Here is a 144179-nt window from a genome sequence, read left to right as displayed (position 1 = left end):
TCTAACACTTTAATCATCATAATTCTTACGATCAAATAAGATTCATAGCAGAATGTGATAAGTCCCCTAAAAGAATTTACATCCAAAAAAGTGTATTAAAATTACTGCACAAATTTGATTTATGCATCTTTTCATACAACTTTTATGTGTTTGCAATTTTCCATGAGCTTAGTTATGATAGTTTCAAGCTCTGCAAAACTAGTGTATATTTTCTGTCAAACATAATGATGCAGACCCTTTATCTTCCTTTTTTTTTTTTTGTCTTGATATCATTACTTTGGAGAATACATTCAATGTGCGAAAACTGGAGAGGGTTCACTACTGGAAAACTTAATTGCTATTACAGGCAAATCCATTCCCATCTGTGGAGACAGGGAATTCCCCCTAGCAATGAAGATAATGTGGCTCTGCTATGCACATGCCAAGGGAATGTTAGGAAGCCGTACACGAGTAATTTTAATTCTGTGAGGTCTTTCTTTACCATTCAAAGAGCTCATTTGGAACCAAGCAGAGCAGGACACAGGAAACACCAGAATCTCTTTATTAACATGGTCATCACCGTGGATCTAGAACAGACACTATCTGCCATTTTGTCTTATTTCAGCAGAACTGTCTGAGTGCTCCGGGGTGTCCACCACCCAACCCACGGGTCATGCAGGTCATTAGGACAATGCTAGCACCCAGTGGGGGCACACTGATAGGGACCTGACCACACTGGCCTCCCTCTCCTGTCAGAGAAGGATCAGCACCTCCAAGGTACATACCACGTAGGACAAAACTCCTCTCTCCCTTGCCTACTTGGCAAGGCTAAAAAACACTGTCTACCCTATACTAGGAAGTAATTCTGCCCATTAAGAGTTGATCAGCTAATTGAACAAGTGCAGGGGACCAAAGCTCCTACAGCTGCATGAAGTTCAGGAGTTTCACTTACAACAAAATGTACTGTCTTCTCCTGAACTGCACCTCATGACCAGTAACTCAGCAATTCACACACCAGGAGTTAGGTGGCTGAACGCATATTTAGACCCTGACACGTATTTAGCAAGTTAAATGAATTAACTGTTAACACAGAAATTTAAAACAAACCTTACATGTTTACCTGTATTAGGTACTTCAGCTGCTTTGCCAGAAAAATTGTTGGCAAGTAGCTATGGAAAGAAAGAAGGTCACGGAGTCAAAAGCAAAAGAAAGGGGAAAAGGAAGGTAACAACATCCCTATGTGTCTTCAAGATGCAGGTTTGCGCAGTATATCGCATTCTGTTGGACATTCAGAGAACCAGAGCATATGTAAATAGAAACCACTCCAAAGAACAAAACTCTCCATGCAATGAGGAGATTTCCAGTCATGAGTATATTGCTTGCAGGATTTACACCACAGGGGCAATACATTGACAGACTGTGACTTCATACATACATCACTGTGTTATTATAGCTGTTAGGATGTTCAGGAGGTTGTAATTATTGAGCATCAGGGTGTGTAAGCTCCCTGCGTGGTGCTGCCAAGGCTAATCCATGTCAGTGCCTGAAGGCAATGGTGGAAAATAAAACATTTCAATGAACAGCATCAGGCAAAATCTAAGCCAGGCCAAGACAGCCACAAGGCCCTGTGATATGAAACAAAAGGAAACATACTCCATGGATCAGAAATAACTGCAGATCCAAGGCTTATTTTTGTGGTGCACCTCCTGCATCAAGAGTAAAATTTCGATAGCAAAATGGCAAATGGGCGTGTTGTGTTGTTGTGTTGTTTTGTTTGTTTTTTTCCTCCCAAAATAATCCAAATATATCAGCACATCACTTACAACCATGGCTTGTAGCTGGGGCACAGGCATTTGCATCCATGGGCACCAAGGGCTGGATGAGAGATCTCCACCACGGAGTGATTGTTACACCAGAAGAGGGTAACTGTCCCCTCTGATGCTCCTCACTGGACTGTGAGATGTGGATCCATTTCCCCATGTCAGAAGTTAGAGAACTGCTTTAATAGTTACATCTTCAGCTTTCTATCTGATGGCAGATAAATGTTACGCTTTATTTCCTTTTAGGTCAGAGCCCATCTCTTCCTCAGTGCCTCTGCTCCACCAAAACACCTTGGCCCTGCTCCCTGCCCTCCCAGAGACCAGTCCCAGGAGCACGGCAAACATCTGCACTATGGGAGATACATCTTACAAGCTGGTAAGGAGTCTAATAATTGCCTTGGGGGATTTCCACACCCAGCAATGCTATATCAACATGCCAACACAGCAGCAGGCGGGCAGGCAAAGGTACCAAGCTACCTCTTCCGCAGCATTTTTCTGCCCTTATCTCCACTCTCCTCTCTGTGCTTTGAAGTGAACTGAAGCTGGGTCGTCAGCCATTGCCAACTATTTCAATCACATCTGAAAAACTGATCATTGTATGACACACAGGCTGCCCAGGGAGGCTGTGGAGTCTCCTTCTCTGGAGACATTCAAAACCCGCCTGGACACATTCCTGTGTAGCCTCACCTAGGTGTTCCTGCTCCGGCAGGGGGATTGGACTAGATGATCTTTTGAGGTCCCTTCCAATCCCTAACATTCTGTGATTCTGTGATTCTATGACACAAAACTTCTGAGATAGAGTAAGAACCATTTCCATGGCTGGGATTGTATAGAATTGTATTAAAATTGTATGGAAGTTTTTCTACCTATTGCTTTGGGGAGCATACCTTCCCCTCATGATCTAAGAAAACAAAGTGTCATCATAGCGACAAATAATCACGACTATGATTTTGTCATAATGAATATTTGTACCAGATTCTAAAATAATAATGTGCATCTAGTCAGGGAAAATGGATGCAAAGCATGATATGAGTGCCCTCAAAGAGCTATGACTTGAATTACAATGAACCATTCATGAATAAGCTGTATATCAAGAAACAGCTAGTTCATCTCTCTGAACATCAGACTCATGGTGCATGTTTTCAAAGAGAAAAAAAAAATTAATTGTATGAATAATTTGTTGCAATTGATTTGCCTGCATTGGTTACTTTCCAAAAATCTCGAGATTTTCGTGCCTTTCCCAAAATGAATCAGAAAATTTCCTCTTGAGAGACACATGCAAGTCAAAAAGCCTAAGAAGCTGTTCCTCCAGTAAGACCTGACCTTCTATCATTAAGACTAAAGGAACTTTTGTCATTGTTTTGAATAGAACTGAATTTAAAAGTAGAAAAACAGTTTAGATTGTAGAAACATATAAATGAAGCCAAGCACAGAATGGTGTTGAATTAATGCTTTAATTCCATGCCATGCTGTTTTTCAAAAGAGAAAACAGATAAAATAGGTAAAGGCACAGAAGCAAGCACTTAAAATGAATTAAGTTGTACTTCAAGAGGGGGTTGAAATTCCCCTTTGTCCTCAAAACAGAGTCTTCTTTCCGTGTCCTCAGACAAGCCAGAGATTTAATTTGCCTCACACAAAGGAAGTGCTCCCAAAGGAATAAGCATCCAATTTGCAATATGACGTGTGAATGCTCTACCTGCTTTGGGCCATGCAGAGAACCTACTTTTCTCCTGAGGACACTGCTGCAGCAAGGTCTCCAAGGGGATTTAAAAAATTACAGCCTGAGATGACTTCTGGATAAGAGCAAGTATGGCTTGATCAGCGGTAAATAAAACCCCACAGGTAAATAAACTGTATTCCCCTTCAGCACATCTTTAGGATTTAAAGGCTGTATCACCAGTGCCAAATAACTTAATTCACCGATTCACTCTTAGGCCCTGATATCTGTGTTGCTTAAGTGGTAGCTCAGTCCCAGGGTCTCTCTAGGAGTGAAGCTCCCCTTCACCCCAGGCTTGTGTGTGGTTTTAAGCCCATTTCCCTACGGAAACCCCTGAGTTTTGTCCCTGAGGACAGGTGAGATGGCACCAGCCCTACACAGTACCCCAGGACTACCCCCGCATGCCCATCACCCCCAAGGAGCCTGCTCCTACACCCGCACGCAGCCGCCCTTTCCTGATGTACGCTCCAGGGGGCTACAAAATGTCCATCATGGGTTTTGAGAAAAAAAAAAAACACCACCACCACTTCACAAACACTGGTCTGCGCGTTGGGCCTCCAGATTACTGTGGGAGAGCCCAGGACATGGAGCTGAGGGTAGAGTTGCAGCCACCCTGCCCAAGGTGAGGCTGGCCCTGGTCTGGGGGGTGCCGGACCACACTAAACTGCTTGGTCTGGAGGCCTGAGGTGGCTCCTTGCAGTGTGTGCCTTCAACTACGGCACAGCTAAAGAAACATATCCACCCCTTGCACCTTTTCTGTGCCTCACTCAGTGAATCCCCAGGACCAAATGCCTGTGCAGATACACCGGCCAGCACCAGCCCAGTGAGCAAGGCTTCAGTCACATGGCAGTGCTGGTCTTTGCATACCATGCAGGAAAGACTGCTGAATTTTTTCTTGCTCATTCAGTTATGCTCAGATCCCTGTCTATTCTGGAACTACAAGTAGGAAAAAATACTTCACAGAAAGGGTTGTGAAGCAGTGGGACAGGCTGCCCAGGGAAGTGGTGGAGTCACCATCCCTGGAGATGTTTAAAAGGTACGTAGACAAGGTTCTTAGGGACATGGTTTAGTGCTAGAGTTAGGTTATGGTTGAACTCGATGATCGTGAGGGTCTCTTCCAACCAGAATGATTCTGTGATTCTACAATTCTATGTACATACACGAGGAAGAGAATTTTAATTTCAATTTTGAGTTTCCAAGCTCTCTCTCTGAGACAGTAAAAATCATTTTGCAAATGCAATAGAACTTTTTTAACGTAGCTTGTGCCAAACATATTGTACAAACTAAAGCAAACCCTTAATGGAATAAAATAAAACAGCTAATGGGAGAATATAATAGATAAAAGGTGAGACTAAGCATTTGACAGTTTCCCACTGCTGAGTATTATTATCGGTAGTACTATATTCAGCCATGTGAATTATCATCATGAGCTACACTTCATCTTATAATATGAAAAAGGCCATGTTTGAAAATTCTGATCAACATAAATTATGCAGTTCATAAGTAATTTCTAATTTATGTTTTGATTCATTTTGTGACTCACAGCTATAGCGATATCTCAAAGCCAAAGCACTGAAGAGTCTGCTGTATGCCAACCAGCAACACAGCAACTGTGCAAGCAGCAAATGGAGTGAGGTGGCCACGGAGGCCATTCCAGCACCCTGCTGCATGGGCTCATGTCACAGGAGCCAGACCTAGAGCTGACCGGGAGGTGAAAAGGTTTGCTACTGAGTCATAATCTTGTCATTGCCCATAGATGTTCAAATAAAAGCAGGAGAGTTGATACTCTTTGGGGATGGTGCATGTTATCTGTACACCAGACAGGCATGGATGGAGTGATCTGAGAAGATGATCGCTTGGGAGCAGTGACCATCCCTCTCTTTTTGGATGAAACCAAGTGGTTTAATTGTTGCTCACGGCTGAATATCACAGCATACAACTCCAAGTGATACTCTCCTGACAATGGGTTTCTTTTTAGCCTCCACACCTAGGATAGGTGGCAATACCACAGGCCTTTTTTATCTTCAAGCCATGGAGACTTAGCCCAAGGCTGAAGAGTAGTCTTTTCCAATACAGAATGAGACAGAGAAGCAGCTGCACAGAGTGACCTACCATCACAGAGCAAGACATTACCATAATAGCAGCCAGATGGTCAGGCTTTGCCTTTATTATCGGAATTATCATTCATATCACAGGAGTGCTGAGATTCCCCAGCCAAGACTAGTACTCGACAGATACATGATAAAATACATCCTTTGTCCTACAGAGGTTCTCATCTAAAATGTTGGGGCAGGTAAAAAGGAAGGAAGAAACAGGTCCACAGAGAAGTTAATGTAGCAGAGCCGGAGAGCTGGTGGGTGCAGGCATCCACCAGACCCAGTGTGTCACGCACCCACCAGCCCCGGTGTCATGCTGCTCTCCTAGCCACACCAACCACCCCACAGCTGCCAGGGCTCACAGCTGTCCCTCCTGTCAGAGACCTCCACAGGCCCCAGCGTGAGAGGTCTCAATCTCTGCCCAGGTGCTTCTGCCCTGCCATAATAAATACTAGCGTTTTTACCAGAGGGCAAAGTGAAGTTTCAACAAGTTAAAAACAGATGTTTGCTAGAAACTTTCCTATCCTGGCCATCCCTGTGTCAAATATGACAAACTAGTTTTGCCAGCATCTCCTTGCTATGTTACTGATAAAAACTGGTTGGTTTTATCTTTGTCCACTCCCACTAGAGGAAAAAATATCTCAGTAGTAGTTAATAAGAGTGTAGAGAAAGATCCACCATCAGATAGCATGTGTGCACTGGTTTTGTTTATTGTAAACCCACAAGGAGTCACATGCCATTTTGGTTTCAGTTTTGCCAAGATTGGAAAAATCAGTTTAACAGAAACAACAAGAACTTACCCACAAAGGTAAAAACCCTGGGGCAAGAGATAACCATATGGGATATTATCAAGGTAGGTACATTTTTCTCTGAAGTTGAGTAAACTCCTAGAACTGATAAAATCTTGCAGCCAGACTTCATTTGATATGAGAAAGCATTTGTGGGAGGAAAGCATCTGTTCATTATCACTCACGGGCTTAATTGTATGTTTCTTATCACCCAGTGGTGTTTTCATACTTACCACATGCACTACCGTATGCCCCGCTTCAAAGAGAATAAAGAATACTGCAGTGCTGAGTGACTTGTTTGAAAAAGGAAGATAGATAGTTTCGAATAACCTGGTTTTCTTCTGAGAAAAGGAAAAGGAGCAAAATCTGGAGAGCGCTGTCTCCTGTAGGAGTTGAGCTGATACCTTGGAGAATAGCAGACTGTTTCGAAAGACCATACGGCTCCGATGAGTTAGTTATCACTCTGCCTAGTGCTCACAGGAGCTAATGTGATTCATTTTTCCCTTGAGACGAAGACTTACTCTTTTGCCTCACTTAAAAATAAAATAAATAAGCAAAACAAGACAATTTGCTATTTCTCTTGAAAAAGCATGTCGCAGCTCAGAGACGAAAGTGAACTAAGGGGGAGAGGCAAAAAGCAGTAGGAATACAGAAAAGAAATAAGAAAGGAGAACAAATTAATGTGAGGGGTGATGATATTCGAGAGATTTTGTTCATTCTTTCTTGCAGTACTTCCCTCCCCTCTGTGCCTGTCACCTCTCACCTCATGCTCTGCTTCCAGACTCAGGTCTGTGGTTTGAGCTCTGGTTTCCACTCAAAAGTCTTCAACATCAGAAAATGGAAAAAAAAAAAAAAAAAAAAAAAAAGAGGCCCACCAAATTCTTTTGAAATTGCTTTTCCTACTTTCCCATTAAAAAAAAAAAAAAATCATTGCAGGGCTGAAGTAGTCCTCTCAGTGTGAGTTTAATTAATTGAAGCAAGAGACTCCCCAGGAACCCTGTCATAATTCTCATCAAAAACATCGTAGTAAGTAACCCCATAGCTATAGATGAAGGATTTTTTCCATTACTGTTTCAATCTCAACCCTTCAGAAATCCTTTTTGTATTTCAGCCATGACTCAGCTGATTTAGATACTTTAATTCTTCTTTTCTTCCTTCATGCTTTCCATATTGTTCTGTATTTCCTAACAATACAGACATGAAACTCACGCTGTGAAAAATGAAAGGTAATCTCTGATAGCTACTTGAAAGCTCAAGTTAAAAATAATCTTGTGGCACAAAGGGCTGCCTTTTCTTGTTCTGAAGATTTATACTCAATACTGGTCACATGCCAAGGAGTTTACGAAGATGTTTATTTCCCCACATATAGCCATCTCAGCGTGCTAGTCTGTTGAACTACACCCAAGAGTAGCCATCCGCTGCACTTCCATGACATATTGTGTTAAAAAAAATAAGCGGACACATTTCAGTGACATCTGAGGATTTCTTCTCCCTAATACTCTAAGAAGCTTAAGTTCCAAGAACTGTTTGTTTATCTAAAACCTCGTTATCACAGACACTGAGAATTAGGTGGTTCGATCTCTCTCCTTTTTTTTTTTCTTAATTTTTAATTGGAAACCCTTAGATTTGGCTGGCCGAGGCAGTAAAATGGAGAATTTTGAACATCCAGCACCTTTGTCTCCTTCCCTGTGGTCTCAGTCCTGCTGTCCCTGTCTGGTCCCAGAGGTCCTTTTTTTGCTCCCCTGCAGGAAGGCACCACCTGCATTTCCTTGTCTCCCTTTCAGCCCCTGCCACAGGCAGCAAGCTGGGCAGAGGACACATAAGCTGGTCTGGGAAACTTCTTTCTCCTCTTTCCTTTCCAGGATTAGTCCACCCCCCAAGCTCACCTTGATCATCAACTTTTAAGTTGCTCTGATTGAAGTTACTACAAATCCATTAGACTTTGGACCCAAGGAAGAAATTCTGTAAAATCTACTGGAGTATCTGCTGCACTCAACACCTTTTTTGTTGAGGTATTGCCTTCATTTTCCTCTTTTCTCTGTCCTCTGGCTGCAACAGGGTGAAGCGTCCTGCACACTGGCTCTTAACATAGAGCTCCATGACCCCAGCTGTGCCCCCTCATCTCCCACATCCTGCTCCCACCAAACATAGCTTCTTCCTGCTGTAACTATCAGAGATAAGTGTCTTTGGGGTAGAGTAAACCCTTCATTTGCCTGGTGGCCCTGGCCCCAGTGGTACTTCTAAGCTCACGATTAAGCTAAGCTCCCCAAACTAGAATGTTATGATCCTTCGCTCCCCGTCTCTGCACGTTTCCTTCATCTGTAAACTAGACCAGCATCATTTACAGGGGTTTGACAGAACTCATATGATTCTGGGTCATTTCAGATCTTTATTAAATCCAAGCAGCTCTGCTATGTTTCCACAGTTCAAATTTTTTAAAAATTGCAGAAAGTATAAAAATGAAGCTTTCAATAGTAGCTTTAGTTGGCTGCAACATAGTTGAAGAATGTTTTCCCATAGTTGTTGACCACAAAAACAATACAGCATATCAAGATACTCATTTAACCAGAAAAAGAGAACACAAAAACATTTATAAATGTCCACTGCAGCCAAGGCACTGTTTCTCTAGGAAATTTAATGTTCACACCCTTTGAATTTTTAATTTTTTGTTTTGCATTTAATTTCCTCTTTGGGGTTATAGCTGGGTGTTTTTTAAACAAGAAAAAAAAAAAAGAAAAAAGAAAAAAGAAAAAAGGAAAAAGAAAAGAAAAGAAAATATGTGGAGTTATTTGATTTGAGAAAGTTATTGATTCTTTGACCATGACCTCCTAAGTTAAGGGGCATTTTTACAATGCCCATTTTCCAGAGCACCCTTTGCTTACCTCATCTAAATACTGCTCTTAGCTATTATCAGCAAAACAGAAAATATTTTCTTCCATTTTTTTTTATGCGTAGTCTGTCACTTCCTTTCATAACTTCAGAATTTAAACTTAGAAAACATTTCTCAGAGTGCTTTTTCTGCCTCCTACCATTCCTCAAAAAGTGAGTATTTATGTGATCTGATCCCTTGCTTACAGTTCTTAGTTCCCAAAGAATGAGGGCAAAAGTTTTGCTCGGGAAACTTTTCCTCTACTTCCCATCAAAGGACAAAATCCAATGGTCACAAATGGTGGTCATCCAAATGATGGATCTTATTTACTTCAGGGACCATGCAGTCCAGCGGGCAGTGCCTCCATCCCATCTGAAAACTCCTCTTCTGGCAGAATAAAGAAGCCTTTCAGGCACCTTTGCTAGTGCTTTGACAGGGGATAAATCCCCACATCTACCACACAAATCTGTTTCTTTATGCTTTTTGGAAACATTATGCAAGTAAGAAAGCAGTTCCCCTGACAGCTACTTATAAGGACTAACTGGAAGCACAGAGAAGCAGTTCTACACTGACATTTAAAGCCACTTTCAGCATTGGGAAAGCACAGTGGGGGGGAGCAGTTGACGCCATCATTATACAGTCAATGTACCAATACCCCCACCAAGGGTATTAACAATTGTATTCTTTTGTATTAAAATAATAGTAAAAGCTATCAAATCAAATGATGAAGGTAAACAAGGAGCTAATCAGGAAGGCAATTTAGTAGTTACAGTATAATTCCCCCCAAACCCCCAGCCTAATTAGTAAAGAAGATAAACGGGTTGACAGATTGCACAGCTAGAAAAACATAAAGCAAAGAAGGTTATAATATTTATTATTATTGTATAAGACAGTGATTAGACCCCCAACCTATGTACAGATCTAATCACCATCCCCTGGAAAGGATAACAGCCAGCTTTGCAAGTCTAGTTTGACAAATTAATCCAAGCCTCATCTAAATAAAGAGATTCGTAGCTTTCAATGAAAAATTAACTCCTTGGCTGTGCAGTGGGGACATCACTGCATGTACTAATGGCATTGCCACCCAGCGACAGTGCTGCACGATGTCTGTGCTCAAGGGTCTGTCAAACAGTACATAGTTTGTTATTGCAGCGAGGGAAAAGAATTAATCACCGAATCACAGAATCACAGAATGTTAGGGATTGGAAGGGATCTCAAAAGATCATCTAGTCCAATCCCCCTGCCAGGGCAGGAACACCTAGGTGAGGTTACACAGGAAGGCGTCCAGGCGGGTTTTGAATGTCTCCAGAGAAGGAGAATCCACAACCTCCCTGGGCAGCCTGTTCCAGTGTTCCGTCACCCTCACTGAGAAGAAGTTTCTTCTCAAATTTAAGTGGAACCTCTTGTGTTCCAGCTTGAACCCATTACCCCTTGTCTTACTGTTGGTTGTCACCGAGAAGAGCCTGGCTCCATCCTTGTGACACCCACCCTTTATATATTTATAAACATTAATGAGGTCGCCCCTCAGTCTCCTCTTCTCCAAGCTAAAGAGACCCAGCTCCCTCAGCCTTTCCTCATAAGGGAGATGCTCCACTCCCTTCATCATCTTCGTGGCCCTGCGCTGGACTCTCTCCAGCAGTTCCTTGTCCTTCTTGAACTGAGGGGCCCAGAACTGGACACAATATTCCAGATGAGGTCTCACCAGGGCAGAGTAGAGGGGTAGGAGAACCTCTCTCGACCTGCTAACCAGCACCCTTCTAATACACCCCAGGATGCCATTGGCCTTCTTGGCCACAAGGGCACAGTGCTGGCTTATGGTCATCCTGCTGTCCACCAGGACCCCCAGGTCCTTTTCTCCTACACTGCTCTCTAATAGGTCATTCCCCAACCTATACTGGAACCTGGGGTTGTTCCTGCCCAGATGTAAGACTCTACACTTTCCCTTGTTATATTTCATTAAATTTTTCCCTGCCCAACTCTCCAGCCTGTCCAGATCCCGCTGGATGGCAGCACAGCCTTCTGGCGTGTCAGCCACTCCTCCCAGCTTGGTGTCATCAGCAAACTTGCTGATAGTACACTCAATTCCCTCATCCAAGTCGTTGATGGATATATTGACTAGTACTGGTCCCAGAACTGACCCTTGAGGCACTCCACTAGATACAGGCCTCCAAACAGACTCCGCCCCATTGACCACGACTCTCTGGCTTCTCTCCTTCAGCCAGTTTGCAGTCCACCTCACTACCCGATCATCCAGTCCACACTTCCTCAGTTTAACCGTGAGGATGCTGTGGGAGACGGTGTCAAATGCTTTACTGAAGTCAAGGTAGACCACACCCACCACTCCGCCATCATCAATCCACCTTGTTATGTTTTCATAAAAGGCTATGAGGTTGGTCAAACACGACTTCCCCTTGGTGAAGCCATGTTGACTGCCCCTGATGACCCTCTTATCCTTGATATGTCTTAAGATGGCACCAAGGATAAGGTGTTCCATCACTTTCCCAGGGATGGAGGTGAGGCTGACTGGTCTGTAGTTGCCCGGGTCCTCCTTCTTGCCCTTTTTGAAGACCAGAGTGACGTTTGCTTTCCTCCAGTCCTCAGGCACCTCTCCCGTTTCCCAAGACTTGGAGAAATTTGTGCGTTTGTGGAGCACTAGTCATCACAGGACATAAAACCTAATCTCAGAATGTAGGCAGTAGTCTACACAGGTGGGTTGATGAAGCTCATCATCCTCTAATCCCTGGCTTTCTTGAAGGACATTCATATAACTCAGAAAGGTTAGGGTGAGGAAATCGCTCGCACTGAGCATCCCACAGTGTAGAAAAAAAAAATCATACAAAAAAGATTTCATCACATATTTATACTACTCATAGCAACATAAGAAAGAAGCAATACGATCAGTGAGACATCGTATAGACACCCATGCATCTGTAAAAAGAAAGAGTGTACAAAACTTGGGGAACTCAGGAAGCCTCAGAAAACCGGTGGAACAAAAACCAAAAAATGCTGAAAAGGAAAACCCAGAAAAACAACAGTGTACTATGTACGTGGAAAAAGGTTTTCTGGTTTGTGTTCTACAGGAGCTGTAAGGATTTCAGTCCCTTTGGTATATTTGAGGAAATGGCATGGCCATTGCCTTCAGGGTCATGGCCCATGTGGCATTCCCTTACAGAATATTAACAAATGTTGTCCATATTATAGCCTTTACTTCATTCACCTCAACATTACTAAAAATATACAGTGATATATCAAGCAAGCACAATTTCTGCTACAGTCCTTTAATGAGGTATGGAGAGAGACCGAGGCAGCAAAGCTCAGCAGCTTGACGGAGTAGGTTCTTACTTTTTATGTGTCTAGACTCCTGAAATGAAAGCCTTCATGTAGAGTCGGGCAGGTAAGCACTCCATGCAATCGCAGGGCAAGTTGTGTGTATCAGAACAGCTTTCACAGCAGTCAGCAGCCCAAGAGAGTTCAGGTTATTACTAGGAGAAGCTGAGGACAGAAGTGGGTCTGAAGTCCTGCCCATCTCCTGTCCTGTGGCACGTGGTTCTGTGCTGCCAAGAGACACTCACCGACTTCCCTGGGTTTTCTCCAAACCTCTTTGTAAAAGCACTCAGGGGGGACCAGTCTCTCTTCTCAGGTGACAGCAGCAGCAGCAGTCTTCTGGTCAGAAAGTGGAAAACAGGAGTTCATTTTCTGTCATTTCCAAAGAGGACATCAACCCATTGTCCCATTCCATGGCACAATGTCCCAACCACCGGACTAAAAGATTTTCCTCAGTAAGAGTAGTGCAGATGGTGCCCCTGAAGTGAAGCTCTAGCTCTGAATGATCATTTTTGTAAAATATGCAGGTGTCCTTGGGATTAGATGGCACTATCACAATATTGAACTTCAGTGTTTACTTTGAAATTAGGTTGGACTGGAAATCTAACCCAATTTTCTACCTACACCTAATCTTCCCTTCCCAAATTGTGCAGAATTCAATGTAACCTTCTTTTTCAATTTTCAGTCTAGATGGTTTTTCCATTTTTGGCCAAAGAGTAGAACTCTTCAAGAGATGCTTTCCCACCCTTCTGGCATTAAAGCCTTTACTGAAGCAACGTAGTGTGCTTGCCATCCTTTGTGCCTGCATCTGAGTGATTTAAAGAAGTGACACTATGTTATTGTCAAGCTGTCTTTTAAACAGCTGGGCTTTACAACAGCACAGAAAAATAGCTGAAGAGAATACAGGCTTTTGTAATACTATGAACACAATATTCAGGAAACAGAAGTTACAAAAGAATCTTCTTTTATTCCAACAGCTAAGTATTTGGCTGAAATTCATATTTGATGGGACTAGATAACTAGCAGCAAGGTAAATACCTTAGGTTACCTTAAGGTAAATACCCAAAACACTATTGCACTTGTGCCATACAAAGATTATATGTGGTGATAACCAGACACAGACACTGAGAGAGGAAAATAAATTCTCATAAAACACTTTCTGGAACTAGTAAATAAAGAAAAGTACAACAGAATTATAAAGATAAAAGTCAAGGAGATTTAAAGGTAGGTTTTCTTACCAGAAAGGGTCTGACTACTGAATCTAAATCATCTCCCAAGTTATGGTTAAGGAAAAGTTATCAGGAAAAATGTTGTAAGCGCACTAAGTCTGGTAAGAGCATCTAAGGCCCATTGGTGCACTTGCAGTGCACTGATAAACATGAAGGAAGAGTTTTGTTGTGGCTAAGGTTGTTCTGCTCTTAGGCTGTTTAAATAAGGCTGCCTCTGGTGCTACTAAATAAATAGACCTGAGTGTGCCATCCACAGTCCTGCTCAAGAATGATACTAATAAACTTACACAGTCTTGTTGAACTAGACTCAAAGATTTGGTAGAGAGAAGATACCACTGTGATGACTCAACCTGTTTCACAAAATCACAGAATGCTAGGGATTGGGCGGGGCCTCAAAAGATCATCTAGTCCAATCCCCCTGCCAGAGCAGGAACACCTAGGTGAGGTTACACAGGAAGGCGTCCAGGCGGGTTTTGAATGTTTCCAGAGAAGCAGACTCCACAATCTCCCTGGGCAGCCTGTTCCAGTGTTCTGCCACCCTCACTATGAAGAAGTTTCTTCTCATATTTAAGTGGAACCTTTTGTGTTCCAGTTTTTACCCACTGTCCCTTGTCTTACCATTGGTTTTCCTGCCTGTGTTGTCCAAGCCTATCTGACTTACACTCCAATGCAGCTGCAGGCGCAGTCCTAAGTGCTGAGCCACGAGCAGATGGCATAGGAGAGATGACTCCAGTACTAATTGCTTATCCCACACAAATATAACAGCTCCTGGCTCTAAGAGGCTCTCTGTGTGCTGGAGAAGGTACCAAAATGGTGGGTTTTCATCTCGTGCCAGACAGTGAAATAAATGTGCTGGACTGGAAGGAAGCGTGTTGTGGGTAGGATTTGACTCAGAGATCGGCATTTAGATACCGGCCATAGGACTTCACTGTGTTGATTGCTGCTTGTAATGAAAAACACTTTAAAGAACGTGTGATCTTAACCAAGATATTTCCCAATGACTTCAGCACAGATTTTGGTAAACAATTAAAGTGTTTAACTGTATGTGTCTTCAACTTCTCAATGCTGGATCTTGTTACGCATTTATATCCAGACCAAAGAATCCTCTATTCTGACCTATTTTCCCCCTGCAGTCAGCTATGGACCATGACCAAAGGCATCCTCCTATCTGCTCCTCTGTGAGCTAAACAGACAGAGCTCTTGCATTCTCTCTCTCTCTCCAAGGTATGTTTACTTGTCCTTTTGTATCTGTCACGGCTGTTCCCTGAATCCTCTCCAAATCGTAAACATTTTCCTCAGGCTGCAGAGAAAACAGTAACACAGGATTGCAGTAATAGTCAGATTCATGCCAAAAGAAGAGGGAATATGATTTTTCAGCTCTTAAGATCACTCTGTTTACAGTCCAAAGATCACATCAGCACCACAGCCCACTGCCACAGAACTAGCACTTGTACTGAGCTGAGCTATTTCTTCACAATTTGGTGACACCCTTTGCAGAAAGAGGGTTAACTTGAGTGATATTGTATTAGTATGTGACTGTCTGAAAAATATTTGCTTACATTGAGCAGCTCACCCCTTCCTCTTCATTGCTCGCTTTTCCCAACAGTCTTCCTGTCATCTGCAAACCCAGTCAGCAATGACAGAAGTATGAAATGGTTCCAAGAGGTATGAAATGGTTCCAGATCCTCTCTCTGCAGAACGAAATAACTGGCCAACATGTTCTCCACATTTGCAAGGAGTGGTTAGTAAGTTTCCTATGAGTTATATGTGCCATATAATTCCAGCTTTCACCCCAAATGTTGTGTTGAACCCTGTCAAAAACTTCTAAAAGTCAAGCATCATTATGTTTATCAGCCAGCTTCACTGAAAAAACCTATCAGGTTGATCAGACAGAATCGTTTTTCCATCCACGCATGTGAATTGCCATTAACTAGATCAGTCCTATATTAGCACTTAAAAGCAACCATAGCACAGAACTACATGAGCACTAAGGTTTGCTTATTCTGTGTCAGCTGTTTATTATTTGAACAGGAAAAGGCTGATAGACCCATAATCGCCTAGACTATTCCTCTTACCTGTGAAAATCCACAACTTTTAAAGAGGACTAATGGAATTTCTTTAGTGCTCTGAGACTGACAAAATTTCAACATTAATGTTCATGGAGTTCCTTTGCCAGCTCTTTTAAAACTCATGGGTATGGGGTAACCAGATTGCTGATTTGAAAATATCTTCTTCCACTGCTGTTCTCTAACATATTCTTCAACTGCAACTGGAGAGTACATATTTGACACTGACATATTCTACACTCTATGCTGTACATGCATACAAATAGAAATGTTTTCCTTTTTTTACAGTACTATTGGACTGACATAACTTACCATTTTTGCATCAATAAACTTTAGAAAGAATTGTGTTATTCTTTTGTTTGCGGTTGTTTCAAAAATTCTCAGTTATGATTAATGTTTATTACTAGCAATTTCTCCTTTCTACTTCTGCCAATAAATAGAGAGACAACTTTAATCCTTTCTTTAAGCAAGTTTGAGTGAGTTAGGCTTTTCTTTTTCACTTGGGAAATGTGGCTTCTGGATTATTTCATACAATGTTCATAAACATTTGCAAATAATCATTCACATCAATTATTGACTGCAACCTTTTTTACAAATTTTTGGAAATTACTTTGTTCTGTATTTCTACTCAGACTGAACATTTACACAGTCATGCAATATAACAAATAGGCAATGTTCAATATAAAACATTATTGGGATTGGGATCAGTTTACTGATGACCTTAAAATGAAGAGAATTTGAAGGGAATCATGATAGCAAATAGAAGTATCTTACATTCAAAGAAATAATAAAAAAGAGGAGCCAGTGCAGCTATGCAAGAGATGTGTGTACTTGAAATGCTGGGTCAAGACAGCAATTTTTGCACTCTGACTAGATATTAGTGGTAAGAAGTAGCTTCAGCAACAGAACTTCTGAATGAAGCTGAATGTCTCTTCAGAACTGAAAAATGATCTTTGGGAAAAACTCTCCTAAATAACTCCCAACTCAGTACTGAGACTGCCTCTGCAAATAAGTCATCTAGTCATCACATCATGACACTATTGGCATAGAAGATTTGCTCACGGTAAAGAAGGCATTATAAGTATCTCATCACCATTTGTTGTGATGAACCCATGGGATACAAAAATTTTAAAGGGATTACAGTTCCTTTGTCCTGTAAGGCTTGCTGGGTCACTGACACCTGCTCCTAGATGTTCTTAGATGCCAAGGAAAGACTGTCTGAAAGAATTTGCAGAAATTCTGTATGTTTCTGAGTACTTAAAATGACAAATTTTGATCACAAAGTTTGTTAAGATTTATAGTTATACTGTCATTTTCAGCTACACTTTACCATTGTTCTCTGCTTCACTCTGTCAGCTGGATCAGCCATGAGAGTGGCCAAGCTTTATTAATAACCACATCAAGAAGGATAGAAGCAGTAGGTGAAAGAACAGCCAGCAGTTTACAGACAGCCAATGTAGGTCCATTGATTTGAACTGAATATATGCTCTTTCACTTACCTGAGGATCGGACCCATCGTCCCTGCAAATGGAAGTACTCATGAGCATAATAATAATGACATCAATGGTATGTTTTATAGCTCTTCGGGTGCTGTTTATTTGACTTTGCTTAGTCCAATTTTAATTATTTAACTTGTGGTTTTCATAGTGGAATGATATCTATAAGCAAATAATTTATTTTTATCTTACATAACTGTTCCTCAATTTGCTTGACATCGGAAAAAGAAAGGCTACTTTCTTCTTTGTGCTACTCAAAGCACAGAACTTAAAATACTTCTATTGCTTGTTGTTGTTTTCAATGTTTATTTGGTTCAACATTTGCAGCTGGGCAGACGTGTGTGGTTTTTCCTGTGCTTTTGTGTACAGGGGCACAACCCTTTTTTTGTGATGAAAGGGAGACAGGAGTAAAATTGGCTTTGCCAATACCTTTCATATCTACACAAAGGAAACACCTTTTATATGTGTATACACATATATATGTACATACACATAAACATGCATACATATTTATGCATATGCATGTGTATATATATACACACATACACATAATCCTTATTCAGGTGTTACAACCTCACATGACAACAAACAAAATAACGGGCAGTTTCTTCTTCAAATAAGTGCTTTGGGATCTATAGCTGGCATCAGGGATTCCACAACCATGTGCAAACACTGTATCATATTTAAACCAGTGATAACCATAAATGAAATCTGTGAAAAAATACCTGTTGGATTTAAGTTAAAATTTTGCATCCAGATGTCTCATGGGCTATGGGTGTAAAAATGTGATCTCTCTACGAACTGGAGAGCAGAGCAGAGAGAAGATATTCAAAACCCAGCTGGGCAGAGTCTTGGGTAACCTGTTCTAGCTGATCCTGCTTGAGCAGAGGGACTTGGACTAGACAGTTTCCAGAGGTGCCTTCCAAATTCAGCTAATCTTGTGATTCTGTGATTTTTTAAATATAATGGTGATTCCAATTATTAAACATGAGAAGGGTGGACAACAAGGGAGAAAACACAGGATGAAAAACTTGGGATGCTCTTGAAATGGAACATAAACTCCTAGCCGGTTGCAGGAGTATTGAGCCTAATAAATCTTGATTTATCCTCCGAGATGTGCTTTTCTAAACAGCTAAAGGTTCTTGACCTCTTTTTGCCAAGAACTAGTCCTGATGATAAAGTCATTGCTTGGATTTTCTTTGTTCAGGCAATGTAGCAAGCAGCAAAATTGCACAACACCACTATATTAGCGTAAAATCAAAATGGTCAACAGAGTACAGCCCATTTTCTCAGTGCGCACTATCTGCAAAGTATTAACCACACTTTCCTTTACATCCAAAGCACTGCTGATAGTTTCCATCACACTGCAGATTGCTGATGTGTCTGAGCCACACACTTACAGCTGTCCGTCTCCCACTTCTGTACTGGACCAGTGCATCCTGGCTTTCAAACTGGACAGCTAAACTGTTTATTCAGTTTAATTTGCCAATATTGTCATTAATCCAGCTGTAGAACCAACAGGCTACAGTTTTATTAATTGTCACATGCAATTTTTACTGATATTTAGGCCCAGGCTTATGGTGTACATCTTGAATTTGTATTAATGGATGCTCTCATTAACTTCAGTGGTGCAGGGTTAGATGCCAGTGTGAGATAAGAAAATGAAGAGCACTAGAAAGTGTGTGAAACTTTAAATATGGGCTTAGGCCTCTGCCTAACCAGCAAAGCCTTCAGCACACATGTGAGTGCCACTGTCTTTGGTCAATGAGTGGTGGAGTAAGAGTACAAACACTGCAAAAAAGATGCTGAAGGTCACATTTTGGCAAGGACATCTGATTCACACTGTGAAAGAGATAAGAACGAAGCATGCTGAAGAATGAGTAGATGAGGAGCCTGTTTGCTGAGACATACAAATGCAAGAAAGAGGAGATCATAGAATGATAGAATGTCCTGAGTTGGAAGGGACCCACAAGGATCATTAAGTCCAACTCCTGTCCCTGCATTTGACAACCCCACAGTTCACACCATGTGTCTGAGGGCCTTGTCCAGTCTCTTCTTGAACACTGTCAGGCTTGGGGCCGTGACACCTCCCTGGGGAGCCTGTTCCAGTGTCCACCACCCTCTGGGTGAAGAACCTTTTCCTAATGTCCAACCTAAACCTCCCCTGGCACATCTTCCTGCTATTCCCCCGGGTTCTGTCATTGGTCACCAAAGAGTTCAATGCCTGCCCCTCCTCCTCCCCTTGTGAGGAAGCTGTAGACCACGACGAAGTCTCCTCTTAGTCTTCTCTTCTCCAGGCTGAACAAACCAAGTGACTTTAGCCACTCCCCATATGGCTTCCTCATGACAGCTGAGATAGTTGTTAAGAGTGAGGATCGGGGGCAGCACTCACGGACTGGAAAAACAAAGATCACAGGACAGCAAGTAGTATTCCCTGCACTGCCTGATGCAGGTGCATTACTCCCCATATTGCTAATTAAAGAAAAGAGACCCCATAGTGAGCTTTATGGTAATAGACAGATTTATGAAATGACAAACATAATGATTTTAATGACCTGCAGGGATGGACTGGAATTAGGCGGTGACTCTAGTGGTGAGCCGTGCAGGGGGAGGAAGGGCTGGTGTAAGTCCAGCACTTGCCAGCATTAATGGCAACACCCTGTTATCTGCAATGGTGCAAGACAAGGGCTGCCCAGAACTGAGATGTTAAAATGAAGGGGTGAGTAAAAAAAGTGCTAATTATCCACCTGTGATTAAGAAGCCTTTAAGTAGTCTGGCGTCTTGGAGCCTGAGAGACCTTTCTGACAGCTTCAGACTGTGCAGGACTTCCCTATGGTGCCTTTTGCAGAATGGGATCATTATACAGTCCTAAAGTCGGGAATCATCTCTTTGGGATTCACCTCCAAACTTTGATTTCGGATTGATTGCAGACTTGACATATTTTTGAATAGGACAGCTTGCATGATGATTTAAGGTAGTGGTTGTAATCGTGCTTATAAAGATTGTTATTTTCTGTGATTGTCATCAACTCATTCATTAGATTTTTATGTATTCTCTTATAATTTTAACCTATAAAATGAGTACTGAAATGTAATGATATTAATATAAAACTACGACAAGCACCCAGTCTTTCTCTATTCCAAAATATGAGAACAGGTTTTATGGTGTAATTAATGGCAGTTAAATTAAGAACAAATTCAAGGAAATATTATTTCATGCAAAATATAGGATTTACAGCCCCAAGAGACCTTTTGAGTGAAATAGTGAGTTGAGTGATTGGATTTTTTAAAAATCTAGATAATTATGTGACCATTAGCATTTATAATTATGCTAAGATAATTACATATAATGAAATCTCATGCTTCTTGGTATAAACAGATTACTTACAGAAGTCAGGAAGGAATATGTTTTAGGAAATCAGCATTTCACAACTGGCCAGGTGTGTTTTGTTTTTGCTGCACAGACTCTTTATTTTAATTTTTCCAATAAGACAACGAACATATCTGTAGACAGAATGATAGACTGAATTGAGTAGCCATCTATTGTACTCCAGAATACCTAATCTCCTTAGCAGTTGAAGATAATAAAGTTCCACTGTCTAGTTGTGAAACTCTTTATAAGTGTTCAAAATTGACTATTCAAAATTGCCACAGAGGAAATCCTATTTAGAGATATGTCAGTAACCTTATCTGCTGTATCACCTTCTTGTTGCTCTTTCACAAACAGGAATTTTGTTGATGGACACCGTAGTCTCAGAAGCCAGATGTGTTTTTCAGAGAAAATGTCATGGATCTAATAGAGGGCAGGCTTTTAGCAGAAGACAAAAAAATCCTGTATGAATATTTTTAACCAAGACAAGACTTACAAAGGTGGGGTTTTTAATAAAAATAAGTGTGAATCAGAGATATGTCACTGTTGTTTACAAAGTCGAAAATCTGATTTAATGTATTGCAGAGTCTGGTTCTTATTTATTCATTCATTTTAAATAAGACAGTTACAACATTTTGCTGGTGAATATCTTTGCTTACAAGTTGCATGGCTGATTTATATAACCCTGTATGTTGCATATGTATTTAGGGTATCATAAAGTGAATGTGGTTCGATTGAAATATCAGTCTATTTTGGCTGTGTTTCACATCACGTGTTCACAAAGAACAAACCTGATGTAGTCTAGGTATTTCTTGCCCATTTTGTCCATTAGGTGATAAGTAATAATATTTTGCACAGGCTGAGGTATAAATCTATAGCCATCTGTTGTTCTGAAAGAGACTGTATTTAAACTACTGAAGAGAAGTTTAAAAATGACCTGGAAGTCAATAGACATGGCATATAGTCCTGGTTCACACAAAGACTTGTTGGCAAGTTATGCAATACTTCAGTATGTTGCTTTCCTTAGCTGTAGGACAACGATAGCAGCATTTATTTCAGCCACTTTGAAACTGCAAAGGTTTATAAAGTGCCTTGAGATCTGGCTGCCAGTTGTTTAGAGGATAATGCTTAGACTTGCAGAACTGTGTACACTTGTAGAAATGATTTAAGAAACAAACAAACAATCAAAATACCCAAAAAACCCCACAACACCAAAACACAACTCCAGCAGCACATCTAGTGCACTCCAGTCACTAACAGGCATTCAGCCCGTATGACCAGAATAGAATTAGCCCAAAGTAACACTTCCTGAAATGCATATAATATGAATGTCTGCAGGTCCACTCCTATTCATCTGCACATTTGCTAATGTAGGCATAGCCGAAGAGCTTTTCAGGTCAAAGGACAGTCTGAGTTATCCCAAAAAATAAGTAAATGCAAAAAATTTTGCACAAGCAAGGCACACAAACACATAATTATAACATTTACTAGGTGTAGTTTCTGCTTAGATTTTTTTACAAGCAGAGGCTGATACATTGCTATATATTGCATATGGGCATCACAAACTGTTCTAAGAGCTGAAAGGTGAAAGTTACATTCCCATGACAGGAGTCCCTTCTATGGATCACCACAGTAGTTTATTCCTCTAACTGGAGCTAAGGTACCAGTAGCTGGACAGATTGCCCACTTCTCTTGCAATGGCTCTAGAAAACCATGGCTCAGACTTCACTTCACTTGTGCCCTTCAGGAATTGTTTATCTGCCTGCGTATCTATCTACTGCACTTATACAATTCATATCACTGTAGTACCTGTAACTTTGAAATACATGAGCAAACACTCAATTATAATTTCTATCTATTCTTAAAGAAAACGGAATCTGCAGCCATTTTAACAGGTTCAATGATCAATGGTGTCAGAGCAGCTGATAGGACAGAATCAATTGAGGTGGACTTCCCCTTTTCCTAAGGAAAAAATCTTCTCTTCTGCAGCTATGAAATAGTGCTTTCAGTTCTCGGAACCTCCCTTGGAAGTTTCAGAAAAGTAACATACTACTGAAGTATCAATACATAGGATCTTTAAAGAGTCATTTCTTGTTAAGCTGTCTCAGCTTCAGCCTGCCAACCGAGTCAGCCCAGCTTGGGTTATATTTCATTCACTTTTCCAAAATCCACTACTGCTGAGTCGTGGATTATCCCTGCCTCAGTCCCCCTCTGTCTGAAGGTGAAATTTGGTTTAGCAGCAGGAAGGTGTTAACACAACCACATTGTGGAGATTAACATTACAGCAAAGCATCAAAAGAACCAGAAATATCCAACACAGTCAAGATTTCTATTTTTGATGAACGTTTCAAGAAAGTAATAAGAGAATAGGATTTTATAGTAGATCAGTTATTAGTTTTTCTTGGAACACCAGCAAGAGCTTGTCAAGAAGCAACACGTCTGAAATATAATTTTTTACTTTTTATTTAATAAGAAGTTCCATACTGCATTTAAATTTTTGTAGCTCAGACTAAGTATTTATTGTTTTAACTGCTTTGAACTAGGAACTTTTATCTCATTAATAAAAGGTTAGAAATACTGTTTAGTTTCATTGTAGTTCCTGTAAATATTCCTGTGTTAGCACTGAAAAAGGAGCAGCAGCAGCATTCATGATGATTCACAACTCAAGTCCCTCCCATATCAAGAGCTTTATAACTACTCATACACAAGCAAGAGTGAGAGTGAAGGGGCTCTCCCTTTTCTGGGCTCAGGTCTTAAGAGGGGACACAACTGCTATCCTGGCATCTCTGAGCAGTTAAGATGCTCCAGGTTGTACTTGCTAACCTGCAAAAAGACTAAGAGAGCTGCAGAAGGTGGTAGCACCACCCTCTTCCTGGCCAGCCTCTCCAAGAGAATGGCCCCTATGCCACAAAAAGAATTGTTGTGCCCACCATACATGTCTAAAATGCACTGTCTCTTGTGGTGTGACAGCATGGCCACATAACAGCATGATTACAGAAGGACTACCCTTACTCCATTAGCTTCAATGAAATGAAAACTAAGGTGAAAAAAACAGTGATACCTTATAAGGGTTTGCAACACGCATAACTCAGCAAAGCGAGAGTTCATTTCAGACAATAGTCTCTGTCATATCTCATGAAGTGTGGTCCCCCTTGTTCTGCTAACGTAGAATCATAGCAGTAGGGTTGGAAGGGACCTTCAAAGATCATCTAGTCCAACCCCTCTGCAATGAGCAGAGACATCTTCAACTAGACCAGGTTGCTTAGAGCCCCATCCACCCTGGCCTTGAATGTTTCTAGGGATGGGGCATCTACCACCTCTTTGGGCAACCCATTCCAGTGTTTTACAACTGTCATTGCAAATACTTTCTTCCTCATGTCTAGCCTGAATCTTCTCTCCTTTAGTTTAAAACCATCACCCCTTGTCCTGTCGTTAACAGGCCCTTCTAAAAAGTCTGTCCCCATCCTTCTTATAGGCCCGTTTTAATTACTGAAAGGCCACAATAAGGTGTCCCAGGCCCTTCTCTTGTCCAGGCTGAACAACTCCAACTCTCTCACCCTGTTCTCAAAGGAGAGGTGTTCCAGCCCTCTGATCATCTTGGTGGCCTTCTCTGGACCGTCTCCAACAGGTCCATGTCTTTCCTGTGCTGAGGGCTCCAGAGCTGGACACAGGACTCCAGGTGGGGTCTCAGCAGAGCAAAGTAGAGGGGCAGAACTACCTCCCTCAACCTGCTGGTTGTCGTAAAGCATGGTTAATCCTTCACCATGCTAACAAAAACATAAGCGGTTTTAGTATATACTACTGCCTCTGCTGAGTTGGTGTGTGTGAAGTCCCACTTCACTAATGGTGATTCTGGAAGAGTTTGGGGAGCAGTCTGAAAATCTTTTAAAGAACCAGTGGCTCCATCAGCTTTCCAGTCCTTTGAAACAAACCTATTTAAAATCCAGTCCTTTAAAACAAAACCACTGTAAGTATGTACTAGATATAAATGGATATAATGCTGGGAAAAGTAGTGAGCAACTGACAAAAAAGACCTGATTTAATAGGAGATTGCCAGCTGTAGTGTGTGTTTCACTAATCTTTGATCCATATGGTTAAAATAGAACAAAACATTTGTATCTGTCAACTACAGACTGCTTAGCTCACAATGGCCACACTTGGAAAAGAAGTTCGTGCTGTAAAATTAGTACCTGCCGTATTTAATCTGTCAAATCTACGTGAGGTAGATTGGAGAGGAAAAGATCATGCATCAACTGCTAGACAGCAGCCCGAACAAATGGCCTTGCAAAGTGAAGTGGACTTGCTCATCTAAGGCTTCAGATACACATTTCGCTGGTATCTAAACTTCATCAGTCTATGAAAACATTGTCATTCAGTTTGAAATTTTTCCCATCTGAGCTCAAAGGTTTCACACTGACACTTCTGTTACTATAAGAAATCAAAGCAGCAAAGAAAAAAACCTTTTCCCCTAAAGCCTCTCACAGAACTATCATTGCTGCTTCAGACACAGCAAGAAAACAAACTAAGATGTGTGTGGAACCGCTGACTTAAAATTGGCAGTATATGCACTCAAGTATGGGTGCTAGTCATGCGTGTGCATAATCATGTTAAAACTGCAAACCCATGAGCCTAAGCTCACACTCAAATCACAGTCCTCTGAAATGACTTGAACAACACATGGAAGAGCTTTTCCTGAGTAGCTTCTAGCTTTTCTACATCATATCCTCATATACTGTGTTGGGGGATGAAGAAGAGAAATATGATTAAGGTATTTCAAGCCTGACATGAATATTTTTCCAGTGGAGAGGGTTTTGATAATGTAGGCTTGTGGACTGAATTTGGAATTTTCTTTGCTTCTGTAATTTGGCTTCTACTGCCAGCAGAAGAATCAAGGCCTGAGAAGCAAACTAAAAATACATTTCAAGGGAATGCACGCATCTGTGCTACGGTAAAACTATTAGGCTACTGAATGCCTGTTTTGAATTGCATCAAATCACCTGAAGACCATATGGCAAATGGAAATTTTAAAGTTAACATTTACTGCCTTGTACAATATCAATAAAGATCTTTTTGTTATTTTAGCTAAACCTATATATGTGAACTCACATACTTTTAACTTTTTGTAATCAATAACTGAGGGCCAAATGCAACCTGCTACAAATGTATAATCTGCAGAACAGTGAGCCGTCTTCCAGTGGAGCAGCATGTCTGCATTTTTTAAAATGGGGTGAATAAAGGCCCAGTCACCTAATTCTCAGATAGTATCACCGATTCTGCTCAAGATGCTGAACTGGTGACTCAGGTGCCTAACTTCAGGTGCCAATATTTGAAAACATTGACCTACTTGTCTGTCCCTAACAGGAGAAACTGTTCTAGCAAGTTTAATTTCCCTATGCATTTTCCCACATACATTCCACACCGTATGTAGGTTGCAGATGGAGAGCAGACAGCAGTCCTAAGAACAGTTTTCTTGCAACATGGCAGAAGAACTTTGATAAAATGTTAAAACAAAATTTTGTCATTTTCTACGCACATTTCCACATACACATGAAGGAATTAGCAAAATTATTGCACAAAAGAGTTGTCCAACACAATTGACGAGCCTTTGCCCTTACATTGTCAGAATGTGACCTTGTATTAATGTCAACATTTCATTACACATGCACCATGGGGAGCAGTCCCAAGGTCTCAGGTTGTTTCCCAGTTCCTAAGAAAATTGGAACCTTTTAGACTAGAATGCCCATCACAATAGAAACTAATTTAAAGTTTGCATCATATCTTAAGGCCATTCTGAATATATATTTCTCATTGTTGGGATGTTTTATGTCTCTCCTGGCCCAGGATTTGCAATGTTTGTTCAGCTATGCTTGAAGTGGGTTTTCTGTACTGGGTCTTGAGCCGTCTGTCTCAGGAATATTTACTCTCAATAACTGAACATGAGTATGTAAGTGTTGTAACACACAGATCAGCACTAAATACACATTTAAGGCAACAGGAATTGTGTGAGCATTGCTGAGTAATGGCTACCTGGACTTAAATGTCCTTGTACCTAATGTTTTCAAAAATAGCCATCTCTCACTTGTAAGGTTTTTTCCTGTTTTCCACAGGAAAGAAAGAGCACCAGTCTCTTAGAGCTACCACTTTAGTTTATTATTCATATTCTTACTTCATCCCAGTGAGAAAAGAGGAACCTTTCTAGATGGAAAAGGTTGCATTATGCATTCTGTCCAATAAAACACAGGGCTTTCTTATTGTTGCGTTCTGTTTTGTTAGATGTAATACAGCATATCAATGAGTTGCACTTGTCTAAAAATTGAGGACTTTTTTAAAAGGGACCTTATTTAAGAGAATTGCTGTAATGAAAAACATGCCAGACTGATTTATACTTCAATATTTTAGTTTATTTTTATATCCTCTACATCAATGTGCTCACCTAAAGCATGTATAGGATAAAGGCCTTTCCTATGCTTGAACGTGCTATGTTCTGTGAGGTGGTATGTCAATTCACAGAAATAAGTTACTCTGCAGCACTAATATTCATTATCTGAATGTGATATTGCAGTCGCTCTGACTATGGCTATTCTGCTAAATAACACTTATTTGAGGACCATTCTCTGGTGGCCTGGCCTGATCCTGTCTACACTAGGTACCACTTATCCTTCAGGTCTCCTTCAGGCCTGGTGTGGTACCCCTGAGGCTCTAAAATACAAATATCATTGTATGTGTGTGTGCATGTGCTCAAAATGCTCACAGTAATACAAAAGCGCATTGCAGCTTACCAAAATAGTGCTTTTGCTGCATGAAAATAAAATTATGGTTGCATGCCTTGGGATTGATACGCTGACATGCTTGAGGGTACAAAATCCACTAGCAAAGTTTTGGAGAACTCAGAGGGGTGGAGGAAGACAAGTCTTGTCATTATTTTGGGAATGGTCTTTAATGTCTCCAGACCACAAATCTGAATCTGACCGTCGTGGCACAGCACAGTGGCTGGTAGAGGACAAAATCATGCCAGTGGGCTACTGAGTAATTAAGCAGCACAGATGATCAGAGTATGAGTTTCCTCCATGGCCGCTGTTATTTAGCTGGGTAGAGCGGTGTTAAATACTTCCGTGGCTTCCAGTGGTTGAAGAGTGCAGGATTCGGGTGTGTAGGTTCATCTGGGTATGTACATCCTCTGTTTGGCTTTCCACTTGGCACCATTAACTTTAATTATTCCTGTTTTCCATGGCTGACTGAAGAGTCAAAACTCCCATTTTGTCCTGCTTAACCCAGATAACGGGAAAACCATCCGTTTTGCAGCTCTGAGTTACAGGGCTGTGCGTGGCATCATAGACATGCCCAGTCTATGATCCTTGGCCTGGCAGGCCTGTTCATCTTACCTGCATAACATTTCCAGGGGTATATTCAGCCTTTGTGCCTGTCTGCCCTCAGCTGCGGTCCCTGCTGGGAGCCCACAGCCCCCCACGCTGCTAGTACAGAGGGGATGCAGCAGAGGGGGGTCCTCAACAGGCAGACAAGATGCAAAGGCAGACAGGATGAGTATCATCGAGGCACTGCGCCGTCAACACACACAACTGTAATCACACCTCTTTGGTAAAGACTAAGCCTTTCCAAAATTTCACACATTATTCAGGACTGGAATTAAGAGTTTAAAAGGAAGATTAACAGTTAGCAAAGAGAGGAAAGAATGTCTTTGCTACACTTAATTGATGAGGGAAAAGAGTCAAATTAAGTCCAACCTCTTGAGCAAATCTTCATGCACACTGCTGTTAATCTGGGATGAATGAATGCACCTTGTGTGAACTCCATAGCCTTCTTTATTTTAATTATTTTTTCAAAACTTTTCTCTTAATTTTCCTTTGAATTCACAACATGTTTCTGTTTCTTTCAGGGAACAATATGAGCACTTCCCAGTGGCCAAAAATAATATGTCTAAATTCCAGTGGACTTTAATGAAAGACTGCACAGACTTGTGGATAAAGTGTCTGCCTTACATTTCAAAGTACGAAGTTCAAATTTATTAGGTAATTGTAGTTTTATTTTTAAATTTTAGCTGGCCAGATTCTCAGTTTGGGTAAATCAGCAGAGCTCCACTGATGTTAAAGGAACTACGTCAAGCTGCATTAGCTTAGTATCTGGCTTCGCAACTTTTTTTCTCTTTGTATTGAATTCAGCCTTCAGGACTCACACACTAATAATTTGTTCGAAGTCTGTAACTAAATGTTTTTTCTTTTATTATAAGTAAAAATATAGTCTGTGAATTTGCAAAAATGAGTAGGCTCTCTGGAGGGAAGATTGTAGGCACAAAAAGATATTAAAGCTGGATTTGTCCAGTTTAGACTTCTACTGAAGTCGGTGGAAATGTTGACAGATAATGAATAAAATCATACAGATTGAGTCTCTTCAGTCTCTGCAAGGCAGAAGAGGATGCAACTCTTTCGTTTCCTCTTTTACACTCAGACACAAGACTATTCAGAGTTATAAAGTGACAGCAACCTGATTTTTGCCATGGATCTCAATGTCTACGTCTTTCAAAAGCAACCTGAGGCCACAAAAAACTGCCGGATGTGCCCATTCCCTAACTGTTGACATCCATGGATCCCTTTCCATGCTTTGCCATCCACTTCCTTGAATTTAATGATTAATTAAAACCTAGTATTTAATTTTGTTTAATGTTTGCATCTAACGTACAACAAAGTATTATACAAGGTCCTGTGTATTTTGTGGGAGCCACTGCTGGGGCCAGGTTTGCTGGATGGATAAGCTGCAAACTTGAGCCTTGCTGGGGCTGTCCCTCAAGATTCAATACGAAGCTGTCCACTGAGACCAAGATTTTATCTTTTAGTTTTATTATGAAACTCTGACAAGTACATTCTCTAACCAGGAAGGCCTATAACTAAAATTGTTTGCAATGAAGAGTTGGGCTAAGCATCTGTCAGATGGATAAATCTTAGCATATCTGACTGTACATAATTGTAACAGAGAAGATAGAACTGAACAGAGCAGAGCTGTGGGTCTGCCCTGGTAGGTAGCTAATGGATGATCAGGGCTAAAAGGGATAAGTAGTGGAGTGAGTGGACACGAGAGGTCTCCCTGAGAGTCTCTAGGAGTGTTCCTGGTTGTGTAACAGTCACCTTTGCATTTTATGCCATTTTATTCAGATAGAAATCTAATGCAAATCTGTTTGACTAAGATCATGAAGTTCCATGAAGACACAAAGGGGTGATGCAGCAGCAAACTCACCCCTTAGCCAGGCAGACCCACTGAGACTCCTGTGTCCATCTTCCTGAAAGTCCTCCTAGTAGCTCTTTCAACAAATGCTTGATTTTTTATTAAAATCTTTACCGACTGATTATTTTTGCCATGTTTTAAAAAACCTTTAGAGGGCAGAAACTGGCTTTGCATACTGTGGAGATCACTGCAATGCTTTGGCCAACTCCTATTGAGATTACAAATTCAATCAAATTTTTACAATGGATTTACTGGTTGATAAGTTGCAAATATACTGTTTACCAAAAGCCATTGTAAAGTCCACAAAACTCCCAGGAAGCATCTTACTTCTGGATATTTGCAGAATCACTGAAGACAGGAAAGTATGAGGACATGAGAAAGTGAAGCCCATCACAACACTCTCTCTGCAGCAGTTGGACAATGACGACATGAAAAAAACCCGCAGATAAATGCTCTGGAGCTCCAGAAGTGGTGGTGAAGTCACGGAGGTTTTATCCCCTCAGGATGAGTACCATCCAATCCTCTCATACTGCAAGTAGATGGAAATGTAATAGGTAATAAAAGGGGAATGGAAACACGTTTAAAAAAAAAATAATAATTCTAACTTTAAAAATTATCAAAAGAAAAGCATTGCCTTAAGAGACCATGACCACATTTCCTTCCCCTTAAGCTAGGACACACACCTGTGACATCATGGGATTTCCTGTGCTCAGCTCTATGAAAGTCCCTCTGTGGAAGCGCCGCTCAGTTGGTCACATCGGCTCTTTCAGGAGCTCTGCGAGGGACGGGGAGCACGGCTGCGATCTGCAGCATCATTTCTACAGCTGCCTGGGAATTTCGTGCCACAACTTGTTGTGTTTACTGATTCATTAAAACCGATTTGTGAGAAAGGCTTGAATGTAATCTGCATTTGAAAAAAGAAAAAAAAAAAAAAATCCCTCCCCACCTTTCTAACTTGCTGAAATATTCTGCTTTATGTTTCCAAAATAAGAGGTTGCCTTTGGAGCTTGTAAAAAAAATCTTTCAAAATTTTTAGAGGTTTTGAAATCTAAGTACCTTCCTGTTGAAAAATAAGTTAAAAACATCCAAAGAAAAGACATTATCAGAATAAAATATGTTCTTTGATCCAATGAAAGCAATGTTTATTACTGATATGTGAAAATTTTCAAAACTTTTGTTTTTCTTCCCTTTGTAGCAGGGGAAAATGTTTTGAAAGCTCAAAACTTCTGACAATCAAATCAAAATGTTCCCTTACTGCTTCAATTGTATCCTGAGGAGTTCCAAAAAAAGGCTCCTTTTAGCTGAGGATTTCTCAATTCTCAGATTTCTAAGTATACATAAAGATAATACAGACATTTTTCTGGACAGTCCATGAGGAGGTTGGAGTAGATGATCTCCAGAGGTCCCTTCTGGTCCTAACCATTCTGTGTGATTCTGTGAGGTGCCTTTATGGGGAAACATGGTGGGCTACAACCCCTTCCTCAGCCATCTATGACCCCAGAAGCTTCCTATTATGACTGAGACCATCCAAGCAAAGCTCTCCCTGCTTCACGTCTTCATTCACACAATGAACCAAACATTCAGCCCTGAAATATCGGCAGTTTCCCTGCAGATAATGAGATGTGAAAGTCCAGGATGTCCATGTGCTCTGCCTCATGTAGGTGGCCACTTGATGGCCACACATTTTGGTGGAAATGCCACTGTCCAAAGTTTGCAGGTATTTCTCTCAGATTTTACACTGGAAGGTTTGATTTGGTCTTTGGCCTGTTATGTTGTAAAACTGACTTTTGTTTTGCTCAGAAATGCAATGTATTTCACTATGTCGTGGTATTTGTTGTATGTCATGAACTTTAACAAGACAGATGGAATACAGTCAGCCAGATTTTACAACTGTTTCTTGGTTTTATGTTTGTTTATTTTTTAATCTCTTTTATGTCTGAAATCTGCCCTCAACAAAACAAAGCACTTTCATCAGGCCAAGGCTTAAAAAAATACACTGGCACTGAAATATTCTTATGCTATTGGTGATTAATATGTATACAGTGTTAGTTTAGTGCCATCAAGTGACCAAAAATGTGAAACAGCACTTCTATTTTGTTTCTTTTTTTTTTTTCCAGATTTTTTTTTAATCTAAGGAAAGCTGACCTGTTTATACTTTTGATGTAAGTACAGGGAAATATCTTCACAGGCTTTTGATGGTTTCCTTCTATGGCATTTCTAATAAGAAGCCCAAATTTATCTTCAAAATTTCTTGCACACATTGATAAATCAGGGCCTCCTCTGTTTTCTCAGTTTAGGAGGTTTGAGGAAATTCACCGAACTCTCTGGCTGAAATCTCTGCTGTGTAGAATTCAGTAGGAGGTCTTGCCTAGCTGAAAACTCATAACAATTTTTATGGTGTGGTGGTATCCTGAAGCTCTGATAGAGGGGTTTTTAGTGAAGAACATCATAAACTGGGTATATAAATCCCTAATTTGGTTTCTGAAATGAAGAAGCTAGGTCTGTCAGAAACAAGCATCCTAAATGGATTGAAATGGATACATCAAGGAAAATGTTTAGGTTTTTGTATGTCCACTTATTGTATCACCAAACATTGCATAAACAAGCATGGGTAATGTAAACGTCTAAGAAAACATTTCTACAAATTATTTTTCCAGAGTTCATCTATCTAAAATTTATGTGAATTAATTTCAAAACACTCATTGATGTAGTAGCTAAATAAAAATTAAGTTTCTGATTTGTTAGTGTGGAACCAATCTCAGAAGCGTCACTCTCTGAGGTGAAGAGGGCGCATTTTCTCTCGAGTCTGTCGTACTGATTTTCCACCAGCGGACAGACCTGCGCATCAGCTGCCAGTTAAACATCAGCCATACGATCTGGCAGAAAAGTGATGCTAAGACTGCAAAACACACTTGAAAGTGAAGGGAGAATTTGGCAGAGCTGAATATCTATGGACAGGTTACTAAATACAAGCATTTAAAAAATCCCAGGTCATGCCTTGGTGAGCCATAAGCAAGCTTCAAGAATACTGGTCTGCCAGGGCTTGCTGTGGTCAAGACCAGAGCGGAGTATCACTGCAAATCATGTTTGTTGCCTGGTAGTCCCAAAAGCAGAAATAATGTCATAGATGATCTTGTAAAAATCTTTTATTGATAGTTCACCACATCTATCCTTTTACAAATTAATTCTTATATTGTGTGTAGACAGTTAGCACTTGTGGTTATAACATAGGATGAAATATACGGAAGAACAAACCTTTGTGATGTTGCCGTTTCACAAGAGCCTGTGGTTTACAGTTGGATCTATTTTTTGAAAAGCCAGCAAGAACTGAAAGTTCTGCACATATCCTCTAGCTTTTAAAGTGGTTTCGTGTGCTGGCTGGGAGTGTTCTAGGTGCACTGGGAGCTGTGTAAGTAGTATTCATCTATTTAGACACTTATCTGTGTTTTAAATGCATATTTAAAGGTGCGATAACTTCCTGTCTTTTCATTATACTTCCTCTTGCTTTGTTTCTCACATTCCTACAAAGTTATAAACATTCATAATTTAAAAACTATTTGCTGCTTAATAAAGTCTCTACATCTCTCTAGAAAAAGGTTGTGGAGAAAAGAGCTGCCACATATCCGAAGGGCATGCGACAGTGACAAGAGCACAGCTAGCAGCAAAGACTAGCCAGAGAAACCTCTGTAAAAGTTGTAAAGAGATGTGCATTTGCTGGCAAAAAATTGAAAAACATTTTTGAAGAGACAAATTTACTTAAACATCACCCCTAATTGCAAGGTTTCCAATTCTGGAAGGGTTTAGATATTCTAGTGATTGACTGAGAAGTGGTGTTCAGAGTAGAGGAAAACTTGAATGTCAACCAAATACTGTCAGTAATTTACAGGTAGACTTTACCTTGTTCATCATAACATTTCCTTTTGCTTATGATCTCATAATTTAGATCTTTGGTTGTCTTGCTGATTTCCTTGACTTCCTCATGGTCCAGTAGCCATCATCATCAACCATAAATGTAGCTCTATTGTTGTAATTTATTTAGCATCACAGACCACAATACCCTGCTATATAGTACACAAATGCAACCAAAAGATGCCAACAAATCTACTGTTTACTTATGTAGAAAGGTAACAAATCCTTACAGGCAGAGGAAGGAAAACAGCCAAAGTCAAAAATATCCAATTCATAGGTAAAACTGGCTAGAAGAATGCATCCCACTTGTTAGACACAGATATGGTGATCCATGGAGTGATGCTAAACCATACTCTTGTTTTTTCCTCCTATTCTCTTCTTCCCAAACCACCACAGCTCATTGCTTAAGTTGTCAGCCAAAGTGCTGCATCCTTTAATGCCTGACCATTAGAAATGCTGAGCATACAGGCTCCTTTGAAGCCATGTATTTCAGGTTCAAAACCTCAGAAGAAGAGTCAGTGCTTTTTGCTTTGGACTTTGAAAAATTCTTAGTTACTTAAAGTATGCCATTGCGGCATACGAACTCTTTAATCTTTACCACCCAAGAATGACAAGGCAAACACTGCTGCAATGTCTAAACCATCTTTCCAATATCCTTTTGAAAGAAGTGATCAGGTATCTTGAAGTTGAACAGCTTCTTCCATTAATGGTCTTTCCTTTTACAATTTTTTAAAAATGTTTAAATATTGGAAGGCTTATAGCATGAGGAGCTATTCAATTTATTTTCTGCATATTGCTGAGTGATGAAGTCCTAAGTAGTTTCTCACACTCTATTCTGTTCCAGTTCTTTGAACAGAAGGCTATTGAAGTCAGGCTATTATAATGAGGCAGCAATATCAAATACCAAATTTTTCTCTTTCATATCATACCAAGTGGGAACTCTAAATGTGATACTGTAAAAATTACCATATGCTCATAAGTACTGAGCAAAAGTGCTGGCTTGGTTTTGGAAATTTTTCAGAGCACACAAGAACCTAGAATTTCACCTCTGCTCCTGAATTGAAAACAGTACTCTTAAAATGCAAAAGTCTGCTTTTCCTCTTTCCTTCTAACCTGAGAGCTGACATTGGCTGTGTATCCACCACAAATAAAAACACAACTTACAAATCAGCTATAAGAGCAAACTTTCCCTCCACAATGCTGCCTGGTGGACAGGCTGTCCAGGAATGCCTGGTCATTATAACTCATGAGATCAGCACAGCCAGAGATTTTGACATGCTTAAAGTGTGCTGGAAGTTATTCCCGTATGTGTCTGATATGGCAGTGGGTGAGTTTAATCTTTGGGGCAATTTTGGAGTTGCTGTTAACAAATAACATAAAATAATCCATTACTTTTCTTTGAAAAGCACCTCCTGGCATGTGGTTCATTTTAGCCAGCTATGATTACCTTAAAATTGAATATCTAATTTAAGACAGTCATCTGGACCCTCTTCACAGCGAACAGAGATCCTACAGGAAATAATTCATTCTCCTTAGATGTGATGTCTGAGATAAGAATGGTGAATCACCCAGCTTTCTCTATGATGTACAGTAGAAACATGGAAAACTCTCATACTAGAGGCTTAACTTATATATTTGGCTACATTTAAGTGTGAAAAATCCATCTTTAGTGCCTCATGTGCAATTATATCCTGAAGAATTTCTGTTCTAAACAATCGCTCTGAATAGAAGAGCTGTTTGTATTAATTTGTCACTTCTCTAGCTGCTCTGAAATAAAATCTAACTCTACTGACTGGTGACAGAGGAGACAGCATTTTCCAGTTAAGAAAAAATCTGGTCTTGCATTCAGAAATATAGTCATAGGACATCCGTACTATACGTCATATAAAATATGTCAAGTTTCCTAGATGGGAATGAAAAAGGAAGGGCCTTTATACATTTTTTGTGTTCTTTGATATAGGGTAAGCAGTCTGATTTGCTTATTCAGGCTTTGGCTGAGCTGATCTTGTATCTCCCCGGGCATTTAAAATATTCTTAGCTACCTAAGCAAATTAAACAGTTCAGTCCTGCAGCTCAGTTCTTCTTTTGCTTTCTTTTCCCTCCCCCACATCTAAGCAAACCACCTCCTGCCAGGGAAGGTACTTCCCAGCAGAACACTGAACCTATTGACCAAAAAAGGGAGACTTGTGATTTTAGCACTTACAGAATGGGATTTAAATTTCTGTTTGCCGTAGAGTTTTATACATATATATTCTTAAACATATAGTCATATGCACTTGCTCACAAGGAAAGAAATAAAACAATGTCTGAATCTGCAAACTAATGTTCTGCCAACAACTCACCTTTGCCTATACACAAGTAGGGAAAAGCCAACATTACAAGTTACTTTTAAAAATTTCAATTTAAGTGATATATTTGGTTGTGGATAAAATGGAAATCTGGGTTTAACCTGTAAGGCTGTATTTGTATGCTACTTTTGCATCATGTATCTGTCCTCAATAGATGCTCTCTTCCTCCTTCAGACTTTTTGGGTTTCTTCTCACCATCACTATCCAAATTTATTGTCATTCTTGTTATATGAAATACAGCTGGACTACGTGTAACAAGTTCACTAAAAGGGTTTACTTAAAACACTGGCTATACAGAGAAATAATTCAACTGCTCATTCACTTTTCAAATTAACGTTTGTGGTACCATATTTAGTACCCATACAGCAGAGCAGAGTGACTCTTATGGATCTAATGACATGAAGTATATATGGGTGTTGGAGGGGAACCAAGTCATCAGCTTCATAAAGTAGCTGGGACACCAAAGGTGTGAGGAGGGATCTTACCTGACGAACATAATCAACTGTTTTTCCCAGTATAGTTAGTATGAGTTCTAAACCTGATTTAATGAAGAAAATGCACTCTTTTCTGCTAAAATGTTGTCTCTGATCTTTAAATCTCACATGCTTTTAAAGAGACTAAGTTAGTATTCCCCAGCAGTGAGGATATATAAAAGCGTAGCAGATTATTTCTGGATTACCATACACTCTGCGCTATTTTACAAGTCCTCTTCAGGACACTCCTATAATGAAGTTCCCAGATCTCTCTGAGCAGTGTATTCCAAATCAGAGGCTGAGAATCCAGCCCTCAAATTCTGCATGGCTTAACCTATGGAAAGGAGCTGTTAGTAATGTTAGCAAAGGACTGGAGAGACCTAAAGGAAGTGTATTAACTACATAATCCTTCAATGAGTACTAAAATCAAATTAATTTATAGTCAAGTATTCCATTTAATCATGGGCGTAGATCAGAGACATTTCACTAGAAACATTACTTTTACATAAAATCGTTAATTTGAATTGCTGTGTAAAATAATTTTACAAAATTCTCTCTTCCTTGCCTTCACAGTTTTACTTAGTGAAGACCTTTAAATGCTGACATTGCAAATCCGCCTCTAGGATTGTTTTACTTCAGGTAAAATGGTAAATTATGCATTTGTTTATTCACAAAAAATAGTTTAATTAAAATTGATTTTAGATCAGTTCAACACAAACGTATTTGTGTACACATATAAATTGATTTACAACTAGCTCAAAAAAACTTAGACTTTAGTAAGAATAAGCTGATTACAAGCTAGTATAAATGTGTTCACAATGGAGCTTGCAATGGTCTGATTAGGGTAAACTTTACACAGAGATTATTTTTAAATTAGTGGAGTTTCTCCATGTACCTCCAAGCCATCAATCAGATCAGGGCAATAAGTAAGCCACGGCACATCTAATTATTCTTGTCGCTGATGTTTTAGATTCTATTATCGTTACTATGGTAGAAGCAAGATGTACCAGTTAAGGATCTATTATTCTAGGCTGTGAGTACATACACAATTAAAAGATAGCATGTGCCACAAAGAACTCAGAGCTAGCATCTCTTTTGCAGAATTTAGCCTGCCCTAAACTTTTGCTGAAAGCAAAACTATTCATCTTTATCTTTAGAAAAACGCTAACTTTACAAAACTGCAGATTTATTTTAAATAGTTTAAATGTCACTGAAAAACAGTGAGAGGTGGCTGTTATTTTCCATGAAAAAAGTGCTTCTGTTTTCTGACTAGCTCTGGTAACAATAAGCTAAAGTACTCTTTACCAGCTCTGCTTTTGGCTAATGTGTCATGGGTTGGCCATTGACATATCTTGCAGAATAAATATGTTATTTGATGAATCCTTGAAATACACTCAGGAGTCTTTTATGCCCCCAACAATTCAGTGGGAACTTCACCACTGGCTTCAACAGTTGAGGTTAAGCCTATTCTGAACACGTCTGAAAATTCTCAATAGAACGGACTGACATGGAACACTTGAGCATTGTATTTCATGAAGCTTTTCAGGTACCTGACAGACAAAGCTTTACCAGATAAATACTCTGAAGAATACCTGCCAGAAATCCACTGCTGTAAAAACCTTCCCTAATAAAACTGTTGGTACAGTAAGTATAGTACTACACCTGAGACATGAATCCTGTATTCACAATGACATTAATGTATATAGTGGGTAATATACATTCATATGTACTCCTTTGTTCCCAAAAGAAAAATCTATGTACACCTTTAAGGTTGTGCTGACATGTGGGCGTTGCCTGAACTTAACCCTTTATTTATTTAAGATGGCACTAGCGGTGTGAAAATGTAATAGGTCTAGGTCTTGTCACTCTAATTCTTCCAATTATTTGCTCTCCATCAGTTTCACCAGGAAAAGGAAAATAAGCAGGGGTGCTTACCCAGAAAATACAAGCGAAAATGAAGACATCATTAGCGGGATTCTGGCAGAAATCAAGAACGGAAACTAGCCAGACTGACAGGATTATAACAGCACTTTGACAGAAGAAAGACCAATACCTCTATGGGGAGGACTGGGTTTTGGCCACTCTGTGGCAAATACTCAGGTTAACAGCAAAGGTTTGTGAATGATTTGGCCTTATGACCATGGGGTATTGTTCCATAATATTATTGCGAAGAAATGATGTCCATACAACAAGGTCATGAAAAAGCATTTGAGGACAGTGACTCACACACATGGGGAGGTGACCTTTTAAAAATATAGAAGGGGGCTTTGAAAGAGATCCGTTACAAAGAGCTAGAAATAAGGAATCTTAGAGAGGAAGACAGAGTCAAGAAGTAGACATTAAGAGAGAAAAGAAAATAATGAAAAAATCTTGGGATATTTGAAGTCAAATGCCAGGGATCTAGTGAACCTATGGAAAAAACCATTGTTTCAGTAGCATCCCAGAGATGCGGTGGCACACTTCAGTAATATTTGTACATAATAATGCTAAGGAAAACGGGCACAGGAAATCAGGGGAGGATGATTCATTTTGTATTGAATCCAGGAAGAGACAAAAGTCACTGTTCTTGGTGAAAATGAAAAGGAGGAAGTAAAAGTATGTCATGATTGGGGTCTATTTTTCATAATAGATTATAGCTGCATTCAAAAGGAGGAAGTTGATGTTTTTTCTGACTTATTCTGAGCAACCAATAAAGGTATTTGAAAAGCTTGCCCATGAGGTAACAGTGGATTTCAATTGCCTGGATACTAATTAGAAAAACAATATGGCAGGACAAAAAAGGTCCACCAAGTTCTTGTAATATTTTAGGGATGATCTTTTGCTTCACGGGACAGAGGAAGTAATCAGACACATTAGCAACTGGAACTGCATGACAAGTAGGGAGGAGATCATTTTGATTTTAAAGGCAGAAAGTAAAGTGGGCGAAAGTGATGATGACACGTTTTACCAAAATAGGCTTCCCTGCTCTAAGAGGAAGAAAAAGCACGATCACCCTGCCAACTATGGACTGCATTGTTATGTAGAAATAGTTAAACTAGCTTTAATCAAGCCAGTCTTGGTACTAAAAGCATGCTCATCATAACAGCATGCCATTCTATATGAGTTAATTAACCTCCTTTCTGTATGGTCTAGGCCTCAGCTCAGTCATTTAAAGCTAACCTAGATTTTCTGCAGAGAACAATAGACTCATTTTTAATTAAACATACAATAGCAAGCTATCTTGATGCGAACAAAAGGAAGCAGGGGAAGCTTAAGTAGACTGTGTTAACATCACATTAAGAGCTCTTCAAGGACTTGGGAAAAAAAAAGACACAATAAGCGGGCACAACTGAAGAGTAACATAAAAGAATATGAATAAAAGAATGAAATTACAAAGCCTACAGTACAAAATGAGTGACAGGTAAAAAGCGGTATAAAGGGCAACAAGAAAATTTTCTGGAAATACATTAGAAGTGCCCAGATGCTTAGTTAAATTTATCTTACCATAGAATTTAGAGAAGGATTGAGTTAAATCTATTTAAATTGTATATATTCAAGTTAATAGGGCCTGAAGAATTTTACTTAATAATAGAGCAAAAAAAATCTCTGAGTTCCTAAAATACTATATAGGTTCAAGGAGACTAGAAAAGGAGAAAGAAAGTAGGTCGAAAGCTATCCAGATTGATTTTGATCCCAATGGATATTCTAGGAGAAATTCTATGATGAAGAGGTTAGCATAAGTTGGTCAGGAACAGTTGCTCTCAGACTAGTCCAATGCCTTTTTTTTTACAATTTCACTCATTCAGTAGAAAAAGAGAAGACAGTAAGTATCATAGATCTTGAGTTTAGTAAAATTTAGACACTGTCCCATGACAGTTTCATTAAAACAAAAATCAAAGGAAATACAGTTTTAATGAAACCAATTGGCATGCTGCCTGCAAAAATCAAAGTTGGAGAGCATTTTCAGTGAGATCCCATAAGGATCTGTTATTATTTCAGTTGTATTCAATATTTCCATTAGTGATCTGCAAGACGCAACAGAATATAGACATATGAAAAAATCTCGTTTTCACCAATCTGGGAGCCAGAAGACAGAAACAGATTTCAAAACTAGTTTCAGAACTTGATAAGCATCTAAAGTTAGCAGCATGAAATCATCAAGGCTAAGACAAGCATTATACCTGAGAAGAACTTAAATGTACAACATAAAATGGGGAGACCTAGGTGGCAATATGTATAGAAAAGGTTCTAAGTGGAAGCTTCCATCACAAGAAGAAAAGCAAGTTATTTCTGGGATGTATTGATAGATGTTTCTGTCATGTGTAATACATGCAACATAATTACTGTGTTGATGCCTCAACTGGACTACTATAAGCGGCTTAATACCTTAAGACAAAAGTCATACTGGAAAGAAGTCAGAGTAAAGCTTTAAGAATAAACCATTCATAAGTGCATTCTGTGAGGAAAGTGAACAAAATTGTTTAGTCTATGAGAAGATGATATACATATCTGCACATATAAACAATTGTATAAATAAATAAATATATATTTACACATACGAATTTCTTAAAACATATGTGAACAATGTAACAAATATTGTCCGTTTCCACGAGAGTATGACAACAAAGAATGCGGCAAGGAAAATTCAGGTTGGATATTTGACAAATACATATGCATAAATGCAGTTAGACATTTGTACAAGCTACGTGCAAGTGTTGCAGATTTTGTTCAAACAGGTGCTTTTACAAATGGATTAGACAAAAGTTTTTGCAGATGATACCACTGGTTTTCAAATGGTGATCTGTTGCCTCTTTAAATTCTGTGAACTACTCCTAAGTGGTCCCTGAAAGACAATTACCAAAAGCAAACCTCTTCTCAGTATATACACTTCTCGTATTCATGTTTATGGGTCCACAAATTGAAAACGTTTGAGTAACACTGATCACCACATACCTGATTCAGTCTCAGTGCAGAGATTAGATTAGACAACCTCTTGAGGCCTGCAAGCCTGTAATTCTTTTTATTCCTATGTGAAAAAATACATCCCCTCTGTGAAACGATTTTTTTACTTATAAAAATGCAAATAGTAGTATTTTTCTACCTTGCAAGAGATCGCGTCAGTAAACACACTATAAATTGTTCAGATACAATGGCAGTTATATGAACTAAAGTGTTTTATATGAACTAAGGGATTTTATTTACCTCCCCCTTCCATGTAAGTATTTTTAGGTTTTGAACACCTGGCAGAACTTCACCTCCTGCCCGGGCAGCATCTGTCACACGTATTACGGCTAGAAGCAATCTCACTGCAACATTATATTTACAATTTTAATTTAAAGGCAGGTAAATAAGGCTCTTTCACGACATAACGATACCCGTGCTTCCCTCTGCACATACACGAAGATGGTTTTCGGGCGGGCATCACCATCGCTGTCCGCCCCGGGACGCGGCCCACGGGCCGGGCCCCCCGTCACCCCGGGCCCCCAGGGGCCGCGTTTCCACACCCGGCCCCTGCTGCCGTGGGCTGGGGACAGGGGTGGCACCTCCGTGCCAGCAACAATAAAACCAGAACTGCAGAAGCTTTAAGGAAAGGGATGGAGGGAGGGAGGGTGTGTGTGTGGGCGGCCGCGTTCCCGTGGTGCGGCCCCCCCAAGGCAGCCCGGCTGCCCCAGCCCAGGCCTCGCCGCCCCGGAGGCCCTAAAGGGCCGCAGGCCGGGAAAAGACGCAGAGTTCTTGGTGCCGTCCGGCTCCCTTTCCTCGGCTGCTTGTGCCACCTTCCCCCGCCTCCCCGGCGCTATAAACAGGGCGGGCGCCCCCGGCCGGACCTGCCAGACCGGCTGCCTGCGGCCGCGGGCCGGCCCGCTCTCTCCGCCTCCCTGAGGCGCGGCGCGGCCTGGCCTGGCCTGGCCTGGCCTGGCCTGGCCTGGCGTGGCGTGGCGTGCTGTGGCGGCGACGGCACCGAGGCCGGGCGGCTCCATGGCTTTCATCCGCAAGCGGCGGCTGGAGCGGGAGCTGTACTCCAAGGAGAGGTGAGCGGCCCGGGCCCGGCCTCCCCCTGTTCGGCCTCGGCCCCCGCGGCAGGGGCGGCGGGTGGGGGCACCTCCCGCGGGGCAGCGCCGGCCTCGCCCGCTCCCTCACCGGGGAGGGGGACCCGGGTTCCCTGAGCGCCGGTCTGCCCTCTCTGCCGGGGCGGCCGGAGGGCCCGCCGGGGCGCCGCGGGCGGTGGGGCCGCCTCCAGGGAGGGAGCCGGCCCCGGCCCCGGCGGAGCGGCGGGACCAGAGGCCAGATACTGTGCTGGGCTTCACCCTGGTGGTTGTTACTATTTTAACCATATGGCTGGTGATTCCTGAGAGTTAAGGCTGAAGAGGCTGCAGAGCGGACCTGGGAACATATGAATGCCGCTCGCCTTGTGTAAACTGCATGAAAATGGCATCTCGAGGTTTTTATATATTTGTTCTCAGTTGTGTTAGTGGCATGGAGTCAAAGCTCTGCATCACTGTAGATGGAGTTTATTATTTTTTTTCCCTGAACATTATAATCAGCATATTGTCATCTCTTAAATTACAGACTGTGCTGGCTCTTTAAAGCGTTAAATACAATAACCCCATTCCTGCTTTCTGACTGTAATGTCTATTTTGTGTTCCTGTGGCTAACAGAACATAAAAGAAGGGCTTATCACACGTGCTTGAGTACGTTGTGAATTTACTCTCTTATTTTTAGCCGCTGTCTGGCTTGCTTTTATGTGCCTTATCTGCATCTGGCTTGTCACAAAGTTTCAAAACCCTTTGCAATATTAATGTTGCCGTGTAGGAAGTCGGTGTGAGGTGAGAGCAGTAGGTCAGCGTGGGTCACACAGTGGAGGGACACAGGTGTTTTCTCTGGGAGGGACAGGGCTCCGCATTTGCCTCCTGCTGCAGGAATTGGGGAGCCAGCAGCAGAGGGTCCGGACTGCGGACTGGTCCTGCGCCAGCCCTGGCCGAATCCCTGATGCAGGTCTGCGCAGCGCTGTGTCTCGTTGGTGAGAAAACCGCATGACGAAGAACTCGGCTCACTTTGTCCATATAAATTCTGATTCATAGCCCTTCAGCCTGTAAAGCTGCTACAGCTTTTGAAGTGTTTTCGAACCACAGGCATATTCTGGGTCACTTTTTGTCTTCTTGCGTATCTTCTCCTTGCTGCTTTTGGGGGCTGCTGTGGTTTCAGTCATGTGTGAGGGGCTGGAGGGAGAATGGAAAAACTTGTGTAGAAGGAAAAGAGAAGGATTTTTAATTTTGAAGTAAAACATCTTAAGTATGGGAAAAGCTAGAAGAATGACTATATTAGCTCTGTTAAGAATTTAATGTAAATAGCATCTCTCTTTTTTTTCCTTTTTTTTTTTAAGCTGCGAAAAAAGGCCAAAACTCATCAGACTTGTCCCAAAGAACCCAAGTGGGATCAAAATCTCTTCTAAAAAGCCCTGAAAACACACCAAACATACCAATGTCTGCAGATCAGCATTACTGCAGTTATTGAAAGTCTCTAATGAGAAATATTTTTCTTTGCTCATATTTGGAAGCATTTTAGGATTTTATTATTTGAGTTTGTAATTTGAGCACTTCATGAAAGATGAGTCTTGTTCTCATTTGCACTGGTAGCTTGTCCTATCTAAATATCTGCAAACTCATTTCTGTGTTTCTTTCCTTTGCCTAACAATTGATATTTGTGTAAAAGAAAAGCAAGTGTTTATATGTTTTGTACCCTATATCAGGTCTTTTTCCCTCCCACTCTTCCTATACTTTTCTAAAATCTTAAAAACATTTAAGTGATTTTAAAGGTTTTGGGTTCTGAAGTATCAAATGAGAAATATCAAAATCTATTTCCTCTTTTCCTTAGAGTCCTGCCGTAAAACAGTTTAAAAACCCCCAAAACCCAAACAACCACCACAAAAACAAACAAACAAAAAACCGCAAAGCGAACAAAAAAACCTGAGCTCTTGATATCATTTAATGGAAGGGATAGCCTCTGAGAACTTTTCTTTTTGCCTTCTTGCTGGGTCAGACACCAACTCCTGCTTCAAAGCTTCTCTTGATTTACATAATTTTGGTGTAGATGTTTCCTAGTGAGATGACCAGGACGCTCTGAAACTTTGTGGCAACTGCATTTTGTGTGTGGTTTGTTTTTATTATTTGCTTGTTTGGGGTTTTTGTTGTTGTTATTTGTACATTGCTTTCTACAAAACTGTAAGCTATGAAAGTTCTGAGAGTAGTGTGAAACTTAGTGGGTAAAAAGATAATCTTCTTATGCAGTTGCTTTGAAGGGAAGGAAGATCAGTTTGGTTTTAAGTGATCTGAAAAAAATTATTTCCTCTTAACTAATTAGTTGGACTGCTATAATGTCTGGTTACATAAGCCTACTTTTCTGACTATATGCCGTTTTCTAGAAGAAAACAAGAAAATACTGAAATGTCCTGTGTGTGCGCACTGTCAACACGCAGCAGGTTGTATTTTACATGTGATGAAGCAAATCTATGTCCCTAATGAGCACGGTTCATTCTGGCAGGAATTTTCCCTTCAAATTCATCTGATTTGGTAGACATTTATTTCACTTTGCCCAAGTGTTCAGAGTAAAGAAAGATGAGTTATTATGTCCCTTTTTAATTAGTGTTTGTGTGCATGCTTACATAATTTAGTCTTTAAAATATTCAGTATTCATGAGTAGGAATCCTTTTAAAAAAGCAATTTTAGTTGCAAAACTTCCAATTAAATAATGTGGTGTTTGGCTCAGGTTGTTGCTTTCTTTACAAATCGAGTTCTTGGTTCTGCTGGCGCTGTGCCCAAGCACAACCAGGTCAAACACTTGGTACAGAGACTCTCTTTATAATGTAGTTCTGCTGGTCTGTAGTCTTGCACACTGCTGGGATTCCTATTCGAGGGGTTCATCTCTTCTGCTGGGAACGTTGCTCACACAAAGCAACCTACTGGCAGTACATAGGTACTGCAGGTGGATCTTTTGCATGATGGTCTCTTGGGTGTTTTGGTGTTTTGTTTTGGTTTTTTTTTTAAATCTGTAGCCTTATCTTACTCCATTGGGACAAAATATACATAATGAATGCTTTTATTCGAACATCAGCAAATGAATCCTACAGCTGGTCTATAGAAACTTTGCTCTCATTAGTAGGAGGTTTAATTTTAGCATTGGTTTTACATATCTATGGGCTGCTGCTGGACTGGGCTCGCCTGCTTTTTCATACCTGGCAATGTCCTTCCCTTAACAGGATTGTACTTTCAGTGTCATGTCAAGTGATTGTGTAGTGTGTTGGATCAACCACTTGAAATCCTTGTGTTCCAGTAAATTTCCAGCATGTACTTTTCTGATGAAGTGATGTAAATAATAAAAATTCAATCAAGGATTAAGAATTTAAAGCAAGATCAATGGAGTACCTTCTCTGGATGGTATAAATGGGATTTTTCCAAGACACTGGTTCCCGCACATTAATGCCTGTGTCTGATTTGAACAAGCTTAGTGCTCAAGTTGGTGGGTGATATTGGTATATAAAATAAATTGTAGGTTTGTTGGATTTTTTTTTTTCCCTTGCCATGTTCTTGAATCTCAAATGAGATCTTTTCTGACTGAAGTACAGAGGGGCATGCACATCAAGCAAAGTAACAAGAAAATTCTGAAGTAGACTAAGCCTGATATAACACTCTTTATTTGGAGTATATTTTATAGCATCTTGGCAGGACTTAGAGAACCCAGACTGTCATTTGTGAAGTGTGATTCACTTCTTTGTTGCGTCTTATGAACAATGCTAGGAATGCTTGGGTACCATTTGGGTTCCCAAACCTTGTGTATAGGGGATGACATCCTATAAGGTGAAGTTTTGCATGTGTTTTCCTGCTACTTAGTGTCGTGCTTAGTTTTCCTGTGGGTTCTTGACTCATGTTCTTCAGCCCTTTCCTGAGTGGCAATTATAGGGGAGCTTTTTGAAAAAGCAGAAATAAACAAGACGCTTTCAACTTTTTGTTTAGAAAAGAGGAACCTTAGTTCTTCACTGCTTAGTTCATTTACCAGCCTTACCTGCCTTACCTGTGGTAACCCTCTCTTTCTGCTGCTGTACATTAAGTGTTTTTCTGGCAAGGTGCTTGCCTTTTTCTTTTTTTTTTTCTTCCTGCTGAACCTGCTTCTCAAACCAATACTGGTTCCCTTCACAAGAAAATACCTTCCATATCACTTCCATATGAATTTTTCAGGTTTTCTTAATACATTTTTTTCTAGGACGATGCAAAGACAAGAATTTGAAATAAGTCTTCAAGCAAAATTATATTAGCATGGTTTAATTTACCTCTCACCTTAAGTGTAGGTCATTACCTTTTAAGCTCAAACAGCTCCATCATACATTATTAAGAGATTAACTCTTTACTCCACGAGGTTCTGTATACTTTCAGCACTGGCTGGGAATTAAAGACGTTCCAACACAGAAGCTTTTAGGGCCTTCATGAAAGTTATCTGGGAGATGGGTATGACCATATTATACTGATTATCCACAGCCTCTCCTCTGTCCCCCAACATACACCCCCAGACGGACTGACACAGCTGTGGCAGAACAATCTTCCTTCTCCTTCAGACCTGGGAAAGTCCTTGTGTTCTTTAAAGTTCTCTTGTTTTTTTCCAGCTATATGTGAGTTGTTATAACAGAGTTCCCTTACGTAGCATGCTCTTCTCCACCCCCCCCAGCTTCTTCTGCTGTTGATTATAGATACACAGTTTGCATTAAACCTGAGCTGTAACATCATAAGTGCCCTTCCAGCCATCCGAGAGCTCAAGGCTCTGCCCTGGTGGCAGCGGTGCTACCAATTCACTTCATCCTGGAAAGTGAAACTGCTGCGTTCTCAGCGTCTCTGAGAGCAGAGCTGCTGCTCAGGCTTGCTGCCCTCTGAGGGGTAAGGTCTCGTTCTTGGCCACCTTGTTCTGCCTTCAACCCCTTCACATTGTGCCACCTCTGGTAGTTCTTGCCTTCCATGGACTAATTCAGGTTACTAAACTCCTCCAGAACTGTCCTGAGGAAACTCCACAGCGCTGAACAGAAGCTTGTGTTCTGATCTGTCTGCTAATGTGCAAGCTGCTTCAGTCAGAAGGGAGTGGTCTCCACAACTCTTAAGTAGTTTTTGAGGCATTACAAGTTGGTAGGCTGTGTTGGGCCAATGTAGCTACTGAAATGTTATTTTTTTCCTTACGTTCCAATTTTCAAGTGATCACATGTTTTAAGAAAATATCTTCTGAGAAGTTTTCTGAAAACCTGTTTGCTATTGGCAAGACTTGGAGGATAAAAGAGCAGACTGTTAAGAAGAAATAATATAAGACATTGAACATCTTTTGAACTCTCACCCCTTGCAGGTGCTGTCATGGGGTTTGAGCTTTCTTTGAAAGTCTTGTCTAATTTGTCTCTCTTTGTCACTTTCAAAATAATATATTGTTTTGCTTTTTAAAAAAGCAGTCCAGTATGTCAAGTTCAATATACAAGAGAAAATGATAAATGATCCCTGAAGACATGACTCTGGCTTACTAACCTGATCAGTATGTTGCGAGCTATTAAATAGCATGGTGACCAAAAATTTGTGAACATAAACCTGTGAAATGTGTCTTTATTAGAAAGCCGGCGTGAAAATATCCTGTAATACACTTCAAGGTGGGAGTTTTATTGCTTGATTTCAAAGGTTTTTGCTTCGAGAGATATTTCAGTTGCTTTCCAAGAGAACATATAACATTACCCTTCTCTAAGTAGATTTTTAATAGATGCTGATTAAATAACTTGGGAAGTTTCAAGTAACAATTGGGTTATAAATTTTGAAAATGGATTAAAATGAACCACCTGATGATGCTAAGAAAAATATCTCAAACTTTGATTCTTTTCTGTTTGCCTGAAACAGAGTAGTTTCTGATATTTGATTGTTACTGCATTATAGGAATAAAGTGTTTGCGAGCAGCAGGCACATGCAGAAGATCCCTTTGCTTTTTTATTAAAAACCATGGCTGTTTGTCTTAGAACCAGAACTGTTTTTTTCAGATATTAGTTCTTGCTGATAATTTAAAAGGACCAAAAAAAATCCTTTTCATTTGAGATATGCTAGTATTTTTGTACATTTCCCAGTTAATATTTGTGATTTGCTTTTGGGGAGAAAAAAGGATATTTTTTTTAATAGGTTTCCTTTGGAGGGTGGGAATGGAGGTGGCAGTTGCATTAATGAAGTTGTCCAGCCCTTGTCACTGGAAGACCACTTTGTCTGACTAATTGCTGAGGTCAAGGGTTGGGGCCAGACTCAAGGCTGGGAACAGACTTTCTTGGTCTTCCTTGACTTGACATTGGTTTTGTGACCCAGGCTGTTCTTCCAGGGCGGTGTGGTAGGTCGCAGGCTTACAGTGTGTGCTCTTAATTACACAGCACAGGGAGCAGTACAACTGCTCAGTGACTGAAGATCAAAATACAGTTCTCAACTGTTACAGATTCAGTCAGTTTCTTATACAGGGTATCATGCATTTACTTCCAACTGTGTGGGTTTGTTTGTTGGTGTGGGGTGTTTTTTTTTGGTTTTGTGTGCGTGTTTTTTTTTTTCTTCTGTCATGCACAAAATAAATAAATTACTATTTTAGATCTATACTAAGTGTGTGTACAAACTCCTGTTGTAGGACCACACAGCAGCTGATAGTATACACATTTTGTATGTCAGTCATCTTGATATCACAAGAGTCTTTGGAATACCTTCTTTAGCTCTTTGGAAGGCAATGTTAAGTCCAACTGCTTAGTTTGATGTTGAAGATCACCATTGCTTAAATTGTATAGCTACTGCAATTGATTTCCTGGTTTCTCAGGCCTTTATAACACTGTGTTTACCTGCTGATGGAACACACAACAGACTTATATGTTCCATTGCTAGCTGTAAATACTTGTTAAACCTCCTGGCAGGCCTGAAGTATCATCCTGTCCAGTGATGGCTCTCAGGAGAGACCCTGTTTTTACCATAACTATCAGTGGCTCCACTTACTTACATGGAAGAAGTCTGTTCTGTAAAGATAAAAAGCTCTGACTGTAGTAACATCTGATGAAACTTGGCTTTTCATTTTTTTGACAACCCTCTGGGTCATTAACACAGACAAATGAAATTTAAATACATATGCTGTCAGGACTGATACGAGTTGAGAAATTCCAGAGATCATGCTTCGTAGTCTCCAAGGTTCATAATCAGCAGTAACTTGAATTGGTTTAGATTTGTTAGCCAAACACAACCAGAGGTTGAGATGTAAGTTTGAAAATTTTGATCCTGCTTAGTGTATTATAACTAGAATTTGAAAACTTACTCATAGAAACTAAGGTGAAGAGGGACTATCGTCGTGAGCAACTGAAAGAGAGCAGCAAGAGAAAAAGAAATGCGAAAAGCTCCAGGGAGTTGTAATGCATGAAATCATGAAAAAGAGTGAAACGGACATGATCTGTGTCTGCAAGCAGTTGGACTCTAGGAAAAAGACCAGCAACGTTTCTAAGTTAGCTTATGATGTTCTTCTTGGCAAAGAAGCGGACAATGACACCATATGGTTTGAGGGCTACTCTATGGCCAAGAAAAGTGGAATTTTGAAAGGTGCAGTTTTCGTGACAGAATCTTTGGACAGGCCATAAGTTTATCCCAATTGTAACGGATACTTGAGGAGATCAGAGAGTGAAGATTGTGTTTGTGGACATTTGATGTCTGGCAGAAGTGACTCATTGCAGCCTGAAAATATAGGAAAATGCAGTTAGCGTAGATGCACTTGCAAGTAGGAGGGTAGCAACAAGCACAGAAATGCTTGGAAGAGACTGCAGAACCACCTGGAAGGCTCTCTGGAGAGCATGGAGCGAAAGATAAAATGTGGAAAACACATGTGGCTTATGTGATGTACAATGTTAGGGGGAAAATGCTGTAAGAGCTGCCAGCAGTACAAACCTTTTTCAAGACAGCAATGCTGAGATCAGAAAGTGAGTGTCAGATGACAGTGTAGGAGGTTGCTGGTGTCCACCAAGGAGTTCTACAGTAATGCTGTCTCTGTAAAACTGGATAGTGAGTAGACATGTGGAAGAGATAGGAAGACTAATAGCAAATGGTAAAGTGGATACTGCCAGTAAATGTTTTTTAAAACAAAGAAACATACAGTTTCCCATGGTACCTAGTTAGCCTATCTGAAGAATTTACCTTGAGTTTTTTTAATGTACCTTGTGCGTTGTTTTTTTTTTTTCATGAAGTCATTGGATTCAGCAGGAGGGAAGACAATGCCAGGGGAATTGTACCTCAAATCTTTCTCAGTAGCCCATGGCTTTAGATTTTGGGAAGATGAATTGATGTATAAAGCATTGAGTATAAAGATAAAACAGTTTCTAGGGGATGGTTATTCTGAAAAGTTTGAAAGAGAACTCTCTTGGTTTATGTATTTTGGCTTATGCAAGTATGATGTAGTTACTGTGAATAACAGAGACAATGTATTGATGTAAAAACATGGCTTATCTTGAATGTAAGAAGGGTTCCTGCATTTAACAGAAACTTGAAAGTCTGGTAATCACTGGTGCTGCCAACAGGTGAATTTGGAAAGAGTATAAAAAATGTCAGGAATTTGTCAAAAGAATAGGTGGAGACAAAGAGGCCAAGAATGAAGAATTTCAGAAATAAGTTCAGTTGAAGAGGATTTTTTTCCAAAAAATCTGGGTATTACCTTTGTTCTTAACTTTTTTTTATTTAAATATTTTGACTTGTGGATAATAAGCTGAATGTATATGCTTATATACTAGAAAGAAAAACATGCTGATGGTAAATTGCTCTTTATCCTAATGCAGCTTTATTCAAAAACTTTCAATCAAAGTGTGGTAGGACTTACTAAACCTGAGTTTGCAAAATCCCAGAGATTTTAAGTTTGTCCCAGGTGATTTCGACCAGATGATTCGTTGAAAAATGGGATTTAAAAGTAACTGTGTGGAAGTTGCTATGGTTTCATACTCCTCTCCCCACTTAGCTTGTAGACTGTTCCTAGTGAAGCTTTTTTTCCTCAAAATGCAGAGCTAGACCTTCTATTTTAGCTTCCTGAAAGTGAGTGATCAAAATAAATGTGAAAAGAATGATTTGGCTACTTCAAAGGCACCAAGGACTCAGAAACCTGGAAATTCAGTTTACACCTGTTGACAGGACATGCTTTCATAGGTGGCAGTAAGCTTGAAGAACAGACTTCTATGAGAAACAGAAGGCAAGTGAAGTTATGTCTTCTGGGAAAGGTTACATGAAGGCAAAGCCCCTAAAATCCCATTGGAAAATGGAGATATTCAAGAACCTTACAATAGCAGCAACTGGGGTAGAGGCTGAAGAGACTTTTTGAGATTTGCGTTGAATTTTATTTAGGAGTTTTCTATGGCATATACTGTTCTAACTCATATATTTTCTAACATTTTAACATCATTTGTTTCTTAGTGACATCACAAAGTGTCTGTTTTCAAGAGTGGAGAGGAAAAAATACCGTTTTGAAAAAGCAGTGGTGTGTTAGGACAAAGTGCCTTGGACACACAAGCAGTTTTGAGTATATGAACCCACTGTTACTTGTAGTTACAATAAACCTTTATATGTTCTGTGTAATATAACAGACACAATACATCTTACATGAACAAGATGTATTTTCCAATAATGCTGGTTGGTTTTTTTTCTATTGTGAAATATGCTATTTAGTACATTCAGTTCATTTTGTGAACTCTTGACATGCTCACTGCTATTTGAATACTGCACTGGGTACACTTGGCATTTATTAGCATTGTCACGGGCATTTCTTGTGAAGCACATCACAAACACAGTACTAAAAGCTCAAAGAGTGGATATGAATAAATACTATGTACTTCTGCAGATCAGGCCAGTGCTGCACACAAGCTGTTGTATGTCCAGCTGAATTGATATGTTTCTGCCCCTCCTGCTGTGCCAATACCCACTGTCATTCCCCAGAGCTGAGAGCAAAGTTGACCATGTGTTCACACTGTTAGTAAACCTGGTGAGTTTTAGTCACTTGCAGCAGTTTTTTGAGTCCCTAGATAACACAATTTCATGTTATATCTAATCTAGCTTATTTGCATTTACCTTGTATCAGCACTGGCATTACTATGATCCTGCAATTAAATATGTCAGAAGACTTATTTTTATAATTTTTGTTGTTGAGGTCTGTCTATTTGATTAGTTGATTAACAAGCTTCCTGTGGGGTTCAAGAGCCACTGGTACAGAGGAAGTGCAGAAATGTGGTTGGAGAGGAAGGTGATGCTTGGTATCCATGGAGTGACTCAGACATGTTGTAAAATCCATGGCCATGATTTCGCTTAACGCTTCAGGCCAATGTCATTTGGCCTTGCTTCAGAAAGATTTAATCTCCTCCATTCCAAGTGATTAGTTCCTGCCTCTCTTCTTGTGTCATTGCATATTTTGACTGGCATACACTAATCAGGGCTAAACTGATGGTTACTGCAGGGAAATCCTGGCTATGTTAGTATAGTTCCTACCCTTCCATATGAACAGAATCAAACACCTACCCTTATATATGTTAGAGTGTCAATTGATCTTCTTCATGTGGACACAAATTTTCCATATGGGTTTGTTCTTTGAAAAAGTTCATTTAAATTAATACATTCTTGAGGTGTGGGGCATAGCAGAGAGACTTCCCGAACACTTGATATAATTTATTAAGAACATTAACTTTCATGGTGTTTTCTTTTTGAATAAATATTTTTTGTTTATTTCTAGGTTTTCACTGCTTCTTCTTAACCTGGAAGAATATTATTTTGAACAGCACACAGCTAATCATATTATAAACAAAGGCTGCAGAGATGAAAGGTGTGAAACTCTTACATATGTTCACTTATTGGAATTGTTCTAATCCCGTGTGTACCTAACACATACACAACTACTTTATTTTTTTATTGTTCCTTTTAGAAAATTCAGAGGCTCTCTAAAAATCTGTTCAAAGTCAATCATTTTTGAACCTGATGACAATATCCAACCCATTATCAAGGTAAGCAGTGCAACCTTAAAATTTCTTGGTAACTTAAGATTCTCTTTAAAAAGCTTTTTAAGAAGGAGTATGTATTTTTATAACTTGCTGCAGATACCACTGAGAGACTGTGTTAGTATAAAAGCCCCAGAAGACAATGAAGCAAGTAACCCTTTTACGCGGTACGTGAATTTGAGTTACTGTATGTGTTTTTAACTCTTTTTAAAGCTGAAACACCCATCTCTTCAAATATCTTATTTACCTTTTAGGGACACATCTGGAAGGTTTTCTGTTGTGTGTAATCAGGTAAGACCTGTATGTAACAGATTCTTGATGTATAAATGAATGAGGTAACGTCCTTTAATGGTGTCTTTCTTGAAGCTGAAGTCTTAGGGTGGGGGGGTTAACTGGAAACAGAGCCAATTAGTGTCAAAGCCTTAACATTCATGTGAAGCTATTGATGGTAGAAATTTCAAACTGTTAATGACTTCATTAAGTCATTAATTTGATAAAGTGAGCTTTTTGCACTGTGCATTTTATAATGGAGCTCAGGGCAATTTTAGAATTGAATGAAAAAGGAGGATAGACTCAAATTAAACTGGTTATTAATCATTGTTGTTTTGACCTTGCTATATTGCTTTCTCCTACTTTCTGTGGTGTGTAGTGGTAATGACAAAGCCATCTTGACCTTGTGATTCAACTTTGTGAAAACATTGGACTCTTGCTGTATGTCCACCAAATAATTATGAGAAGCTGTCCTGAAATCTGGATTCAAGTTTCAGTCATGAGTTGTAGTTAACTTTGATATGTCATGCTTAATTTTAAGCAAGGGAATATAGTTCAAGCTTTGGTAAATTGCAGCTGAAAGGTGTTCCAAAGCTGTAAAAGTTTCAAAAAAACCTGTTCATGTTTTCATTTCAGGAAAAAACAGAGTTGAGGTGGGAAATATCCTTTTAAACATTCTAGCATGTTTGTAAAATCTGCCTTTAGTAATATCTAAAATTGATAGCCTTGCTCAGTTAGGTACTGCTGCAGTCAAAAATCAACTCAAGGATTTAGGATTGTCTATGCTGGAGAAATCTGTGAACTGTGTTAAAGTAATTTAATCTTGCAACAGCTTCTGTGCAAAGTGTTGTGTAGTCAAGTTTTCTTGTGTTGGCAGGTTTTTTGTGTACTGAGTGTTTTTTAAAAGGTATTTCTAATTGTTCTGTGCATTTGTTCCACCATACATGAGTATGTTCTGAAGAACAAATAATGATAAAAATATCTCATTGGAAAGGAGAATTAACTTTCAAAGTGTCAAGTGTGGTTAGCAGCCTCCACTAACACCCTCACCCCCCTGCCATGTGTGGCTTGCCAGTCATCCTTCTGGGTCTGGGGAAACGTTCTAAAGTAGTTTGATGGCATGATACATGCTGGTATTTTGTATAAAAGGCAGAGGGACTTTTGAGGGTGAAGTACTGGCTGGTTGTACTTATGACAAATCACTACCTAATTATAAATATTTTTTTCTAAGTAGAATTTCTGCCTGTAGGAAACTTCATGTAAAGAAAAATTGGAATATCTTAAACGTGTTCGCCTTTTCTTCAGGCTCAAGCAGTATGCATAGCTGGATAAGAAGCTTTGCTTTATGTAACAGGCAACTTAGAAACTAATGGCTATATAATACAGCAAATGGAAATAATAATTGGAGATTATTTCAGTATTTTTTTTCTCAAGATAAAATTGGGGAAAAATCCTTCAAAATAGGAAATTAATACATTATGCTGAAGTTTTTGCTCTTGTTCCATATTTTTTTGTTTTTATTGTCTACTTTTTCATGTAATTTGGGGCTCTCAGCATAGAATAATGTTTAATTATCCTGCAGAAGTGTGACCTGAGTGTAAAGCAGGTGTCTGATTCATATTCTCCTATGGCCTCATTCAGGTCTGTACAAGCTGATGTCAGATGAAGGGCACTAATTGCCATTATTTTTTAATGCAGCACTTAGAGAGGCATGCTGAGCTTGTCTAAGCGTACCACTCACGTTCTTCTGGCCGGATGGTTCTGTGAGGGGTTGTGTGGCGAAGGCTGGCTCTGCTGTCCGCTGGTGGCACGTGGGAAGGCTGGTGGGACGTGGGAAGGCTGTGAACATGCCAGAAGGCCTCTGACTAGAGAATGGTACACTGTGTGGTCTCTTGAGAGTTTAATATTTGGTCTTGGTTTGAGGCTGCTGCCACGCCTCAGAGTGGAGAACCACAGGCATGGTGTCAGCTGTAGGAAGCAAACTGAGGTACCCAAAAAGGCCCTTTCATTGGCCAACTCTCTTGGGCCATGGAGTAGATGACTCCATGGTAGCACAGTCCAGTGTGTTTTGCGCAGTTCAGAAACAATCCTGAGTCTTATGCTCAGGCCTGAGATTGGGCAAGTTTGAGCCGCTCTATGAGCAGAGCAAAGCCATGACTGACTTCTGCCTGGTCGTCTTTCAGGCAACAGATAGTAAGGCAATATCTACAAACCAATGTGCGAGCAGTCAGGTCTTTCTATAGGAGTTGAGAGAATGTTCTGAAGAAGAGAGTGGTTTTATGTGGGTTTTGGGGAGGGAAGATCCTCTCAGCATAAGAGAAATAAAACTATTCAAAAACATGCTGTTGGATTAGAGGGGAAATCTGGTGTTTGTGGTGGTTGTAACTGGAAGTGAAACGTTTGGCAGTGGAAGAAAGGGTTCATTCGAGAAGGTTTACAGAATAGTTTATGTTGTGAGTTACCCTTGTGGGGTAAGGGTCAGAATCCTGAGGCCATGAGCTACCAGAAGAAAAGAAGGGGAGGATCCTCCCATTGAGTGGGGTTAGACCAATTGCTGTGCTTATTGGCTTTAATCTTGCGACTCCTCGAAGGTCACATGATTAGAATAAAACCCACTAATAAACTGCCTAGGTAAGTAAGCCTCTGAACTAAATTGGACACTTGCCCCTTTTGCAGTTAACTGCTATAAAAGGTCATTGTTTTTTCAGCAGTTTATCTGGGGTAACCAAAGCAAGATACTGCAACTAGTGTTTTGCTTGCTTAAACAGCATTCTTAGCTTTGTCTTTATCAGTACTTCTGATTTATTTTGTTGTTTTTTTAAGGACTGAAACTGTAATATCTCTCGCTCTTTCAGGTTTTTCTCATTAAAGAAAGAAATATTATTGCACCCTATAAAACAGTAAGAGTAAGTATATATATTTTTTTACCACTCTTAGCAAACTAACGTTCTGCAAGGATTCATGTTCTCGTTTCTGAAAGAGTAAGATAATTATAATTTGAGGAATATGACAATAAAGCTTAAAAAAAAACCCCAAAAAGTAATTGTTCATATTGATCAAAAAAGTGTCTGAATTCCTTCATAATAGGTTTGTGATATTTCTTGGAGGACATACTGCAGACTTGGCACTTGCTATTTAAATACCTTAATGTGCAGCTCTGTGGGCTCAACGGTCAGAGCTGGCTGCTGGTATTTCAGTGGACACCACATCCTGGCTAAATGGCTTCTCCTCAGTTCTGCTCACACCCGAGATGAGAGATTGCTAACTGATGTTTCCCAGCTGAGTGCTTCACAGTTCAAACAAATGGCAGAGAAGGCTGCTCACATCACAAATCAGAGCTTAGTTCTGATTGCTTTCTGCTGATGGGGCTTCTGAGCCTGGAGGCTTCAAGGCATAGAAGGCATAGAAGTAGGTCTTTCTCACATGGAATGCGAGATGGGTTAGGACACGAACACAAAATGAAAATGCAGAGTCATTGAACACCAACTTTTTTGTCCAAGAATTGAAACAAAATTGTATTTCTCAACATACTTGTTCAAGTAAGAAATTTCAAGAATGATGGAGACCATAAGTCTGCACTTCTGCAATGAACAGCAAAGAGGCAAGAGATTATGTCCATTCTTTCAACAACTGCTTTGGGTTGTTTTTGTGATAAGATCTGTATCTGAACTAGGCCTTTTTATTTTCTTTGTTTACCCTATTAATTCTTCATGTGTTGAACCTGTTTTCTACTCCTGTTTTCTGCTTTGCCTCTGTGTGCAAAATTTTTTAAGTATCACACAAATATCACATTGACAAGACAGGAAAAAATAAAAGAACCAGAGGGGCTGTTTGGAAGTCTTTTCACTCTATTTTCTTCTAAGTCAAGATTCATTCATACCTAAAACATTCCTGACAGTCAACCATTAAATTTACTTCAAAAAAGTGTAGCTATGTTTCTGCATATTAAAAGAAGAAATCTAGCTTACCTTCGATCATTTCAGATTTGTTTCCTGTTTCTGCTAAATATCTTCTACTTGACTCATTGCCAGTTCCAGATGCATCACTGAGTGTTGGAATTTGGGAGTACGTTTTATCTTCCATGTCTCACATTGATTGTTTCGAATCAGTTACAAAATAGTGAGCTATTGTCTTTGCATATGGCTGGAGAGCTGTAGCGAGAACTGCTCACAGAAGCTTTTACATGGTTGGTTGTGAGTAATCCCTGTAGACCATCCACTAGGATTTCTGAGAGCCATGCTTTCTCTGTGGAAGGAAAGTGGTGCTCTGGGTGAAATGTTACAAGGCTTTTGTCTAAATTGCTACTGAATTTCATGTCTCCCTTTACTCCAGCTCCATTTACTTTCTGAAGCGTGCTTTCCTCAGGAATTGCTGTCAGTTCAGCTCAGGTCACATACATTACGCTGAAGATCATCTAGATTTCCATGTCTCCTTTCTTTCAGTTTTAAATTAATCCAATTGTATCCACTGATCAATGTCTTGATGTAGACTTACTGATCACCTTTAATTTTTTTTTAAAGTCTAGCCTGAGGAATTACAAAACCCTACAGAAATGTGTTGATAGTTTTATACTACATTCAGAGTTCACCAAGGGATCTCACCACCTTTTCAAAATATGAGTTATGTTTAAGAGTTAACATCAGTTGATCCACGCACACACTTTAAAAATCCTTAAGTCAAACCAGAAATATGCACTATGAAACAACACTTAAGAAAGCTGGGAAAACTGTGGAGGAAAAAAATGAGGATGCCACATATCCTGGGTGATGTGTTAGTGAGGTTTTTATAAATGACTAGTCAAAATAAGTTGTGATTGGCTTTGGGACCTTTCAGCTCAAAACTATTTATGTAGCGGAGAATGATAACATCTATAGTCTAGTATATAAAGATTTGATGGGGTGGTATCTTTTGTCTAAAAGATATACAGTAGCTGTTTAAATGTAATATGTCATTTGCTAGTTCTATATTTACATGTGTTCACCTGATATTAAAATAGAGCAGATACTAGTTAGACATTTACTGATATTTATACTGTATTAATTTGTTCACTTGAAAGCTATTATGTTGCATTGTATTAAAGAACAGACTAAATACTGCACAAAGAGCTTACCACAGGGAAGATGTATTTGTAAAGAAAAAAATAAGGTTTAACAACTGCCTTTGGAATGTTTCAGCTATACTGCAATCTCTGCTTTGGCCAGGTTTTAGATATTTTGATTTTAGTTAAAACTCAGTGGAAGAAAAGTTTAATTTTAAACTAATTTGTAGTAAATGTTACTTTTGGTTTAGGGTAGAACAGAACACTTGTTCCAACTGGATGTTGCTGGGAAACTAGGAGACGTTGTGCAAAATCTGCATCAGGTATGTGGTTATTTGATATGTCTACACATTTTATCACAGCATCTTTTTTGATATTTAATGGAGAACTTTCTTTAAATATTTATTCTCAAGGTTAAATTCTTAGAGTATGTTTTTAAAACATAGCAGTTGAACACATCTGGTTGTGACATGTTATAAGCTACTTATATTAGCTTTTACTATGCAGCATGGTAGTGTATGGACAAAGTAATAACATGACAGTAGCAGTGAACAAACGTTTCATACTTCAAAAGAAATAATAAGAGCTCTTCTAGTACTCTCTTACCAAGAATGCTAAAGCCCCCCCAGTTGCTATTGACTTCTGAGCTGTGTGGGAGATCTCTTTGCTCTTTCACTTAAAGCTCATTGTTCTCTAGCTTTACAGGGCTTCTTGTCTGGATAAGATGGGAGACCAAGCTGCCATGGTAAGTATCTGATTATTTGTGATATCACTGTTTAATAATGAGATTCTAATTGCATTTGAATCAGAGACCATATTAATTTTTTTTTCCTTCATATTAGATAACTGCTATATTGCAATCGCGCTTGGCTAGAACTTCATTTGATAAAAACAGGTATCCTTCTGTTAATTTTATACTGGGAAATGATTTTCATCTTGTTGATTGATTAGCCTACTGCATTAGTACTTAATAGGTGCTTGTTTGGGGCAGCATAAGTTTTCTAATTCAGAGAGTTATCTTCTTTGTATTCTGAACCATCTGGAACGGAGAATGGGAGATACCGTGGTGTGAACACGAACATGTTACTTTTTTATGTCTCCAAACTATTCCATTAATCTGTGAATTTGTTGCAAATTGAGTATCAGTATATGCCAAATAAAGCTCTGTATAGAAAAGTCAACTGGTTTGCTGCCAGGCGGGTGCAGAACGTAGCAACTTTCTTTTCTGGAGTGCCTGTTAAGGTAGAGGTCTCAACAAAGGACTTTCTTCATGTCTAAAATAGGCTTAGTGAAGTCCCCATTCTGATGTCCCAAGGTTATAGGCTAACCTAAAACCTTTCTAAAGAATGTAAGGATAGCTGTGCCTAAGTAAGAACTGGAGGTGAACTTACTCCCTTTCTTCACTTGTAGATTTCAAAGCATTTCTGAAACGCTGCATATGGAATGTAAAGCAGAAATGGTGACGCCACTGGTGACTAATCCAGGGCATGTGTGTGTTACTGATGCTAACTTGTACTTCCAGCCTCTTAATGGATATCCTGTAAGTGCCTCATAGACAGTCTTGCATATGACATGAGCACGCTGCCCCTCTAGTGAACAGTTTTCATTTTCTGCATTTTTCCTCTTAAATGCACGTGGAGCACATCTCCCAGAAGACTCTATTTTCAGTTACAATCAGGAGCTCCTTAGTTTTCCTTGGAGCTGTGCTGCTCTGTTGCCTTCAGTGTATCTCTACTTCTGAGGCTCTATTCTGTGCTAACTTGCCTAAAGTTAACCTCCTACTCACAAAGCATGAAATGTCCTTTGCTCATTCTGTATTAATATTAAAGATCACTTTTTGTAACATTTCATTTAAGATAAATTTCTTAATCTTACTCTGTGGTGCTGTTCCTACCTAGTGAGAACTTTATATGTGTTTATATTAGAAGATCTTAGCTGGGTTTTCTATTAAACTGATCATTTCTATCTCTAGAGGAAAACTGGCTGCATGTCACAGACAGATTACTGCTTTGGAACTTTGTCACAGAAATAGCTGTGATAGTCTTAGCAGGCCACTAATAGACTAAAAGTATGTCCAGACAATGCAAATGTGTTTCACAGCTGAAGATGACAAAATGCCATTTAATTTCTGTCCACCAGGTGGTACCATTGGCAAACAGTTTGCCCTGCAGCCCAGGGACTTCCTTATTTTTAATACAGTTTATTGTGTTCTGCTCCTCTCTTGCATGATCATTGTAACAGGCAACAGATTCGGGTGATAATACCTTATTCTTTATTTATTCTTAAACTCCTTTGCTACTCAGACAAGAACCAACAGCAAAGACAAGCTGCTTCTTTTTAGTGTAACTGCTTAGCACCACTGTTCCACTGCTAAAATGACATGAGTAGATATTGTTTTCATATTACTAGCATCTCTAGGCAAGAGAAACTTGATATTGACTGGAGAGGTTAATGTAGAAGAATGTATACGCTCTGGAATATCTCCATCTTTTCTTCCCTCTCCCTAACCCCCCACAGAAACCAGTAGTACGAATAACACTGCAAAATGTGCGTCGCATCTATAAAAGAAGACATGGCCTAATGCCACTGGTAAGCTCAAATATATGTATTTTTTATAATGTCTTGCTGTATATATCATTTCTTAAAATGACCGGCTGAAACTGTGTGCAGCATTAGGTAGAAACTACATGTTTCTAAAAACTCTGCATTAAGTAGTGAACAGTACTCAAAGATCCTTTCTGGTTTTTAAGTGTTTTAGTTCTCTGTGTTGTCAAAAAGATGAAAACAGGAAGAGTGAACCCTGTGAAGGATGAAAAATTTATTTCATAAGCAGTCAGTGTAGGAGAACAGAGAAAGGAGTACCTTCAGGGAGCAATTAATTCCATTTATCTCAAACACTTATCTTGGGATAGAATGAATTGCTCTCTCATGGTGTATTTTCTCTCTGGATTGATTCGTGGAGGGAGCTTGATCACTGGTTCAAGTTGAGGCTAATGTGGAGTGATGAGTCCTGCTGTACATGGCTGAGGGATGATCAGAGTGCTGCAGTGGAACCTCGGTCATATGCTTTCACCGTTTGCACTGAAATCTCGGTCTTAAACAAAATTTTTGTCTCAAGACATTTAAACTAAATAGACATTTAACTCTTGGCTTCACTCCATTCACTTAGGACAAAAAAGCATATTACCTGTGCTTAATCAGTCCAGGCAGAGCTAATCTATGGACAGCTATAAATCTACATTTGCTCAGTTGAGTGTAAACTGAATGCTTTTATGATAGGAAACATCAAAATGTTAGACCTTGTTGGCAAAACTGCTACCCAGTTTAAAGTATTAATTTTTAGATTTTAGCAACTGGAATATTCTATTAAAAAAACCTAACATGAATATTACAGCTTGTCAGTAATTACTCTCATTTACTTTCCCCTCCTCCTTTAACTTCTAAGGGACTTGAAGTATTTTGCACAGAAAACGATCTATGTTCTGACATCTACTTGAAATTCTACAACTATCAAGATCGAGATGAGCTCTATTTCCTTATTGCGACATATATAGGTTTGCAGTATTTATTTATTAATGTTGTCTGTAGTACCTTGTGAGGGGAAATTTGTCTGGGTTTTGCTCTGTTGATTTGTGGAAAGAATGAGAGGAATAAACAGATATATTAACCCTAAAAACTTTTGATAGAAGTAAGCAAACTTCAATGAATGTTGTGAAGCTGCATGTATTCTGTTTGTGTTTGAAGAGCTGAGTGTGAAAGCTGAGATAGTAATATTAAGGTGAAACTAATTGTCTTGATTTGCAACTAGATATGCACTGTCGTTTAACATGCCCCAAAGTGTGGGGGGGCAAACAAAAACCAAACTCAAAACACTTTATCTTCAAAGCAAGAGGTAAATAAGATTGACTCAGCTAAATTGTCTTTTGCTGAAAGAATATAGACTAACTGGTGGGTGGATCCCCCTGGCCCTTACTTAAGTCCAAGTAAAAACCCTTTTGAGAAAGTTCCTGTAATGGGTGGATTTCCAGGGCACACACAAATACTTGAATTTTCCTCGATCTTAGCAGGGCTTGATGAAGATTACTGTTATGAAACAATTAAATTCTCATTTCTATTAGATCTTGTATGCATTAATTCCTGGAAAGTAATACGTATCTTTTGCAGATCATGAACAGAAACTTCCTAAAACGCTAGTTGGTCCTGGGGGGGCAAAAAAAAAAAAAAAAAAAAAAAAAAAATGGAAAAAGCGAATAGATTTTCTGTGATGCTGCTACAACTGACACACTGAGACTTGTGTTTACTGCCAATATTGAAAGTGTTTATGTAGGGTTTTTTTTACTATTTAGTTATTGTATCACAGGTCTAGTTTTGTTTTAATGAATTTGCTTGAATATCAGTTGACATTTTCCCCACTTCACAAAGTAGAAAGGCCACGAAGAAGTGATCATCTGAGAGTCATTTTAGTTTTTTAGATTTAGAAGAAATAGATTGAGATGATTTTCTCTGTTATTGAAATAACTGCATGCTGTTACCCTGCTTCAGACTTTGTTTTCTGGATAACTTTCAAAGGTGAAACTTCAAGGTGCAGATGAAAGTGATGATGTTGTTGTTGCTGGAGCTTAGAAATAAAAAACGAGTGAGCCCTTTCTCCAAAGGTGTTTGTAGCCCCTCAGTAGCTGTCTCTGACAGCAGAAGATCCTCTCTTTGAAGGTGTTAACACTTTTTACTGGTATAATTTCAGGAGCTAAGGTGAAGGGAGGGTTGAGTTATGTTTTTCCAGCCCATGCTAAGCTAAAATAGAGGACCACCACATCCTAATCTGAATTCCTTCTAGTTAATAATTGTAGTGATAATATTAATTTGATGTTCCATAGAAATCCTAATTCTTTAGCTTTGTCTTGTACCTTTCAGCAGCAAATGGTGGTAAAAGCTATTTAAGGACTTTTAAGTAGAAGGAAGAGCAGCCTGTAACACAGATGCAGTAGAACAAGCGTACAGAAGTGTGCCGTGTAACGCTTTGTATGGCAAGGATGTGGTTTCCCTGCAATTACTTCATGAAGAGGCTGATGATGGTTTCTTGCCATCATACCACAATTGCAGTCCTTCAATTCTGCTATTGCAGGTACTTGCCAAAGTGCTGTAAACTGGACCAATGGAAGGAACAATTAAAAACAACAATAAAACACTCCTCCATGCAAAACCATTCCCCCGGCCCCCTATTTCTCTTGATAAACCTGCTAGTCACAGGACAGACAAAAATAATGATGATGATCTCTTTAATTTCATTTTAAGATGGAGAGACAGAATGAAATCAATATTAGCAGGTCAATTTGTTGTACAGCAGCATACCTTTGTGTTGTAACTATTGAGCATAGTGTAGTGCAGTATTGAATTTGTTGAGCACCTGCCTAATGCTTCAAACAGAAGCTCCAGGTGCATAATACCTACTTTCTTGAGGGGTGGTCAAGTTTTATCTTCCTTTAGTCTCTCTGTTTCAGTGGTTCTGAAACTGGATCCTACTTGCATACAAATGTGACTTCTTTCCAGAAGTCATTGTTAGTGGGCATCCTTAGTTGTCCAGTAGGAAAATATATTTAATTTTTTTCTTGACTCTAGCAGAACTACTTCTAGAAATTTGAAGTCTTAAAGGTTGCACGATTGCCGAGAGAGCTGTTCATGGTCTGCAAATATTTTTCTATACCACCATAAATCTTCAAGTTCTTTCCCATCCGTTGTTTCCATGTTTGGTTTCAACACTCCTGCATGATTTTTTTGTTGAATGCAATTTAGGCCTGTTTAAACAAATCTTATAAGATATATAAAGTATGGTGGCTATTGAAACATAAAGTTACCATTTAATTCTGGCTTGTTCTTTTAAACAACTTTGCCCTTAATTATTTTATAGTACCTTTCAGAATGTTAATCACTGTATAATTTGGGGGTGGAACTCCAAACTTCAAAACTCTTAATGCTTTGTTTTGTTTTAGAAAATCATATAACAGAGCATACAGCTGAAAGTTATATGTTGCAATGGCAGCGAGGACATATATCAAACTACCAGTATCTTCTTCATCTCAACAATCTGGCTGACAGGAGCTGCAATGATCTCTCCCAGTATCCTGTATTTCCATGGATCATAGCAGACTACTCTAGTTCAGTATTAGGTATGTGTATACAAAAAGGCATGTTAGTGTATCGTGTCCAACCTGAAATATCTTGGGTCAGAGGGGATGTGTAAAGTTCATGGTACATCAAAATGCACCTGGTGTTAGCGATCTTGGGTCTTTTCTTGTGCATTTACCCTTACTCTGGAGTTTAGTGGACAAAATACCTCACCTTTTTCTGTTAAATATTTCACTCATCACATACAGAGTTTGTACCAAGCATCTGCTTGGTCACTTTGAAAATCTGTGGTCCTGAGCGCTCAGACACTTTCTGTGATTCCAATAAATGCAAAAGAACCAGTAAAATGGCCTTTTATGGAACAAGCTAGGTACATTGAAGTACATAGAATCCAGGTGTTCTTTTACAGTTCTCAGCATTGCAAGCTGAAAGAAAGAGACTAACAAGGCTTGTGCCTAAATCATGCGTCTTTGTGCAATATGTGTTGGATGCTTCTCCTTTTGGGGGATTCTGTCCCTCGACAAGGAGTAGAGGAATCTTGTGGTGTTCATCATCACTGCCTCAAACACTCCAGTCTGGCTATTCGGTGGGGTTTAACTGTAGCGTGACAGAATAGTTAATGAATAGAAAGAAGATTCCAGCTGCTTTTGTGCCTTATGTAGCAGGATTCATGTTGACTAGGTGATATTAGTTGCAATAGCCATCACATGTATGTAACTACTGGTTCTTAAGCAGGAGGTTTGAGGTTAAGCCTACTTGAAAGGAAGGCGGTAAGTAGCCATTTACAGTAAGACTTTATTCTTTTGTAGTTAAGGAGCAGAGAAAATTACGGGAGGGGGTCTGAGTTGGTTTTTCGTTTGTTTTGTTGTGGAGGTTTTTGTTTGGTTTTTAAAAGAGTGATTAGAATATATTCTTGTCTAGTAGAAACAACACATGTAACTATGTTTTTTTTAGATCTCACAAAGCCTGAAACATTCCGTGACCTTAGTAAACCAATTGGTGCCCTGAATAAGGAAAGGCTGGATAGATTATTGGTATGTATATCTTGGCTTTTATGCGTTGCACACTTTGGGCCTTACACATATTGGGAATGAAAGGACCTCTGTCAAGCAAGCTGTGAGAACTACGTAGTTATCTAAAACTAACTATAAACCTTTTCAGAAGCAAACTTGTCTATACACATACCACATTTATTTTCAGCTTGATTTCATCAGTACTAATTTTGTCAGTACTAATTTAAAGTGATTTGAACCCGTTTCCTCTCTCTTACTACCGTTTCATATGTATACGCTTTTATATGTTTTATGTCACTTTCAAATAAAATCCCAAAGTCCATTTAACTATTTTAACTGCATTTCTATGGCAGGCACTGAGGTGTTATAAACATAGTTGGAAATACAAAACTTCAAGCCCAATGGGTTTAAATATGTCATGTAAAATACATGTATGAATTAAACAACACAAAGTAGTAGAATTCTTAAGTACTTCCATTTAAGCAAAATGCTGAATTTGAGGGAGAATGCTTCCAAGGAAGGAGATCTGTATCCACGGAGATCAGAGCACCAACTTGAAATTTCCACATGCAGATAATAGTGCACAAACTTTTTCCATTTCTCAAAGTAGTCAGTTGGTTTTTTTGTTTCCATGAGCAGTCAAACACGTGGTTACAGGCTTAGAAGGTTCTTGGTTTCTTGGCTTTTAATCCTTTGTATAAAGTCATTGTCTCCTATGGTAAGTTAATTAGTCCAAAACCATTTACAGAATATAACTATATTTAATGTTTTGGAATCTTTATTAGTTCTAAATGAAGTATTAGGAAAAAAATATTGCCAGATTAACTTTTTTATATTGACAAAAAAGATTAAATATTTCAAAATCATGAAGCTTCCTGAGGTTGTGGAGGGAAAGAACATGATCAGTATTAGGTTTCAATAAGAGTAAAGTTTTCTAAGATCTGACTGTTTCCTCAAACTGTTAGCCACCTCATACATAGTGCAGTAAAAGTAATTTTGTTTAGATTATTATAGGTTTTATGGATAACACCTAGGAGCTTCAGACAGGAGGGAATCTTCCAGATTGAATTGAGTCAATATGTTCTTCCATCCTCATTAAACTTCATGTGAAAGACAAAAAGAAAGTCTTTGCACTCCTTTGAAGTTGAGTCACTGCAATTACGAGTGAAAATGAGCGAAGAAAAAGCTGAAAACCTGATAATTCTGGATGATAAGTTCTAACAACTTTTTTGCCGTATTGATTTACTGATCTGATTAAAGCTGAGTGGTTGTTAGAACTTAGGGTTTTTTCTCATTGGAAAAAAAATAGGGTAGTCCTAATCTGTGTCTTTACAAAAAAGTAGCAGGTATGTGTTCAATATTGAAGGAAAGCAGGAGTGCTGATTTTAAACAGACCTCTCTTTCTTCTTTACACGTTGCAGACACGTTATCGGGAAATGCCAGAGCCCAAGTTCATGTATGGGAGCCATTATTCATCTCCGGGTTATGTTTTGTTTTACCTTGTTAGAGTCGGTAAGGCAGCTTTTACATGCTCTCTGAGCAGACAGCTACCTCCACAGTGAACAAGGTTTGGAGGAAACTGATGATTTTTTTTTCTTCTCCTTAGCTCCAGAATACATGCTGTGTCTGCAGAATGGAAAGTTCGATCACGCTGACAGAATGTTCAACAGGTTTGTTTACATTTTATCTGTAACTAGGTTGGTTTTGTTTTCAAATGTGCATCAAGGGAGTGCAAAGCCTTAAAAGAATATTTTTTTTTTTAACAAATGTTGATTGATACGTGTTATCTAGTCTTGCAGAAACTTGGAAAAACTGTTTGGATGGTGCAACAGATTTCAAAGAGGTAAATAGTTGGAAAATGGTGTGAGTCCTTCTTGGTATCTATGCTAAGTTTTCTGTTCTTAGATGTCTCCTGTTGATTTGAGAGTTTTGGGGTGGGGTGTGTTTGCTTGGTTTTTTTAAATTTTGTCGTTTGTGGTTTTTAGTTGTGTAAGGGGGTTTTTTGTTTGTTTTTTAAGGCTCTTGACTGCATTTTATGACTCCTTTAACATTTGTAACTTGTTCCTTCTCTGTAATTCCATGATTGCTTGTCTGTATCTGCTTTCTGGCTTACAGTTTGACAGAAGCGTCATCGTGAATGTTATTGGAATAAGTGGGAATTACCAGAGTGGATTAAAGCTGAAAAGATGCAATTTTATGTATTGTCTGCTGGAATCTTATAAGGATTTGGCTGTATTACATCTGGAGAGGCTGAACTATAGAAGTCCTTTCTTAGTTATTTGAGCCTTATAGAAACTATAACTTGTAGAATATATTGAGAATGATTAACTGTCAGACAGTAAGTGCTGGTAAATAATGTTTCTTTTATAAGGAGTTTAATATAGTGGTACTTAAAAAAAAAATCTGTTGTTAATCATTAACTATAGTGGTCTTTAAATAATTGACTTCTGAAACTTTTGTCATCATGCAAGTTTTGTTCTAGATTTTTTTTACTTGGCTTTTACCTGATGTCTTAAAACTTAGAAGGTACCTGTGCAATGAGAGTTCTGAAGATACTCTTAGATATTATGGATCCATATGTCACATATTACATGTTAAAAATATTTATGCCACTCTGAATTTAGCTCAGAGACTTGCCTTTAAGGTAGTCAAGAAGCCTGAACGTAGTTAGAAGGATAATGGGAGGAAGTTTCCAGTGCTTCTTTACTGACAGAGAAGAAAGCTTGGAAAAATTAATACTCAGCTGTGGGGCTTGATTTACGAACTTTGATAACTTTTAGGTTTTTACTGACTGCATTCTACTTAAGTGATCGAAGCTAAGCTAATCTCAAAACTTTCTTCTTTTTTTTTTTTTCTTTTGGTCTTCCAGTTAATTCCAGAATTTTATGAAAATGATTCTAGTTTTCTAGTAAACAGTTTGAAGTTGGACTTGGGAAAAAGGCAGGGTGGAAAGATGGTTGAAGATGTAGAGCTTCCTCCTTGGGCATCAGGTAATGACAGTCAAACTTCTTGCATTATGAATTAATTCTAGATTATCTAGATTCCTGGGATGGTGGTTCTTCTCTCAAAAATTCCCATTCTGTTTTCTTTTGAAGGAATCTTTGGTTCAAAACATTGATGTAATTAATAGTTGTATTTAATTTTTATAGCAAATTTGAGGATTGGTGTGTGGTGTTGGGTTAGGGGTTTTTTGTTTGGTTGGTTTTTCAAGAAGGAAGAGGAACAGAGGTGGATGATGATACTGAATGGGATATCTTCTCCTTTAATTAATCTTTCTCTTGCCAGGTCCTGATGACTTTCTTCAGAAGAGCCAAGAGGCTTTAGAAAGTCAGTATGTATCAGAACATCTTCATGAATGGATTGACTTAATATTTGGCTGCAAGCAGAAAGGAAGTGAAGCAGTTGCAGCTCACAATGGTAAATACACACTTTACAGAAACAGGGAAAAAAAGGATGCTTTAATTAGGCAGAAATGGTAAATAACAGCATATCTGTAATGCCTGATTTCTTTTGAGTATTCATAACTATGCTTTGAATGCTTGATCCTTAAAGGAAAAGCAGCGCTTTGTTACTGGAAGTAGTCTTACCTAGTAAAATCTATGGCCTTCATGGTGATTTGCATCTTTGAAGATGTACTTAAGATGGCAGGCAAGAAGATTCTACAGCCCTGCTGTTATTTGCTCACACAGTGTGGTGTGGCAATGTAGGATGGAATTAGTGTTTCCCAGTTAAAGATGGGAGTCTGTAGGGTCTCCACACAAACAAGTATTTAACTCTCCTGCACTGTAGTTGCAGTGTGAGAATTTAAACGCGATATATTTTTTTATTATTACTATTTCCTCCCTTCTCCACCCCCCCATCCCCCCCCTCCCCAAGAGAACTGGCAAGGGAAAGAAGGGGCTAATTGGTTATAGCTCTTTAGGAGCAAGAATGAAGGAAAAAGTGTGCAGGTGACTCTGTCCTTGTGTACATCTGTACTACTGCAGTAGTATATAGGCCTTTTACTGTACACGTGGAAAGTTTCACTGTTTGCAGTCTTATTCTGAGGGTGTAAGTAGCCATTGTAGATGCTTACAAAAGGAGATGTTATTCTGTGATTGCTTTGGTGATGTGTTTAATTTATCTAGACCGAATAGTAATGTCAACGATTAACGTATTGAGCAGTCTGATATTTAGCCATGTACGTTACTACCCAATAAGGAAATCTTTTCTTGGTAAAGAAGGATTAGCAGATCAGACTTATAGGGTGTTTATTCCAGCAACCCTGATCCTTTTGAAGGATTACCAGTAACAAACAATATTGAGACAGTTTGCACTTAACAAGAAAACATAGATTTAAAAATAAGACCTTCCTACAACAGTGGGGAGGGAAGGAAAAAGCAACTCTTCATTTTGATTGTCAGTGCTTTCTACTTCCAGGGTAAGATAATGCGATTTGTTTTGTGATGTGGTTTTTATTGTTGTGTGTGCTTTTTGGGCTGCTTTTTTTTTTTTTTCTGTTTTTGTTGTCATTGGGTTTTTTTAATATGCTTCTCCACAATGTCCTTAAAACACGATTGGCTCTATTTTAGATTTTTGGGGTTTGGCATCTGATCATACTGTGACCATAAATGTCAGTTACAATGCGCCAGGGGCTTTGAATATTGCAAATTGGCATTTAAATTATGGCACCTATATTTTTATCTCTCAAATGAGAGCACTTTTTATACATAACGTGCTTCTGCTGCAACGTTTTTTTATTAGCGTAATGAATTGCTGACACTTAGGTAGATAAGAGAGACAGAAGGGATCTGTGTATGAATGAACTTATGTCAAAACATAAGGTAAGTATTGCTTTGCAGAGGCCCCAAAGTAATTCACTATGTAACTGCTGGGCTCAGAACAAATGAACAAATTAACAGGTAGACCTTTATGATTATTCCTTACTACATTTTGTTACCTGTCTAGAAAATAATCAGAGATCCAGTTATGGAACTGTGCTTTTTTTTTCTTTCTTTATTGGGGAGGGATGGTATTTAATGAAGCTTAAATAAGTCATCCTTCCTTTACAGAAGAACTGGTTTCTTCTCAAACTTTCTCTGAGTCCTTTAGAAATCCTAAACTATATTCAAGTAAGAAACCCAGGATTAAAACACAAGATCTCAAAGTCTACAGCCTGCAGAAATAGTTTAGTTGCTTAAATATAACCAAGTTGAGTAAAAAATACAACTTTTTTATAGTAGGTATGCAAAGCAAAGGAAATGAGCTTTGCATATCTACATTGTACAAATAAACTTTTTTTTTTTCCTCCAGTGTTTCACCCCTTAACTTATGAAGGAGGAGTGGATTTAAACAGGTAATTAACAAGAATCAGAATGTTTGTGTTAAAGCAGTTAGCTGAATTTCTCAGTATCCCTCCAGATTCTCTGTGGGCTGTAAAAGCGCTCTGTGTGTGAATGGTGTAGCTTTTCGATTTTTATACTCCTGAACATGCAGACAACCAGCATCAGGTTGTCATTTTTAGCATGTATTGAAAGGTTCTTACTTGAACATATCTTCAGTCTGGCTTTTGCGAAATTGCGTTGGTTTTGTTTGGTTGTTTTTTGTTTTGTTTTTTTAATCTGCAAGCATACTGTCACTGTACATAAACAAAATTATGAAGCTGTCATGACTGTCCATCACATCTGTGGTAAATCAGTTCTGTAAGAATTTGTGATGGCCTGTAGTGCTGTAGTAACCGCATGTGCAGGCCCATGCTTCCAGGGGAGCGGAGGGAAAAAAAAAGCACTCACCTACTTGACTTAATGAAATGTCTTGTTTTTGTAAAGTATTATGGACCCCAATGAAAAAGTAGCTCTGCTGACACAAATCTTGGAGTTTGGACAGACGCCAAAACAGTTGTTTACAATTCCTCATCCCCGAAGGATAATACCGAAGTTGAAAAGCTTGTCTCGAACATCTAGTCACAGCGTTTCCATAGCTGAGTCTCCAGGTAAATGTATAACAGATAAACTGATGGTGTAATGGATTTGTAATTTTGAGAAGTTCTGTATCTTTCTCCCACAGGATCTCATTATACAACTCTCTTGGCTACTTTCCCTATAAGACAACTCAGAATAGATCCATGAACTGTTAAAGGAAATCTGGCAATACCAGCTTCAAATTGGAAAACAGAGGTGTTGTCCTGCATTTTTGCCTTCTGTTCATGTGGTCTCCTCTGGGACTGCTCAACCTCTGCTTTTGAAGCTGTGGAAGGTCCATCGTCCCTGGCCTTTCATGGCACTTCAAAATCAAGCTGATATGACAGCAGCTTCAATGACCGTATCTGCAGGCATTCTAAATGATGTAACGATTTGTTCAGTTTTTGGAACAGGGATGTATTTGGAGTGATCAATTATCACTTAAATTAACTTAAATTAAGCATCCAAATGTTTTTCCTTTTCCATTACTTGGATGAAAATCCGTAAAGAAATTACTGTTTTCCCTAGATACCGTAGGGACAATGTTGACTGAATAACTGTCTTCAAGACAAGTGTGTGTGTCTGTGTGTGTATATATATATGTGTGTGTGTGTATATATATGTATGTATATATGTATATGTGTGTGTGTGTGTGTATATATATATATATGAAAGCTGTGGACAGGCTGGAGCAAGTCAAGAGAAGGGCTACAAAGATGGTCAAAGGACTGGGAAGTCTGCCATATGAGGAAAGGCTGAGAGAACTTTTCCATTGGGAAAGTTCTTGATATCTCCATGGAACACCAAAACATCTCTTCTGAAAAGTCTCTTGTTTGGGGTGTTGTGTGTTGTTGTTTAGTTTGTTTGTGTGTGTTTGATTTCGTTTGTTTGTTTGTGGGGGGTTTTTCTGGTATTGGAAATATATTCTGTAAAGTCTCGAGTTTAATAGCCCTGGTTTGAAGAGAAAAATGGTATTTTTGACTGTGTAAGGCTGTACATTCAGGAAGAGATTTGGAAAACAGCACTCTCTGCATTAGCCAAAAATTCTTACTCCATGGAGCTCTGCACGATATCTGTACTTTCATATTTATGTTCGCAACTTCAGCTACCTAGTTTACCTAGTTACTTGAAATCTTTTTATTTTCTATTTGTGTTGAAACTTTACTGTGGCATTTTATTGCAGTTTCTCCAAATGAAGAGTCATTTGAAGATTTGACAGAAGAAAGTATAACACTTGCTTGGAACAATATTGCCAAACTAAAATTAGATGAGCAATATAAAATTCACAAAGAGTAGGTACTATTCTTTTCACAGTTAAAATTGTTCCATTTAATTGAGGGTGAGAGGGCATCTGCATGTCAGTCTGAATGATGGGTTAGGGCCTAAGGTAAATACTTTTCTTTGTGGAACAGCTATTGATTTGATTATGCAAAATGAGTTTGAGTATATGATGGGTTATCAATCCAGAAAAGGTATTTGTCAGCTTTATTTTTTTTTTTAATTTTTTTTTTGTTCCTAATCCAGCAGATATTGATTAGCCTTCTATAAAACAGTGATAGCAGCAGCCAGATAAAGTCTTCCATTTATTTATTTGTCTATGTATAATCCTAGGAGGACCTCACTTCTTCATCCTGTTTTATTTGAAAGCTTAAACCACTTAAATTCATCTGCCGTACACCTTGAGCTGCTGCTGTATGAGCAGTTTGTGAGGTCTCCAGCTACAAGTTTTCAGTTAATCCAGATAGCAAACTACTGGTCCGATGGTTTCCTAAGGAGCTGTGAGTGGGCAGGGGCACTTAAGATGAGCTTTGAAAATACCTAACAATGAACAGCAGCGGCTGCATTTTAAAGAACGGATTTTCCTTTGGCACCTTCCCTTGTCCTAGTGACTGGACTAGTAGGAGGGTTTCTTGCTACCTTAAGTGCAACTACTTTCTTGGTGGCTGTAACTCAATCTAGAAAAGAAGTATTTTCTTGTCTAGAAAACAAGGTAATATTTGTAGTGAGAAAGAGTCTCTGTTACCAGATTGTTAGGGTTAGGAAAACTTTGATCCTGAAAACGGACTGGAATTTCAGCTTTTGATTTTGATTTTTTTTTTTTTTTTTTTAACCTGAAGGCTGCTGAGAAAAAGAAAAAATAGAAGCAGATCTGTATAGCAGGATTTTGGCTGTGCAGAATAGTCTATGCTTCCTAATAACTAGTTCCGTGACATAATCTATATGTCTAAATTTCTAAACTATGTTGACTTTGCCAATGTCAAGTTTGAGGAGAAAAGACATGCAAGTTCTGATTTCTGACACATGAGGTGTTCAGTATCTGCTTGTAGGCAGGTTCCTGACTTCTTGTAGCTCATCCTAAATTGGAAAGACTGAAGGTGAAACTCTTTGTTCTGTCATTCTGATGAGGATGAAGTTCTTGGGGAACCTGTACTGGTGTTTCACATATTATGTCAAGGTATATTTTTGTCTCTAGGCATATAACATACCACTGTAGTGCTTTTCATCTCCTTGTATGTCTTTGCTCTTACAGAGATCAATTAACAAATTTCAGCTGTAGTCGATTTACAGTATGGTGGTTTAAGTTTCAAAACTTGTGAAATGACCTATAAGCTTACTTGTATTAAACAGGGCGATCACTGGAATAGCAGTCACTTGCAGTGGGTCGTCTGTTTTCACTACATCCCAGGGTAAGTATTATTGCAGAGGTATTTACTAGAACCTGCAGTGTAAATGCAGGCTAATGTTTTGTGAACAAAATGGCATGAAACTCTGACATGTAGTTAAGATTGAATCCCATTAATATCCTCCCTGAGAGCAAAATGAAGGCATTAATAGGGATATTTCTGGAATCGCTGAGTTCTAGGTTTTTTACAGGCATGGAAGGAGTGGCCCTAGTCTTTTGCCAAAATCAAGATTCTTGTTTTCACTTCATGCTCAGTTCCTTCTTACTGTTTGAGGGAATTTCAGTGTTTGTATGTGAAGGCTACTTCTGTTTGGCTTTTGGATTGTCGCATTTGCAAGTCATCTATTATAGAAATGAAGTTAAATATATATTTCCTGTAATTATATAGCTTAAATACATGAATTTTTTAAGTTTTAGACCACTTTGACTCATGGGTTTCAATATTATCTATATCTAGGCTTATGAAGGTGGTGATTTCTCTTTAGATACCAGAGTTATCTTAGAGTTTGATGGGCATGGGGAAGTCCATCTGTAACTGGTGTAAAACAGGCTAGTTCCAGGCTCAAGTCAAAACCTTTTATAAGAGTTTCTCAAAGACTATAAGAAACCTGTACCTGCTTTTCATAGTAAGATATTTGAACATTCAAACAGGAGCAAAATTACTAGCTTCTATAATATGAAACAGTCCTTTTATCTTCTATTTTGTCCATTATCCCCAGATTCAACTTTGAAGATGTTTTCCAAAGAATCAAAAACAATCCAGAGAAGTGTGTCCTTTTCAAACATGGTAAGTTGCTGTCAAAATAAAAACAAGATCACTGGGAATCTTCTGAGAGCTACTCAGAGAAATGGCTCTTGGCATTACATCGCTGCCTCTTTTCTTCCCCTGCCCACTCAAATGGATTGTGTGTGAATAATTCAGCAGAGTGAACTGAAACTCTTGTCAGGCCTCCAGGGAGACAGAGAGCATTCTGTGAACACGGACAGGGAGAATTAAATGGCTTTACTTCACTTCTGCACTATAATAGCTCTGTTCTGAGTTACCCTGCTATCCAGGGAAGGGCTCGTGGTAGACAAAGCTAGTCTGGCATGAGCAGAGGAGTCTTCCTGAACAACCTTGAACTGCCTTTAGGACCAGGATCACAAAGCTTAAATTCCATCCAGGTGCTCACATCCAGCATTGCCTTGCTGCTCCCAAGTGTTTGAAGGCTGCAAGTCAGCCAGCAGAGAAGAACCAAGCACAGGGAATGGAATCTATGCTGGGGAAATTTGAGCCATCCTTCCCCGATGAGCAGTGATCTCAGCAACCTCTGAACAACATTTTTCCCCTTCTTCTAAAACAGAACTTGGAAAGAGGTTCTATATTTGATTTTCTGAGCACAGACCTGGGTCATAGAGATTCATTCCCAATTGTCATGTTCAGAGTCCTTTATTGAGGCAAGGCACTAGGATATGTCAGCCTTCTCTATACCCTCATCTCTAGGGGGAACAAAAAAGGAAAATGGGTTGCCCAGACAGAAGCCATAGCATGCCCCAACGGGTCCCCAGGTAAGTTACAGGATCAGTACCCTGTGGTCTGCCACGGCACAAGGCAGGTAAATCTAGATACAGCAATCCCTAATGCTTTAGCCAAGGTAAACTTAGGAATGTCACTTCTTGGCACTGTAAAAAGGGAGCTCTTTGCCTAGGCTAAAAGTCAGATTTTCATGTGGAGGCCTTGTATACTTCTTTTTTTAAATTATTCTTCTCCTCTCTGTAATTTGAGTGCTGATTTGTTGCAGCAATGCTAGAAGCAGTAGTCTTTTTACAGTCCAGAAGCATACTGTTCTTTAGAACAAGTAGAAAACATGACCAGTAATGCTACTAGTAGAAGCACTGATTTTTTTTTTTTTTTTTTTTTTTTTTTCCTTTCTTTCTTTCTTTCTTTCTTTCCTCTTGCTGCTTCCAGTGATGGTAATGTAGCTAAGCAGCTGTCTGTAAAGAATGTTAAAGAATGTTTCTTGCTGAGAATAGTAGGAATTAGATTTCTTGTTTGAAAGAGCTGAGCTGATAAGTAACTGTCATGGAGAAGAAACAGAAAAGGAAACCTTCGTTTTTACTTTCTGTTAGCTGTTTGCATCTAGAATTGACAGTAGCTTACAAGATGAAGAGCTGACCTAGTTTCTCCTAAGTAAGGAATTACACGCCATGTAACTTTGAAAAAGGAGGTCCATCAGTTCTGCATGTTTCTGAACTTCGGTGCTACCTTTATATTTACCGGGAATTAAGTATTCTTGCTGTTCAATGTCTGACAATAAGGTTTTGCTTCATTAGTGTCCATATAGCACCTGTGTCTGGTATGTATAGAAGATTAAAATGGTTCTTGTTCTCCAAAAGCATGTTAATGTACTTTTGTTTGATTTGGGGTAAGAAATTGAACACTACTTTTTTTTTTTTTTTTTTTTCCTTACAGGCTTTGTCATCTTGTCTTATCTTACCAGGAGATACCACTGTCATAAGTTCTTCGTGGGACAATCATATGTGTGTATTTACTTCCTATTGACTTTATCGAATTACATTGCAAGCCTTAGTCGTCATATTTATGGTTTTAGATAAAGATACAGAAATTCATTGTTAAAACACAGTGTCTATATTTTTACTTTTTTCAGTAGATTTCTGTTAGACACTGTAGAAGCAAAGTTACTTTCATCGATTTACAAAAGGAAAGTTTACATTTTCTGAAGACATAATGGCTTTATATCCTCTTCCTGTCAGATATTTTTATTCAATTGCATTTGGAAGACAGCAAGACATCTTAATGGGACATGATGATGCAGTCAGTAAGATCTGCTGGTGTGATGGGCGTTTATATTCTGCATCTTGGGATTCCACTGTGAAGGTTTGCATATGAGTTTTTTATACTTCAATAACTATTTAAAGCCAGCGCTTTGTAATATTCAGCCAGCCAAATGCTTTGGGGTGGATGTCCCTGGTGTATTAGAACAATAACTTAGCTAGTATCACATTGAGTTTATTTCCAGAATTTCTTCTTCACATAGCTTTATCTCAAGTCTGTTTCAAAGCTAAAGGGTTACTTTAAAGAAATGTCATTGATTCTAACTTACTCTAAATGTGGGGGTTTTTGTATTTGTTGGAGGATTTAGAGTGTTTTGTGATCTTGACTGATGGTTCTGTTTGAGTGGAATAGGCTTCTAAAATGTTTAAGTTTAATAGTTTTGTAGCTTATGTTCTTCAGCTAAGTGGACCAGGAGCTTGCTAATCTGAGGAGCATGCCTACAGTTAGGTGGAAAGATAATTTGGAAGTTAGAGACAGGAAAGAATTTCCCAAAGCCTTCTGCGTATGGCTTTTTGGTAAGTATACATTCAGTGCAGTGACATACCCCTACTTAGGTAGACTTCTTTAAGCTACCTGGAATCAGCATAATCATGTTTAATATGTGGCTCTGCTTAGAATAAATGAGTTCAGGTGCTGTTTATTGCTCTGTATTCTGCCACGTACCCAAGACCCAAAGCTGACACGAGCCGCCCTCCTTTTAACGTGAGAATTCAGTACTGAAGAAACTCATCCAGAGTTACATTAATGCTTCCGTGAGCAAACTTAAATATGTGTGTTGTAGGTGTGGCACTGTGTTCCTGGAGAGATCTCGAGCAATAAAAAGCACCACTTTGAACTGCTTGCGGAGTTAGAACACGATGTTAGCGTAAGTATGTGGATATAGTATCTCTGACTTTAATGAGCAATTAATTTCCATATTCTAAGTCAAGATCTAGTGTTAAGGCACAAGGATTGGGTTAGGGGGCTAGGGGAGTGTGTTGTTTTGGGAAGTGTGTGTAGGGTTTTTTGTTTTGTGGGTTCTTTTTTTTTTTTTTTTGTCTGTCCTGTGCCAGTGTTGTCTGCTTCCTTGGTTGAAAAGTCCATGCCTGGTGACTGAAGCAACAGCATAAACAGAGGTTTCTTAATTTGCTTTGCTCAGCTTGTATGCACAAAGTTCCAGGGAGTAACAGGGAGGACTGGGATTTTTTGTTTGCTTGTTTGTTTTGGAAACAGACTAATGTTTTTCAAGTATTTTCATTGTTACAGCTTCTTTTTAACGCATCTTTGCCAAAGGCAAGCAAATGAAAAAGATTTTGAATTCTTTGCCATGCTACAAAATATATTACTGAATTTCAATGTAAATATATAAACACATTGTGTGCAGTGAATCATAAACGTGTAACTGCACACTCTTATTTATAGCCTCTAATGTCACTCTAGTAGGATATTTATTAATAGAATTACTGTGTGTTAAACCTTATTAATATTTAGTTTTTAAACAGGTCACAACATAGGCTGATACTGAAATAGTTCTGGTAACATTTAAGAATTGTACGCAAGAGAACTGGAAACAACTGACAGTCAGGAAGTTCTTTAAAAGTAAAGAAGAAAGTCTTCTGTCTAGATGGAAAAGTATGGGTACTACAAGTAGTCTGAAATGTCAGTTTGCATTTCTGATTCTTCAAAGAAAAAGCATTTTAAAATATCAAAGGGACCAATCATTTACTTTTTATAGGCACAATTTTTAATAATTGTACTTAATAAGGATGTTACATAATTAAACGTAAAAGCTTTTTGTAAATGAAATACCATCTTATGGATAATAGGCTTGCTTTGTGTATGTTTAAAACCTGTCTCAATATGGCTCACATGAAAGAATAGAAAGATCTTGGGATGTTTAACTTCCTAGGTGAATACAATCGACCTTAATGCTGCAAATACCATACTAGCATCTGGAACCAAAGAGGGTACCATCAGTGTGTGGGATGTTACTACAGCAACGGTGCTGCACCAGTTGCCGTGTCATTCTGGGACTGTGTTTGATGCTGCTTTTAGTCCTGGTACGTTGGATTTCAGTTTTCAATATGTTGGGAGATTCAATGGGAATCTCATTCTTGAGATCATGTAATATACCCTTGTTATTGGAATTACTACTTTAAGGGGGATGGTGAGATATTTTGGATTGATAAGCATCTCCATTACAAGGAATTCCTTAGTTGTACACAAGACCATATTGGACTATAGACCAGTTGTGTAGAGTCTAAACCAATTTTGTTTATCATTGCTTGCTTTGAGACTTAATTTACAGTACGCTATCTATAAGTAAGTGGGTCGGGCAATGTCACATCTAACGTGCTGGACCACAGACTGCCTTGGGAACTAGAACTGAATGTCTAAATGTGCTTTTCTGTTGTTGTTTCTTTTGTTTGCTTTTTTTTTTTCTTTTGTACAGACAGCAGACATCTACTCAGCACAGGAGAAGACTGTTGTTTTAAAGTAATAGATGTACAAACTGGAATGCTTATATCTTCTGTAACTGCTGATGAGCCACAGAGGTAATTCTGAGAACACACAGATTATGAAACTGTGTGGCCAACTCACTTAACTGTGGAAATGCTTGATTGTTGGTGGTAGCGAATGGAAAGGGCAGGAATACTGGCAACTATGTTTTATCAGATTACTTTTGAAAGTGCAAAGGCTGACACTCTAGCATGTTCACAGAATCAGAGAATGTTAGGGATTGGAAGTTGTGCAATTATGGTCAAGCTTTCCAAACTGGGACAAAATCAAATAGGTATCTATGCAAATAACTTGCATTTTTTTCAGCAACCTTAATTTCCATGAAAGATGATGAGAGCTGTAGCTAAGCAGCTCTTCCAGCAGCTCAGCTACTGAAATTTCTAACAAGTAGACAGTTCTCTTACTTGAATCATCTCTGTCAACAATCTTTATTTTGGTTGGGTTTGGGTTTTTCTTGCAGTGCTTCCTTTTTGTTTTGATAATCTAGGAAAATATTGGCTATTATAAAGAGTGATCGCTTTTTTCACAAACAAAAATGCATAGAGTTCTCTATGGTTTATCGGGAAAACAAATGGAACACTTACTCAGTTACTGGAGTGAAAACATGACAGCCAAACATGGAGTACACTTGGTTTCTTGTGTGTGTATATACATAAATATATATGTATATGCATGTGTATATATATTTTTTTTCTTCATCTATTTCCCCAGAAGTTCTCTTTGCACTTCAAGTAATTTTTTTGGGAACATGAAGTGACAGAAGTGAAAGTGGTGGTTCATGAAAGCGCTTGGGAACTCACACATGTACAGCTGACCTGGTCCTCTTCTGTTATAGGAATATGTTTCCTCCTCCTGCCAGGAGAAGTTCTGGCTGGGCCCAGGGCAGTCAGAGGAGCAAGTTTGGATCATGACCCTTTAAAATAATTTGGGAATAACCTTTCCAGAAAGACTGTTAAAGAGTAGAGTTTCCTCCAGTGTCATACTTCCATTTTCAATTATTTTTTGGCTTAGTCAGTTTGGAAATGTTCAGCGCTTATTATACAAAAGCTTGAAGTGAACTGATTTCAGACTCGCTTGCAGGTGCTTCAAATGGGATGGAAATACCATCTTGTCAGGAAGTCAGTCTGGTGAACTACAGATTTGGGACCTTCTTGGAGGAAAAGTTATTGAAAGAATCAAAGGACATACAGGTATGCCTGAACTGTTCATATTCTCAAATCGAGTGGAAGGTTCCTATTTTCCAGCTCTGTTAGTACTGAAAAGTTTGAGAGTCATCTGCTCAGTGAGTGGGTTGTTGTTGATATTAGTGTTACCTGGAACACTAGAACTAGAAGTAGGTCCACATGAGCCTCCAAGGAAATTTCATAGCAGTGGAGGAATATTGCTGTTTACAAGACTGACCAAAGGTAAATGACTTAAGATTTTTCTAATTCACACAATATCACGAAAGTCAATATTTTTCTACCTCATAGCCCTAATAAAGTGTAGTATAGACTGTACTATATACTTTGTCAAAGTTCATCCAGACTGTGAGTCTAACAACAGATTAAATGATGTGCACTACAGAAATTGTTTTGGATGAGGTTTTACAGACTTCTTAAATGTATCTGTATAGTCTTCAGTAGATTAGCAACCAGGATGCGTGAAGGAGAAAAACTACCTCAGTTTTATTCAGTTTGGTTTTCAAGGCTGCCTTCATGAACAGTTAGTTCAAACTTCCCTACTGTAAACTTGTACTCTGGAATTTGACCTGTATAGGGATCATTCTGTAGCTGGAGGAATCTTTAGAAGTGGGCTTCTAGGCATAAGCTAGATGTGAATACACCATTAATACAAGAAGTCCAAATGGTAGAGTGAAAAATCTAGAGAAACCTCCTCGTGTTGTCCCCATGAATCTCTTAGCCAGTGTGCCATCTGCGTTCTGTGCTGCAACTGATGCTGTCCCTCTGGTACCCAAAGTCAGCAGAGGCCATGTAGCATGAGATCATTACTGTGAAAAAGAGCAGCCACCTCGCAGCCTACTAAAACTCTTCTCAGCATATGTGGTGTCAATGTAATCCAAACTAATGATCAGATGATCCTAAACCCTTAAAAAGATCTGTTCCATCACCTTGAGTACCGTTTGCGTTTGGATTTACTTGTTTGGTTGGTTTTCTTTCCCCTAGGTGCTGTAACGTCCATGTGGATGAATGAACAGTGCAACAGTGTTATTACGGGAGGGGAAGACAAACAAATCATGTTCTGGAAACTGCAATACTAAGTGCCTTTCCCTCCAGATATTTAAATGAACTCTTATTTTAAACCAAACCTTTTAAAGGAACTTAACTGTGTGCAATGATGGCTGCTGAAGTTCAACGAGACAGGAAGCTTTGTTCAGCTACAACTTTCTATGTTATGGTGACTTCAGTGAGAGCTCTTAACTACCCTAGAGTATGCATTTGTTTTTCATGGACTATCATGCTGAAAATGCTTGTCTAAAATTATATCTGAGATGAAATTAAAGACCTATTTTTCTGTAATTAAAGAGCTCTTAACTTGCAGTCATTGTTTGATTTGCGTAGAATGCATCACAGCATGCTGTTGGAACTGGTTTCAAAGAAGCATTTGCATTCTTGAGTCTTTAAGGGTGCTTGCGACTAACACCACGTCTCACGACATAATGTATGTGCCTCTTGTGTAGCAAACCTTTCTTCCTAGTGAAGAGACAATGGTAAATACTGATTTGGATGCTAAGGCAGCTGTTGTTCTGAGCAGTGGTCAGTCTGACCCACTGTCTAGTCTTCAAATGTGGCTATTTGCAAAGGCATGGAGGAGAATAAGAACATAGTCTATATTGCTTTTTCCTATTGGAAAACAGCACTAATGTATTAGCCTGAAAAGAAGCCACACATTAAACTGATCCCCTAACAGAGAGCTGTTACACATATATGTAGTGTCTTGATATAGATCTTCCCCTAATACTGTGCCCGAAGTGATCGGTCATCTCTTATGCTCTATTACAACTGCCTTTCCTCACTTCCTTTACTCTACTTCTCTTAAGAATCTTCAGCATCTTTGTGGTTTGTTTGGTGTTTTCAATCTCTTTCATCTTTGGGATGAAATTTAATGATTGATAGCATTTAAACAGAGCTGCAGCTCCTGGGGTTATTTAATCCCTTGTTGTCTTAAGCCAGTGACAAAGCAGTGTTGCACTAGGCTTACATTCTCTGTAGGACTTAAAGGTATGATTTCCTGCAAGGGGCTGTCCTGAAGTTAAAGACTTGAAATAGTCTTTAAATGGCTTATTACAGCAACAAGCTGTTCAGATGTTGCCCCAGTTTGACCCAAGATCAATATTTATTTCTCTGGTGTTCTCTGCTGCTGGTATGAAGAAGCCCTGTTGCTGTGTCCAGGACAAGCACTCTGCTAAACTATGTTCAGTCAGTCCTTGTCCATAGACATCCTGCCTTGGTTTTTACACCTTACGCCTATTTCAGGGCACAGCTGGTTTAGCATTGTAAAACAATTGTTTTATGGTAAGGGGCTGTCTTTTCATTCCCTCAGATTTTTATTATGCTGGACTTTGAACTTTTCCATAAGGTAATGGAATGTTAAAGCAAACAGGCACTTCAGCTGCATTACGCACTTGGCTTAGAAAATAACTGAATTTTTGTGTAACGAACGTGTGTGGTGAAAGATTAAGCCATGTCATGCATGCCTGCTGTTACCAGACTTAATGTCACAGCAGAATGGTTGGTGTCTGCCCTGTTTCTTTATCTTTCATTATGTTTATTTCTGAAACGTATCTGTGTGTAGGCAAAGACAACGTAGAAACCCACATTCTACACTTGTGTGGAAATATCTCGAGTGATTTCTGGATTGCATTGAAAGCTTTTTTTATGTGTTTTTAAGTGTATCTATATTGCTTGTTTACCTCCACCCTATTGTATTTTTCCCCTGGCCCACAAAGCTTAGGTTTTTCTGCATTACAGTACCAGCCTGGGTTTAAAACCTTTAGCACATCCTACTTTTGTATTCTGTTCCTGCTAATGTGCAGTTTTGCAACTCAAGTTATACTCCCCTGTGCTTGAAAATCACAAAGGAATTACTCAAGCAATAGTAAAGTACACATGTTCACACCTGTTTTCTTGATGCTGTCTTATCCAAATTTGGGGCACAGCTGTGCTCCTTTGTCACTAGGTGGCCTCCTACTGCTATAAACCAAGGGAAAGTGACCCTGAAGTTTGTGACCTGTGACTTTAGCAACCTCAGAGAGAAAATGCCCTTAATTTTGGTTAAATACAGATGTACACAATGCGTAGCTCCCAAGTGAATCTGAGGTTTGCTTTCTGCTGCAAAGCATCCTCAAAAACCAGAGCCCTCAGCCAGCTGTTTCATTGCTTAGAGCAGCCTTAGTTATGTGGGTTTTTTTTGAGGGGGGGAATCAAGTTAACCCTATTACCTGGTTATATCATCAGTATCTTTTTTTTTTTAATCAATCAGATGTGTGCAAGAAATTATGTGTAGACCAATATTTTCTTGTAGCATAACTCAGTTTGTCTTCATGCATATAACCATAGCTTACTCTTCAATGCAAGCTGGTTTCTGCATGAAAACAGGTTTTTCATTAGTTCTTTTGCTTCTGGTTGCTATGTACTACAGCTGGAGGGAAAACAGTACTTGTACTGAAGTTCTACCTCTATATTAATTCCAATAGATCTCCCCTCTAGTTAGAGCTGTCTGCCTGATAAAAAAGTTTGGATTCTTCTCGCTATGTACTTGTGTTCCTCCAACTTGTTTTTGTTCCAGTTTACTTTTAAGTTTTAGTAGACTTAATAGGAAATCACAAGGTTTTAGGTTTGCTTGAATAATTACTTTTAAAGAAGGTTGAATCCATACAGAGCTGGCCCCTGCAGAATCATCTGCTCTTAAGTGAAAACTGGTCAGATGCAGAGCTCAGCATTTCAATCATACATTGTTTTGGGCTCAGCAAACTTGCTCCCCAAGGAACTCAGAGATGACTGCTACAGGGCACGGGCCCTATGCCCATAAGGCTGAATCATACCAATGTTAGATGAAGCCACCAATTACTGCCAGTAAGCACTTGCTGTGGTGGTTCCAGAGACCTATCATTTAGTAACCAAACAATCCAATTAAAGTGAATCCCAGAATGAATTTGATCGCCACTACAGCCTGCAGGAGTGTAATGATTTTCCCTCATTTACCATAACTGAAAAATTCATTTGAGAAAGAAGCAGCTACAAGACAGACTCTTGTTGCCAGGCACAGCTGAGTTTACACTGCTAAACAGTACTCTGAACCTCCTAGGTTGCACAGCTGAAGCCTGGATCAGAGCTTTAAAAAAAAAAAAAAGAAAAAAACTACTCACCAAAACTGGTATTTAATTTCCTATCACTTAAGTCTTAGTTGAACATGCCTATGCCCCAGGCTGGTGTGTTGACTGCAGCTAGGCCTCCACTGAGTTCACACAGAATCACAGAATGGTTGGGGTTGGAAGGGACCTCTGGAGATCATCTAGTCCAACCCACCTGCTAAAGCAGGTTCACCCAGAGCAGATCACACAGGAATGTGTCCAGGCAGGTTCTGAATGTCTCCAGAGAAGGAGACTCTACAACCTCTCTGGGCAGCCTGTTCCAGGGCTCTGGCACCCTCAAAGTAAAGCAGTTTCTCCTCATATTCAGATGGAACCTCCTATGTTTCAGTCTGTGCCAGTTGCCCCTCATCCTATCATTGGGCACCACTGAAAGGAGTCTGGTCCATCCTCTTGACACCCACCCTTGAGATACTTATAAACATTGATGAGATCCCCTCTCAGCCTTCTCTTCTCCAGACTGATCATACCCAGCTCTCTCAGTCTCTCTTCATAAGAAAGGTGCTCTAGGGCCCTCATCATCTTTGTAGCCCTCCACTGGACTCCCTCCAGTAATTCCTTGTCCTTAAACTGGGGAGCCCAGAACTGGATGCAGTGCTCCAGATGTGGCCGCATCAGGGCAGAGTAGAGGGGGAAGAGAACCTCCCTCCACCTGCTGCTCATACTTCTCAATGCACCCCAGTTTCTTATTCATCTGCCCCACAACAGGATGAGTAAGAGAATCAGAAGGGCAAAAGCTAGGAAAATTTGTGGGTTGAGATGAAAGACAGTTTACTAAGTGAAGAGTAAGGGGAAAAGGAAAAAAAAAAAAAAAAAAATGAAGTGATGCAAAAGCGATCACTCCCCACCTCCCAGCAGCAGCAGACTGATGCCCAGCCAGTCTCCAAGCAACAGCTACTTTGGAAAAACTCCCCCCAAATTATTGCTGAGCATGATATCAAATGGTATGGAATTTTTCTTTGGTCAGTATGGTTCAGTAGTCCCAGCTGTGTCCCCTCTCAGCCCCTGGGCCACCCCCAGCCTATTCCTGGAGTCAAGGGACAGAGCGAGAAGCAGAAAAGGCCCTGACACAGTGCAAGTGCAAGCACCGCTCAGCAACAGCAAAAAAATTGGGAGTGTTATCACCACTGTTTTAGTCACAAGCATCAAAGATGGCACCACACCAGCTGCTGTGAGGAGAGTTAACTCCATCCCAACCAGACCCAGTACACCCAGCAAGCTGCAAACTGTCTCAGAATGAAATTGCAGCTACGCAATTAGATGTCTGGTGGAACAGCCAGGCTGCTATTCCATCTGTTAAGCTGAAGGTACAAAAAGTTAAATATACCTTGTCTGAAGTATCCCAGATCTACCCTTTTAAAACATTTCAACATTGTAGGCAGTGAGCTTACTCAGCAAGCTCTTATAAACTGCATTTCTTATCTTCAACAAAACAAGCCTGTCTTGGCTCATCTTAAGAATCATGCACACAATATCTAAAGGTTCCGTCATTTATTTGGTTATTTCTGAATTCTTAAGAACATGGTTAAGGCAAGAGATAAGCATATTAGTTACAATTTGTATAACAAGTAATAAAAAGATTTGAGTATCTGTACACTACACTGCTTACTTACTGAATGATGCCTTTAGCTATATTCAGCTTAGCTGGCATTCTTGTGTAAACAGTATTTACCAGAACAAAAAAATTAACTAGTACTAGCCATACTTCTAATACGCTACTTCAAATATACCCTTGCAAACAGAAAGCAGTAAAAATACTTATTTGTCTTAAACGTGCAAAGCACAGCATTGTTCTAGGTAACAACATGTAACTTTGCAAGTGATATCTGGTTCCTTTAGTCACAATGGCTTATAGTAGTAGTAAACTAAATAAAAGACCTACGAAAAGTCATAACACAATTGGAATTTCACATTTGTCAAGCATATAAGGCGACAAGTTTTACAGTTTGTGAATGAACAAGATATGTTGAACTCTAACATTCCCAGCCATTATAGATGCAAATGCTTGATGCAGCATATCTCTTCTCAGCCTCCAGAAAGGCTCATGTGCAGAAGAAAGAAATCACTGAGTATAATAGCCCAAGTTTACTGGAATCATCATGATATATACGTGCACACACATACACGATGCAGGTTTAGACTTCAGGAATGGAGTGATCCATCAGGCTTTTCATAATGCTAGTTGCCATCCTAAAGAAAAGGAAAAGGCATTCAGTTTTGTAAGGCAACTGTAGAAGACCACTACGGCTCCTGATCCCTGTATCTTTGTCATCACCAGCCCTTTAGAAAAAATTTAGAAGTTGGCCGTTTACTCCACTATTTTTGACAACAAGTATGTTACTACAGAAAGCTGCGCCAAACCGCACACGCAGCAGCTCACAAGACTCAAGGTTTTTATTAATAATTGGGCGAGCAACTTCAAAAAATGTATTTTTGCAGGAGAGATCTAGCTGTGGAAAGCCAGTGCTGCCAAAGAATTAGAAAAAACAACAACTACATCCTGCCAAGGATCATGTTTACATCACCAGAATTAGTTGCACTAGAAACAGCATTTTAGTTACAAGGTAACAAATGCTTGTGTTATTCATGTACTTGAAAGATCTCAGAGACTAAAGTTCAGTCAAATTATGTTTAGAAAAGGGTTTTTCAAGAGAAGAAAAGGCAAAGGAGCATCACTAATATATTAATAGTTTAAAAACAGAACCAAAATACACTTTTTTGACTAAAACCATCAGGTTAAGCAAATTGTCAGACTCCCTCCACACCCTCTCCAGCCTCAATTTTAAGTTTGTAATTAGGTCTTATCAGAAGCACATTTTATTTAACCTACCAAAAAAAAAAAAAAATAGTCACTGTCACCTTGATTATAATTAACTCCATGGCTGCTTGGTTTATTACCTACCTCTTTATGATATACTCATAAATACTGGAAGGCATGACAGTAATGGTCACTACGTTTCCAGCTGTTGCCAAGATGTCTGCAATCTGGGGGTCCTGTTATTAAAGAAGTCAAATAAGCAACATTAATCAAGCAGACTAATAAAGCAGCAGTTCAAGAGCTTTTTCTAGACACATTTCACGCAGCTTATAAAGACCTGCAACTCCTTGCTTGGAGTATTTAACCTTCAGGGCAAATCACTGAACCTGCAATACCACTTCACAGATGTTTGGTTATCAGTATCTTGCACAAACTGACTAGAGAAGAGACACAGATATTATACACAGAATTCTTACTAGAATTTGATACAAGCTGGCAGGATGAAGCTTATTATGCATTGCCAGCAAAGTTAGACTAAAAATAAAAACTGAGGGTGAGACTAGCCAGGTAGATGCAGAAAGGAAGAGAATGAGTTGCCCTGCCTACTGACATAAAATTGCGAAGAAGCCTCAAAACATATGCCTCTCCAATCAAGTTGTTACCTCTCATGACTTAATTCCTCATTTTATGAACATTCATCAACATATTAATGTCCTTTCCCCTGTCCAAAATACAATTACCACACGCAGAGAGCGTACAGCTATCCACACTCACCACACACTACTTATTTTACCTTCAATCCAATTACATTCTGGCCGTTGATTTCACAGATGTTGTGCTCTGTAAGAAGTCCATTTCTTGCAGCAGAACTATCTTTCACTATTGAGGTTATTTTTCCATTCTTGAATATGAAACCAACATGTCCTGTGCTGTCCTTATGCATAGTAATAATTCGTTCAAAAGGCCTACAAGGAAGGAAAAAGACATTTAACATGTAAAACTATGTTAGTCTACTAAACCACAGAAAGTACCACATAATTATTGCAGCATCTTTGACTGAGTAAAAGTAATTGTACTCTGAGAGACTCATACATCAACTACAATGAAAAATAGTTGGGTTTTGTTAATATTTGCTAGTTTAATCTCTTCTTTCCAGGCTGAAGTCACAGTGCACTTGTAAACTTGTTTCTAAACCTTACACATTTTCCTCTGTTCTGCAGATATTCCACCATCTTGATTAATAATAGTAATAATAATAATACAAAAACCTCACACAACATCCGCACAAACGTACACACAAATGACCAATAAAAATTAAGTTTTATCTACAAATGTTAAAAGGTAACTAAAATAGTGCAGGCAGTTTAACAACTGTAGTCAGACCACAGGATTCTGGAGTACAAGGCTTCCCCAAGAACAATTCTACTGCTTTACAAACAATAAACCTTCAAGGCACATATTAAACTGTCAGTAAATCCAGCAAGGGGTTGGGGACTGGGGCATAGAAGTGATAGGGAATCTACTACCACAATATCTTGATTAAATACAAGATAGAAGCAGCAGCTGCCCTGACAGAAGTAGCATGTCCTCCCCTGGGTCAAACTCGGTTCCTAAACAAGAATGAACACTGAAAAAGCTTCAAGTCACATACTTAGTCATATCATGTATTAACTGCCTTCTCACAGCTACTGACCTTAAGTGGAATCTGAACTACTATTACAACACACAACTAGCTAGAAGCTCATTATTTAATACGATTAAGAATCTGTATTGATTCACCACACATACTTTTAGCAAAACTGGCATTAATTCATAGGTAAATAACAGAGTTCACAAAAAACCTATCATGCTAAATAAAAATGCAAATGTGTTCCTTACGACAGTGAATATTTTTGAAAAAGCAATAAGAGATGGAATCAAAAGTATCAGCAAAATACAAGTTGTGTCCAAAAAAAGCAAAGAACTCTTGAATTCAAAGTTTAAATTTGACTTGTGCTATCACTTATTAATTTAACCTTCAAGAAATGCTAAACCTCATCACACCCCAGGCAAGCATGTGCTGGAAGTTTACAAGTTAACAACTATTTTGTCTGTTATTTTGACTGTTCCCCACAAAAGGGACATTTCTGAGGATATTTACTATTGAAGTACATGGACAAACAGATTTTGTAACACCTGCAGTGCTGCTCAAGCAAGGGAAGACCAAAACCCCAGTGAATTACCCAGAAATGGATAATAACAACCTGTATCTGCAGTTAGTTTTACCTGTCCCGAATGATCATGGAAATCCTTTCTCCAGGAGCCTGTTTCAGAACTTTATGCGCTTTATCAGAACTCCATCCTGCGCAGTTTTCACCATTGATCTGCAGAACTTGGTCCCCAAACCGCAGACCAGCGAGGGATGCTGGAGAGCTTGCCTGAACTAACTGGACAAATATACCCTACAAAAGAGAAAAGGAAAAAGAAAAAAAGAATGTTGTTCTTCCTTGAAGATGAAGACCAGTCACAGAACACACAGCACTTTAGCGCTTTTAAGTTTCCCATTCTCTATGTAATACCACAGAAATGGACAGAAGGACTTGCTAATTATCTCTCCTTAAGATGCATTTTTGAAATTTCAGTCTGCTTCTGCATGTCTTTTAAGAGACTGACAAATAACGCTAGAATAAAGTTAGGAAATAGGCACATTGTTCTTTCTAGAAATTAAAATAGGACAAGAGCATTATATTAAAGCCTTATTTGAAGGGGTACATACTATTCTGCTTTAACAAGAAATCTGAAACAACTGGATCAAGATAGACTAGTGGTAAATTTGCGTATCTCTTTGTGCATTTGACTAATAATTCCTTTGCAAGGCATCAGTCTATATATTGCTGAATTAGTTTTCTGGCTATGCTAGGAACTCTATGGCAGATTTTTCCTTCTTTTGCAACCCTATTATTTTTCAACTTCTTATTGACTATGATTTCTTAGGACCTCAGGTAAAAAAAACCCAAGGCTTTAAAAAAATATTTCTAGTCAAAGTACCCCCCAAAATCAAGTAAAGCATATCAAGGGAAACTGTAGAGAATACCTTCTCAGGAGGAGAAAAAAATTATGTTACTCAAAGAAAAACCCAGCATTTCCCGGGTTAGAACTACAAAAAGCACTTTAACCCTATAGGAAGCCTTGAATACAATTTTTTAAAAACTTTCATATTAACTGGCCTTGCTAAAATAACCCCAAACAAACAAACAAAAAAAAGTGTAGCATTTTCCACAGTAAGAATCAAAACATACTGAAACACAGAAGCTCCACAGCAGGTTTAAGGATCTTTTCCAGCTATGTTCATGTTAAGGGAAACTCAAAAAAGGCCAAAATTACTTTTTATCTATCCTTACTTTTCTCACCAGCAACACATTGTACAAATTTATTAAAAAAAGAGCTACTTGTAAGCCACAGGCAGTTCTCTGAATAATGCTGAACTTTAAGTACAGCCCAGCATTTCCACAGAGAAAAATCTTGAACTGCTAACAAGTATCACAGCAGCTTTGCAAAGACAATTTCACGCTTTAAAGTGAAAAAAATTTACAAGGATTTTTCAGGTGTTATAAAACATATGGAAGTAAATTGCTGCTGCAAATTTAGATCTTAGTCCAAACAGCTGTAACTCTATGTACTCCTCTAATCAGAGACTTTCAAATTCTGATAATGTACAAGCATTACACAACAGGCAATTTTCTGACAGTAAACTAACTTCACTACTAATTTAATCCAGTAGTAAGATCTCTATAGGCAAAAGCAAACTTCTATACTTACATTGTCAACAGACTTAAGGCGAAGTCCAATTTTGCCATCTTGATCTTTACATAAAATTGCTTCGCGGATACCTTGCTTAATCTCTGCTCTGCGTATTCCAATATCATTTCCTGTCACTGGAGCTACCATGTAATTAGTAGAAGGTCGTGTTACCAGTTGCTGATTAAAACAAAACAGCCAGACAGCTTAGTTTCAACTTTTTAAAATAGCTATGCATCAGTTTATATGAAGTGATATTTAAAAAGAAAAACCAAAAAAACCACAGATACCAATTAAGTCACAACACCAGCTCTTGCCCACCCCACCTCTCAACATTGGAAATACACTGCTCCGTTTAAGACCAGAGAAAAACACGCACTGTAACTTAATTATTTTATCAGTCAAGTATGGTACTTAAGACAAATAGTAGTCTACTCTCTAGAATGCTAGATATACATTTAGTCTTTCTACTTCTGCTTTCCAAAACATGCTTGGTTGGTACCTACACCCTGTGGCTGAGCAGCTGCTGCCACTGGCAGGTTTCTCTGCACTTCTTCCTCACTGAGGCTCAGGCCCATATACTGAGAAAGTTCCGGATACAGTCTGGGGTACAAGCCTATAGGAGAAAAAAAAAAAAAAAAAAAAAAAAAAAATCAATAAAATTGTTGGTTTAAGAGAACAGTTACCGCTTTCATATGTACAATTACTTCAACAAAACTTGTGCTATTGTGATGAATTTAATTTGAAAATTATGACAGAAGACCCACTTGAATACGAGCTGTTATTCCAGCCTAGTTTAGAAAAGTAACCAGACAAGGAACACTTCTGAGATAACGAGCTCACAGAGAACTTTCAGTTTCTGTTACTCCATTCACCCTTATTGCACAAACATTAGATAGATGGTGATAAATTCCAAAAACAATGTTGTGCTGTAGCCCGAGAAGACATGCCCTTGCTCCAAAGCTTGTGGGGGACTACTCTCCCCACCTCCCCAAACCAGGTGTGCTGGAGAACACACACACAGAGTGACCTTCCACCAACTGCAAGACAGCGTTCTCAAGAGGCGACCATGCCAAGGACATTCCAGATACCAGGCATGGAAAAGTTCCTGCAGAGGACACCCTCCTGGCTGCAAGGTCTACAGTGCAGTCTGCTTTAAGAGTCTTCGTGAGCAGCTGTCATTTTCTCACAGCATCCAAATGAAGTATTCAGACATGCTTCTCAACACGACTAAACAAACAGAGTCATTAAAATATCCAGCAGGAGATACCTCTATGCCAGAGAGGAGTGGGGCACAGGGAGTGGGTGGAAAGGAAGTTGAACTAGCAGACTCGTCAGACCTTGAGTTGAATCACTCTGGAAATACGCTTGATATTGCTCTTGACATTCCACAGACAATTAAATGGCAGGATTTAGCAAGTGGCAGTTACGAGAACTCTTAAAGAGTCCACCCGCCATTCTCACCGAATCAGTGGGGACAGAAAAGACAGCTTGGAAAGCGAGGTAGTGCAAGGGATGGGGCCTTGGGAGCAAGGAGCCTCCCCAGTTCACAAAGCTTGGGTTTCCAGTGTTCATTTGTGGGTACACGTACAAAACCAGCTATTAAAAGAATCCACATTTGACCAGAAATGGAAAGGAACTTTTCTGGGAAGAAACACAAAGGTCACTGCAAGGTGAATTCCAGTGTAACTGAGAGAATTTTTTGCTCCTTAATACTTTCAGTGGTCATGTTTGCATTTGGCTTCACATCCGAGCTGTCTTGTCTGATCTTATTTCCAGATTGATCTATTAGCTTATTTCTTCATCAATATTGATTATTAAGCTTTTAATGAATATTTCTTCTATGTTTGTCTTTTGCTTGTGCTTTCCAGCTCCTAGGGTTATACCACATTTAACGTTGCACAAGAGTTCTACAGCTACTCAATTTTTCTCTTTTGTTCTTCAAAGACCACAACACAGGAAGCATCTTTGCTGGCTTTATTACATTCTCATTCAAAACATAGACACCTCCGAATAGCAGAAAGCATCCAAAAGTTCTTATGTTGTATGTTCTCCTGCCTCTGCCAGGACAGAGGTATTCCCAGCAGGTTTGGCACAACCTATAGATGGTGTAGGCCTTCCTTCCTTTGGGATATATTGAGTGATTAATCACTCTTCAGCCATACACAAGGTGAGGTCAAAATTGTGTCATTTGGCACAAAAATTGTAGGAGAATTCCAACTCTGGACAGCAGAAAGAAGGCTGCCAGAAAAGGACTGCTGAAGCAAACTTAAATCTGGTCTGTGAGGTTAGGCCAGGTAAATGTCTATTCCAGAAAGGATCTATGAGAGGTGGCTCTCTGGTGAGCTACACAAACTCCTGCTTTAACGTCACCTTAGACACAACAGCACCAAGAGGAGAACCGGTTACATCTGCCAAGCTTTCACATCTGATCCAGCAGCATTCTTGACAGCTGTTCCAGTACCGCTGCTGGTGATGCTGGTTAGAGGTTTCAGGCCTTTTAGACCAAACATAACTTAGTAGCCCAGAGCTCTAAACTCAAACATACCTGTGCCCCTTCTTGGATGTACATGTGCATGGCAGAAGGAGAGGAAAAATGGGTACAAGTCATTCAGCTTTAGGTCTGATGGATTTCCCTCCAGACATTTGATTCCAAGATCTGTTGGAAGCTTTATGTTGACAGTCTGACAAGATTAAGTTCTACCTTCCTGGGCACTTCTCTATTGACAAAGATTCCTGTTTGTTTGTTCCCAAGCGAGTTCATATGGAGAGGAAAGACACTCAGACTCATGCTGCCTTCTAAAGCTTACAAAAAAAAAAAACAAAACAAAAACACCCACCACCACAAAAATCCCACTTAATAAGGACAACTAAGTTTGTTAGGTCAGAGTTAAAAAGAGCTCAAATGGTACCAACAGCAGATCTTGTTTTGTTAGGTTCACTTGGAAAAGATTTCAACAAGTTAGAAGGGTTTACCACAACTTTCTATTATAAACAAACACTGTTTTTTGACTCCTATACCACCACCAAGGTGGTTTGGGGCAGATGGAAGGGTGTTGGCCTTTCCAAAAAGGCATAGTTTCACCCTTAGTGAACAGAACTACCTATTTATAGGTATTTTTGACTGCACTGTAACTTTAGGTTTTCGTAACTGCTTTCCACAACATTAGGATGCTATACAGTACGCGAGCTTACCTCCATCATGAGGAATGGGAGCAGAAGCTTCAGACAAGATTGCTGGATTAGCTGGATTTGAAGAAAATGCAGTCTGAGCCTAAAAACAAAGAAACTCAAGTATGTTATCTTGTAGAAGAAAAATCTATGAAAACTTTATTAAGCAGCCAGGAGAAGGAAGTATTTTCTTTTTACTTGTACATGCTAGTTATTATTATTCTTGAAGCTCTGAAGTCAATCTTTTTTTTTTTAAAATAAATAGCTTCAATACAATATGCTGTAGTAGCATCAAACTACTGCAGCAGATCAACTTTTATCTTCCTCAGTGATAATGCAGAACGGCTTTTCTGTCAATCTGGTTTGGTTTTGTTATTAAGCAAGTTAAAGAGCATAAGATCTTAAAAGACACATTAAACTTGGCTGACAAAGCTTTATAACTTTAAGTTTTAAGGTACAACCTTTGGCAGAGTGTTTTGTGATTACTTTTTTCAGCCAGCTAGCAGCCATTTTTCTCTCTTCACCATTTACATACATTATTCCCGAGTTCTGCCACAGCCCTTTACAGGTTGTGAGTTAAGTTCCACACAATCCAATGCTACCAGTTTAACGCCCTCTGAAAGAAACAGACCTTATGAGATGATTTTTCTACAGAAGTTGCCACTACAGTGAGCTCACTCAGCTGGCTTTCTATATTGCTCAATGACTTAAAAATATAAGAGACCATATTAAAGCAAGCCAGTTTCTCTCCTTCTCAGTACCTCAGCTACTACTTTTTTGGCCTTGTGTAATCACGACCAGTCAAAAACGCTGCTGTACAGAGGCCTGCTAAGTCTGATGGAAATGGCTAAAATCACTAAATGCATAGTGAATCATTATGTGCTGAGCAGGGCACATAAATCATCTAACACAACATGACAGTTGAATTACTTAATGTTTTTAAGGAAATCATGCTTAAAATAGATACTTGGTAGACCTGTGCTCTCCAGGAAGTTGTTTTTAGAAAAAAGTTTCAGAACAAGAATGACTCATTATTTTTCAATATTAGATGTATTTAGAAGAACAGCCACCAACTCAAATCCTGGACAAAAAGAATAGGTTAGAATATTTAATGTAACAAGTCCATTTGTTTTAATCAGCTGTTATTTTAAATGTCACTAGCGTGGATACAGACTTTGTCTTTCAGTACTATGCCCCCTCCCTCCCTAAGAGGGCTCTCATATGCATTTAAAAAAGACAGTATTTTAATAACACAGTTTTTGGGAGAGGAAAATCATTTGGCCTTTGCTACCAAAAATATCAGTGAAAACAGAATGGCTTACTCTTAAAATAATGGTATTTAGCAACAATAATATTTATTTCCTCTCACAACTATACTCAGTAGACAGCCCATTACCCCCCTAGTTCCTCCTATGATCACTAGGAATGAGATGCTGTCGTGGCACTTCACCGCTGAAGGGCAACCTCCCCCATTGACAATGGCAACAAGGACACTCAAGCCTCCCCACCAGGGATCTGTAACTGAATGCTCTTGGCTCTACCTCCCTTCTCTCCCAGCCTCTCATGAATTTTCACAAACTGTCTTGCTTGACATCCCACCCATCAAGTGGTAGAACTTCGTGAAATCCTAATTTACGCTTTGAGTGGACAATCACCTTCAAGTAGGACAGCAAGCATCTGTCCTGCAAAAACTGGTTTCCAGAAAACTGATCTTTGAGATTACAGTGTCACCAAGGATTAAACTAGTTTAACAGAACATCTGTTATGCTCCCTATAGAGATCTCCATAAAGTTTACTCTTATTTGTCTGTGAAACACCACAATAGACTGCAGGTGTAGTCACATGAACAAAGCACTTCTGCCCCAGTTCATAAGCCCTGCTGAGCATAAGGGCAATACCATTTACAAGAAGAGTCCTTCCTCTATAAAATGACAGAACGAGGCTTACAGAACTCAGCATATAGACACCTTACTTCATGCAGTGGTCACTAAAGCTAAGTAGTAGAAAGACCACATGTAATATTTTTAATTGTAATATATAAACTCCAGCAGTTGGTTGTTAGAAGGCTGAAGGAGCACATTCTTGGCTCCAGGCGGTTTGTTTTTTCTCTTCAGTTCAGCATCGCCTGACTGTAGATAAAGAACTTTGGTAAGATAAGAAGAATGGGGCAGGGTGGGAGGGGACATGACAGGGAGAAAACCCAACATAATGCCCACAATTTCAAGAGCCCCAACCCACACATACAAAAACGGGGGAGACTGAGGCACTCTGCTTTGGGACAGCACAGGAGAGTTAATAATCTGTTCTGGGCAGTTTCCTTGATCGCTTCCCAATGAGGAGGACAAGGACAGAGGCAGCAGACACCTTAAAATACACTATAATTCATCCAGAATCACAGAATAAATCATTGCTCTTGTTTAATCTGGGAGGGAATCCAGTTTAGAGTTTAGGAAAGAAAAATGGAAGCTAGGTAAAATGCTGAAGAAAGGAAATCCCTTGTAAAATATATTCATGTCAAACTTCTCATAGAGTTTTATCCATTAAAGTGGTTTTTGTTATTTTGTTCCACAAATAGTTTTTTCATCCTCAGCCTGTCTAATAATAAAGATACAAACATTCTTACACATACAGGGTTTTACACAAATGTGACAATCTTGGAAGTACTGAGAGAACTGACCACTACCATGAAATAGCCAGAGTACAAGTCTGTGATTCCTGATGACATCACAAAAGTCAGTGCTTTTTTTTTGTGCACAGCTGACTATGAAAGCTTTCTGCCACAGGTTCGGACACCAGGAATGAGACACAGCAGGTTTATTAGTTCAGTCAATACCTATTCATCACATGAGAGCTGAACTATGAGAAGAGACTGACCGTGTTTGTCTACTTAAGACCAAGTAACTACACTTCAAAAAAAAAAGCCAAACATATCAACACATTAAAGACAGATGACTATAAATATATAAAACAAAATAAATATACCCCACAGTAGTAAAATAAGCATTGATCATATTTTATCAAGCTAAAAAGTAAACAGTTTGTCTTTCCCCTTTCAGAGTATGATGGTAAAACAGGAACTCACTCCTGCAATAAAAGTTTCCCCTCCCCTAGACTAAAAAATCATCACATCTATTACTGTCAACAAAACTCATCTTATTACAGCCCAACATACCTGAATAACTTTGTCCACCTTCAGATCTTCCAGGGAAGGATAGAGAGACATTTTGATGCAGTCTCACTGCATAGACGGAAGACAAAAAAAAAAAAGGGGGTGGGAAGCAAACAACAGGGTTGGTCATCAGATATATTTACTTAGCATTACATCCTAAAACAAGCAAAAAAGAATACGAAAGAAAACAAAGTGTTACATAAGTGATCTGTGACCTGCACGTCTTAGCACTACAGATACCTGGCACTGCAGATAGATTAAATGGGCAGTCTTAATGGAATTTGTTAGCAATAATAGCCTTTGCATAATAGGCTTAATTGAATATCCTTAGCATTGTCAAAGTTTATGTCTCAATGATGAGAAAGCCTATACAGAGAAAACCGTTTATTGCAAAGATAGACTTTAAGAGGCCAGAATGCAATGATGATGAGGGTTAAAAGGAAAAAAAAAATCTAATCACTCTCCTCCTACTCCTCCTCCCAGCTGGGACAGTATTTTATATACAACTGTGGAAGCTTTCACTCTGTCATCTAAAGTATCCAAACACTTCCATTAGTTCAAGTATTCCAGTAAGAAGCCACTAAAGCAAACTGGCTTCCCAAGTCCATTTGAAACACCAGAACTGGCTTCCTGAGTCCCATTGCAGAAAGGAACTATAAACCAGCAAGATTCAGTCAGTGGTTTCAAAACAGACGGAGGCTTCAGGCTGACTCATGTGATGCTGGGAGAGCCCTGTGACAACTTTTCAGGAAGTAATACAACAAAACAAAACCAAGGATGGAAAGGAGAAAAAAAAAAAAAAAAAAAGGCAAGCGAAACAAAAATCCCACTTCACGTGATCCTCTGAGGCACCACACTGACACCCAGCTCTGCCACAGCCGGGCACCTGAGGCTTCAGGAAATCCCATTTTTCCAAAGCTCCTTCACACATTCTCACTGAGGTCAGCTGAACTTTTCAAAACCATAATAAAACATTTCACATCAACATATGGGAACATTTTAATGATGGGGGGAGAAGGACAGAAACAGAAGACAACAAAGTGTGATACAGCTTTGCAAATTGGAAAAGGTACTGAGAACACAGTTAATGAGGCAGTTCTATCAAAAGCTTTTGGTTTGGGGATTAATTTTCTCACCCAAAGAACAGAGGCCCTTATTTGTGTAGCAAAAATTTCAGACTAAGAGCGACCACTGCATAAATCCTTGAGTTACTGCTTCTGTAAGTGCGGATACTGATTAAAACAAACAAACAAAAACAACCACACCACAAAACACACACAATGATGCCTAATGTGATATTGCAGCAACACAACAGACATCTTTTCATATTACATTAAGCTCTTTGACAGCTTTTCTACCTGTTCAGGAGAGTGGCCAACAGCTCCAGTATCATGTCAAACTACAATTAAAACTTTAAAAAAGCGTGCCCTAGATAGAACAGATCTAAATTGTGAACGCGTGGCCAGTTCTCTTGCAATAATTAATTGCTACTGACATTTTTGACTAATTGTTGCAACTAAGCCAAACATAATCAAAGCCTGGAAGCTTTATAAATTAAACATACACACTTAAAACTAGTTTGAAGTTCTGTTTTAATCCAGCGTTGACCTGAAACAATCAAGTGCTTTTGCTCAACCAAAATGGGTCACAGCAAACACAAGCCCAAGCACAGCAAACCCCTCACTCAGGTCTGCTGCCAGCACCAGTCAAGTCACACACAGCATGACGCTCACCGTCTACGCTACAGATGCCCCAGTACATCCTAGCGCCAGTCGAAGTCCTAGCACAAGCTCAAGGTCAGCACAGAGGCACAGCTGGGAGAAGAGGGTAGGGAGAAGAGGGTAGGCCGAGGAAGGTGCATTCCCAAAGTCACCCTGTTTTAGGGCAACGAGGGGCACAGGAGCAGCATTTTGTTGATGGCGAGCTCTGACAGCCACAGAGCACAGAACAAGGTCTGCTGGGTCCCTGGGCCCAGTGACCGACTGCCACACCGCAAACTCCAGTGTGTTCACACCTCGGCCAGCTTTAGGTCCCCTCCACAGACCAGTCTCTGCACGTGATTACCGGTGCCACTCGTCCCAGACCAGAAACCTCAACCTCCCTCTGGCTTACAAAGAGGAGTGTGGTGCTTTCTGTAGAAAACTATTAGCAAATCTAAACATGTCTTAGTTCTCAGATCACATCAGATGACACTCCAGCAGCTTATCCTGCTACTTTACAACCTCCCCGGTCACCTCCCGTCCACAGCCAAGGCTCACAAACCCAGGCATTTGTCATTGCTACCGGGGAGTACCCTCATCATAATCTCACCAGTTACTACTTTCGTTTTTCCGACTAAACAGCCAGAATAACTGTCACCACTGTAATTGCATCCAGTGAGCTTGTAACTTTGGGTACGTAGTTTTCAACTTCTGCACAGACAGTTGTAACACACCTTGTTAGGTAGTGTGAAATGCACAAAAATACTGTATTCAGTTTAAAATACGATTTTTTTAATAACAACTGCCACTGTCAGGAACCACCAGCAATCGCAGGAAGAACCTGTCCACAACTTCTGTGCAACGTTATTCACAGTATAAACAAGGACTTCAGCAGGCACTGTAACGGCTCTTGGAACAGGGGAGTGGCTACCACAGAATGTGAGTCACTATACTCTCCTTTTCTCTCTTAAAAATCTACACCAACACCAGAATAACTTTAGTTGATCATTTCCATATTCCCACGCCTTGTGAGGAACACAAGTGTTTAGGAAAGCAAAGGTGAAAAACAAAGGCAGATTGCGGAGGAGGAGGGACAGCCGTAACTCAGCTAGCGACCCTCAAAACCTGGCAGTGAAGACCTCTCCCCATTTCTCAGCACCTTGGCTGGGAACTTCAACCACCAGTACCCCTCAGCTCGTCCCACCATGCAGATCCTGTCTGCCAAAGGGAAGTGCTGGGCCACCGGCCAGAGACCCATGGAAAGGCGTCACTCGTGACACCCTGGGGCTGCCAGCAGGAAGTATTGCGGGCGGGAGGGATCCCGAACTGCCCTCGGTGGCACGGCTGGGAGAACACAGGCTTCCACGCGTACTCTCCAGGTCAGAAAGCACAGAGCTGAAGGCAGCGTGGGATCCAGCTGAACCCCAAGCCTGGCCAGCCTGTAGCGACTGCTGCCCCTGAAAGCACCAGCAGCCAATACTGAGGGAGGTAAAAAAAAAACAAAACAAAACACACCACCCACGAGTGTTTTCTGCCTGTGGCGCATGTAGAGATGACAGCAGGCCACAAAGCCAGCACCTGAACTGAAACACTGGTTTCCACTTCCACTTGAGTAGACGCTCATGAATCCAAAAGTTGATCTTGAAAGCCGATCCAGGGCAAAACCACCTGGAGGGCAGGCTAAGACAGCAGGAACCGGGGAACTGTTTTGCAAGACACGTTCTCCACCAATAACTCAGAGTTTCCCTTCTGAGCCGTATCTAATTAGCCTCTGAGCAACTGCTCTCATTATGCATTCAGCTCTGAAATCTCCTGCCTCCATTTCAGACCGGGAGCAGAGCTCACTTGCCCGAAAAGGGGCGTCGCATCCATTCCACCCCTGCAGCAATATTTAGCCCGTGTTAAGAGGCCGCTACAAATACCCGAGTTCCTTACAGACACCGGCCGAGAAACACGGTCCTTGGGCAATGACCCTGCGGCCTGAACGAGAGGTCAGAAGGCAGTCCCACCCCCGAACACAAGACCGCGGGAGGGTGCGCAGACAGGCACACGGGCGGCTATTTCCTCGCCGTTTTCTCCGGCCGCGGCCCAAGGAGCCCCTCGGGGAGCCGGGCCCCTCTCGCCCGGCAGCCGCAGCCTCCCCCGGCCGGCTCCGGGGAGCGGGTCGCCCCGCACTGCGCCGCCGCCCCACAGGAGCACGACGCGGCTCGCCGGCGGCAGCGGGGACAAGCGCTGCCCTCGCCAGCGGCACGGCGAAGCCACCTCGCACCGGCCGCCCTCGCCGCGCCCCTCCCCGCTCCGCCATGCCCGCGGCCCCCCCGCCTCGCTCCCCCCTCACGCCGCCGAGGATGGGCCGCCGCCCCCGGCCCGCCAACGAAGGCCCGCGGGGAAAGGTCCCCCCCCAGCCCCTCCTTTACCTCCGGCCCAGGCGGCAGCGGGGCCCTCAGCGGGGAGAGAAGCGGCGGCGGCTGCACCAAGTCCCGGCAACGCCGCTATGAGCGGAACGGGGGCGGTGGCGGAACTGGCCGGGCCCCGCGCATGCTCCGAGCGGCGGGAGGGGGCCGGGCCCGGCGGGCGGGGAAGGGGCCGGGGCCGGGGGTCTGTGCCGGCGGCTGTGGGGCGGAGGGGCGGCGCGGGGAAGGGCGGGCAGCCGGGGGCGGTGGCGCTGCTCCGCTCGCTCGTTTTACTCATTCTTCATTTTTGCGCTGCCTTGTCAGCGATCATTTACCTTTATTGGCGCACAGCTGTCACCTTCATAAAAGTATCCTTTCTTATTCATTTTTCAGTTTCCGCCGCCCCCCGCCCCGGTAATTAAGCACGCCCCGGTAACTGCCTTGTTTTCTCTGGTTTGCATGTTTCCCGGCCGTGCCGGGGAGTTGCGACACGTCAGAGCCGGGTGCTGACGTCACGACACGTCAGAGCCGGGGGTGCCCACGTCAGAGCCGGGGGTGCCCACGTCAGCACCTGGAGCAGAGCGCTTCTGAAGCAGCTCCCGTGGGGAAGCCGTGATGACAAGTGACAGGGAAACAAGCTCAGAAAGAGGCTTTCATACTCAATTACCCTAATTATTCCACATTTGCCTTATTTTATAGCACGGACTTCTCTAGCATCAATTTCCAGTCTTTAAAATCCTTCTTCACTGGACTGCCCATTGTCAAATCTTGTTCATCATGTAGATAATTAAATGTGCTGAGCACCCTGGACCTTCAGGTAAGAAACCAGGGTATTCACTGAAACAGTTTGTTTGCCAGCACTAAGGAAGGGGCTCTGCTCCTACCTCCAGTCTCTTTCTCCTGTCCTCAGCCAGTCCCAGCATTTGTCCAGCTTTTCCATGGGACAGCTTAACTCGGTGGTGCAGCAGAAATCGAATCCACCAAAAAACAGGAATGTTTTTTCTGCTGGGTTAGAGAGCCAAACCAGCAACAGAAGGATCTCGCAAGCACCAGTGCTGGCCAGAGCAGGGGTAGGGAGGGTGTGGCTGAAAACAGGAGAAAAGAGGAGGAGGAAGAAGTGGGTATGAAAAGGAAGGGTGATTTCCCTTCCTTCTGGCACTAACAGGCTGTTTCTTCATTTGGGCTGCCTGCACAATTGTAACCCTAGTTAAGCTGAACGGAGATTTTGTTGCAATGTATATTTTCCAATCCTCATTAAGTTTCTTGATCCTCTCCAGTTGCCAGCATCTTCGGTGAGCACCACAGGGGTGTGTAGGGTTGGGGTAGCAGCTGCAGCAGTGCTGAATACAGACGTCCAGCCTCTCTCCAGCTGCTCATAATGCTGCTGGGTCTACAACCGGCAATCAGCTGGGCCTGCCACCTTCCGTTGTGAGCATCTGAACCTTTGGCTACTGAGTCATACAGTTACAGATCATTAAATACATATGAAGTGCAATGTTTGGTTTAGGGTATAAATTCACAAAAATCCTGTGTTCGGTGCCTTCTGGGCTGGGAGGAGGAAGAAAAGTTCTGGTTTAATAACAACAGTTGATTACTGCTTTTGTCATGCTAAATTTCCTGTGCAGCCAAAGGTGATTGTTAAAATCAGTGCAGTAAAAGGTTTAAAACTTTACGTACTCAGAACAAGGCTATAACTCTTCATCCTGGAGAAGAGAAGGTTCTGGGGAGACCTTATTGCGGATTTCAACACTTAAAGGGGGCTTATAAGAAAGATGGGGACTGACTTTTTAGCAGGGCCTATTGCGATAGGACAAGTGGTAATGGTTTTAAAGTAGAGTAGATCCAGACTAGATATAAGGAAGAAATTTTGTATTACGAGGGTGGTGAAACACTGGCCCAGGTTGCCCAGAGAGGTGGTAGATACCCCATCCCTGGAGACATTCGGGGCCAGGCTGGACGGGGGTCTGAGCAACCTGATCTAGTTGGAGATGTCCCTGCTCATTGCAGGGGGGTTGGACTAGATGACCTTGGAAGGTCCCTTCTGACTCAAGACATTTTATTATTCTATGATTCCATGAGCTCAGTGCAGTGAAGCCCTGTGCCCAGCCTGGAGAATCAAGACCACTGTAATGTCTATATGGAATGGAAATCACAGGTGTGTGATTGACTGTTGTCCAGGTGGTGCAATTCTGCTGGATGCTGGTGCTGACAACTGAAGGGGAATGTTTTCTTTTGGTTTGCCATGGAATGCCCCTCTCATTTTGAATACACTGCTCTTTTCTCCAGAAAGCTAGGTTATTATTTGCTATTTCTGCATTACTTTGTCTCCTGTCATGGTCTCTTGAGACAGCTTGCTATCAAGGTATCCACCTGATGGATGTCAGACCTGCACTGTCAATGCACACTTCCTGATTTTACCCATGAGACTGTAATGGACATTCATTTTTGCTAGGACATCATCATAAAGAAAGTGGCTTCATATAGTCTATTACTTGCTGGGCATACTCTGTGTGCACTATTAATAGTATGTCACCTAAGAACAAGCAAAATCCAGGTTACAGGCAGCAGTTCTGGCACAATGGCCACCTGGGGGACATCCACCTTGGTAACAAAAGTGAATTTCATTTTCTCCAAAACACGAAACACGATTTCAATTAATATTTTGAAGAACAATGTAAGGATGCATCCTTGCTAAAAACAACTTTTGGAGAGATAAAATTAACCTTGTACTGAAAAGCTTTCTCAAAATTATTGTTCATTTATATGTAGGAACAAAACATAGTGAAATAGAATGGTAATTTCTAGAAAATGACTATGTCTAATCAGTGCAACCAGAGCAGTTTGGTATGTCTCGGGGGCTTCATCCTTCAAATACACAGACCAGAGGCAATTTCAGCTACTCTTCTAGTCTAACCCATGGGTCTGAGTTTCCTTCCTGGGTAAACCAAAGCTTGGAAGGGGATTACACAGGCTACAGTCGCTCTGTGACATGAGCTGAGGACCTGGGACAAGGGAGATAATTCTGTGCCCTTGAATTCAGAGGCGGGGCGGCAGAAGGGCCCAGCCGTACCTTTCTAAGAACTTCACTGAAATTGGGGAGATCTGCGGAGTTGGAAGTGAATCACCCAAACAAATGGCTCTTGATGAGTGCCCGAGGTACTTGCAAAAAGATTACCTATTGTCTGACAGAGGTGGAACAAATGGCCAAGTTATCAGATTTTGCTTGTTGAAATTAGAACACCCATGGACAATGACATGGCAATATTCCATTGTCAATGTACTATTTGTGGGATTTTTTTACTATTCTTGTGCCAACTTTCAAAGAATAATAGAAACCACCTACTGATTGGTATCAGTCTCAACAGTTGCAAAAATCTGAATAAAATAATGCGTGGTCGTTACCCAAAAATCCACGTTTCTCCTTTGAAGCAGGAAACAAGCTGTGCTTTTGTTCGTTAGGAAATTCTCCACCCATTCAACAATGAGACGTTATCAACGGTCACTCAAAACCTGTACGAGCTGTGCAAGATAGCACCCTGCCAGTGCTGGAAGTAGAATAGTTGTATTAAAGCGGTTCTGTACCTGGGGAAGTTACGAGGGAGTTAACGGGTCCTGCTCTAAGCCAGGTGCAAGGAGTGTCCTGACGTGTTGTTTGTATTTCTAGAACAAACCAGCCCCAAAACAGCTTAAGTAACTGTGCTGCATTGCACTGAGCTGTGCCAATACACCTCTAGACTTTGTAAACAAGAATTTTTGGAGTTTGCATCTAGAAACAAGAATTTCAGCATAAAACCCTTTTATACGGAAGAAATTACATTACAGGAGCTTCACTCTGGTAAAGGACTTACCATTAGAAACTGCTGGGATTAAAATTACCCGGGTCACTTTGTTTCTGACTCCCTGTTCATTTGTTTTATCCCATCTTTGATGGGAAATGTATGTATTACTTTCATTGTCCCTTTCTCAGTCCACAGGGTGGATGGTGCTCAGTGAATGTATAATTTTCCACTGTTCACTTGGCAGTTTCATGCCTGATTTCCTGTCTGCTATTCAAACTCGTGTCTAAAGATGGAAATGCTAATGCTGTCACGGTCTTTTCTAAGTAACACTCCAGTGTCTGAGTGCTGTGCAAACAGTTACTAATTTTCTATCCTAATTCCCAGGATACAGACAGGGAATTCAGGCACTTAAGATGAATATGCTCATGATGCATTATTTTGAGCTCTCAGCTCTAGAAACTTGTGGCTCATGTTTGTGTGAGAATACAGAAGGTTTTCTGTTTAATCCCCACCTTCCTGACTTCACTCACAGTTGCGTGCGCCCAACACTTCTGAAAATTAGACTCTAGGGCCTCTGTGTGGCAACTGGAAAATGAGGAAAATACAGGAACCACTTGTGGAGAGCCTGGCGAGAGAACCTGTTTGTCAGGAGAGCAGGAGAGCTCTGCGGCAGAGGTGGGAACAGCATCCAACTGCTCAGCCTGGCAGTCCAGGGCGTGAGCAGCAAGGTGTTCCTCTCTCCTCCTCAGCCATTAGACACCTTCCAGCCTTGACAAGAGATGAAGCAGAGGTCCTGCAGACAAGAGGCTCCTTCATGCAATGGCCTTGAGTCAGTCCTAGGAGAGAGGAGACAGGAAAGAGAGCCCAGGAAGGGCTGGATTTGAGCTCTACGTGGGCAGGCGGGAGCGGTGAGTGTGCTCTTCCTGTGCCTGATCCACAAGTGGGATTTCAGTGGGAAGGACTTAAATAGCCTGAACAACTCTTTCATATCTCTGACGTACATGTTTCAATCTTTAAAAACCTGTACTCTTTGTTTTCATGCTGTAAAGGCTAGAAACAGAAGGGAGGCATAGTAGAAATAAGGCATATATTGCACAATAAGGGTAATTTTTACTGTTTACCTGCTTCCCTAGGAATTAAATGTTTTTTCCTTTCTCCCAGTGTCTCTAAATCAACATTTTATACATTTATGTTAGACACAGTCTGGTTCCGGCTGTGGTTATGGTCTCTGAATTAGGTGGCATCCTGTGGTCTAGACAAAGCATGAAGCCAGACTAGAGGACTACAGACAGACCCCTCTGCCCTCAAAATATGGAAATACAATAGCCTGGTGGAGCATACTTCTGTGTTCTGCCTTTACTGGGTCACAGTGGCACACTGGAGACAGCTGAATGTGAAACTGCAGCAGGAATTTAGATGGACTTGAGTGCCACTGCCCAAGAAGCTCTGCTGAGATCATTAGGCAAACAGTCCACTTGAGGAGAACACCCTGGCCACCTCTCCTTCACACTTTGCGAACACAGGGCACAAGTGCTTGCAGCAAGAGTGGCACGAGGAAACGTGAGCTGTGACACCTCGATGGGAGCCTGGCACCTTGTCTTAAAAGGCCACTGAGGATAAATTTGAGCAGCCTGTGGGCTGGGGTGGTGGGACGGAGGTGGATGTCTCTCTTGCACTGCTGTGGCCACTGAGTCTGTAACTTCTGGCAGAAGAGGAGAAGGAGAGCTGGGGCTTGCAGCGACGTCAACCACTTCAGCAAGGCCCACCAGTGGTGTCTATTGGAGAATTTTTATGGTACTCCCAAGGCAAATTAAACACAACTTCATGCGTATATATAAAATAAAAAATTAATGAACTATGCGTTGGGCAGATTCCCACCACAATATGCAGTTCTAGGTGGAGTCTGCAAACATGCATCACAAGCAGATTCCTTAAATACACTTGCACCAGCACCAAGCCCAAGAGTAGTTGCCTGGGGCACCTTAGTCCCACTGTGGGTCCATCCCCAGTCCAGCTCTGCTGCCCAAAAGTGGCCCCTGAGCTTTGGCCCGTGAGCGTTCCCTTCCAGGATGGCTACAAGGCAATGCTGAAGTTGTTTCTTATCTCATCGCCAAGGGAAACTTCACTCCCTTGCAAAGAGTCTGTTTTGTCCCTGGCCATTCCTGCTACCAGATAGTATAACCCCTCCTTGCAGTTGAGCCTCCTTGCCCTCCGCGCCGGATCATTCCTCGGTCACAAATTGCCACTGCTGAGCAGTTATAATTAGAATTTCCCTTTTGCATCTCTCACCACTGTAAGTCTTTAGACCAACCTGAAAATTCTGGGGGAGGCTGTCATGGGAACTTGAATTGCTGTGGGTGATCAGAAGGCGGCTCATCTGAGGGCAGGGGTTGGTGTTGGCACAGCACCCTGGCTTTGCTGGGGAGCTGCCTCCACACTGACTCAGCAAGTCAGATGCTTTCCATGGCTCAGGAGTGGTGTTTCTTGGAAGACTGCCACCGCATTTCTGACTACAACAAACCTGTTTACCTTATGAGATCAGACTCCTGAGTCATATGGCTACAGGAGCACCGACATTTGTCAATTTGTTAAGAAAAGCAATCATTTGTTCTCATTTATGAACTTTCCAGCTCTTTCAATGCTTCTGTGTTTTACCTTGTGTTTCGTCTTTATCTTCCTCAGTTCCTGTTCTCTGCAACACCTACCTGTCATCTCTCATCCATAAGTTTTTTCTTCCTACCTTATCATGTTCTTTTTGTGTATTTCGTTTTTGTCTTCCTACTTGCAGTTTAAGTCTCTTCATCTGCAAAGCCATAAGACCTAGATCTCTGGTCTTTGCCTATTTAAATTTAAAAATAACGTGAAAATATATAGAAAAATATATAGAAATGGGTAAAGTGCAATATTACAGCTATTCTGGTAGTGAAAAATCAGAATTACTTGTTAAACATCAGCACATATGGATAGTTTTTCGAATTAGCCATCTACATTCAGTTGCAATTCGATTTTCTCAGGCCAGAAAGCTGATGCACACATAAAGCTAGTAGGCTCTGCTGTGGACAGCTTGTTTATGGAGTCCCATATTAACCTCTTTTTAATCTAATCTGGACAGTTGAGCAGCCTCAAACTTTGAAGTTGCTTTCATATTATGTGTATTACAACACCATGCCTTATTTTTCTTTTCTTCTGCATAATGAAGATGCTGTTCACTGCCAGGGATCCTTTTAGCCAAAAAAAAAAAAAAAAAAGGCGCTGCATAGAAATATGATAATGAAGACAAATCTATCACAGAAGAGCATTGAAGCTATGACTGGCAGATTTCTGGTGCAATACAGAAAGGCCCTCATTCTTCAGTTCTTCACTTGTATCCTCCAATAAATACTATAATATAAAAAGTAACACATGGAGATGGGGAAAATGTAATATTCAAGTAATTCTAGCAGTAGAAGGACATGTATTTTCCCTTGGAAGAGTAAAATGTGGCTCAGTCACATAGCTCTGTGCCCCACACTTCGCTGAGTTCTTTGCATTTTGCACAGTCCAGTGAAGCTCAGATCCACGTTAAAAGACACATTTATGTACAACGGTTCGAGGGAAAATTTCCCATACCCAGGCAAGAGGCTACTAGCAATCCACCAAGGATGCTCTCAGGGCACAATCCCTGTGTTCATATATGGATTAAAGGAAAAAGTGATAGAAGATCCTGAAACAAAAGATCAACTGTCCAAGGAAAGCTGTGATGATAGATTCTCTCTGCCCACCAGGCAGCCCCCAGCATCTCCAGGTGGTGGATCCTTTCCAGCTGACATTGTCAGTCCAGCTTCTCCATTTCTCCTAAACTTCTGGAGACTTCTCCAATCCCAAAGTGGCCACAATAGCCTCTGAAACCACCATCAAGGGAACTCACTGATGGTTTCCAACTACTGGTTCGCTTTTGGCCTCTCTCTCCCTTTAGCTCTATAGTGGACACAGCTTGAAGGGTCTCCCCTGGGACTACAGGTCCCAAGCTAGCTCCCAGCCCAAATGGCATCCCACCAGTAAGGTGGTGGACCTTTTCATTTAGATCCATGCTGCAGCGAGGGAGGATGCCACTGCACAGGGTGATTGCTTCAGGAGCAAAAGGAAGCACGTAGCCAACCTCTCAGCAACCTGATGCTGAGCGGGCACAAACCCAAGCTAGAGGACCAGAGGGATACCAGCACCTGCACAGAGAAGATAGAAATAGCTGTAAACAACAGAGTGGTTCTGAAGATACCACTCTTCTCACAGAATAAGTACTGGCATCACTGGTTATTTTTAATATTTGCTTACGTGCCCGCCCAGCCCTTTACCATCTGACCAGCCACTCTCTGCTTTCTCCTATTCTGTTGGCAAAGCCTTGCAGCAATCTTCCAGTCTGTTAAAGCTAAAACCAGAATGATTTCATCTACGTGCCTGCCTTAGTCCTTAGTGGGGCGAACAGCAAAACAACCCTCTCTCTACTGTCCTTTGGTGTCCATTTAAAGTGTCTGATAAACAACAGCCAAGGTATCTGTGAAAGGGCTGGATGCTTTCTTGGTAGTGGTTGAGCCTCTTTGCTGATTTAGAGCCTTTGGTTTGACTTACTTGACCAGGTTTTTCTCTTTTCCCTGACAATTGTACGATTTAGATTTCCAGCAAGACACATGCAGAACTATCTTACTTGGGTATGTAAGTAAAAAGGGGGAAGGTCTTATGTATGTTTGTAGAAATAAACTTGAGCATACATATTTTAGATGTATCAGGAGTGCAAAAAAAAGCTTCCAGGTGTTCCCTCTTAAAATGCTTTAGTTTACATTTGGTGAGGCAGGCTTGGAATTCACAAAGTGGAAATTTTTTAATATTTAGATTATTTTTGTTGTTATTTTAGACCTTTGCAATACAGGAGGACACCTAATCTGTTCTACTGGTGAATATTCAGTCCATTGGGCCAGAGTGTGAAGATAGAAGAAAAAAAAAAAGTGGACAGAGCGGGTATCAAGTCTGACATAAGCTTGGATGTGTAAGGACCTTCCAACATCTCAATCTCCATGGCTTCTAAATGGAGATGTAAAGTGAGTTGAGTATGATGAAGCAGGGGATATGAATTAAGAGCTAGACTTAATGGATCACTAACACAGGCAGATGAATCCATGCAACTAATTGCAAAAGAGCAACTAGTAAGCTACAATGCTATGTGGGAGACAGGATGGGGAACTGCTTTTTTTTTTTTTTTTTTGAAAGATAAAGCAGCAGCGTAAGAAAAGCCAAGGAAAACAAAGCAAAGCAGAAGGTGCTGTTACATTCCCTGCTCCACCTGCTGGGGCAGCCCAGAATACCTTATCATTTTCATCCAGACAACTGTACTGTAGTAATCTTCTACTGGCTTGTTACCTAGCGACCTTTCTCCAAATAATTTTTTGGTAGTAGTGAGCTGCATTATTTTTGTAATCACATCTGAGCCTTGATTTCTCCCTGTTCAGTGTTTTGAGTAGCTGCAATTAGGCTTTTAGGTGTAATACGATAATGTAGAAGCTGCTGTTTTGTTATCAAGTGATGTGATTCAACTCCACAGTTTAAAACAAAACAAAACAAACAAACATTGCTCTAAGAAGGTGCAGTTTGCTGCACTGAGTGAGCAGTAATTACTCCTCATGGTTTAGTTTGCATCCATTTGCTTTCCCTGCTTTGGTTCCCATCTCAGTTCTCTTTTGTCCCCGCTTTTGTAATTACCCTCTTTCGTTACAGTTTCTTCTCTGTGATACCTAGAAACAAGTGACTTAACCAAATCTTAATATTCTCAATTGTTCCTAGCAACTATAGGTTTAGTAGTTCCCTTTTCTACAGTTTTAAAGAAGCCTGTCATGCCAGAGTGCAACATTATTAAAATACTTTCATTCGAATGAAAGAATGGTATTTGTTAATGAGATTTAGTTTATAATGCTTGATATTAAAGAGTAGATAGTGGCATTGTAAGTTCCAGGTTTTAACAGAAAGGTTACTAAATTTTGAATTGACATTCCAAAAGAACAAAGGGAATCCCAGAGAGAAAATGAACTATATGCTGTAAGCAATCAAAGTTAATTACTTGATATATGAGCACTTCTGAGGATACTCTGAGATAAATATGTAAATATTAACTTGGTCGTTAGAGGAAACATTTGTCCATACTATCATTTAAATGCTGAGGGGCAATTGTCCTGAAACAGGATGCACATAAACCCAGTTCCCCAGCCTGTCCAACTTCATAAGCCATCAATGTTGATTATCCTAATGCAAATACAAGGCATTGTATATGCAGAGTGCTTCATAATGAAAAAAAGTGGCAGAGTCAAAGATATCACAAAGATATCAGATGACAAGAGAGTTGTATCTCTACCATATTACATTCAAACAATCTACAGAAAAATAAATAATAATTTTTAAAAAATAAATCTGAGCACACTGTTTTCCTGGAGCCAGATGACTCACAAATTTTGCAGAAGGCAGAGTGCAATGTAGACAAAATCTGCCTTTTGAACAACCATGACAGTTGCTAAAATAGAGCTGTAGCATGTTACTGTACTAGCATGAATTTATTATAGATTGTGTAGATCATTAAATAATTAAACTGATTGCCATTATTCTCTACAGTATCTTTAATATTGTTTTACTCATATTCTTTTAGATACTCTATTCTTATCTAGGTATACGAGACTTCCACCTTTTCCATTGACCCAAGAAAACCAGGGAAAAGGTGAATCCAGATAGAGATCTGTTGGATTTATTTTTGGGATCAGTCTCTCCGAGGAAGACACTACGTTTCTGTAGCCTGATCACTTGATAACAGCAGCCTGTTTATGTTCTTTCAACAGAGCTCTAAAATGATGGAGAAAATAAGACAGGATAAGAAGAGGCAGCAATCCAGAGGTGCCATAATTCCATTTTGCGGTAGTAATTTTTCCTCAAGGGGAAGCACAGAAAAGCTGGAGTGTGATGGAGATGAGGCACAAGGCTTAATGGCTTGTCTGCCATTACCTGCTCCCTAGGAGGGCAGGTCTTTGCCAAAGCCCAGCTGGGAACCAACCCTGATTTCTGGAAACCACAGTGAAGGCAATGTGCCATGGTTGGAGGTCAGGTTGTTGCTGGTGGACACAGCAGCCAGCATTTTCTCCCTCTCCTCTCCTCTCCTCTCCTCTCCTCTCCTCTCCTCTCCTCTCCTCTCCTCTCCTCTCCTCTCCTCTCCTCTCCTCTCCTCTCCTCTCCTCTCCTCTCCTCTCCTCTCCTCTCCCCTCCTCTCCCCTCCTCTCCTCTCCCCTCCTCTCCTCTCCTCTCTCCTCTCTCCTCTCTCCTCTCCTCTCCTCTCCGCCTGGAGCATTGCTAATGCTTTCCAGTTTCTAGACATATGGTGGCTGTATCCAGTCAACACTGATGCTGGACCTTCAATTTCTGGACTGTCCCCTCTGCACAGGATCCTGTGTGATGACAGCTGTTGTTCGTTTCTAAAAATAGCTGCTTCTCATGGCTGGAAAATAGGAAAACCCTGATTCTGTTGAAGTCAATAGCAACATTTGCAGTGACTCCTGAAGAGCCAGGTTTTCAGCTCAGCCCCCAGGAACATCAGTGGTCTTACGCAGCATATCAGCACAGACAGCAATCCACAGCCTCCAAAACACCCAGGCTCTGAACAAACCTAAGTCATTCTTCCCCAGAAACTAATAGTATAATAGCTTTCATGAAAGCTATACTTGTATGTAAATACAAAGAAAAATACTTAGGCACATAAAATAAATACCATTTTTGTTCTATAAAACAAGAAACACATACTGACTAGCACAGTTCACATTAGAACACAACACACAAGTCTGATTCAAAGTTTACCAGCAGGTGGTGACATATAATTATTTACTAGCAATTTTCTGGCTGCAAAATATTCTGAGCTACAAGCAGCTACACCGTACAAATTTTCGTTTAGGCTTTCTTTTCATATTCCTCCACCTTTCCGAGATGTCTTTTACATGCTTCACAGCTGCAGAAATGTTTCATAGCTGCAATTGCATCTCCTGGCTGTAGCATGTCAGGCTGCTCCTGCCCTGTGAACTGCAGAGCTGCCTTTGCACTGCTGAGTTGTTTTTTGTGCGGTTTCTGTGGTTTTCATCTCTTGATGAAAAATATTAACCCAGTGAGAGAAAAAATGTCAATAATTTCTTTATAGGGTGTACGTCTTATATAATTCCAGTGAATAAACAGGTTTTATAGTTAGCTGTGTGCAAATTTGCTATTTACTCCCAAATGTCAGCAGCAGCTTCTCCTAACTCCATCACATCCTTCTGTGCACCAGTGATCCTGAGCTATGAAGCCATCAGTAACCTTGGAAAAAATGATTCACCTCATCTTGGCCTATCTATTATTGTCTATTTAAATACCATGTATGGGTCATGACTAATGAAAGCCATATAGCTACAACATATTGGATGGCTAGCGAGTCGTTTCCAAGCAGCTGTATGAAGCAAGCCAGAAGGCTTCTCTTTGGCTTGAGGTCCTCTCCAGAAGTGAGCTGGGCCTGTTTGCTTTATGGGAGCAGTATTGGCTCCACGGAGGCCACAACCAAACATACTTCACCAGCTGGAGCAGAGGTGATAGATAAGAGTGCTCCTGGCAGCCTCTGCACACAGTTAGTGGCCATATCTAGGTGAAAAATGTCTTGGTGCACTTTTGGGGACAGTGATGCAATGTAACCATGCATCAGTCTCGGCACAAGTCCTGACCCTGAAGGCACAAGCAAAGCCGTATCTCTGCTGACCTTGCAGCCAGTGTGGGCAGCTGGGCAGAGGTAGAAGCAGGGGCTAAACACATCGTACTGGGTAAAATGTCAGCACGCTGCTTTGTCTGCATCCATGTTCTCTTGAGTTCTCTTTTTGAACTGGTTCTAGCTCAGTACGTGCTAGAGCTTAACCAAAAGATCTAATGACAGTTGTTAAACCAAAAGATCTAATGACAGTTGTTCTGAGAGGTTTTCCACTTTCCAGCTACCACCCACTGCACTGCTGAGTTTCCTCACTGTTCTTAAGGGATGAACACCCATATTCAAACTTGCAATGATGAAGCCTTATACGTTCAAAGACACTTGGTGCTTTATTCCTGCTGATGTCATTGGCCTGAGGGAGTCTTGAGCCCAAGTCATGTCAGTTCTTTACACTAATATTCTTCATACTGTTTATGCTAGGAACTTCCCTCACAAAGTCAGTATGTTTTCCTGACTGCATCTGTAACTCCTATGGGTTGCCATTTTGGGCTAAAGCAAGAGAGCCAACCTCATACACAACACACAATGTGCTGCAGAATATGTAATATCTGTCAATCAGTGCGGCAACATGGTGCCTTCAAGCCCTGCTCTACAGATTGATAGCAACTGCCTGTGCTTTGGCAGTGGGAAATGGGACCCAGGCGGATGTCATGTCTCTCTCTGTCTAAAACTGAAGAGCACTAAAATACCACATCCAGAACATCAGGGTGCCCTACTGGTGCTGCTGAAAAAAATCAAGAAAGCCTAATGCCCATTGATATAAATGAAAGGAGAATCATACTTCTCGTCTGCTGAATTTGTGGGAGTATCTGTGGCAGACAATGCTCTTGCTTATGTTTCTCACAAGAACTTATGTCACAGGCTGTAGCCTACTATAGTACTGGTTGGCTTTGGGGCTATAGATTGGCCTGTTTAAGAAATGATGTGGGAATTGATCTAGCACTAGAAAGGCCCTTAAACTATGTGAGAGTGACTCTGTTCAGTGATAATAGTTGTTTATCAAGGGCACTACCACATGAAGATCTCTTAAATGGAAAAGAGGGAATATTTGATTTTCCTGATGGAAAGAGCTATTATTTAAGGTAGGCTGTCAAGGAGCTCTGGTTCTTTTCCTACATCTGGTTAAACTTTTAGTATGTTATATATGTACAAATCAAAACTAGAAAGAAGGTGAGAAACTTTAGAGAATTTACTCCTGTTGTGACACCAGGATGCTGTTTATAAATGATGTTATCATCACACTGCAGCACAACTACCCAACGCATGTAAGGAAAAGGCACATGTGACTGGCAGCTCTACCTGGTGCAACACGTGATAGTGTGAGGAACCAGAGGTATTTGTTGCTGGTTAAACATTATTCCTGCATATTACGTACAAAACTGATGGAAGCTTCTCACTCAGTGTTGTTTGGATGTAAAAAAGCTGAGACCTACACATGCAATAAGAATTAGACAGAAACATAACAAAATGGTCATTGGTTTTTAGGATGAAGGTAGGAAGTGGTCAAAAATGACACCCAGAACTGTAATTTCCTATAATGGAAACCAGAAGGAAATGGGAAAGCATAGATTTTATAAAGCAATTCTAACAGGCTAAGTTCAGCTATTGAAAAAACAGTTTTTTCTAGGAAAATATTAGACACGCCGGTGCTTAAATGAAAATGGAGTGGGGGACTGGATCTTGAGCTGACATGCAAAAGGAGTTGGCTATTAGATTGAGGGCAAGCCTCAGTCCTGTCAGAAGTTCTTTTCTATCCCATGCCTCATAGCTTTCCTTTGTTTGAAGCCAGGACAATATTCCCATCTACCAGATTTGCAGCTTGACGTCTTCAGGGTAGGGCTTGAAGGGGCAGACTTTGGTGAAAAGTCCAAATCTTTACTGTTTTATTACACAGCTGTAGGGACACCAACAAAAATGGGTACAAAAGTGAGCCTGGAAAAATGACTAAAAGCCATCAGTTCCTGTCTTAGAAATATATTAGGCCCTAGATGAGTAATGAGACATCACTATATGCTACCTGAGCTGGCTCTTCAATGGCTCAACGCCAGGTGCTAGGAACAAGCCAAAGTTTGGTCTCACTAGTTAACAACAAGGGGAGAAATGTTCGATCTTATGTGATAAAACTAGCAGCATAATAGAAATAACATATCTGTGCCTTTTTTTCCTATGATCATCCAACAATCCTCACTATGCAAGTTAGTCATGGTACGTGTTCATTTCAAACAAAAAGCAGCATAGCCCTCATGACCTTTTCCTTAACTTTTCTTGAAGTCTTTAAACAAAATACAAGAGGGAATTTCTATTAAATGTTCACTAAATTCATCCCAGATTACACTCTTCCCTCTTCTGAGTACCAAAAGTGCTCTCCTACTCCCCACAGCTTAGCCTAGAGGGAAAGCAGAAGGGAGAAGCTTGACATTCTCTCTGCCAGATAAAAGCATCTCCAGGAGCAGTCCCAGCACTGACTCCTGAGCAGCTGGAATATTTCCTCCAGTTACCTGATACCTGGATTATCTCCAGCCCACAGCTAGTAGACTTTTTGTTCCAGCCTCCCATTTGGCCCTTTGCAGTAGGTCCCCCATTTAACCCAGTCCTCTCTCCCATGCAGTTCTTCCTGACTCCTTTCCTTCCTTCTCTCATCTAGATCATTTCCCCCCCTGAATTAGCAACATTTGTCTCTCCTGTCATTCTCCTGGCCACTCTGCAGCAGTTATACTTCATGTGACCCCACTTCAGAGTGAGGAATATGCCTACAGAGCACTTTAGAAGGGACTTAGCAATATATGGACAGTGTATGGCAGAACTCAGTGTGGATGATAGGAGAAAATGAGTACATAGGGATACATTTAAGCAGAAAGGACTGAATTAGAGAAAAAAACAAAGCGGGGGCTTGGTCCTCTGGGTGCAGAAAATTCAATACGTTTTTCAGAGTTTTCCTGGAACAGGACCAGAGGTCATATTCCAAGTCTGTGAAGTAGACTGAATTGGTGCTGTACAGCTTGGAGCAAAGGCAGAAAGAAGAATAATTAAATGAGAAAGTAAATGGTGCATTTGGGATCCAAGGATATAGAAAAAACAAAAAAAAAACCAAACCAAAACCAAAACCAAAACCAACCAAAAACCAGTGTGGTTGTCTAATCCTGCTCTTCTCTCTCTAATTCTCTCTCCTAATTCTTCTCTCTCATGCTGTATTATAGAAACCCATTTTTCCCTTTCTACCAGAGAAAGGTTGTTAGAGGGAGTAGGTCCATCCAACCCTGCAGCCATCCCTTTACCTGCAGCGAAAGCCCCCACCATTCCCTCTCGCAGTGGCACACCAGAGCCAGGACAGCCCCACACGAAGGAGGAGGGAGGGGATGAGCAGTATGGCTGCTAAAGGACAACGCGAACTGCAGCCACCATTTAGCCCAGTCTGAATCCTCTGGACACCTGTCAGTAGCCATTTCATAGATTGCTAAACTTGAACTATAAACTGCAATTGGTAAATCTGCTGGACAGATCAAAACACACCTGACAGACCTTCAAATTATCAACTATTACAGCTCTTTGATTACTTTGGAACCACTACTGATAGGTGACATCAGCTCAAGGCCATGTCTGCAACTGTCTACATCAATCCGGTGAAGCTCTCTGCAGAAAGATGTCAGCATAGAGGCAAAAGAGGCCCTCTCCAGAAATGGTTAATCAATAGCTTGCTAGGTGGGCTGAAGGCCATTAGATACAGTGGTGCACCTACTGTATATAAATAGTGACATGTCTTCTGTGTCATTCCCAGTCCCCTCTCCTGCCATACTGGTAGTTACCAGTTTTCCACTCGGAAGTTTTTGACCATTGCCAGAAATGTTTGTAGCATCGTGGATCTGGGGAACAGTGATAATACTCTGTTGTGGTTTTTGGTTTCTTGTAGGGAGGAGGAGAAGAAGGTAAGGAATCTATTTGTAAATGCATGTCACTGTACCTGGTCTTTATTTCTGTCAAATATACTGTGTACATAACTAAAAGAAGTGTAATCTTAAGACTGTCAGATGGACAGATGCAGGATAGCATGGGCAACAATGTAGTTTGGTCTTCTAAGTGATTTATTTTACAACAGAATTTTTATGTATGGGCTTTTTAATAATAATAATGAGGTAATGCCTAGACATAGCTGTAAGTACAAGTTATGCATAAATGAGGCCATTAAAATATGAATATGCATGTTCTGCTTTCCCAAAGTACTGGGCTGTAGTTTTACCTGCATTCTAATCACAGCTAATACTTATATTTAATTATAGTTTAATACCTACTTGCACACATTTTCATATTATCAGTCTATCATATCTAGTTCCACTGTTGAATACAGATAACATTTATGTACCTTACTGTGTCAAATACATATTCCTTGAAAGCACATCTGCTGGCACATTTACATAAGAAGCAAATAATTTGCTTACTTATTGTAATTTTGTATTTTTCAGCAGTCATTTTCTTGTTTTACTTTTAAAAGTTTAATAAAAAAGGTGAAAATAATTAACTTTAACCATCAGGAATTTACTATAAAAGATAAAGTATCATCTGAAAGTTATTTAAGTAGCCATGGTGTCCCTATGCAGGAAAGTAGTTTTCTGACTCAGAATAAAAAATATCATTTAAATGTATACTTCACTTTAAGTGTATGGTTAACTTAAAGCATGTGCTCAACAACACTTCACCTCAAAGACTAACTCTTATGCTTGCTGAAGATCATGGCAACATTCCCACTGTTTTCAGCAGCATCTGGTCCAAATGGGATATGCCAATAATAATAAGCTTTCTACGCTAAAAAAACTATTCCCCTTGGTATTCAAATTGAATTGCAAATATCATTGCCTAAAAATGCGTCAGATGATATGAATGAGATGGATTATTCATTTATGGGACAATTATTCAGCAGTACATGTTAGCTAGTGGCAACAATGTTGCGTTCAAAGAAGTGAAAGAAAAATTTCTGACCCAGAGAATAGAAAAATTATAAAATAAAACTATGTTTTATTATGTTTATTATAATACAGGGTGTTAAAGTTATTCTTTCCTGTATACTATAGACCTCACAACAGGCTTACTCTTTAAATGAGAGAAAATATTTGTCAATATACTATTTTTGGTTTGGTTTGGTTTTTTTTACATTTTTCATATTACAAAAATCCTTGCATCATCATTTTATTTACCCTGAAGTCCTGGAGGAGAGAGTTTTATACACACTTCTAAATTCAGCTTTTGTTTGTGTTTTGTAGGCGACGAGGCGAGCCACCCCTTGAAAATGGGTTCCTCCCGTACCTGGGCTGTGCCTTGCAGTTCGGTGCCAACCCCCTTGAATTCCTCAGAGAAAAGCAGAAGAAGCATGGCCACATTTTCACTTGCCAAGTAGCAGGGAAATACATTCATTTCCTCACTGACCCTTTTTCCTACGAGGCATTGATACGGCAGGGAAAACACTTGGACTGGAAAAAGTTCCATTTTGCTACTTCTGCCAAGGTACCACTTAAAAAATGGTTTTAATATCTAACATGCAAAGTATCTGCTGGCAGGACAGATGTACCCAGTTGATCTCTACAGCATAATTATGCCTTTGAAATATAGTTGGGTTCTATTGGTTTAAAACACTAGGGTCTTTTTTTCCCTTAATGGAAAGGAAATTTGCAGTGATTTGAATTGTCCAAGAATGACATTATTTAGTCATGTAGTATCCCAAATTGCTAAAGTAGAAACACAACTAGCACCACCTACAAAATGATAATACAGCTTGCTGAAGCTGAAATCTTCTTCAGGAGGTGCTTGCCACTATGGAAGACTTGGTCCTAGTGCCTTAAAAAATGATGCAACACAGTAGGAGCTCAGGCAAACTCTTAGTGAAGTGAGCAAAAAGTATCCTGTTGATGTCAATGGGAGTTGAATGAAGGTGCAGGTAACTACCTCCATTTATTTGTAAGCATCTATTCAAATCCATCTTCATTTGCCTACTCAACTGCTATGGTTCACTGAGAAAGTATCAGTTCTAGTATTAATACCCCTTATTATGCTTCCCCCTATTAAGCTATGAAGTTTTATTTTGGCTTTTTCCATTAGACTTTATCATCAAGGTTATGGCAGGCCTTATTTATCATGCATACAATTTATTTTGTGACAGGCTTTTGGGCATCGTAGCATTGACCCAGCAGAGGGAAACACCACTGAAAATTTTCATCAGACTTTTATTAGAACCCTTCAAGGTAATGCCCTAGATGCCCTCATTGAAGCAATGATGGAAAACCTACAATACGTCATGCTACAGTCAAGAACACCTAAACTTCAGCCTAATGCCTGGGTGACAGAAGGACTTTATACATTCTGTTGCCAGGTGATGTTTGAGTCTGGCTTTTTAACACTTTTTGGTAAAGAGTTTAATTCAAATCACGACAAAAATCTCTCATCAAAGCAGGAAACTGAGAGAGCTCATATCCTAAATGCCCTCGAAAACTTCAAGGAATTTGACAGGATCTTTCCAGCCCTTGTGGCAGGGCTGCCTATTCACCTCTTCAAGAGTGCCCATAGTGCACGTGAGAAGCTGGGAGAGGCCCTCCTCCACAAGAACCTCCTGAAGAGGGACAACGTCTCTGAGCTTGTCACCCTCCGCATGTTCCTGAATGACACTCTATCAACCTTCGACGACATGGAAAAAGCGAAGACCCATGTGGCGGTGCTCTGGGCCTCCCAAGCCAACACCATACCTGCCACATTTTGGAGCTTGTTCTATCTTCTTAAGTAAGTCCCAATATTTCTTGTTTCCAAACAAGAAAAATGTTTGTTGTCTTTCAGAAACCAGTTAATTAATAGAGGCAAATTCCACTACTTGATACCTCATCAGTGTCAGAAAGCTTACTGATTACAACAGAAGTGGCATGTTGTTCTGGACTTCCACAGAAAACTCCTTCACTTGTCTGGGACCAAGTACTGGTGGCAGCACAGAGCAATTCCGTAGAAGTTTAGAAGTTTTTTAAAGTTAAAAAAAAAAAATTCTCCAGGGCGATGCTACACTTTGTCAAGAAAGCTTTGGAGTAAATCTATAGGATATGACATTAAAAGTGCTGGTTGCAGTCAGAACATTAATGGTATTCAAGGCTCCCAAAATAATTGGACGTTTTTAGACCATCTTATCACGGCAGGCAAAACAAGCTTTAACTTCATTAATGTTTTCACAGATACTTAACAGAAAATAGTTTATATTTTCATAGATCTTACCAAGGTTGTAGCGTAGGCTGTTGTTACTCATGAGACGAGTGCATACACAGTTCAGATAATACTATTAAATGTTCATTTTATAGTGGGCCTCTGTGGAGTATAGTCTACCTCAGCATGACTAAGTCTTGAATACGTATCTAAATTTCCAACATTTTTATTTAGCCAGTGGCTTGCATCCTCATATCTACCTGCCAATACTAATATCTGCAGTTCTTTAGTACCTTTCATTCCAAGAACACATTGTCTTTAGGTCTTCTGGCCTTGGAGTCTTTTAACACCCTGATCAGTTGTGCCTTAATCAAGACACAATTGCATCCTGTATTATTATCTATATGTATTTCACCATAGCTCACATATTCAGTGTCTGTAAGAAAGTTTAGACAGTGAAGGATACTATGTGGACTTTTAGTATTAGGAAGATTCTTTTCAGCTAGACAGAATATTGCCACATAGTAGGACATCATCCAGGATAAGTGATATTATAAAACTGATCTATGATCCTGTTCCTACGCTTCCTACCTGCAGTGGGACTATTTCCTAATCTACAACTGACTGTTTTATTTCTTATTCTTGGCATTGCTTTTTAGTGACATTCCTATTTATTACCTGAGTTATGCACTCACCTGAGTTCTGCCTTACTTGTCACTGGAGGCAGAATCAAACCCTTGGGGTTCTTTTCCCTTTTTTGAAGCTATCGTATTTTTGCCAAGACATAAAAAGTGTAATTTCAGCATTTTACTTTAACTTTTTCATTTTAGAAGGTTGTACTTGTCAGTTAACAAACTGAACTTTTTTTTTTTTTTTAAACCATTCTTAAGAGTAAAATTATGTTATACTTCTGTTCTTTTGATCTTAGGAGTCCAGAAGCAATGAGAGCTGCTACCAAAGAAGTGCAAAGTATTTTGGAAAGTGCTGGAGAGAAGATCAGCTTAGATGGAAAACGTATTTCCTTGAACCGAAAACAGCTGGATAATATGCCAATACTAGGTATGGTTATTTTATGCAGGAGTACTAGAAATCATCCCACAGCTTTCACAGTCTTATATTTGTTACTATATAAATGTTTGCTATGGCCTTACTATGGAATTAGCCAACACACACTAGAACAAAAACCTCTGTGTTCCTTAGCAATAGCCAACACAGTCTCCCCAAGGTCCCAGGTGATACTGATAGCATAAAAATTCACATGAATAGCACTTTTCTGGTGTGTAGTGGCATGTCTCAATACTGCTACACAGCTATACAGCATAGTATTGGAGACCCATGGATAATTCATAACAATATTTTGTTTAGTAATGACTTTAGATCAAATAAAAGGGTGTTTCCAAATTTTATATCCTAATTCTTATTATGTGAAGCAATATGTTCTAATACCATTACTTTTATTTCTTCTTAATATGTTTAAAATCATAGGCACATTTTCCAAAAGTGTCCAAGTTACAGAGAGTTTTGAAAATGTCACCTTATAACTATTGTTCTTTTTTTAAAAAAACGGCTTATATTGAAACAAAAAAAACCTCAAGCAAACTTTTATGAGTACTGCTTTCTATGCACCATCTCTTAAAGTTTCAGAAAATCCTGATCACTGCACTGTTTTGTTGTTGTTGTTGTTGTTTGGGGTTTTTTTAATGTATCCAGTTTTGACTGGTTTGTTCTTTATCTCAGAGTGAAAACGTGTCTCACTTTCAAATGTTCTGTTGCATCAACTCTAAGTATTTTTCTAGGGGAAAGCAGATTATGTTCTTGGTGTTATCTGCAGAAGAGATAACAATGCTAAAAAGAAATGAGAAAGACACTTTCTTAGGCATTTACAAAGTTATTGTTAAAATATTTCTTTTAATAAATGCAGAGTTTGATAATGGGTTTGAAACAGTTCAAAATATGTGACCTTCTCCAAGGACATGCACATACTATTTCCCTGGTAATCGTTCATTTTCCTCTCCTGACAGACAGCATCATCAAGGAGGCAATGAGGCTATCAAGTGCATCCATGACTTTCCGAGTTGCCAAGGAGGATTTCACTTTGCACTTAGAGAACGATTTTTACAACATTCGCAGTGATGATATTGTAGCTCTTTATCCTCAGCTCTTGCATTTTGATCCAGAAATCTACACTGATCCCTTGGTAAGTATTTATCGAAGTGCATTAAACTCTGTGCTGGAGCAAAACCTAACATGCCTTTAAACAGCATTTGTCGGGGTGCCCCATGTCTGGTTTTCCGTTGTAGTCCAGTCTGTTCTTACACCTGGAGACATAATGGTATGCAAGAAAAATAATAAAGTCAGTGCCAGCACTATCTGCAAAATATGTTTTAGTGTAATCAAAAAGTGTGCTGCCAGCCCAACAGAGCCTTCTACTGACTGTCTTCTTCAGTGAGGAAAGATCACTATTATAGGGGGGTTTGAGGGAGGACAATGGTAAGGATAATATTTTCCCAAAGGCACAGAATGAGAAATCTTCCAGTTCTGCTGCATGAACAAGGATGCAAGTTATAATCCTTATTTTAAGAAGTCACAAAAGAAAAGGAGAGCTATAAGCAAAGAACGTGAGATCATGTCCCACATACCAGAACTTCAATATTCAAATATCAACTAACTCTTTTGTGGGTTCAATTACAGACATTCAAATATGATCGCTTTCTCAATGAGAACGGAGAAGAAAAGACTGACTTCTACCGAAACGGTCGCAAGTTAAAGTATTATTACATGCCATTTGGGACAGGCGTAGCAAAATGCCCCGGCAGGTTATTTGCTGTCCATGAAATTAAACAATTTTTGGCTTTGATTTTTTCATATTTTGAGATGGAGCTTGTGGACAAAAATGTGCAATGTCCTTCTTTAGATCAATCCCGTGCAGGACTGGGTATTTTGCAACCAGTCAATGACATTGATTTTAGGTATAGGCTGAAATGTGTATGAATATATATTTTATAATATACATATAAAATATGTACTATATAAATACACTACATAACATATACTTTATATATATTTTATGTATATATGCAAATGAAATGTTGCAAGTCTTCGGGGAAAATCTATATGAAGATGCTAATTCATCAGTCTAATGGAAAATGCATGATGTATACTGTTACAGTATCAGCATGCAGTGAGTTTAATGCACCGTATTGATACAGATGTTTCCCCTTTTACCAGCCATTTTGGAATGCAAGTTGAGATTCTGAGTTGTGCATGTATAGTAGTTCTTTTTTTCCTGTCAGCAAATACTTCCCCAGAGTGAGTTAAAATTTCATCAGCTGATTCAAAATAATTGTCCAAATTCAACTACAGTTAAAACTTATTCTTTTTTATAATTGAAATGTTGAGGATGGTGGTTCTCCCCACAAAGAAAATGAGAATTTTGTTGTATAAAGGCTGATTTTCAGTGGGGAGGGGAGAATTTCCTGGGGAAGTACCTTTATGGTTTTATGAAAAACTAGAAAAAGACCTGAAGAAAATCTACAAAACTGTTCACGTTCTAGTGAAACTGCAAAACTTGTATTATATTCATTGTAATATATTTCTTTTCAGAAAGTTGGGACTGTATTAAAATAAATGATAATGGCTGAACCAAATACATAATCTTACTGTTTGTCATTTTAATGTCTTAAAGTTCTCAGAGATTTACACCAAAGCCACCTAAGCCAGCTTTAAACCAGCCAGCTCAAATGCCAATATGGAGATGAATAAATAGCCACCATATATTCACCAGTGGTTCTGGTTGGATTTTGCACCATTGTCTCAACTCAGTGTTTCCATAAGCTTCCATCAGTCATACTCCTTAAGTCTTCTTTGTCTAATTCTATTAAAGTTATCATGGGTGGTGTGCCCATGGTGGCATGTCTATGAGAGCAATTGTTCCAGGGACAATATAACATGGTTCTCTATACCATCCCTGTCCTTTTCTGCTTCAAATAATGGATTGATAGATGTCACAAAAGTCCATTTTTAATGAAACATCTTCAGGCCGAAAGAAAAAGCTTTCTTATCATCTGCCAATGAAAAGAACAAATGGACTTAAAATACTCTTGTTATCCTGGTTTTGTATGTTTCTAAGGACTTATGGTCTGACCTATTGTCCCTGACTCAAAAGTAAGCATCATCACAGAAGATCAGATACAGGACTATTAGATGTTTTCAAACTTCACATTCTGGCAAGACATCCAGTCTAGCTGATGGAGCTTTTCCTGAACATGTAATTCTGGATTGAGTCCTAGAACTGCTTAAAATTATATAGAATCAGAGAATCGTAGAGTTGTTTAGGCCAGAAAACACTGCCAAGTCCATCACTAAACCACGTCCCTAAGCACCACATCTACACGTCTCTGAAATACCTCCAGGGATGGTGACTCAACCACTTCCATGGGCAGCCTGTTCAAATGCCTGACAACCCTTTCTGGAAGGAAATTTTTCCTAATATCCAATCCAAACCTTGCCTGGTGCAACTTGAGGCCATTTCCTCTTGCCCTATTGCTTGTTACTTGGGAAAAGAGATCAACACCCATCTCGCTACAACCTTCTTTCAGGTAGTTGTAGAGAGTGACAAGGTCCCCCTTGAGCCTCCTTTTCTCCAGGCTAAACAACCCCAGGTCCCTCAGCTGCTCCTCATCAGACTTGTGCTCCAGATCCCTCACCAGTTTCGTTGCCCTTCTCTGAACTCTCTCCAGCACCTCAATGTCTTTCCTGTAGTGAGGGGCCCAAAACTGAACAAAGGATTCGAGGTGCAGCCTCACCAGCACTGAGTACAAGGTCGCGATCACTGCCCTAGTCCTGCTGGCCACACTATTTCTGATACAAGCCAGGATGTTGTTGGTCTTGGCCACCTGGGCACACTGCTGGCTCATGTTCAGCCGGCTGTTAACCAGCGCCCCCAGATCCTTTTCCACTGGGCTTTCCCTGTAGTGTTGCATGGGGTTGTTGTGACCCAAGTGCAGGACCCGGCACTTGGCCTTGTTGAACCTCACACAATTGGCCTCAGCCCAACAATCCAGGCAGTCCAGATCCCTCTGTATGGCCTTCCTACCCTCCAGCAGATCAACACTCCTGCCCAACTTGGTGTCATCTGCAAACTTACTGAGGGTGCACTTGATCCCCTTGTCCAGATCATTGATAAAGAGATTAAACAGAACTGGCCCCAATACTGAGCCCTGTAGAACACTTCTCATGACTGGCCACCAACTGGGTTTAACTCCATTCACCACAACCCTTTAGGCCTGGCCATCCAGCCAGTTTTTTACCTAGAGGAGGGTACGGCCATCCAAAGCATGAGAAGCCAGAATGTCCAGGAGAACGCTGTGGGAAAAGGTGTCAAAGGCTTTACTAAAGTCTAGGTAGGCAACATCCACAGCCTTTTCCTCATCCCCTATCCATTTCTCGTCTCATTAGCCACTGTGCTAAATATTCAAAGGTAAATAAAAAGATTCTGTAGTGTGTGATTATTTAATACGTGTGTGTTGTCTTTGTAATTTATTTAATCTTCTTTCATTTTCAAGGGAGAGCAGAGAACAACAATTTGTTGCCATTTGCAATACTGATAACATTAAACTATTATGTAAAATGCAGGTGGTTTTGAATAATTATAACACTTTGGTTCTCTTGGTAAGGTAAGTATCCAGTCTTTAGGTACAGCTTGTTTTCATACTTCGGTCAATTATATTGTTGTATTATTTATATAAATTATAGCACATTCAGTGTACGTTAGCACTGACTCAGAGAACATGTGAAAGCCTGACATTCTCATAATTACATATATTCTGGCACATATTATTACCATTAGAGTATCTACTCCCCCATTCTTAAACAAATCCTGCTTAAAACAACAGTTTTTGAGGCTAGCAAGACTATGCAATACTTTAAGCAAAATACCCTTTCTTGATGGAAAGGAATTCAACACAGAATTACAACAGCAGATAACAAAAGACAAGAAGATGACTGCTAAACTAATTCTAGGTTCCCTGTAAAATTAAGCCTCCTTTTACATCCTCTTGTCTCCTTCAAGCTGGCTGCTCCAGACTGCTCTGACTGTGGTTTAATGTTTTCTTTCAGTTCCCTTGATCTATAAGAAATTGAAGTATTCAGTAGCTCCTAGAGCTGATCTGACTTTCACCTACCCAAAGAATACTGACAGTAGCAAACTGAGGGGAAGGTAAAACCACCACAGGATTCACCCTGCAGGTTAAAATCAAGTTCTGAGCATTGTGGGGAGGCTACTGGCTTCATTCCCGAGTGTCAATGCCCCAGAGGCAGCAGAGAAGATACAAAAGCCAGCGTCTCCATGTCTGCAATGTCTACTTGTCACTTCTTCCTCCTTTCCCTGCTGTGTGATAATCTCGCTCCACTGGAATTACATTCTCAGGGCTGTGCCTGATCTCATCACCCAGCCTCCCCCACAATGCCAACAATGTCTGCATTCGGTCAGATGCCTGTTTTATTTCCTGGGACTCTGAAGACCAGTCTTCCCTCAACTACTAAATCTTACCCTTGTTATAGTCCTTTTTCACTCCTTCTGGACACTTGCCACCTGGGCAGATCTACAGAGTGTATTAGGAAAGGCACTGGTGTGGTCTCTCTGTCCCTTCAATCCCTTCATAGGGACTTTGGCATTTTAACTAGAAGTTCAGCTGCAGGGAATCATGACACATTTTTCATTGCAGCAAGCATATAGCGGGGAGGAAGAAGGCTCACTTTCTGTTTGAGGTTTACTTTTTCTTTTTCAGTGAGGATTAAATCAGTCTTTAATATTCAGAATGTACCAGATAAATGCTACAAATACGTCAGATTTTGACTATAGCCTTCAGCAAATTTTGTACCAAGAAGATAAAGAGCAAGCAAATAAAAATTCTGAAGTTCTGTCAGGCTGGACTGCTATTTACAAATTTATGTTCGGCTTTGTAGTCAGTGCTAAAATTGTTGGCATTCTAGAACAAAAAGTGCTTCATTGCAACTTGCATAAATCCCTATAAATTTCTAAAGGAAATAATGTAAATTGATCGTCTTAAAAGTCTATTTGCAATTAAAATAACTACATTTAAAAAAAATGTAATACATATCGATGTCTATGATGAACAACTTTGCTTTAAAAAATATTTACTCCGGTACACAAAGTACAAAGCTTAGTTTTCAAAGAAATCTTAATAAATCCAAGTCCAGTGGAAAAGAGATCTATTCCTGCTAGGGCAGATATAACTAAGGAATGGCCAGAACTCCCAAATGTTCATGCAATGCAACTATCACGTAATAATAGCAATACAGATCTGCATACTTTAAAATGGCCAGCTTTAGTACTTCACATTGCTCTCCTGGAGAGCTAATTCAAGGGTTTCCTAACAGAGGCAGTGATACCATTCCCAGGTAACAACAGCAGCAGAGGCAGACCTGAGGGTCCGTATCCATCCCACCCAAGTCCAGTGTCTCAACTGCAGCGTCATCACAAATTGGCAGCAGCCAGTACTGGTGCCAGATCGTACACGGGGTCGTGCACAGGTGGTTTGGGTTCTCCTGCCCAAACTCCTTCAGGAGCATGGTCCTCACCACTCTGCCTCCTGTCACTGTTGCCGGGTTAGCAATTCTCCATGGACAGCTGGACCTCATAACCTGTGGATTGATATTCAGTGTACAAAACAAGAGAGGTGACCAGCTCTTTTTGCCCAGTTCTGAACTCATGTAACTTAAGGAGGATATCACCACATCTTCAGAGGACTTTGCGAAGCAATGCCACTTTTTAATGTTGAGTTAGTGTTACGCAGCTGAAAAGATCCAGTATAACCTCCTGAGCACTCTTGTGACAAAAGACATATAGAGGAACAGTTTGAACAGTTTTGGATAGGGATTTCCTTTTTTTTTTTTTTTTCTTTTTTTTTTTATATTGGTCTATATACAAGTACTTTAGTTTGCTGCCATGGATGCTTATTTTCTAACCTCATTTAAACCCCTGTTATTAGGGTCACACAGATGCAAGTCAGGGGAGAAGAAAGTGCAAAGTCTGTGGCTGCTGTGTTCAGCTAGTGTAATCAAATACTTCAGCAATCGATAGTCATCTGCCTTGCTAGGGTCATGGACACCACAAGGTTGTCACAGGGCAATTCTCTTTGCTGTCTCTCCTAATAGCAGTATTTTTCTTAAGACAGGAGACCAAAATAAATACGACTAAAGACTGTAAGAGAGATGAGAAAAAAATTTGTGTAGATCCAGCCTGGTGGGAAGGAGGCAGCCTCTGCCATGGGTTGTGTGAGTATTTCACATTACATACTTACTAGGTAAAACGCATAAAGCGATATGGGCAGAAGGAGGGCAAAGACCTCGCCTCCCACGTGAGAACTCTAACCGTTAGGTTAGCTCAGGCGTTCACTCCTTTTCTCTGTTTTCTCTGAAAAATGGAACAGACGATTTGCTTGACTTCCTGATGGCCCCCTTACAGCTAAAGTGCTCTCTTAGCTGAGAAAAAATTCAACTTTGACATGGCATTGAAGTCTCTGAGGTAGAGGAGGGAACTGAATCCAGTCTCTTCCACACCCCAGGGGACAACTCTAACCTTGCGGTTCTCCTGTAAAGGGTGAGTAAGAGCAAGAGGTACCTCCTTGAGGGAGGTACGAACACATTTTAGGTTAGGCACACCAAGGAATTTAAGTGTCCAAGCTTTTTTGGACCCAGATGAGCTCTGCATGGGGCTAGCCAGCTGCCTTTGCACAGTGATCTTTGGATTAGGAGCAAGACACAAGCAGCTGAGTGAGAGCAGGTGGCTCATAACCCAGCAGAAGGAGGCGTTTTGGCTGAGCAGATGGAATCTAGGCAGTGAAAAGGTTTTACAGTTTTCAGGCTAAAAGAAATCTTTACCTCATCATAGAGTTCTTGCAGGTGACATGATGACCTTACTAATGAAAAAGACACCTTATCAGAAAAAAAGACAGTTTTACATTTCTGAAACCATGCTGGCCATAGCTGTTGTTCACCAGCTGGGCTTCAACCACTGAGAAACTACCCTAGGTAAGCTTTTGCTGGTTGTTAAGGGTCTCGTAAAATTGCCCTGGGCAGAGTCATCTGCCTCCAGCAGGCTGGACCAGCTCCTTTCCAGCAACATGAGCATGAAGCAGCAGCAGCCACCCTTGGAGGCAGCAGCAGCAGGCTTGGGAGCAGGAGGATGTGGCATGAAGGAGCTCTTGGTGGTTGGGACCTGGCCCTTGTGAGCTGCAGCACACTGCTGATCTTCTCAAAGTTAAGGTTCAGCCTGAAACTGCTTGACAGGATGAAGCTAACACCATCCTAGCCACATTTTGAAAGGAAGAAGCTGCCACTGCATTGTGTGGGGACTTGATCTGCAAGGCTTGCTTTGAGGAGCACCCCCATGGCAGAGGGAGAGGACTCCTTGTCTATGGATCCTGATGGGCTGAGGGTCAAAGCTGCGTGCAAAGTGTTGCTCTTCTCGGTCAAAACTACAACACTTCTGGGCTCAAACAGAATCAGAACTGTAGCTATTTAGCAACAGAGCTGCCAGTGAGTTCAGGCAGCCACTCTTCAATTTGTCAACTGTGGTTTTGGTGACTGTCATTTTGAAAAAAGATTTTTCGAGTCCTGCCTAAAGCTCTTAAACCAGTTTTGGATTTTACTGTAGAAATATCAGGATAAATTGGTGTTTATAACAAGACCTTTCATGCATGTTTCCAAAGATATCAGAGAAAGCAAAAAGAGGAAAAGTCATGGGGCATTTTTTCCTGAAAGCATGAAATAAATTATAGAGATATATATAATTATAGCTTAGTTTTCATTGGGTGCTTCAAAAGATATTTTTCATGGTCTTGGCGTAAATGGATAGCTGTAGCAGCTTAAATAGGTATTCACCATTTATTGATGGTGCAGAGTGCTACAGTCACATGTCAGCAGCCTGAAGATAGGGCCAAGATCCTTGTTCACACCACAATAAGGTCAACACAGTTAAGCAGCACAAAGTACTTGATTATAATGATGCCTGCAGTCTGTCCCTCTTCAGCTAGCTGCATACAAGAGGTTTGGTGGCAAAAGCAGTCGTTGCCTCATAATAACCTTGGAATTAAACAATAAAAAGGTTACATACTATTAAATGGGCTGCTGTCAGTGTAAATACCCAGCTTGCTAACTGTTGTTGACTTTAGTTTGTTTTCTGCCAAGGCAGACAACTCTGTGGGACACACTTCAAAGCAAATGATCTTCAGTGTTCCACGTGTCATGAAAAAAGAGGTCACTTCAGAGCAATTCACTAAAGAGACACAGATTTTTTAAAATTAAAAGTTCATTTTACATAATTCACAAATAAATAAGATCTTACAGATCCTACTTAACTTTTTAAAGATAACAGTAATTTCTGAATTTCATGTCATCAGGTAGCAGGATCCCATAGAGATTTTGAAAGATTCAAACACCTTGGCTGACTGAATCCCTCTGGTTTTGAGAGCTCTTCAGTGTGAGAAGCCATGTAATTATTTCTCAGTAGCATTTGAGTAATAGGTGATTGGGAGGGGATTAGATGTCTCTCAGTCTCCAGTAACTGCAGACTCAAGACGTATAAACATCCACGAGAACGTGATTAAAGATTGCAGACTGGAAAGGGTCAGGCTAGAGGTCCACTTCAGCCTGGGTTTCTCTTCTGAATAATGCCCTGCAGGTGCCAATGGAAGTACATGGGGGTATGGCAAGCACAAGTAGAGCTTCCTCAGGTTCCATACAAGACTCCTATGTAGTGGACTTGCTCTCAGAGGTACTCAACCTACAAGTGCTCAGCACTTTTCAAGGAAACAATTGGTTTTCTGTGAGGTTTTGGAGGGCTTTGGGAGGTCCCCGTCTTTGCATTAGCTGCTGGTGACCACCTCATGCGAAGTGCTCCCTGGTGGGAGTGTGGGGCCCAGCCCCACCACCCCTGTGACGTGCCTGTGCCGGTAGCACCATGGCCAGCCTCACTTTTGCTTGGTTTAGGGAGAGATTAATGCCAGCTCCCCTGTTTCTTCTCAGCCCGTGCTCCAGACAGACATCTGGCCTACGTTGCACAGAGCGCCTCAAAAGGTAAATCAGAGCCTGCAAGAGAACCGTGGGCAGATGCAAAAATTTGGTGCCTGCGAAAGCTTTGTCACTGACCACCACAGGTTTGTAGGAGGGGTCTGAAGCACAGGGTGAGGAACACTGCCCAAAGGGTTGCAACAGCAAGTGAGAGGAGATCTGGGCCTTGCTGACCTCAGCTCTGCTCCCTTCTTTAATTATAATTGCTCCTTATGCCAAGGAAGACTCCTGCTTTATGTGACATTTCAGCTTGACTGCTCTACCCAAGAGAAGCCTCAGGAAAGGCAAACAAAAAAATGCATCCTCCACATCGAACTGAGTCATTTCATGCTTATTTTATTTCCCAGATGTAACAACTTGGAACAAGGAATAATATCCTTATGAGGATTAAAAGCTGATGTTAAAAAAGACAGGGGACACCATTAATGACACAAGCAACAGACAGTTATCTGGGTTCTGTTAAATGTGCCTCATACTCCTGGTACATAAGCTTCTTACAGGTATTATTTAGACACAGCAAATCCATGTAAACAGATCAAAACAACTGTTGTCCATTGAAGCTGTGTGTCTGGAGTTAGAAGGGATTCTTCTACATCTATGAAGAGACTATAGTTGAACGACTTTTCCTGAAATCTGATGATATGAGAAAGCATTAGGAATTCCACAGAATCTGCAGAAACCATAACCAGATGCTACAGATGCCGGATACAGATATACAGAGAGATGCTAGACTGCAGAGCTATCTGCAGATGGCTGACATTAGGTTCCTAGCGGAGGCATTGCAATGCCAGAAGGCAGATGCCTGGTTGCAATTCAGAAGAACCAAGCTAACTGCTGAGGCTCCTGGTACAGTCAAGAGCAGAAGTGAGGGCTGAAGGGCCAGCCCCACCTCACCCCATGTGTGGTTTCTAATGCTAAATGATGGCACAAGTTACATGTTTATTCCTCGGCCTCCCTACTAAGAACATTTTTACTATTGTTATTTATTATTGATACTATTTCCGCACAGATCAGGACTTCATTATAATTATACAGAGAACATACCCACCATGCTTCTCCAAACGATGTCACAATCTAAGGAAAAGATGAGGTGAAAACCACCCTCCTAGAGGAGGGCAAGGAAACCACAAGGCAGCGTTGCCAGCATGCCAGCTCATGGTCTGAAGAGACCAACAGGTTGGATAATATCAAGTTTGTCACTGACACTAAAGCATCTTGATCTGGTCAGATGTAAAACATGAGAACTAGACAGTTAATACCAGATGATAGATAGGTGAGGATTAAGCCATGAAGCTCATTGAAAGTGAAAAACGAACTGTTTATCTTTGGTGCTGTACAGGATGCACGAGAAGAAGGTAAGGGAGGAGAGATCACAGTATAGATAAATGACCTTTGCAGCAAAACTACAAATGGATGCAACAGGACAGGAGAGCACTGCAAAATTGCAACAGTGCAAGAAGAGAACACTTGGATGAATGCTTTGTTAGAAGAATGGCTAGGAAAGGCTATATCTTAACAGCAGTAATGCAGAAGCCAAGACAATATTCTAAGAAGAGGAGTACCACTGACTGTGACAGAGATTGCTGATGGGTGACCAAGGGTGAGCATGAGGTACTGTTTTTGAGACTTTACCTGACTGAAGACATTGGGAAGCAGTGTCACTTGAGTGAAGCAGGTATAAATTCAGTTGATGAGAAGCCAGAACAGCACTTAAAAGCAGTACTCCGGAATGCAATTTTAAATGGTAGCAAAAGAGTGAGGGAGAACAAAAGGTTAAGGGAAGGAGTGACAGACAGGATGACTCTTGGAAGATACAATAGGATGGAGTCAGAAGAAGAGGAGAGCCCAGTAAAAGTGTTGGTTTACTGGAAACCATGAACTTCAATTTACAGAGTAGACCTCAGATCCTGTTCTTAAACAGTTACTGCTGTAAATAAAACACAGCAGACTGAATCCACATGCATGTACTTATGCAAATATTTGCTACCACTCTGATCAAAGTTATTAGGTGATAATGTTCAGCCTTGGAAACTGGCCTTGAACAGCGTTTATTAAGGTGTTCCACTACTACAGCTATTGCTAAAGATCGGTACACCAAACCGCACCATCAATCAGCCTTGAACCTTTGAGCAGAGGACTACCAGTAAAAACACATAGAAAATAATGTATCTGCACCCTGCCAAATAAAACACATGTGAAACTATCACCAGCACTATAGAACTATTATTACAATTTATCTATTGTCAAAAACATGCTGGGTAACAAAAAATAAATGCAGAAATACATAATTTTCATTGCTTATTATGCTTATCTGGGGACAATCATAATATTTTTGAGGCAGGTGTTTTTCATAAGTTAACAACCTTTACTTCATGTTCCCAGCTTAAGTGTAATATGGATTTTTGTAATGAATATATAGTGACCATACAAGAAGGAAAGGAAAAAATTGGGTGGCACACATACAGATGAAAATAATTTATGTTATAGTCTGAAAAATAAAATATTAAATTGTGCCACCACAGACTATGGGAAGATATAATTTTAAAAGGTTTAAAGCCTTATTTTGAGAGTGGCAGAGTCAGAGTGAGAGTCAGATCACAGATTAAGGAACCTATTTGTACATGTCTGTATATGAATTAGGTTTCAAAACTCGCAATATAGCAAATGGAGATCTGGCCAGCACAAGCAGAGAGCTGAACACCAACAGCTGCCAAAGTATACGTGTCTAGGGTAAACTAAATAAATCTCTAAACTGAAATGATGGCACTAACAAGGGGTTTGACTGACATCCACACACAGATATCTAGACACATTTGGAACACCCCGTGGTATTCCATGTAATCTCTAGGCTCCCTTCATAAAGGCACATGGATCCCATAAGTCAAGTGTCAAATCTGTCAGCTTCATGGTGTAATAAGAGACTGAAAAGCATCTGGGATCTGACTGTGGGATGGCAACCTTATCAAGCCCTAAATCTCCACCAGCTAGAATGGGAGCTGGGCACCTTGCTCCTACATAAGTGTGTACAGGTAGATATCTACATTTAAGTGTCCTAATCTTTGAACTGAATCCCATTCTTAGAGTTTTGAGTACTGTCAAAAAACCACAAGCTTTGAATTCAGTTTTGGTTATTGGCTTTTAAAACAAATTTTGATTTCTACAGGAACAATAGCTGTAAATCATGTAAAATAAGAAACCTGTCCTGGAGACTTTTGCTCTCAATTACCCTCTGAAAGGAGATCCTGGAGACACAGGGTTCTTTGTTTAGGCATTGTATCATGTTATTTATGCATAAGCCAAGGGAGTCAAGATTGCACAGATCTGGCAAAACACTTGCCAACAACTTTTGTGGAAAAAAATACAAATTGTAGTCAATCAAAAGTTATACATGGTTTGTATTTCCTGAATCACTTGGACTGGAAATAAGCAAATTGATTTTTTTCCTTTCACTGTATTCAAAATGACACATTTCTGGTTTTCTTCCCATTTAAAAAGATCTTTCATTTCAAAATTACTTCAAGTTAAAGGATTAAAAGATGAAAAGCACAGCGCTTTGTTTCATCTGATCTGCACTGGCTGTCACAATGTTTTGGTTTGCTGAGGATTCTGATATATTTTACTTAGATTGATTAAATGGCTATCATCCAACTCCTTCTGAAAGAAATTATTTTCATAGCTTCCCTAGTAACTAAAACTTCTCTTTTTCCATTTTAACCATAGAACCATTAACTTTTCCCAACTATGCATTCAAATATTGACATCTATATAGACTCATATAGCATTTTCTTTTGAAAACATTTACCAGCCACTTCTTTGGAATTTTTACACAGTAGAAGTTCCCCAAGACACTTGGCATTGGTTTGCTTCCAGTCTCGTCAACATCAGTAAGAACTTAATCTGAAACTTCCACCATAGAAGAGAAATCAACCTGTACTCCTCTTAAAAGTCTCCTCTATAACTTCTACTACAAGGACAGAAAATGGCTTTGTATGTTTCTATTAACTTGAAATCACAGAAGAGATATATCGGGGCAAGTTCCGAGAATGATTTTCTTGGGGCAGATTTCAAGAATGATTTTCTATCTATTGCTGTATGCACAAATATGGATCCATCAAACTACAGGGATGTTCCTGTCTGCTGACATTAAATTTTGGTACATGGCATCTTGTGACTATCACAGCCATTCTGTTCAAATCATTTGGTGAGATGCATGTCGTACAAACCCTTTACAGTAAAAGTTCAGGTGCAGAAGTGCATCTTTTTTGTTTTCTTTAAAATATAACAGAGAAGACCTAACCAAATTCCTAATCACAAATCAAAGTCACTGACTGTCATTTTGTAATATTACTTTTTTGTTTTGTTTGCTGTTCATTCTATAAAGCTTCTGCATATTTACGTTTGATGCTACAGATGTTTCTTATAAACATGAGAATTTCATTAATTTGTTTGTTTTATATAGAGCTACAGAGAACAACCTGTACTTACAGAAAGGAAGAAAAAAAGCGCCTGTCTCACTACGTTCATGGGTGCAAGTCAAATTTACCTCCATCACTACTTTCCCCCTCCAAACCTCAGAAAGAAATTACGCTAATCATATCACTCAAAGGAAGAATTTTAAAGAAACCTGAAAACATCTGGAAAACTCTTCTGGGTAGGAACTACATTCTACCCTAAATGACAGTCTCACTAATGTATCATTGAAAACTGAGTTGTATTCCAAAAAATTAAAGTCATGATTCTGTGGGCAAAGACTATGTTTAGGCTTTGGGGTCTTTCCCTTTCTCAACACCTATTCCCATCCTTTGTGAAATAAGCTGTATCAAGGCCTTGTTCTAAGAGTTGTCACTGGTGGCAATGTTGCCAACATGTCCACAAACTTCCATCTTTTCATTTGGCATGTGCATCACAGTTGTCTGTTTTTCCTCAGCCAGGGAAATCCCAGAATCATAGAATAGTTTGGGTTAGAAGCGACCTTAAAAGGTCACCTAGTCCAACCCCCCTGCAATGAGCAGGGACATCTTCAACTGGATCAGGTTGCTCAGAGCCCTGTCCAGCCTGGCCTGGAATGTCTCCAGGGATGGGGCATCTACCACCTCTCTGGGCAACCTGGGCCAGTGTTTCACCACCCTCATTGCAAATAATTTCTTCCTCATGTCTAGCCTGAACCTTCCTTCTTTTAGTTCAAAACCATTACACCTTGTCCTATTGTAACAGGTCCTGCTAAAAAGTCTGTCCCCATCATTCTTATAGGCTCCTTTTAATTACTGAAAAGCCACAATAAGGCCTCCCCAGAGCCTTCTCCAGGCTGAACAACCCCAACTCTCTCAGCCTGTCCTCATAGGAGATGTGTTCCAGCCCTCTGACCATCTTGGTGGCCTCCTCTGGACCCTCTCCAACAGGTCCATGTCTTTCCTGTACTGAGGACCCCAGAACTGGATGCAGGACTCCAGGTGGGGTCTCACCAGAGCAGAGTAGAAGGGCAGAATCACCTCTCTTGACCTGCTGGCCACGCTCCTTTTGATGCAGCCAAGGATAAGGTTGGTTTTCTGGGCTGCGCGCATGTGTTGCCAGCTCACGTCCAGCCTTTCATCCAGCAGTACCCCCAAGACCTTCTCTGCAGGGCTGCTCTCAATCCCTTCACTCCGCATCCTGTATTGATACCAGGGGCTTCCCCAACTCAGGTGCAGGACCTTGCACTTGGCGTTGTTGAACCTCATGAGGTTCACCTGGGCCCACTTCTTGAGCTTGTCCAGGTCCCTCTGGATGGCATCCCATTTGCTGAAGATGCACTCAATACCACTGTCTATGTCAATGATGAAGATATTAAACAATACTGGTCCCAACATGAACCCCTGAGTGGCACCACTCATCACTGATTTCCATCCAGACATTGAGCCATTGGCCACCACTCTCTGGGTGAGACTATCCAGCCAATTCCTCATCCACCGAACAGCCAACTCATCAAATCCATATCTCTCCAATTTAGAGAGAAGGATGTTGTGGGGGACCGTGTCAAAGCCTTTACAGAAGTCCAAGTAGATGACATGTGTAGCTCCTCCATCATCCCCTGATGCTGCGACTCCATCACAGAATGCCACTGGGTCAGTCAGGCAAGACTCGCCCTTGGTGAAGCTTGTTTCATTACCTCATACTCCATGTTTCTCACCTGCAATTTCACAGATTTCCTGTACTACCACATATTTAAATACAACCTGATGTGTTTGTCCTTTACTAAGTCTGAAGAGTTGGCTGCAAGAACCCTAGGGTACAGATGAAAAAGATGCAGCTTTCAGCCAAAATTATCCCATGATTCATCCCTCCCATTTTATCCCAGTCTTGGTTCTGCAGCAGGGAGGGGAAAGCTTTGAGTGACTGAGGCGGTGCTCCCAGGAAGAGGTTCATAAGCAGAGTCACTTTTTGCTGCTTGACCTTTTTTTTTTTTTTTTGTATGTTTGTTTTCTTTTTAACTTCCTCATCTAGAAAACACCATCAGCTCACAGAACGAGAAACAACTCCTGCTGACTTCTGCAGCAATTGAGTCCGACTGTTCTGCCTTAGGAAACAGAGAAACAGGAAGAAAAAAAAAAAAGAAAAGAAAGAAGAAACAACAGAAAGGAGAAGTTGTCCCACAGCTTGGCTGCAAAATCTGCAGTCTTTGGCACGTCACAGGTTGACAGTTCAGCTGCAACAACAGCTAAAATCCCATTACTGGGATGAAACCTTGAGAGCTGGCAATATTGTCAAAGTGCTTTCAGCTTAGATTAAAGGTGATAATTGTCCGCTCAACAGATGTTGAGGAAAGAGGCATGTTCTAGCATGCAAAAGACAGAAAAGCAATGGGGAAAAAAAGAAGTCCATCACAACATATTGCCGTGAGAACCAGCCACCACCCCCTCTCATGGTAAGCAAGGTCCTTTCTTGTTACCATTCACTTATGTCCACTATGGTATTGCACTAGAAAGATGCAGTGCTCACAGTATTTTAGCTCACTGAGTAAGGGAATAGGCTCATGCCTCCAGCGCAATCTTGCCTTTTACATCCGTCTGCAGAGTAAAGGACTTCATTCTGACCAGAGCAAGGCTGAAAAACATCTAGACACCAATATCTTCAGAGTAGTGGAAACGGATTCAAGGTCTTTAATATGAAAAATTTAGCTTAGCTACGGCAAAAAAGGAAGTGTAAAAAAAGGAGTGTAGAAAGCAGAATCCATTAGTGATGTTTGCATCAAACATGACAATCTTCTACTACTGAGTTGAAGAAGAGTTGTTTTCATTTCTGCCACTTTGATACATGTCTTCCAAATGATTTCTTAAATATGCACAAAAATCTGGCTCTCAGAGAGGCGAATCCTTGAGATACAAACTATCACGATCCATCCTCAAGGAAGTAATTTTTCAGCAGAAAATAAACTGCTACGTGATCAGCCTAATTAGCCACTAAAGCAACTCATTACTCAAACAGAAGCATTAGCTGCAGAGGACCAAATAAAATGGATGAGGTGCAACGTAATAGATGAGATCCCAAGAGTACAGAATGAAAATATGTTGTCAGAAGACTTCCTTTGGTTTCAGTGACAGATCCTCAAGTAGGCAAGAATACAAGAAAAGCCACGATATACATGAAAGATGGGCAGCCCCCTGCGTGGGAAGCGTAGACTGCAAGCTCTGTGGGGGCTACAACAGCACAAGTAGGAAGGTAGTGGCTTTTATCATCACATCTGTTGAAACTTTTCTACCTGATACAAATTACAATTATCTACCTGATACAAATTACAATATGTTCCTTCCTCAGAATGACAAGAAGGAAGGAGAAAAGAATCTCCCTCTAATCATTTGCTATGATCAACTTGAACGGTGTTCGTAACCAACTGCGCTATGTAAGGGCAAACCAGAAAGGAAAGCCGGGCTCTACTGGTATTAGTAGCTGCTTCTCAATTGCTTAACTAACATTCAAGTCTGGCCTTGAAATCTCCAGTATACTCGGGTTTATTTTAAACTCTAACACTTTCCTTTTGTTATGAAGTACAAGTTATTGGCAGAACCTACATCCCTATTTCACTGAGGGAAATTAGGCAAAATACCACATCCTGAACAAACCATAATATAGTTCATTCTTGAAGATTAGTCTGATTTCTTCAAACCAGCACCTTTGGCAACTCCTGCTTGGTTGCATCTATAAAATCCTAATCCAAATAAATTTTTCCTATCTGATAGTATAGTTATAGATTTTTTATCCTGTCTTGCAGGAATTAAAATATCCTTGTAACTGTAGACAAGCTTTCTATAACAATGCTACTGCTACTACACAAAATTTCAAGTTCTTATGAATATATTACAGAAATCCATATTATTGACTATGATTTTATCACTCCATGGAAAAGAGACTGATTTTTTCATCTAAGAGTGGACTTAAGCCCATGAGCAAAATGTAGTTTTCTCCATAATAAAAATCTCACTACCATAACAGCATTTTACACTTAGTTACTGTCCTTGTACAAAGAGAGCTGCACTATCTGACCTTGCATATGCTACTATTCTGAGAAAATTCCTAAAATTAAATGTGTGTTTGTTGGTAGCCTTGGCCATGAGTAAAGGCTATTTGGAAATCACCAGCCTGAGGTCACCTCTACCTTCTCTTCTTGCGCAGTCGATTGGGTAACAAAGCCTATACAGAAAACTAAGGCAAACAGACCTTGCCAGGTTGACATGTTCTGACTTTTTATGGGTTCAGCTAAACTGCTGAGAGAAAACAACTGTTTTTCTTTCCCATACATTTTCTCTACACCAAAGCTACAGCTCATATGCATCAATGCATAAACCTTGGAGATCCATAGGACTCATACTGCAATATCGGTCAAGCCACTAGGAGCTAGAATTTGTCCAGGTACTAGGAGCTCGAATTGGAGAAACAAATAACAGTCATTAAGCTTGACTTTTTTCTATTGTTTCAAAGTTTTACTGCAGTAGGGCCTGAAGATCGCAACTAGAACTAGGCAGCCACTGTTTTTAGGAATTGTACACATGCTGAGAAACATGGCACCAGCCACAAAAAGCTTAGGTATGCGAGCATTAAACCTGGAATTAATTATTCTCACATGTGCCTACAGTCAGGCCAGCAGACTCCAGAGAGCTCCTTAGGAAGACAGGCACTAAGCATTGCAGGCTCAAGCACCTTATACAGAACTTTTAGAGACTTTCTGTACACATACGAGATAATGTTTAGCTGAGCAAATAAGTAAATACTGCTGCGTGGAAGAGGTCAGTTCAGATTAGAGGAGAAACATGGAGAATCAAAGTTCTTCCAAAATCCTTTCAAGGTTCTAGTTTTCTCACATTTATTTGCTGACACCATGACCTACTCCACATCTTTATCATATGTGCAAACTAAGATTTATTTATTAATTTGGGCCATGAGAAACTAGAAAAAATCCCACAAAAACCATACAGAACTGTATTCCAAAGGCTGAGCTCTGCAACAACAGCAATACAAAAAGCACTAGCTAAGTAAATATCACTTACTAAGAGTCCCTTGGGGGTGTTGTCAAAGAATTGTCAGATTTAAATGTGAAACATCAAAACACTGGAGAACTGTGCAGCCTGTAATACACAATGACTAACCAAACTTTATTTGCTAATAAACCAAGCAAAAAAAATAATAACAACAAAAAAATTCTTGCCATAGTGAAGTGCAGACCTGAGGAAGAAGAGCTGCCCTCATGAGAACTCCACATGCTGGAGTCCTTGGGCAGAAATTATCTGCCAGCACCATAAGCTTACCAGAAGGGATACAGTGAATAAGCAAAATTTTGATTGTATAATTCATTTTGTTTGGGGCACGCGTATTTAAATCAATTAAACAGAAGTAGGGCAAGTGCCTTATAAGCGACATGGTGAGAAGATAAGACAATGCAAGGGTCTTATGCTGAAGAAACTGGATGAAGAAAAGTATCGAGGGAAAGGGGAAGACTTCAACTCTGCCTTTTGTAACAGACTCTTGCAAACCACTAGAATTGTCTGTCAGAACTGACATCCTGCAGGAACTATTCTTCTGAACGGGAGCGACCAGCAGAGACAAGAACCAGTGGATACTTAGGGATGAAGGAGAGCAGGTGTCAGAAGCTCAGCAGCCTGGACTACCAGCTTTGATCCAGCTCTCTTAGAACAGTGACTCCTCCAGCTGGGATGTGTTACAGGTCCCCACTAAACAAGCACCCTCTCCTGCCTATATGTGCTGAGCGTGGTTGTTCTGCCTCCCAGGCCCGAATTGCCTCCAGGTTTGTTGGACTGACACATCCATCAGTCCCCTCTCCTCTGTTTATTTAGCTCCATTCTTTTAAGTAATTGCTTTAGAGAGGGGGAAATAAGGACTGTGGAGAGCCAGACAGAAACCTGGAAGCTGAACTGCACTACATTTTCAACAAAAACCCCTTTGAAATTAGACCTTTTTGTCAGCAAGTAAAAACGCCTCCGCTAACATCAACACCTTAAATCATCACATTGCAAAGAATCTTTCATTTCTGATTTTCCCGTGTCAATGTGACAGGAGTGGTTAACGCACCACGGGCAAGACAGAAATGTTCAGAGAATCTCCCTTTGGCATATCCCAAAAAATAGGGCTTAATCCTCCATTAAGGGTTGTGACTGATGCCAGACCTATCTGTTAGGTCTAGCTGAAACCTAGAATGTTTCCAGGCCTTTGAGTTTTATTTTTGACTCTACCAAGGCTGATTGCTAGCCTCTGTCTTAAAGCCACCTTGCAGTACAGTCAGGTCAGGAACAGTTAGCTCTCTCCTTGCAAGCCAGAGTTTATTTTTACTCTTTTCACAAAGAGCAGAGGGAAGAGCACCTCCAAAACAACTAAAATCAAGTTTAAAACAGCCACTTTCCCTTTGGTGGATG

General features: G+C 40.2%; 3 protein-coding genes across 4 annotated transcripts; 2 read left to right on the top strand and 1 right to left on the bottom strand.

Annotated features, from left to right (window-relative positions):
• Positions 1–42351: 42351 nt before the first annotated feature.
• NSMAF (neutral sphingomyelinase activation associated factor) lies at positions 42352–82708 on the top strand. The gene is made up of 31 exons (XM_065628066.1): positions 42352–42725; positions 53461–53550; positions 53650–53728; positions 53822–53889; positions 53977–54013; positions 56848–56898; positions 59282–59353; positions 59728–59775; positions 59873–59925; positions 60441–60570; positions 61548–61619; positions 62476–62584; positions 65018–65194; positions 66108–66187; positions 67588–67678; positions 67773–67836; positions 67958–68009; positions 69036–69156; positions 69452–69583; positions 71459–71501; positions 71974–72137; positions 73289–73397; positions 74734–74792; positions 75508–75575; positions 77241–77308; positions 77543–77666; positions 78406–78489; positions 79513–79663; positions 80056–80158; positions 81204–81313; positions 82289–82708. Exons 1-31 carry the CDS (start codon positions 42673–42675, stop codon positions 82381–82383), a joined length of 2757 nt encoding a protein of 918 aa, XP_065484138.1. The 5' UTR covers positions 42352–42672; the 3' UTR covers positions 82384–82708.
• A 4262-nt stretch (positions 82709–86970) lies between these two features.
• Positions 86971–102843, bottom strand: SDCBP (syndecan binding protein). 2 transcript variants are annotated; one of them, XM_065628762.1, is made up of 9 exons: positions 102798–102843; positions 98373–98438; positions 95225–95303; positions 92536–92645; positions 92051–92209; positions 90518–90693; positions 89046–89217; positions 88397–88488; positions 86971–87684 (listed from the first exon to the last, which is right to left on the bottom strand). In XM_065628762.1, the coding sequence occupies exons 2-9, from the start codon at positions 98421–98423 to the stop codon at positions 87630–87632; spliced, it is 894 nt and encodes a 297-aa protein (XP_065484834.1). In that variant the 5' UTR covers positions 98424–98438; positions 102798–102843; the 3' UTR covers positions 86971–87629. The 2 variants fall into 2 exon arrangements, with proteins under 2 accessions (XP_065484834.1, XP_065484833.1); XM_065628761.1 differs by lacking the exon at positions 102798–102843 and adding an exon at positions 102487–102589.
• Positions 102844–118863: 16020 nt separating this feature from the next.
• Positions 118864–125178, top strand: LOC135985879 (cytochrome P450 7A1). Its single transcript, XM_065629560.1, has 6 exons — positions 118864–118946; positions 120276–120516; positions 121169–121782; positions 123116–123246; positions 124209–124384; positions 124879–125178. Exons 1-6 carry the CDS (start codon positions 118864–118866, stop codon positions 125176–125178), a joined length of 1545 nt encoding a protein of 514 aa, XP_065485632.1.
• The last annotated feature ends 19001 nt before the right edge of the window (positions 125179–144179 follow it).

This window comes from Caloenas nicobarica, chromosome 2, assembly GCF_036013445.1.
Source record: "Caloenas nicobarica isolate bCalNic1 chromosome 2, bCalNic1.hap1, whole genome shotgun sequence".
Taxonomy (NCBI): Eukaryota; Metazoa; Chordata; class Aves; order Columbiformes; family Columbidae; genus Caloenas; species Caloenas nicobarica.
This window is presented reverse-complemented; position numbering and strand designations above follow the sequence as displayed.

What these genes read in the sequence shown, in the direction of transcription:
- LOC135985879 (XM_065629560.1), top strand. Translation starts at nt 118,864, where the DNA reads ATGTTTGTAGCATCGTGGATCTGGGGAACAGTGATAATACTCTGTTGT. An exon ending in GTAGGGAGGAGGAGAAGAAG is followed by an intron (nt 118,947 to 120,275) that starts GTAAGGAATCTA and finishes TGTGTTTTGTAG; the next exon opens with GCGACGAGGCGAGCCACCCC. An exon ending in AGCTTGTTCTATCTTCTTAA is followed by an intron (nt 121,783 to 123,115) that starts GTAAGTCCCAAT and finishes TTTTGATCTTAG; the next exon opens with GAGTCCAGAAGCAATGAGAG.
- SDCBP (XM_065628762.1), bottom strand. Translation starts at nt 98,423, where the DNA reads ATGTCTCTCTATCCTTCCCTGGAAGATCTGAAGGTGGACAAAGTTATT. An exon ending in TCCATGATCATTCGGGACAG is followed by an intron (nt 89,218 to 90,517) that starts GTAAAACTAACT and finishes CCTTCCTTGTAG; the next exon opens with GCCTTTTGAACGAATTATTA. An exon ending in TATGAGTATATCATAAAGAG is followed by an intron (nt 87,685 to 88,396) that starts GTAGGTAATAAA and finishes CCTTTTCTTTAG; the next exon opens with GATGGCAACTAGCATTATGA.
- NSMAF (XM_065628066.1), top strand. Translation starts at nt 42,673, where the DNA reads ATGGCTTTCATCCGCAAGCGGCGGCTGGAGCGGGAGCTGTACTCCAAG. An exon ending in ATATCCAACCCATTATCAAG is followed by an intron (nt 53,729 to 53,821) that starts GTAAGCAGTGCA and finishes AACTTGCTGCAG; the next exon opens with ATACCACTGAGAGACTGTGT. An exon ending in TTGTGCAAAATCTGCATCAG is followed by an intron (nt 59,354 to 59,727) that starts GTATGTGGTTAT and finishes ATTGTTCTCTAG; the next exon opens with CTTTACAGGGCTTCTTGTCT.